Raw genomic sequence first — 138,475 nt, 5'->3', positions numbered from 1 at the left:
GAAATCCGTCATCGGATGCAGGGACACGAGTAGACGTGGCGGTGTCAGTCCTGGAGGTTCGGAATGTGTGTGCTACAAACAAAGGAAGCCCCGGGGATGGCTGAAAGGAGTGTGGGGAAGTGACGGTCACCGCAGGGCAGGGTGGGGCTGGGAACAGCTCTTCTAGGCTCAGATGCTGGATTTTTTTTTTTTTTTTTTAAGTAGGCTCCAAGCCCAGTGTGGAGCCCAGCGCGGTGCTTGAACTCACGACCCTGAGATCAAGACCTGAGCCGAAATCAAGTCCGACGCTTAACTGATTGAGCCACCCAGGCGTCCGGTCTTCTAGGCAGATTTAAGACAGCAGGCTCCAGAAGGCAGGCGCTTGGAGACCTGCCACTCCAGGGCTCCGGTGGTGGGACTGACCCCTCGTCGCCCCCACAGTGAGGGGGCAGCTGTGAGGGTCTGCCAGGGCCGTCAAGGGTCTGAGGCCCCATATCGGTCACAAGCATGGTGGGGTCCTGTAGATGGGCTGGCAGCCCCCGCCGTCACACAGACTGGTGCTCCAGAGGGCCTCTCTGTCCCCATGGACCGGGACCCTCCTTGTGGGGCCAATTTCTCTTTCTAGCCTGGTCTCAGGAGGCTGGAGAGACTGGGATGGGGCCTCAGATGAGGAGATGGGGACATGTTGGGAAGACAGGTTCCGATTCAAATCCTGGCCCTGCTGCCTCCCATCTGATGCGAGTGACTAAGCCTCCCTGTGCCTCAGTTTCCCCTCACCTGTATGAGGAGGACAGCAATGCTTGGTGCGGCACTGAGGAGTAAACGAGACAACAGGTGCGTTTGGGGTCCAGCTCGTGGCCGTGTGGGGTCGGATGCATAGGTGTGAATCAGAATCACCCGGGAGCTTCGATCAACTACAAACGCCGAGGCCTTGGAGAGGCAGCTTTGAGTGGTCTGTGCAGGAGTCGGGGAATCAGCACTTAAATGCAGCCTCTCCGGTGATGCTGTAGGCTGAGGTGGCTGTCACTGGCTGACCTTGGATCCTGCCAGCACACTGAGACGCTGCTCAGAGCAGACACTAGGTCATCAGCCTGCTTGGAGCCTCCTTTCCCACCGAGAACCCGCCGACCACCTAGTTGCTGTTGACGTTGGTCTCACGTGGGTGTCAACTCTTCTCCTCCGTCCTCCTGTCCCTGCATCCCCCCTCCTCCCTCCCCCATCCTCCATCTTCCCTCCTCTGTCCTCCCTCCTCTGTCCTCCCTCCTCCCTCCCCCATCCTCCATCTACCCTCCTCCATCCTCCCTCCTCCCTCCCTCATCCTCCATCTTCCCTCCTCTGTCCTCCCTCCCCCATCCTCCCTCCTCCCTCCCCATCTTCCCTCCTCCCTCCCCCATCCTCCCTCCTCCGTCCTCCCTCCTCCATCTTCCCTCCTCTGTCCTCCCGCCCCCGTCCTCCCTCCTCCCTCCTCCGTCCTCCCTCCTCCGTCCTCCGTCCTCCATCCTCCCTACCCCGTCCTCCCTCCCCCATCCTCCATCTTCCCTCCTCTGTCCTCCCTCCCCGTCCTCCCCCTCCCTCCCCCATCCACCCTCCTCCCTCCTCCATCCTCCCTCCCCCATCCTCCATCTTCCCTCCTCTGTCCTCCCTCCCCCGTCCTCCATCCTTCCTCCCTCATCCTCCTTCCCCATTCTCCCTCCTCCCTCCCCCACCCTCCATCCTCCCTCCCCCATCCTCCCTCCCCCATCCTCCCTCCTCCCTCCTTCATCCTCCCTCCCACATCCTCCCTCCCCCATCCTCCTTCCCCCCTCCTCCATCCCTCCCCCCTCCCCCCTCCATCCCTCTCCTCCCTTCAAAACACATGGACTTTACTTTGTCTGAGGCCCCACCGATAATTATTTTCTCCTCTGTAAATCAAATCCTGTTTAAATCCCATTTCCATCCTTCCCGCCAGAGCGAACCCCCCCCTCTCCTCGGGGCCTGCACCTCGTCTCCGGCGAGCAGGTTTGTTTACGGCTGGCTGACATTTCTGCCTGGTCCCTGTGTTTGCAGTGGGTCTGTCGGCGGAAACGCCAGGCGTGTGGCGGGGGGGGGGGGGGGGGGCTCGGAGTTTATTCTGCTCAGAGAGACGGTGGGGACTGAGGGGGTTTCAGGACCCACTTCCACACGGGGTCTCAGGCAGCCTGTCCCCAGCGCTGTCGCTGCCTGCATTCCACAGGTGAGCCCTCAAATTATTTCCTCTGAGGCTCAGGGGCCACCCCACAGGCCAGAGACAGACCTGAGACGTGGCCCCAGGCTTCCAGGCCCCTGCCCCCTCGGAGGAGGAGCCCAGGAAGGCTTCTCGGAGGAGGTGACATCTGCATTGGTTACCTGGGCAGACTGAGGAGTTAACCGGCAGGGGCGGAGGGAAAGGCATCAGCAGCAGCCAAGAGCTGGGCAGTGCTGACTGAGGAGGGGTGTGGCCAGAGTGTGGCAGGCAGGGTGGGAGGGGCGGGAGGTTCTGGGCTGCTGCCTGGGTGTGAATTCCGGCTCCAGCCCTTGGCGTGTGGCCTTGGGGACGTCGGCGTCACCTAACTTCTCTGGGTCTGCGTTTCCTCACCTGTAGAGTGAGGGGAGTGGTTGTATTGACTTCTCAGGGCCATTGGAAAGAGGAAGCAATCTAGGAGCACAGGTGGGAGCCGTACTCGAGTTGGGACCCCACCCTGCAGGCATGGAGGGCCGTGGCAGGCCACCCAACAATGCCACAGGTGGATGCGTCCCTGAGGCCCTTGCCAGGTTTCCGGACAGGTTTCCAGGTTTCCTGGTTCTCAGCGCCCAGGCCTTTCCTGAACGTCTGGGTCTACGCCACCACCCTCTGACCAATCAGCGATCACCCACCCTACCTCCCAGCCCGGGTTGGTTCTAGGGTGGGCAGGTCTAGCCTGATTTAGGCCGGGGAGAGGCTCCCAGAGGCACCCTTGTGGCTTCCGTGCTCTCTCCTGTCCCTCCACGACCAGGCAGCCTTTTTGCACCCATGAGGGAAGCCCCCCAAGAATGAGGGTGGGGAAGAAGCCCAGAGAAGCACAGCCTGAGCCCTGATCGTCCTGTGCCTGGAGTCCACCCTCTCTTTGTGCTTCCTGATGTGTGCAAAGGAAGGTTCCTTCCCCGGGAAGCCCGGGTGGTCCTGCTTTCTTCCCCTTGTTCCTCGAAGCGTCCATTACCCACAGGGCCTAGAGCATCTCCTAGAGCTCAAGTCCAGCTGTGCCAGTCCCTGCTTGAAGCCGCTCGCGCACCCTTTACAAGGACAGCCCATGCTTCCTGGAGGTCCGAAAGGCCCCACGGGCTGGGGTCTCCCGCTGTGGCCTTGGGTCCACCCACGCCGGCCCCCTGACTGTGCCTAAGCACACTGGGCACACATCTGCCTCAGCGTCTTTGCTCCCGCTGCTCCCTTAGCCAGGGACGCTCAGGCTGAACGGTCTTGCCCGCAGCCTCCGCGAGGGCCCCGCTCAGCGTGGTGAGCGGTGAGGACAGCCTGGGTTACATCGCATCCACACGGCCGTGACTCTCAGTGGCCTGAACGGTGAAGACGTGTTTCTCGCTCATGCCACACACCCACTGCAGGTGAGGGGAGAAGGGGTGGGGCTCTCGCTCCCCGTTGTCCCTCCCCGCCCCCCAAGTGACAGGCCGCACCAGCACACGAAGCTGCCTCAACGAGAGGTTCGGCGTCCTGTGCCGTGGGGGAGGAAGGGGGGCATCACCTGCCGGCCCTTCAGTGCTTTGGGCTGGGAGTGCCCTGTCTCTCGAAGTCCACGGCATGGCCACGCCTGACGTCAGGCGGTGGGACGGTGACCCCAAGCCTGGGAGGGAGGCGTCACACACGGTGGCACCTGCCGCGGGGCTCCCGGGCCCTCGGGTCCTATGAGCAGCTCTCTGCCACCCTGTCCACACCATCGCCTTTTTGGTTGTGCAGGAAAAGCTTACAAAACGTCAGATTAGCTATTTTCAAGTGTACAAGCAGGGTACTGGGTGCATTCCCAGTGTGGTGAGGCCATCACCTCTACTGAATTGCAGAGCATTTCCATCACCCCAAAAGGAAACGCTGCCCCCCAGCCCTGGCGAGTGTGCAGCTCGCTGTGTCCGTGGATTTACCTGTCGTGCACACCAATGGAGCCCTACAGCAGCCGTCCTGTGTGCTCTGCCCGTGTGTGCAAGGCTCGCCTGTGTGTGCAAGGCTCGCCTGTGCCAGACCAGCGTCCACGCCTGGCTCCTTCTGCCCTGGAGGGACAGGTGGCGCTCACGCCTCTTTCCTTCCATGATGGACGCCGGGGTCGTGCCCACCTTGGGTGGGCGGGAGCAGGGCTCCCTGGCACATGCCGGGGCAGGTTTGGTGGGCGTCCCGTTTTCAGGCCTTGGGGCACACACCTACACCTAGGCGTCTCCCCGCCACCCACCGTCACCCGTGTGGGCCGTGGCCCCGGGGCGGATGGTCCTCCCCCTCGCCTCGCTCCCTCGGGCCACGTGGCCACTCCATCATCTCACCCGCTCACCAGAAGAAGGGCCGGGGCAGGCAGGATGCTTTAGAGAGAGCGCAGGTTCTCGCGACTTCCACGACGGTACACTTCTCGTCGCTGCCTTTTCTTCTCACTTGGGGGCCCAATCTCTTCCTGTGCCCGGTTGTAAATCAGGCCGGGGCTCCCAGGGGATGCCTGAACTCGTGGGTAGTACGGAGCCCTGTATACACTGTGTTTTTCCCTGTGTGTCCGTACTTATGAGAAAGTTTAATTTGAGGGGGCTCCTGTACAGTGATTGGGGGGGGTGGTTCCTATGCAGTGATTTAGGGGGGCTCCTGTACTCTGATTAGGGGGGCTCCTGTGCACTGACTTGGGGGGGGTCCCGTACACTGGTTTTCCTCTGCAGCCATTTGTTCCTGCTGTGCTCTTTCCCACCAGAGAACCGAGGGTGTAGACAGGCTGTGTCAGAGGATGAAGTGTGTTTTGCACGGAGGGACAGACGCTCGTGTCCACCGAGCTCCCTGGCAGCCCTGTGTCACCGTCTCCTCCCTGACGCAGCTGGAGGACGGGACAGGTACAGGCCTGGCACACAGCAGGTGCTCAACTGAAGCTCACTGAATCACGAATAAAGTCGGAGCGATAATGTAAACCGACTCTGAAGAAAATGCCCCAAGAGGAGTTTCGATGCTGCGGTGCCCGGGGTGGTTGGCTGGCCTCCTCTCTGGCGGGGGCATCTCCCCGCCATTGAAGCTGGAAAAGGCCCCGGCAGGGCTCGCTTACCTCCGAGAACAGGGTGTTCACCACCTTGCCAAGAGTGGGCTCCACTTTGACTTCCTCCTCTGAGCTCCAGGGAAGTGTGGGAGCCCCCCACGCCCATCCCATTCTGAACTCACTCAGTTCTTCGTTACCTTGGGCCATTGCCCCGGACTGACCCCACCTCTCGTGGGGTGCCCCCTGAACGTGTCTTCAGCACCCAGGCAGGCGTGGCTAAAGCATCGGTGCTGGGGGGTTTTGGGTTTGCCCTGGGTCCCCCGTTTCTTTGCTGCTCACTTTGGACGCGTTCTGCCTTCTGAGGCTCAGTTTTCTCCTCTGTTGAATGGGGACGGGAAGAAGGAAGATGAAGCAGGAAATGTGCTCCGCTCAGGGCCTGGCTGAGTACTCAGTAGATGCCGGCTGCAACTCCGTCACCGCACCTAAAAGCCCCAACCTGAGCCCTCGAAGGACAGCCAGCACCTCACAGCACGCCCCGGTCCTGGGAGTGTCACGTATCCCTGCACCGCTGGACCTGTGCCAGTGTTAATCCCCTGTCTGGGCTGCCCTGCCCACCTCGTTACCCGGACCCGAGTGTCGGCCTCCCCTGGGGCCCTGCCATCACCTCCAGAGCCTACAGATGGTGACTGGGGGGCCTGGGGCCACTCGGGGTGTGTGTCCGGCAGTGGGTGGGCACCCTTCCTGTGACAGGGAACTCACTACACCGTGAGGCCTTATTTTAAGTCATGGCAGCTTCCTGGGAATGAGGGCTCAGCCTCCCTACAAACTCTACCACGGAGAGGGGGGTCAGCAACCCAAGGCGGTGTGAGATCCTGAGTGTGAGGAGCCCGGGGTCCCCACTTGTGCCAAGGGGCCACCGCGAGCTGTGCTCTGGCAGGCCATGCTGCCCCCTGGTGGCCGCCACCTGCAGATGCCGAAGCTCTCCCGGTCTCTGCGTCTGCGGCTCAGTCACTCTGCTTCCGTCCCCGCCAGCGATGCAGGGGCTCCGGGCAGCGAGTGCGTCGCGGGCCGCGTGGAGAAGACAGACAAACAGACACACACATGTGGAGGATGGGCGTCTTCAGGCTCGGGGAGGCCTGGTGGGGGCCTCTCACAGTCCCCGGGCTCGGGCGGGCCCTGTCCCGTGGATGCGGGGGGTCCGGGACCCCCGGTTCCGTCAGGGTTCCCTGGCCTGGACCCACTGTTTCCGGGAAGTGTTGTTAATGACCGCCCAGGTCTCAGATCGCGGGGCCCCGCTCTTCCCACAGACACCACGAGAGGGCGTCCGCGAGGCGCGCTGGATCCCAGAAGTGTCCCCCCCCCCCCCCCCCCCCCCCCCCCCCCCGCCTTACAGCTCGGGCTATTGCGGTGGGTGTGGGGGCCCTTGCGAACGCGGGCATTGTGGGTGTCTGGGCCTGTTTGCTGGTGGGAGCCGCGCCCAGGGGGTCCTCCAGCCTCTGGAGGGCACGGCTTGTGCCAAGTCCAGGAGGTGGTTTTGGGCTGGCGCGCGGGGGGCTCTAGGTGGGGAGCTGGCCCGGCAGCAGGTGCAGGCGGGCCCAGGCCGCGGGGTTGGGTGGGGGACACACCTGGCTGTGGCTGTCCTCAGGGAGGACTTTGCATGCATTGGAGCACTCCTCTAACCTTGGCTTGCTGTGCAGCCTCCCCAGCAACGCGTCCCGATTCCCGGACCCGGAGGGCCTCCCCGGGCGCTCCTGACTGCTGTGACTGGAGGGCTGTCCGGGTGGGCTCCCGGCCCCCCCTCTGCAGCCCCCAGGGCAGCCTGGAGCGAGCACTCAACAGTGCTTGTCAGAGCCAGGGTCTCGAGCCAGCGAAGGGCACAACGGCTGGAACCCCGGGCTTAGCTGGGGACCCTCCTCCCCCAAGCAGGGGCTCCAGGTCACATGCCCCCAGAGCTCCCACACCCCGCTCCACCCTGGCACTGGGAGGGGGGACCACCTGCCTCCCCCGCAGGGACCTGAGCCCCCTGGTCGGCAGCCCCGTCCTTCCCGCACTGACTGGGGGCAGGCCCCTGTGACCCATGGGCGATGGCCACGTGTGGCTCCTGAGGCTCGATTATAAGTGCCTCGATTAGAAGCCACCACCTTGCCCCCTGGGATCCCTCGACCTGGGGGAGCCGGCCACTGTGTCGGGAGCACCGCCCCGCACAGTGAGGGACAGGAGCCAGCCTGGATGCAGGTCGCCTCACCTCGGGCGGGCCTCCCACCATGCAGCCCAGCCGTGACCGCGGCTCACCGGACGGCCCGGCCCGGCCACTCAGAGCTCCTGCCCCACCGACACGGAGAAAGGCCCGGCGATGATTGGCATTTCGGGCTGCCGAGTCCGGGACGACTTGTTCCACAGCGTCGTTGACCGGCGCACGGCTAATACGCTACAAAAGTCGTCATCATTTGAGCCACACGATTGTATTCCTGGACGTTCGGGAGGGACAGAAACGAAACGCCACCGCCACTGCTCCTTCCCACACAAGCCTGTGCTTCTCAGAGTCCGCTCCGCTTCCTGTTTGGAATGTGGTGCTTGTCCGCTTGCCCCGGTGGCACGGCCTGGGGCACGGGAGGCATATTCGGGGTGACGCCAGGTGAGGGGGCGGCACGGGGGAGCCAACACACAGGGGCTCTCGTGCTTCCGGATGCCCCCACGACGGTTTGTCTGCAGACGGGAGGCTGGGGCGTGTGCCCGCTGGTGAGGCCCGTCCTGGGGCGTTAACGCCTTTGGGGCTCGGTGCACACCGGGCTCGGGCACCGTCAGGGCGGGGAGGGGCCGCGTGTGCCACTGTGGCCGAAACGGCGGGGGTCGGGGGCGTGACGTGGCCACCAGGGCGTCGGCGGCGGGGGGCACGCTTCTTCTGTACGTACACCGTGCTCCTGCATGGAACTCCTGCTTTTGCCTGACTTCACATTGACCAACAAGTTCTTTCTTTGCTCGCGTTTGACCCTGGGGCTTGAGGATGACCTTTAGAGGACAGTCCTAAGAACGTTCACTGAGCACCTGCTCGGTGCCGGACGCACGAACCTGGCACTAACGAGCACTCTTATCCTCTGAGGTCGACACGATCACCATGGCCCCACTCTCTGGATGAGGAAACTGAGGCGAGGAGGGGTTAAAGCACACAGCCCGCTGGCAGAGGCTCAGAAGTGGAGGCCGGGGCCAGTGGCGCACCTGTTGCCCCCGTGACTGGCTCTCGGCCCCTCCTCGTGGCCCTGCTGCTTCTGGGGCCGGGGCTGTCGGACTGGAGGCCGCTTTCTGGAAATCCACTTAGCACTGACCTCATCTCTGTCCTCCTCGGAGCTAATCTGCTAATCCTGCCCGCCCCCAGCGGCCCCTGCACTGTCCTGATGTTCCTAATACCTTCTCCTCTGCCTGCCCCCTCCCTGGCCGGGGGAGGGGGGGTCCTCTCTGCTCTGCTTGGGGGGAGGGTGGTGGCAGGTCCAGTGACCAGGAGCTGGTGCGGATGGGATCTGTTCCGGGCACCACTCCTCAATCCCCGGGAGGATTCTGGCGGCTGGCGTTCAGGCCTGGGTTCTGCCCCTGCCTTTCCCGTGCATGGTCATCACCTCTTCGGGCCGCGTGTTCTCCTGCATGAGAGGAGGTCAGTTCTGAGCACCTTCCCCGCTGTGAAGTCCGGATTCTTCCCCACTCTCCCTCTCGCCCGCCTGTCCCCCGCAGTGTGCGGGCTCTGGCCACCCCAGACCTGGGTTAGAACCCTGGCTCTGCCTGAAGGGAGCTTCGGTTTCCTAACCTGCACAGTGGTCCTTCTTCCGCAGGGCATGGTGTGTGCTCGCTGGGAGAGTCCCCGGCACAAGGTTGGCGGGGGACAGAGCCTCCTCCCTGCCCGCACTGAGGCCACACGGGGGGGTTGAAAGGGACCCCAGCCTGTGAGCCCATGGGGAAGGCCATGCCCCCCACCCCACAGCGAAGGGGGCCGGGATAGAAACTCCCTGAGATTTGGGGCAGGGGAGGAGAAAGAGTCTGAAACGAGGGGAGGGGTGCAGGTGGCAGGTCAAGCCAAGCATTAGAAACAGATTAACAACTGAAACGGACCTGAGGCCCCATGGACAATGGGCTGCCTTGATGGTTGCTGAGACCCCCATTTCAGTGGACGGTTCCTTTTTCCCAGGACCTCAAACCTGGAGCGACCCTAGCTGTTTCCCATTGTTCTCTGCGTGAAGGCGCTGAGGACAGGGAACCCCAGCTTTGTGGTTAAACAAGGGGAGGTCTGGACTAAGTCTACTTCTGACTTGCTGTGTGATCTTTGGAAGTTGCTTAACCCCTCTGTGCCTCATCTACAAAATAGGGGAACAACGGTCCCTACCTCGTGGGGCTGTGTGGGGATAAGCTGGTGAACTGAGATTCGAACTCAGGTCTGCAAGGCTCTGTCCTTTGCCCCCTGCTGACTCTTAAGGAGGCATTGGGGGCCTCTGGGCACCGTCTGATCACCCCATCTGTGAATGAGCACACATCTGTGCCGGACGCTGGTGTGAATCCTGGGGACACAGCTGGGGACACAGGTGAGGTCCTCACCCAGACCATGATCAGTGTTGTGTGTAACTGCTGGGTGGGCGGGGATCTCTGGCAGAGCTGAGTGAGGGGACGGCCAGTGGAGACTGAGCTCTCAGAGGAGATGACAGCTGAAAGGGACAAGATGTGAAGGGCAGCACCACAGGGGTGGCCTGGGGCAAGAGTTTCCATGCAGCAGGAGTAGCAAGTACAAAGGCGCTGGGGTGGGATGGACCCTGACTGTTGGAGGAACAGCATGCAGGTGTTCCATGCTGTGGCAGCTTGGTGGCGAGTGGAGGGAGCCTAGAGGAGCCAGCCCTGGCCCAGTCAGATGGCCTTGGGACCAAGGTGCCACCATGAAGGATTCTGCATGGAGAGGGGAGGGCTCTCACTCTTGCCTTCCAGGGGTCACTGTGGCTGCTGGGGTGGGTGGTCGGAGGGGCATCCTCCCCAGGACGCGGAGATAGTACCAGAGCAAGCCTCCAACCTGGGAGGAGAGGCTGGGCTGAGGGTGGGGCTGGTGCATGGACCGGCATCAGGGGACCCTGGCGTTTCCACATCTACCTCTCTGGTGCCCTCTGTCCTGGGCCCTCTCCCCATGCCACCACTGGCCTGGCCATGAGCTCCCTAGTTAGTGCCGATCCGGAAGGGGACTCCCTCACCAGTCCCCAGGGGGGCACCTTACAAATATCCCCGGAGGCTGGCTGGTGGCCGAAATGGCACAGGCACCTGGCCGGCCCACGGGGCACAGAGAAACGGAGGAGGGTCGGGCCTCCACCAGCCCTTACAGAGGCAGCTGCCGCTTTCTGAGCAGCTCTGCGTGTGGGCCTGCCCTCGGGGCGCGAGGTCCCGGGGGGCCTGATGACCCCCTCCAGGAGCCCACCTTTAGGGCCCCCCTGGTCTGACCCCAATGCTGCCGCTGGGTGACTGCTATCTAGGCCCCATCCGCCCATCAACCCCGCCCGCGCGTCTGGTGCTCAGCACCTATGGACAAATGGAGACGTCGAGGCATCCGGAAGTTTCGTAAAACCCTTGGCCTCCAGACCCCTTCTCGGCCCCCGCGCACCTCGCCCTCTCCATCCTCACTCGGGATCCAACGGGCCGTGACCACTCCAGGCGGCCAGGCAGTCCTTGCCTCAGCGGGCGGGCCCTGCCAGCAGCCAAGGTCAGACCCCGCCCCACCCCCCGGCTCGCTCCCCATGGCCACGCCCCTTCCCACCCGGGCGGGGCCTGCGGGGCGCGCGCGCGCGGCCGAGGCGTGGGGAGAGCTCTCATTGGGCCGTGCCAAGCACGTGACCTGACGCCCCGGCCCGCGCGCCCGGAGCCGGGGCCGCGCCTGCGCGCGCCGGCCCCGCGTGCGCGCGCGCGCGCCCCTCCCTCCGCCCGTCGAGCCGGCGCCGGGACCGCCAGGTCAGTCTCCTCGGCGCGCGCTCGGGCGGGGGCGCGCGGCGCGGGCGCGTGGGGCCGTGGGCGCGCAGGCGGAGGGCGGCCGCCTCCTGCGCCGGGCGCGTCCCGGGGCCCCTCGGCCTGGCCTGGCGGCTGCTGCGGCGGGAACGCGGGCCTGGGCGCGGCCACGTGCAGGGGCTCCCGGGGCGCCCCCGGCCTGGCTGGAAGCGCTGACCCCGCTCCCGTCTCTGGGGGGCGGGTGACCCCTGTTCCGAGTTCATCCTCCCCAAAGTTCCGGCCCAGGATCTGGTTCTGCCCCACTCTCTTCCCAGTTTCTTCACCTGCTTAGTCTGGGGGCACTTGGTCTCTAACGCTCTTGTCACCAGAACCCCATGGGCCTCCCGGTCCTCGGGTAGGACCGGGATGGCAGCGGATGTCGGGTGAGGCTGAGATCCGGGGCCCGATACCCGGTCTGCGGCCCCGCTCAGACCCTTACGGGGGCTGGTAGCCTGGCGGCGCCTCCCTCTCCCGGCGGCGGTCCAGCTGCAGAACCAGGTCGGCCGCCTTATCCCAGGTGCCACAGGGATTAAACAGGTGGCTCTCCACGTGGCCCCTGGGCTCTGCTGGACAGCTGGCGGTTGGGATGGGTGGCACACGCTCAGCCCCAAGCCGTCAGAGCGCTTCCGCTGTGTGGTCCGGTGACCTCTGCGGCTGGCGCCTGGCTGCTGAGGTGAGAGGCTGCCCATCTGGGCCGTGCTAGCAGGTCCGAGGGCGGCGTGGGGTCCAGACCAGCAGGTCACAGCCCACATGGGCGCCCCGACCCTGGCGGTTAGGCATGCGCTGCACCTCCTGCCCTGGCCCAAGCGCTCTGTGGGTTCTGGGCGTCAGCGTGGGGTGTGGGCTCCAGGGGGTCCGGCACCTGCGCAGCAGCGTGGGTGTGCGGACCAGACGCGGTCGACGGAGGATGCCTGCGGTCTTGCCCAGAGGCCTCTTCAAAGCTCTGTGCTTGCCCCGCGCTTCACTGACCTCAAACCCTCCTGTGAGGGAGGTTCTTCACCCCATTTCTCAGATGGGGAGGCTGAGGCCCGGTGAGGTGGAGTCGGGCGCACCTCACCCGCAGATCTAACCGGAGCCTTGGTTTTCCAGTCTGTGAAGTGGGTGCCGTGTGGCTCACCCTGCAGGCTGCCGAGAGGAGTAAATGGGAGAGGCCCTGAGCCCGGGGCGTAACCTGAGGCAGGCACGGGGGTCTCTCCGCTGCTCCCCAGGCCACCCCCGCTGCAGCTCTTCAGGGACGGGGGCTGCCCTGACCACGTGGCGGTCCCAGGCTGCCCCTCAAAGGCCCCTGTGCGGAGCTGGTCAGCCCTCAGTGCTCCCCAGGCGTCTGCCAAGCGCTTCCCCTGTGCTGGGCCCCCTGCTGGAATCAGAGGCGGGTGATGGGGTCGTGGGGGGTTGGGCGGGTCGTGGGCCTCCCCCTTGCCCCAGGTGGCCAGTGTGGTGGGAGAAGGTGCGGGTGGTGATCAGGTGGAAACTCCAGACCGTCTTCTAGGCTTACTGGCTCCTCCTTGCCCTTGCTCGCCTCCAGGACACCTTCCCTGACCGCCAGGATGAGGCTGGGGCCCCAGCTAGTCACCCCTGTCTCCTGAGTGCCAGCTTAGGCCCTGGTGGGGGGGGGGCGGCCGATGTCGTCCGCAGTGTGGGCATGGTGGACAGCAGGAAAGCCGGGTGGGTGGGCCCCTTTCTTAGACAAGCGGACGGGGGTCCTGGAGGTGCCACGGGTGGGGGGGCCTCAGGATGACCTCAGGGCGCCGGGCGGGGTGTGCTGGGAAGTGCTCATCAAAGCGCTGCCTTGAAGCATTAGCCAGCTTGACTTCGTGCCCTTGTTGGGAAGAGGAGGACACTGTCGGCCCCGAGCTGGTGTGAGCCCACCCTGCCCCCCACTGGGGTGGGTGGGGGTCCGCAGACACACAGCGTCTGTGCTAGCGATCTTCCTGGGGGCTCACATCCAGACGGGGCCCCTGCTGCCTCACCGGCTGGCAGACCCTAGCAAAAGAGGGGGGGCAAGTAGAAAGGGCACTGGCCTCTCCAGGCAACATTTGGCTGGAGCTGGCGGGGCTGTGGTGGCCAGGGACCGGTGGGCATGTCCTCCAAGACTTTGCCCTGCCTTTGTGACCCAGAGGCTCCAAACCTCACGGTAGGCTGTAAGCAGGTGATGCGCTGGGGTTTCTCACCTCTGGCCGGCCCCGCCCTGTGCCCTCCGTCCGGGATGGCCTCCCCACCAGCTGCCTGGCTGTCCCACCTCTACCCGGCCCCCCTCGCCGTCGCCCGCTCTGTTTAGTCCCTGGCACCCCATGCCGCCCCTGGGGCCTTTCCTCAGTCAGGAAGGTCTGGCGAGATTTCGAGTTTCTCGCCAGATACCTAATGCCTCACCCCTCAGCTTCTGCGCCTGTAAAATGGGAACAGCGAGGTGTGAGGTCAGTCACACGGGCGGACGCCGCCCTGGTGCTCAGAAGGTGTGCAGAAAACGCAACTTCCCTCCTTCCAGCCTGGGCTGTCACCGTGGCACTGTGGCTCCTTGTTGGGGGCAGGGAGGGTTCCTAGCATGTGGGCGGTGGTCCTCAGTGGGGCCGGCACCTTCCGGGTCGTAAGGTGGTTTGGAATCTGGCTCCAAGCAGCCAGTCAGGCATTCCTTTCTCACTGTGCCAGCAAACTTGAGAGCCTACTGTGTGCCAGGCCCTGGTGAGCTGTGCTGGGACTGCCCTAGGGCCAGCAGTGAGCCGGGAGGAGGAAGACGCACCAAGAGCTCGCACACACGCCGGGTGCAGATCACTTCTGGTGACAAACGCGCTGGGGAGAAATGGGATAGGGTTGGGGGCTAGCAGGTGGCGGGGAGGGCGGCCCAGGCAGGGCTGGCGTGGCTGTGCCGGGCCTCGTCATACCCTTCCTCGCTTGGGACGGCGATGCGGCGTAGCCGATGGGGCTGTGGGTGCTGCCGGACGTGTGTCCAGGAGCTACTCTGCCAGGTACCGAGGGCAGGGCTTGGAACAGAGGCGGCCCTGCTCTTGCGGCCCCTGCCCTCAGCGTCGGGTGTTCAGGTGGGTGGGGGGGAGGGCCGCGGGGCCCGCTGGGGGCCCACGGCTCAGCCTCTCCACCTGCTGTTTTCCCGACCAGGAAGCTGGGCCCGGGGGGACTCCGAAGGCCAGAGGAGTGAGCACAGATTCCTTTGTGCAGAACGTGGCTCTGTCCACGTCCCCATGGACCAGAGTGTCTTCCTCCACCGCCACTCTGGGAGGCAGGCGTAATAGCCCAGCTTATAGGTGGGGAAACCGAGGCTCAGAGAAGGCAGTTGCCGGGGCGTGCTGGGTGCCTGCTGTGTGCCAGGACCCCGTCCTGATCTACACCCGTGGCTATGGGAAACAGTGTCCACCTGTCCTACAGCAAAAGGCCGAGGCTCAGCAAGGCTCCTCGCTTTCTGAGGTCACGTGGCCTTCAGGTGGCGGTGGCTGAAGGAGGGAGGCCCCTCTGTCTGACCCTGCGTCTAGCCTGGTGACCCCAGACCCTCGGTGGGCTGGGAGGTGTTCCTGTGGGTGGGCTGGAGGGCCGGCCCAGGTCAGGGTTGGTGGGCGGTGCCCGGCCAGGCCCGGCTCCCGCCGCGGTGACCTCTCTGCTACCTGGCTGTCCTGCCCTGGCCTGGGGCCCATCCCGGCCTCTGCCCAGGCCTCAGCCGGCCGCCCAGGAAACGGGAAGGCGAGAAGCTGAGTGCACGTGTCGAGCCAGGCAGGTGTGGTGGGTCCTCTTGGATACGGGGGCTCAGTGGGCACGGAGGCGGCTGGAGCCTCTCCTCTCTGAGGCCACCGTCCGTGGGGACGGCTGGAGTTGCCCTGCAGCTTATCAGCCGTCAGCGCTGTGCCCTCACGCTCGTCCTACAGCCGTGGGTTCTCGGGCCTCCAGAGACACCAACCCCTCTGCGTCCTGGGCCTCCCGGCTGCCACCGTCACTGTGCTCCTCCCATGTGCCCAGCCCGAGCTCGGCTGTGTCCTACGTGGGATGAACTCAGTGTGCAGGACCCTGGAGACTCTTGCAGGCCAGCAGGGAGGAGGGCCCTGTGTCCTGTGCTCAGGACCTGTCTGCTGGTGAGGGGCTGCGCCTGGAAGGTGGCTTCAAGGTCTCGCTGTCCTGCTGGGTGACCCTGGGGGTGGGCGTCATTGCCAGAGTCTCTGTTCTCGACCAGCAAATGAAGGCTGGACCAGATCAGTGAAGGGGCGGAGCAGAGCCTGCAGGGGTGTGGCTTCCCTGAGGTATGGTCCTAGAAGGGGGAGCCTCAGGGGGACGGCTCCAACTGTAGGGAGTCTGGGGGGCTTGGGCGCACGGCTGGGGGCCGATGTGCTGGAACGGGGCTCCGAGCCAAGGATGGCGGGTCTCCCAGCCTCCAGGCGTGGCTGCCAGGGCACAGACGAGGACAGGTCATTGGCTGCATGGCTCTGGGCCAACTCTTCTCCTTTGGGGTCTCGGTTTCCCCCTCTGCAGACGGGGGGCTCTGACCTGCCGTCTCCAGCTCCTCTGTCCCCACAGCCCCCCCCCGGGAGCTGCGGTCGCTCGTTCCCACGGCCTCCCCGGTCACAGAGACCCCGAAGCCAGGGCCGGCCCGGTCAGTGGGGGCGGGCGGATAGGCAGGCGGCCCTGCCCCGTCCGCTTCCCATGGGACTGGTGCTCCAGCCACTCTCCTGGCCCCGGGGCCCCTCTTGTGACTCAGGCTTCCTGGAAGAAGCGCGGGAGCGCACGGAGGATTCCCCGCCACCCCACCCGGGGCTCCCGCCTGCCGGCCCGCCTGTCCCGTCACCGTCCCCGTGGCTGCAGGCGGTGGGCTCCGCCTGGTCTCCGTTCCTCCCTCCCCCCGAGGGTGCTCCTTTCTGCTGGCGCCCCTCCCCCCTCACCTGCTGGTGTGGGCACACTGGCCCCCCCTCACTCTCCTGCCTGGACCAGGGCCTGGGAATTGCCATGTGGGATTCGGGGGGGTGCCTGGGGTTCCCCACAGTAACCTCACTGTCCCTTCCGCATGGCCCTCGGGAGCCCAGAGCCATGGTCCCGGCTCTGCCAGGTCTCTCTGGCTCACCCTGGGCCTGCCCCTGTGCTTCCTGGGCCTCAGTTTTCTCGTCTGGAGAATGGGGACGCACCATGGACCTCGCGGCAGACTGGGTGGGAGGTCAGGCCAGAGACGGCAGCCTCGGTGGTGAAGCTTCGGCCGGCGGGCCAGGCTGCTGCCTCCAGCCCTGCGTCTGCTCCGTGTCACCAGGCTCTCGTCTACCCTCGCCAGGGGCCCGTGACCTCGGGAGGCGAAGCCCAGGTGACTTGGCTTCTTTATGTGTCCTGTGGTGCTCTTGGGCCTGGGGGGGCAGAGGCGGCATCTACTGCCCCAGGGGCTCACGTTGCTGGGGGGAGGGCGGGGGGGGTGGCTCTCAAACGGGGCTCTCGTAGGTCGTTACGGTTTGATCCAGATTTAGTGGTGGTTCTTAGAAAACTTCAAACAGCCCAGGCAATTATAACCGCTGTGGGCGCTGGGTGTGCTGGCTTCCCGGGAACAGGCTGCCCGCACGCATTCCGCATTTCACTGGAAATTTCCCTTACTGTCGACCGTGGATCTCTCCGGAGGCAGCCGTGGACCCCGGCCCCTGGGTCTGGACGGACCCCTGTTGATTGATCAGTACCCGCCCCATGATCTCCATCTTGGCTGCTGGGTAGTCGGATGGGCAGCGCAGCTTACTGGCTTGGCCCGGCCTCTGCCTCCCCGTGCCTCTCAAGGGGCTGCCAGGCCTGCACTGGCCCCTGCTGGGGGTTGGGGGGAGGCAGAGAGAGGTGGTGCGGAGAGGGAGAGACCAGGGGTGGGCAAGACCCCCAGGAGACGGCAATCTCTTTCCCAGAGCGTGTGACCCTCAGACTTTGAGGAAGTCAGGGCGGCCTTCTGGGAGGAGGAGGCTCCTGGCCTGGGCTTGAGGGTTGTGGGCACCACAGTAGAGGGAGGGGCTCCCGAGGCTTAGGGCCCGAGTTAACAGTGTCACTGCGGCAGCTCCTGGGTCAGCCCGCTGGGGGCGGTGGGTCGGGGAACGGGCAGGGATGGAAGGCAGGTGCGTCGTGCCCAGCGCTCCGTCGGCCGGGCTTGTGTGGTCCTCGCCGAGTGGCCTGGAGCCAGGACTGTCGGCCTCTCCTTTACAGGTGTGCGTGGGGAGGGGGGAGCGGACCCCATCGCAGCATAGCCACCAGCCCGTCCTGCCTGGCACACCCTCCCCTCTCTGGCCTCAGTTTTCCCCGTCTCTGGAGTGGGGCTGAATGACCTGCCCCGGCCGTAGGGGGGGGGAGCCTGATAAAGAAAGGGCGTCCGGTGAGCAGAGAGGAGGTCCTGCTTCTGGCCTTTGGCCTGACTCGTCCGTCTGTGCCTCAGCTTCCCCCTCTGTAAATGGGGGCGGAAGCCCTTTTGTGGGGATGTCGGGAAGCGAAAGAGGGGCAGTGGGTGCGGGCGGCCTGAGCCGCGTAGCGGGTGCCCCGCCGATGGGTGATGCGGATCCCCCACCGGCTCTTCCGTGACCTCGGCGACTGGGACGTTCCCACGGCCGGGCAGCCACAGGAAGCCATCTGGAGGCCTTGTTTACCCTCCCCCGGCCGCCCTGGCAGGAAGTCACCGGAAGGGCTGTCCCGAGGGGCCCCCAGGCCTGTGAGGACAGCCGGTGGCCGGGGGTCCCCAGCGGGGCACAGAGGACTGACGGGGCGGAGCTGGGTGCTCCGGGGCCCCCTGTGGTGCGCGGGCTGGAGTGTGGATGGAGATGTTCATCGGGTGTGTGCATCTGTACGTCCAGCCCGGTGGCTACCCCTTCCCTGGCGTGGCTGTGGCCCGTGCAGTCACAGCCTCAGCCCCGGGTGGCCTGCGTGATGGTCCGGGAGGGGTGGGGTCCAGGGAGCCGGAGGAGGGGCCCCTGACGCAGGGGGCAGGGGCCATAGGGCGAGCCCTCAAGGCAGCTGAGGGTCCGGGAGGAGGTGTGTAGGGGAAGGGGGCTGGGAGACGGTGCAGGTGAGGCTGTGGCCTCTGACGGGGCTGCTGAGGGCGAGGGCTTTGGGGTGACATCGAGAGGTAGGCGGGGCGTGGGGGCACGGATCATGACGAGGGGTGGTCGTGGCCCCGAGACCCTCGTCCCTCCACCCCCCTCCCCTACACCACCCTCAGCTCAGCCTGCAGCAGGGTCAGGGCCTGGGCCTCTGCCCCTCGGGACGTGCCCAGCTGCCCTGGCATTTGCAGCCCCGATGCCCACTGACCGGCCTGAGCGTGGCTGGCTGGGCCCGGGGACAGTTCCCACGGACGTTGCCAGCTGGGCTCGCCCGACCCGAGGAAGGACGCTGACCCCAGCAGGGCCTTGGCTGCTTTGTGCCTGCCCGGCATCCCGCCTTCAGAAGGAGCCTGGTGGGCCCGGGGGTCAGACGGCCCTGCCTGGCCAGCCGTGGGGAGCCAAGGAGCACCCCTGCCTGGCTTCTTCCTGTCCTCCCTCCACTTTCTCCTCCCCTCCCTCGGAGTTCTCACTGCTTTCCCTGCCCTGTCCCCGCCTCCCCCGCTTTGGAAGGCTCTGTCGCAGGGTCCTTATGGGCAGAGCCCTCCCCGAGAGTGTGCTGGGGTTTTGGGGGCAGGGTGAGTGTCTCCCCCACCCTCCCCGTGCGGAAGCGAGCGTGAGAACCAGGGCTTTGGGCGGGATCCGGGACCGGGGAGCACGCTGCCGGGGGGGGGGGTGTGTCCACCAGCCAGTCCTGGGTGAGACTGGATGTTCCAGAGGCGTCCCTGGGCTGAGGACGGGCAGCCGTGGGCCTGTCCCAGGAGGGTCACTGGCTGCTGCCGAGTGCCCGCTGCGTGCCAGGCCGACTCGTCTGTAACCCGGCACACAGCTGCCCCTCAGGTGTGGGTACCCCGTTTGCAGAGCCTGGGCCGACCCCAGGTCTGAGCGGCGGTGGCCTTGCCCCCTGCCTTGTCACGAGACACCAAGACCATCAGGAGGGGAAGGGAGGAAGGGTGCTGTCTGTAAAAGATGGTTGCCGCGTGCGTGAGCAGGTGTGAGGGAGGCCGTGGCTGGTTCCCTGGGCCTCCTTGAGAGGCTGAGATGGTGGCAGAAGCCTGGAGGGGCGCCGGGGGCTCTGGGCCAGCAGTCCAGAGCCTCGGGACAGTGGCTAGCCTCAGCTCCCCAGTCTGCTTTCTCCTGGGTGCAGCGCGCTCTGTAGATGGTGCGGGACAAAGCGGGGCCCTCCACCCGCCTCGCTGCGGCAAAGGGGTCTGCGTGGCGGCTGGATGGAGGAGAGGAGATTCTCAGTGTGTTGGGGGGTCCGGTTGGGCAGCGGCTCCTTGGCAGCTGAGAGCCCCCTTCCACTCTTGCTGTTGCTGGGGCCGTGACTGGTGGGCTCCCCGCCCCCGGGGTCACCGCCTGGTCGCTGTGGCCAACTTTACTGTCATGCCGGGGATCGAGCTCTTCTCCCCATGAGTGCCCCTGGACCCAGAGCCCAGCCATGGCATCTGCTAGGTGCTCCTAAGGGTCCATGAGCTGGTGAGTGGGCCTCCAAGGAGGGGGGTTTGGACAGATGGAACCAGGGAGGAGTCCTAGGTAGCTGGCAAAGGCCTGGAGAGACAGCATGGGGTGGTGTGGGGGCAGAGAGTGCTCCCGGCACGGGGCACAGTGAGGGCAAAGGGCCGGAAGCAGGACCACGCACGGAGGCAGTGTGTCTCCAGAAGGGCAGGAAGGCAGGTGGGGCTGGAGCGGAGGGGGAGGAGAGTGGGGGAGGGCAGCCCAACGGAAGGGCCTTCAGGGCAGGGAGGCTTGGCTTTTTCCTTCCGAGTGGTGAGTGGTGTGCCTGCCACTGAGGGCTTCGGCCCTGGAGGATGGGGTCAGCCTGGGTGCTGCCAGGTAGGGAAGAGGGGGTGGGGCAGGGGTACCCAGGACTCCAGGTAGGGACGAGGGGGTGGGGCGGGGGTACCCAGGATGCCAGGTAGGGGGTGGGGGTGGGGCGGGGGTACCCAGGACGCCAGGTAGGGGGTGAGGGGTGGGGCGGGGGTACCCACCACGCCAGGGTGGGGACTAGCTCTGGGCACACACTCCCCAAACTCTCAGTGACCTCAGGTGGCCCGGGCACTGCTGTCTCACCTGTCACCATCCATGGGGACTCTCCTGCCCCACATTGGGGATTCTGGGGACTTTCTGTTTCCTCACCCGGTGCTTGATTCTGTGACACACCTCGATCTGGGCTTGCAGAGACCTGCCCGTGCCCTGCAGCGATTCTGAGAACCGGGGTCCCCCGAGCCTGCCTTCCCCGGGGAGCAGTTCCCTGCGGTCTCCCCTGAAGCCTGGCTCACCTTTCTGCCCCCTGCCTTTTCCTGCCTCCTGGCCTTTACTCAAGCTGTGCCTGGACACCCCGCCCTTTGCCCTTCTCAGGGGGATCTCTTGAGACAAAAGAGGGACAGCGTGTCCTTCCGTGTCCCGCAGGCCACCTGGTCCGGTTCTCCAGGGATGCCTGCACCTGCTGCCGGTGCCCGCATGTGGCCTGGACTCTGGGCAGTCACAGGTGCACGTGCAGATTTGTGTCTGACAGAGAAGGTGGCCCCTGTGGTGTCACCCCTTACAGCATCACTCGTCTTGCTCTCCTGCCCTCTTCCGGTGCTCCGTCACCACGGGCTGGGAGCACTCGGGGCCCTGGACCCTCCTCGGAACCGGCTTTGCCCCCTGCCGGCTCGCTGGCAAACGAATGAATCCTTGACCTGTGCTCACTCTACGTGTGCTGGTTGTGTTTGGAACTTCTAAAGTTGCTTTGACAACTGTCCTTTTTATTTTATTTGTTTTAAAGATTATTTATTTTTGAAGGAGAGACAGGGCGTGCAAGCAGACAGGGGAGGGGCAGAGAGAGAGAGAGAGAGAGAGACAGAATCCCAAGCAGGCTCCGTGCTGTCAGCGCATGGAACCCGACTTGGGGCTCAACCTCACGAGCCGTGAGATCGTGACCCGAGCTGAAATCACGAGTCGGAGGCTCGACTGAGTGAGCCACCCAGGCGCCCCTCTTTCCCATCCTTGAAGGCCAGCCCCGCCCGGCCTGGGACCCTGGAGGCCCCCCGCTTACCTGCCCGGCTGCCGGGACCCCCCGTCCCTCCCTGGCCTGCCCGGTGCCCTCGGCAGCCTGGTGCACCCGAGGAGCCCGGGAAGGGGCTGACCAGGTGCTCCCACCCCGTGTGGCGACGCCCACACTCCCGCTCCAGCGTGGGATCTCGAAGAACGGACGCCTGTGGGTGTTTGTCGACCGCCCCCGGGTCGCGCCCCGCACCGCTCCTGCTGTGCGCCGTCCCTGCGGGCGAAATGAGAACAGAACTGAGGTGACCCGGACGCCCGTACCGCTGAGCACAGAAAAGCAGAGCGCGGTCTCCCACATGGCGTAGAGATTCTCAGCCACGGAGAGGGTGAAGTCCTGACCCGATGACAGCACGCACGCCCCTAGAAAGCATCGTGCTGAGCGAACGGGGCCAGACGCCGGAGGCCACGCGGTGCCTGATGCCGCTTGTGTGAAACGTGCGCCCGGGCAAATCCGCGGGCGTGCGATCCCGGGCACCGGACTGGCTGCCAGCGGCGGGCGGCAGGAGATTGGGGCCGGGCTGCGACGGGTGTGGGGCCGCCTGTCGGGGTGACGGAAATGCCCTGGAGTCAGGCGGCCGTGGTGGCTACGCAGCACCGTGGAGACGTTAGAAAACGCCGAGTAGACAAGTAGCGAAACGGCACGTGTCCGCGTTCCGTGAATTTTATCTCGGGAAACAATGTAACAGCTACCTGCCCCGCAGAGTCTGGCCTGAGCGGGTTCTCAGCTAAAGTCTGCAAAATAGGATTAGCCCGGCTCGGCCCCAGGGTGGCCCAGCGCGCAGGGACTTCATTAGTGCTTGGAGGGGAGAGTGACGACGGGACGCCCGCGGGTGCTGGGCCGCGGCGGGGCTCAATGAGTTTGGGGAAGCAGGGTCGAACCGCCCTCCTCCTGCCTGAGCACGGTGCCCGGCATCGGTGAGTCTGGCTGAGAGCGCGAAGTAGGCGGCTCGCGGACAGGTCTGTGTCGTCGTGCGGTCTCCTGCCCTCCCTCCTCCGTCTCCTACCGCTGCAGGTCCGCAAAACCCCGGGGGGCCGTGCACAGGGGGGTGGGGCTGCGGGGCCAGCCGGCCCAGCACCTCGGGCCCATGCCCTGTACGGGGGCTCACAGAGCTGCTGAGGGGTCAGGCGAAGTCGAGTGGGCACGGGCTTTGTCCCCTCGAAAGTGCGTCCCTTGCCCCCTTCTGTCCCTGTACGCTTGGCTGGGTCCAGCGAGGAGGGGGCTGCCGTGCCTGTTCACTCAGCCGCCTCTGGGCACTCCCGCCTGATGTGAAGAAGGGGCAGCCCTGGGGAAAGCGGGGGGCGGGCGGTGGGGGGGGAGCCGGCAGTGCCATGCCAAGTACGGGTCTGCCTGCTGGCCTGGTGACAGCGGCCCGACCTCCTGCTGCCCCTGCTGTGCCCACATCGGTGCCCAGAGCTGCCCGAGGGAGCCAGGGCCTGGTGAGGACCCTGGGCCGAAGTTGCATCAGCCTCTCATTCATTGCTGGGGGGGGGGGTTGGTGGGGCTTCTGGCTCGCTGTGGGGGCCCTTGAGGCCCCGGAGAAGAGGGGTTTCCCTTGGGTCGTTCTGCTGTGACGGTTCCCCCGCTGCGTCCTCTGGGAGCTGAACAGTGCAGGTCACCGGGTCCTGATGCCCAGCGCCCTGGGACGGGCCTTCTCTCTGGGAAGGCAGCTCAGGATGGCGTGGGTGGGGCTGCGGGGGGGGGGGGGCGGCAGGGGCAGCGGTGGGGGCGGCATGGCTGGGTGCCTAGTGGGTGCCTGTAGGGTGCCTCCCCTCCCGTGGCCGGCACCTCCTCGCTGCCCTCTCAGGCTGGGCATCCCGCCTTGCTGCCCTCACGGCGGCCGATGTCTGCAGCCAGGAGCCGATCCCGCCACCCTCAGGTCGCCACGCATGACCAACACGGGGACGCCGGGGCAGGGGACTGGGGGGTGGTGGCCGGTGTGGTCCGGCCCGGGCTCTGCCTCCGTCCCTGCGTGTGGTCCCTCCACTGACAACCAGCCGGGCTAGAGATGGTCCAAGCCACATAAGATGAGCAGAGGCAAGGGGGCCGGGCCAGGAGGCTCTCCTACCTTCGCGGCTGGGAGGCTGGAGCCTGGGCCTGGGCCGAGGTGGGGTTCTATGAGGTGCCCTCGCCGCTTAGTGCGTGGTGTCAGAAACGTTCTGGAAGGGTGCCACCGGCTGCGCCCCTCCAGATCACTACGTCTCTAGAGGAATTCGGGCTCCGGGACATTCTGCGGGGAAGAAGCCCTCGGTATCCCCAGCATCGCCATCTTGAACGCGGGTTCTCACTGCGGGGCTCAGAGTCCCGTCAGAGCCCGTGGGGGTATCTGGCACAGCAGAAACATCAAGGGATCCAGACGAGGCTGCTTGGAAGGGAGGTGTCCTTCCAGACCCCAGGAGGACAGCCATCTGCAGCTGCAGCGAACCCATTTTACAGATGATCAAATGGAAGCACAGAGAGGTTGAGGGATGTGCTCAGGGTCACACAGCTTGCAGATGGGGGAGCCAGGTGGGAACCAGGCCAGACTCCCAAGCCGTTGACACTCTGGGAATAGTGGTCACAGCCTGAGCAAGAACGTGGGCAGAACCTCACCTGGGTCGGGCTGATGGAAGGGAGCTGTCCCCTCCCCTGGGCCCCTGGAGGCCCTGCCTGGCCTGGGTTTGAGGGGGAGCTCCGCTTCAGAGTCTCACGGCCTCTCTGGGCCTCAGGTTCCCGGTGGTCGGATGGTCACTGGCACCCGCGAGGCCGTGGCCTGTAGAGGGTAGACGAGGCTCGGGTTGGAGGCCGTGTGTGGCGGGCGAAGTGCTGGCGTCTCTGGGGTGTGGGCATGCACCGCGTGGGGTTCCAGCCGCTGAAGGGCAGGAAGCAGTGCCCCTCCTGCTGTTTCAGAGATGGGACACGGTTCTTTGTCCAGCCCGGGGCTTGGGGTGGCCGCGATGGCGTGGAAATGCCAATGGAGCCAACTGACATGCTAATGACGCCGGACGGGCTTCTGGAGAGGGAGAGAGGGCTCAGGAGGGAAGGGGGCGGCTCAGGGGGACCCGTGGGTCCCTCTGCTGTGGGTCCGGGTGCAGCGGCCCACCCCTCTCTGGTCTTGGGGGGCGCCGGTGGGGGGGGGCCCGTGTCTCACTGCCAGGCCGGCCCAGAAATAGCCGTGACCTCCGCACCCCAGCTTGGCAACGCCCCGGGGCCGAGGGGCCTACGTGCGCTCGCCTGAGTCCTCACAGGGCGGTGGGGCCGGTTATTTTGAACGTGGCCTCCCGAGGCCAGGTCAGAGCTCTTTTCCGTGGCTCCCGAAGGCCCCTCTGACGCGCGTCAACCGGGGCCTTGGCCGGCAGCCCTGGCTACCTTCCAAGATCTGGCGCCCCCTTCCTGCCCGCCTGACCCCCAGCGACCCCGGGTGCTGGGTGGGGCAGGGCGGGGATCCCAGGGATGAAGGAGGCGCTGGGTGACGAGGCTTCCTGGAGCCCTGGCCTCAGTTGGAGGGCTGGGCCTCGGTTTCCCCATCAGGGTTGTTTTAAGGAGAAAGTACATAGAAAGTGTCCCCCAGGGCTGGCTCTGAATCCTGGCTCAGCCCCTCGTAGTTGTGTGGCTTCAGGCAAGTCACTGACTGCGTGGCCAGCGTACTTATCCATAAAATGGGGCCTCAATGCACCTTATCCGTAAAACGGGGTGATGGGTGCCTCCAGGACTGCTCTGAGGATGAACGTGAGCCAGGGCCCGTGCTGACAGCGTCCGTGTGAGGCCATGACATGGCAGAGTCCCTGGGCCTTCCCCATGTTGCCCTGGCGGATACTGGGCATATCCCTGGGATGTGCCAGGAGTGGCGATGGCCCTCGGACCTGGGTTCCAGCTGGGCCACAGTCTCCTCTTCTGTGACACGGGCCGAGTGTGATGGCTGCTTCTGGCCAGGCTGCTGTGTGCGGTGGTGAGAAATGGCCACCACACCGTGCTGCCCCGAGGTCCAGTCACGCCGGGTCACCACTGCAGACGGTGTCCTGCCACGGGTACACGGTGCTGGATGGGCACGGGGGATCGGCTGCTCTGTGGGCAGAGCCCACTCCCCTGCGGGTGCTGGGCTGGCGTCTGATCCTGCTTCCCAGTTGGGATTGGGGTGCGCCGGGTGCAGCAGGGAGGGGCGCACCGTCTGCCTGGTGCTGGCTGCATGCTGAGGGGCCCCTCCCTCGGTCTCCTCACCACCCTCGGGGGCCCTGTCCTCGCACCGTCGGTCCTGGGCCCGAGGGGAACCCAGCGCGTCTCCTCCGTGGAGAGGGGCCGGGGCCCATGGCCCTGCTTGATTCAGGCGGGCAGCCCCGGGCCCTGCCCTCCAGGGCCGTGTGACAACTCCACGGGCACCCGGGGGGATGGCACCCAGAGGGTGGGCCCCTCAGGGGGCAGTTTCTTGTTCCCCTACCTTGTGAAGGTCTGTTATTTCCACTTTGTGCTGATGACCCAAAAGGCCCAGAGAGGGGAGGAGATGGGCCCAGGGCACACAGCAGCCACAGGGAGGGATTCCTCAGTTGCCAGGGGGTGTCTTAGCCTCCTACCACTGAGGGACCCCCGGGGGGACCTCCAGCTGATTCTGGCGGGTAGGGACTTGACCAGCAGCCTCCTGTGTGAGGTCACATTGACCTTGAGGGCCACGACACCCCCCCCCCCCCCAGTTCTCAGAGGACCCCAGCTCCCTTTTGGCCTGTTGAGGGTCCTGTGTGTGTGTGTGGCACGGGAAGAGCTGGGGTCCACCTGGTGGACTGGGGAGGCCCTGAGCTCTCAGGACGGCAGGGTTTGGGACCTCCGCATTCCTGGCAGGGGCTTGACCTGGGGCCTGGAGGTGCAGGGGCCTCTCAGGGGCCATTAGCTCCAAGTGGACCCATGAAGCGCCATGCCCCTCTGGGACGCCATGCCCGTTCTGGGCACCGGCCCTTGGGGACCTTGGGGACTTGGTGGCATGGTGCCGGGAGTCAGCGCCAGCCCAGGGGGAAGGCACTGGGGACTGTGGGTGCAGCTAGGGCGGGCTTTTCCGAGCTTTTCCTCCTGTTTAGAATCCTGAGGCTTAGGAATCCCCAAGCGGGCACCCTGTGCTCCAGAACAGTGGGCCGTGGGCTGGCGGACACCCAGGCCTCTGGGACCGAGGGCAGGGGTGCTTGGGGGCAGGGGGTTGCAGCAGGGCCCTCACACACTGCTTCCATCCACCCAGGGTCAGTCCGGCCTCGTGTTGCCGATGCATACGGCGGGGCCCCGGAGGGGGAGGCGGAGCCCGGAAATTTTGGAAACACGGGTGAGTCCAGCCTGGTCCGTTCCAGGACAGGTGGGCTGGGACCTGGGGAGGGGCAGTGATGGCCCAGGGCCCCCGGCGGGGGCTCCAGCCCTGCGAGTACAAAGGCGGGACACCGGGTCTCAGGAGAGTGGGACCCCTACCTCTGTGTGGAGGCCCCGGGGCAGGGAGACCCTCGTGGTCTGACTTCCAGCCTGGGCAGAGTCCTCCGAGGCCCAGAGGAGGATGGAGCGTGGGACCAGAGAGCATGGAGGGTGTGGAGGGCCACGGGGCGGTGGGGGCCCCTCGTGGCACAAGCGAGTGTCCGCGTGGACAGAGCTGCCGCCGGGCCTCTCGGTTACACTGGGCGGTGGGAGGCGAGTTCGAGCAGTCCTGTCCGCGTGTCCTGTCCGCTTGGCGGGCCGCATGGCCACTTGTGTGCACTGATCCTCGGGCTCGTACCCCACCTTGGGCAGGTCCGAAGGGGACCAGTCGTGGCCCTGCCCTCCGGGGGCCCAGAGTGCTGGGACCTGGCCTGTGGGACTGGTCCAGACAGAGGGGAGGGCCGGGAGGTGGAGAAAGGGCTGTGGGTGCAGGGGAGGTTGGTGCAGTGAGGTGTGGTAGAGGCCAGAGGGAGAAGGGCAGCCAGGTGGAGGGACAGAGGACGCAGGCCGGGTGTCGGGCGTGTGAGTCACAGCACCTGGCCGAGGCTGCAGGAGGCACAGTGAGGGGCAGTAGAGGCGGACGGGCTGGGAGGCTACGGGGGGCTTTGGGGCCTGGCCAAGGCCCTGGGGAACCTCGAGTGGGTCTGACCGACCCTGGAGAGGGCCTCCATCTGGGGTGGGATGACTGCTGGGCAGGTGCCTGGTGGGAATTCGGGGCACGTGGATGGGGGGATGCCTGGGCAGGGGTGGTGATGGCTCTGGGCCATCGGGTGGCCGGGGGTAGCAGCCCCTCCTACAGCCAGGAATTAACCCCACCGCTCACCTGGCAGGGAACAGGAGTTAGCCTGAGATGCCCGTCCCACCCCTATCCAGGGGTCTGGGGAGAGGGGGCAGAGCCCTGGTGGGAGCAGGGACAAGTGACTCTGGCTGTCAGGGGCGGGGACAGCCCTCCCCCTCTGGTGGGATTCCTGCTTCCTCAGTTGGTCGTGCAGGTCCTCGAGGGGGGGCCAGGCCTGGGTGGGATGAGCTAACCCACCAGTTAGCCGGCTTCCTCACTTCCTCGGGGAGGAGAAGTAGGACAACAGGAAGAACTGAGCACTGACTCGAGGGGGTGGCTCACAGGGGCGCTGGGTAAGCTGGGCAGCTTCTGGAGCCCAGAGCATCTGGGGAGGGCACTGGGGGGCCGCTTAGGTTGGTGGCAGCCCGTAGAGGGCCAGGCCCGTTTCTGTGGGGTGGTTGGGGGGTGTTGGGGTGGGCAGGGGTACAGTGAGCAGCCCCGTCAGGCAAGGGGAAGCGACCTGGAACCCCTTCCAGCCTGCAGCAGGCAGTGGGGGAGACAGGCCAGAGACCTGGGAAGCCCCATGGGCTGGCCCTCTGACCCTTCACTCCCCAGCTGCACGGCCTGGTACTCTCCTCTCAGCTTGGCTCTGCGCCCGCCCACTCCTGCCCCTGCCCTGCCTCTGGCTGCCTTGGATACAGGGCCCTGGGGACCGTCCTGCCTCCTGCAGGCCCCAGAGTCAGGCTCAGCGGGGGAGGGGGGCTCTCCATGCCCGCTTCCCTGACCAGGGGTGCTCGCCTCAACCTCAGACCCTCGTCCAGCCCCACTCCCCTGCTGCCCGGCAGCCCTGGGAGGGCGGGAGGAAGTATAGCAGGGGCCAAAGGCTGGGATCCTTCTGTGGGCTGCCCCGGCCCTGCCCCCGCCTCCCAACACAGTTTACCGGCCCCATGATCTGGGGCCTTTGACGCGGGAGGGCGGGCAGCCAGGCGGGGATAAAGCTGGGCGGGGGCCCGGCGCCCCGGGACTCCAGGACCAGGAAGGCGGGTGAGTGTCCGTGCGCTCCCTGGCTCTGGGTCTCGTGGGGGTGGGAGGTGTGGAAGGTGGGGCTGGCGGGAGGCCTGGGTGTGGCTGCCCTTGGGACAGACCTCAGGGAGGGTGCGAGGGGGGGGGGGTCGGGTGGCCAGGGGTTCCCAGGCCTTTGCTTGCTCAGCTCGCCTGAGCCTCAGTGGTTTCCTCCATCAAATGGGGCGAGGGTGGCCCTGGTGATGGAACCTTCTCCTTCCAGACCGTGCCGGAATGGACACTGTCCTTCCAAGCTCTTTGATAGTTCAGTGACCCCCGCCAGTGGCACAGGGGAGGGTGGCCTACCCTCCTGGCCAGCTGCACTGTTGATGGGGGTGGGGTCCAGCCTGGCTCTTCTGCCCGTGGGGTGGGGATATGCCGATCCTCTCTGTGCCCGTGTCCTCTCTTGTTAGAGGTAGGGGGCCACATCATTGGTGATCATTTATTGTTAGCAGGGCAGTGAAAGGAGGTGCTGTGGGGCCGGCCCGCCCGGCCCTCCTGCCAGCAGGTGGGACCTGTGGTTGGTTCGGCCCTAACTGAGAGGCTGATCTGACCAGACCGTCTCCAGCAGGTGCGGACCTGCACGCCACGTTCTCCTTTGACCCTTCCAGCGACTTGTGGGGCCATTTTAAACGCCCTTGTACAGAAGGGGTCCGTGGAGCTTCAGGGATGCAGGAACCCCTCCCCAGCGACTAAACGGAGGAGTTTACGGTCTATTCGGCCCTGAGAGTCCCTGGGCTCCGTCAGAAAGCAGGCTCCCGCCAGCGGTAACTGTCGTCTTACCATTCGTTGTCAAGCGGCAGCTTGGATGGTCACTGGTTGTCATCTTGGGTTTGAGTGACCGCCTCGCCTCGAGGGTTTTGGAAGTATCCAGAGCTTTCCAGGTTGGTCGTAATTGTGAGCAAAGCACGAGTCTCTGGACCCTAAGTTGAGGACCTGGTGGCTCTTCTGGGGCACGGTGGCGATTTTCGTGGCTGGGCCTCCTGGCATCTTCTTTGGCTGCTCCGAAGGCCTCGTGTACCCAGTACCCTGGGCCCCGCTCGGCACAGGTGAAGTTTGCAGGATTCATCCCGGGGGAGGGAAGAAGGAACCCGGTTCCAGGTTGCTCTGCTCCTCCTCCGCCTGGCCTCTGTGTACAATGGGGCCCACGGTCTTTGGCCTCAGGTGGGAGTGTGTGTGTGTGTGTGTGTGTGTGTGTGTGTGTGTGTGGAGAGGTGGGGGTGGTGGAGACTTGGGGCGTAAAATGGGTTCCAGAGCCGGCAACAGTGGTGGTGGGCACTCTTCTCCGGGGCTCCTGGAGGGGGGTTGCTGCGATGCGCATGGGGTCGTCCTGCGTTTCTCCCAGAGATGCTTGGCTCTGCTCACTTTTCGGAGAGCCTCCCCCCAGTCTTGTTTCTGTCTGATGCCGTCCATCGCCTGCTTATTGTGTGTCCCCCGATGGGGTTTTAGGGTGATGGGGGGGTTCAGGGCTGACGGCCAATAAAGAACTCTTGAGACGTCTTTGGTGCAAAAAGGTGGTTTTACGAAAGCATGGGGCAGGACCTATGGGCAGGAAGAGTTGCCCTGGGGTTGTGACAGGTGACTCATTATATACCCTCAGGTTGGGAGGGGTCGGGGATAGGGTAAGTCTCTAAAGAATTTTGGAAGCAAGGTTTCCAGGACCTTGAGGGTCTAGGACAATGCCGTTTATTACCGTTTAATAAAACCTCAGTCATGAGACCCTTCAGATGCATATCGGGGGCCATAAACCTGGAGTATGATTGCCAGCATATATCTTGGGAGAGTTGAGATAAAGGAAGTTGACTTACAGGGTCCTCCAGGTTGGGGCAATGTTAAGCCAAGGTTCCCTTTTGTCCCGAGCAAAGTGTCATCATCGGGGCAACTGAGCTCCCAGAGGGAGGTCACCCTGCCTGTTTCAAGGACTTGTCAATGGGCCGTAGGCAGTAATGGAACTTAGTTTTTCATTTGCCTTAGTTTCCCACATCTCCATGGCAAGCACTTAAGCCCCTTTCCTTTGTTCTTGGGCGGCCAGGAGTGTCTGAGGAATATCCCACAGATCCCACCTAGGGGGTGCCAGCCTGTATTTTTCCCTCTGCCTGCCCCACACTCCCTCATCACCCCCACTGATCTCAACCCCAGACAGTGGACCCCCAGAGTGTGGGGTCATGGAGGTTCATTCACCCCTGATTTCCGCTCCCCGCCCCTGTGCTCTCAGCATGGGGCCTGGAACAGAGAGGGTGCTGGGTGTGTGCACGTAGGAATGAAAACTCAGTGGGGAAAACCCCAGCAGTGAAGGCATCCTGGAGGAGGAGGGGGGGAAGGAGGAGAAGGCCCTCACCTGGTCTGGAGGGTGAGGAGTATCTGGGGGCATTCTGGACAGAGAGAAAGGGTGACTGGAGGCACAAATCCTACAGGCCCCTCTCTACCTCCTCCTACCTGTGAGCTGAGCATGGGAGGGACAGGGGCCAGTGGGTCAGGCTGGAAAGTCAGAACTTGGCTTGGGGCCATAGGGAGCCACAGATAGTGTGTGAGCAGCAGCAGCAGCAGCAGCAGCAGCAGCAGGGGACCGCCATTCTATCTGCTAGTCTCACTGTAGCAGGCTGGGGCACTTGGTGGGTGGGGTGACATGGCCCTTGATCCCAGGTTGAATCTGGGGCTGGAGGTGGTGTTGTCTTCATTGAAACCCACAATGAGCTGCCCTCTGAAAAGCAACGGCGTGTCATGCCCATCCTGGTGGGAGAGGGGGCTGGCTGGTTGGAGGAAAGAGAGAGGGGGATTAGGGTCTGGAGACCCTCAAGGTCTCCGTCCTCGGATGGGGAAGCGGGCGCGTGGGTGTCCCTGAGTCTGTGTCTCAGGTGCGTCCTGAGCGGTGCTGGGGTCGCAGCGGCTAGTGGCCTGGGCCTGCCTCTCAGGCCTGCATGGGGACAGGGTCAGGGACCTCGGGGGACGGCCAGGCCTGAAACTGTGGAGGGACTGTGCCCGGCTGCGTGGGATCCCGTTGGCACTGACAGCTGGGGCCGTGGCTGCCCCCGGCCCTGTCCTGTGCGCTTTTCGTGACTGAGTTCACGATTCCTGACAGTGTCCTTGTAAGGCAGCTTCTGTGGTCCTTCCTCCTTGCAGATGAGGGGACAGGCACAGAGAATAAGTGCCCGTGGTCACCTGGTCAGTAGCAATCTCACTGAGGAGCTGGGCTGCTGTGGGTACAGGGGCAGGCAGTCGAGGCTCGGTCAAGGCATGGGGGTAGGAGGGTCCCTCGGGCGGCCCCCGGTCCGTGAGGATCAGGCCGGAGCCCCAAGGCAGGAGCCAGGGGAGGGGAGGCTGGGCAGGTTGAGGTCCCCGGAAACCCAGTGGCCAGCTTTGCGGGTGGGCCAGGTGTGACTCAGGCAGCTCAGTGACGGGCGGTGCTGGGAAATGCCACATCTGAACCCCGTGTGCGACAGCTTAGGAAACTGAGGCACAGGAGGGAGGGAGGTCTCTGCGAGGAACCCAAGGGGCTTAGCTCCAGGAATGGGGTGACCCCTGGCTCAGAAGTGCTGCCTGCATGCGGGGTGCCCATGGGGTCAGGCTTCTCAGGACAGGGGGACGGAGGGGTGGCCGGCAGCCCCATGTGGGGGCGGGAGAGGGTGGGCAGGCTGCCTGTTCCGGTGGGTGCTTCCCCTGTATTTCCGATCAGCCCTGTGCCTGGCGCTGGGAGACGCTCAATAAATATTCGTACGTGGGGTGAATGAATGAATGCGTGACCGTGTCCCTTCCCCCTCAGTGAGTCCTGAGGTCTGGAGTCAGAGCAGGGGAGCCTCAGGGGCATGCAGGTGGCTGAACACGCTCAGAGCCCGCGCTGAGGTGGGGGATGGGCAGTGGGGGTGGGGGGTGGGGCTCCAGACGGAAGTGGGCAGTCCCTCACGTGCTGGATACACGGTGGCCGGTGTGGCGCCGTGGGATGTCACAGGCAGCCCGTCAGCGGTGGCCACACCTTCCAAGCCACAGAACTCCCGCATCCTTGTCCCCAGCTGGGCATGCCCAGGGCGGGGGCGTGGACCGGGCTGGCCATTACCAGGGAGGTTCTTGTGGCACCTGCTGGGTGAGTCCCGTCTAGGCGACGGAGGCCTACGGTGGGCCTGCCAGGCTCCGGATGGCCACAGGGTCGAGGAGTCCCAGGATGCCCGGTCTGGCTCACCCGGCTGCCTGCCCACCCAGCCACTCTGTGCCCGCCGTTCCTGACGGCTGGGGTGGAGCCCAGCAGGCTCACCCGAGCTCTCGGGGTGCCCACCTGCCTGCACGTGGGTCCCCGGTGGAGCTGCGGCCTGCCCACCCAGTGCTGGTGGCCGACGGTCCTCGAGGGCGGCCTTGGGGCCAGCCGCTTGGTTTGCTGAGCCAGCACCACACCCCCCGGGGCACCATCAAAGCCTCTGGTGTGACGAGGGGGACCCAGCGAGGCCGAGGGGCAGCGGGCCAGCTCCGGGGAACCTTCTGGCCGGGCTCTCCTCCACCTCGCGATCCTGGCGGGTGGGACAGGTGGCCGCCCCCGTGGAAACCGAAGCCTGCTCTCCACGGCTCTGCCTCCAGGTCGTCGCCTGGGTGCCCCGCGGTGACCGGCCTGGAGCTGGCACCAGCTCGGAAGGTGGTTTTCCTCCCTGGCAGTGTCTCCGTTTGTAGAGGAGGCCGCTCGCCCCACAGAGGGCAGGCCCTGGCTCCGGGTCGCAAGGGGGGGGGGATCAGGGCAGCGGGTCAAGCCCTGATGAGGCTCCAGGCGTCAGGAGTGTGCCGGTGCCCCTGCCGCTGGCCGGCTGCCAGGAAAGCCTTCCCCGGTCACCTGAGCCTCCGGCTCTGCCCTCGGCAAGGCCCACTGTGCTGGCTTACTCTGCTCGGAAGCTCTCCTCCTGTTGGTCCCCATCCCGGCTGTGGGCACTCGGCAGGCACCGGAGGCAGGACCCGGTTGTTCGGGTTGCTGCCTGAAGGCAAAGAGGCACTGCCAGGGAGGAGTAAGCTCCCCGTCGCTGGAGGTGTGCAAGCTGGGCATTAGGTGGCGTGGGTGACCTCTGAGTTTCCTCTGGACCTCAGGGGGCTGAGATCCCGTGATGGGTTCTGGACATTTCTCACATCTGGACCTCCGCCCAGAACGCTGGGTCATTTGCTCCTTCCGTAAACAAGTGGGGAGCCCTCTTGGTGCCAGACGCCGTGCGGGAGGCAGGCTGGGCCTGGGACACTCTGCTCTGAAGGGCATGTGGCCGAAGGGAGAGTGGGCCGGACAGGGACGGCGGGGGAGGGGAAGAGGGTAGCGTGCTTGGTCAGGGAGGGCGGCTGGCCCCTCCGTGCTGCTGGGTGAGGGGCGGGAGGGCTCGGGGAAGGTTTCCTGGGGATCAGGGTGGGCTTGGCCTCTCGGGACCCCCCTGCTGGCCCCCCAGCAGCATGTGGACTTGGGCTCGCTCTGGGAGCCTTCCAGGAACGGCTCCTGCTCTGATAAAAATAGACTTCTCCGAAGGGCTTGGTGTTGTGCCAGCTGCCGCAGGTGCCCCGCCCCCCCCCCGCCCCCCGGCCTGGCAAGAGCGGGTGCCCCAGACAAGGGGGAACCGTGCTGCTGGGCCCGGGTTTGCCGCCCGCGCGGCACGGGGCTCTCTGTGTCTCGGGTGCAGTATCGAGAGCTCGATGGGAACTTGTAAGGACAAGGAAGCAGACGAGGGTGGTAGAAACAGCCTGCTGGGGGGTGGGGGGGGCTTTCTGCCCGAGGGCCAGAGTCGGCGTGAGCAGGGTCTTTGCGGCTCAGCCAAACGCGGCCCCAACCATGGTTCTTCCGCTTGCTGGCTGTGTGACTTGGCGAGTTACTCAACCTCTCTGACCTGCTGTGTTGTATCAGTACAGCGAGGCCCACGCGTCTTGCCCGTGGGATGCAGCGTCCGGCACAGCATCGGAGGGAGCAGACCTTCCGGAAGTGGCCAAGTTGGGATACCGGGGTGGTGGGGGTGTCACTGGGCGCCCAGAGATGGCCTCCTGGAAGGTGCTGCTGGAAGTGAGGTGCTCAAGCATGTTGGTGCCGGACGGAGGCAGGAGGACAGGAGCCCTTGGCCTGGGGTCCTCGAGCTGATGGGCGGGCCCCGGGCTCGGGGTGGGGTGTACCTGTGTGTGGGGGCTCCTGTGCGGCCTTTGCACCCAGTACACAGTCTTCCTGCCTGCTCGCCTGGCTCAGGGGTGTGAGGAGGCCAGGGTCACGGGCATGGCTGGTGCTCTTGTCCCCAGTGTGGGGACAGCCTGCGGGGGTGGGGGTGGGGCTGTGTTCGGGCACCCCCCCCCGCCCCTGCCCGGCCCCGAGGCTCTGACTGCTGCCTGCAGGGGCCAGGCTGGCTGCTCAGCTGGGTTCCCAGTGAGGCGAGGCCTCCTGGGACCTGGTGTGCCAGGGCCGCCCGTCTCTGCTGGGGCCTCTGTGCTGGCTGGGGCAGGTACGGCCTGGATGTGAGGCCAGCCTCCACTCTTGAGGCTCGAGGTCTGGGGAGTACTTGCCTTCCTTACGTGGTGCTCCCAGGAGGTGAAGCCAGCACCCTGCTGGGGGGGGTAGGCCTGGACACCCGGACGGTCTCACCTGGGAGCGTCACAGAGGGGCTCTCCTGAGCGTTGGAGGATGAGGGGGACGTGGAGACAGCTCCCCGTGTGACCCTGCGTGGGCTCCCAGCCCCCGTGCCTCAGTTTCCTCACCTGCACACACCAAGGGGGTGGGCTGGATGACAGCCCCCCCCCTCCCCCCCAGCAGTGGTGAGGACTCAGGGAGGAACAGCAGTGTCCCGCACACAGCCAGGCGCTCAGGAAGTGGAAAGCCCTCGGGGTGCGGTCCGGTCCGGGCGCTGGGCAGGGGTCTGAGCAGGTCAGGCGAGGGGCTCGGCCCTCACCTTGTGGGCATCCCTGCCCCACGGAGTGCCCCACCTGCAGGCCTTGGCCGGTGCCCAGGTCCCCTCGGGCGCCAGCCCGTGTAGTCCCCTTCCGCCGTGGGAATCCCTCCCGCGAGATGGGGCCCTGGGGAGCCCCAGAGGGTGCCGCAAAGGGCCGGCGGGGAGGTGACGGGCTTCGGCTTCGGCTCCCGCGCACGGCAGAAGGCAGGCGTCTCGGCAGGGGCCCCGCCTCGCAATGGTCAGCCGCCCTCCCCTCTGCTTGCATTTCCCCTTCCTCCTGCCGCTTCCTCTCCCCTGCTCGGCCCTCCGCAGCCCCTTTGTTCGCCCCGGGCACGCTGGCCGGCCCACCGTTATATTTAGGCGGCAGGTGTGGGAGCCACAACAAGTCGGGTGGCCCTCCTGGGCACCAGCCGTCGCTCCCACGTGATGCCCGGGAGCTATAAATAGCTCCGGGCCGCGGGGCGCCCAGCATCCCGGGGAGGCCGACGCGCCCCGAGCTCCGAGCTCCCAGCTCCGGGTCTCGGCCTCCGCGCCCTGCCCGGCCCGCGCACGGATGGAGGCGGCGGCGGGACGCCTGCGCGCGCGCGCTTGAGCCGGGGTGAGCCGGTGCGGGGGGGGGCGTGCCGGGAGGACCTCAGCGGCACCACGGGGAGGGGGCCCGCACCCCTGGAACCAGCTCCCCCCTCCCCCGCGCCTCGGGGCTCACGCGGCACCGGACGTGGTGGCCCCCACCCAAGACCCTACGGGATCTGCCGGGTCCCAGCCCTGCTCCCACGCTTCTGCTTTACTTCTGGGACCTCGCTGAGCTCTAATCCTCTCGAATCGCCCCGCATCGGGCAGGGGCCTGGGTCCAGAGGGGCTGGCCCTCACCGAAGCGGATGCAAACTGGGCAGGCTGTGACCAGGAATGAGGGTTGTAGCCTCCCTGAATCTCTTAGAAACCGGGGTGGAGGTTGGTTCTTGCCTCCTAGACGGACTGAGAAAACCCACAGAGCCTGTCTGGTCAGGGCCCAGAGACCATCCTGCCTTCTCTCCCTGGCCCGGTTACTCATCTGCAAACAGGGACGACCACATGGTCCCCTAGCTGGTCTCCAGTGGACGACCGCTGTGAGCGCTCAGGGTTCAGTGCCGGGGTGGGGGGAGGCCGGCTGGGTCCCACGAGCTCGGGTGTGGGGCCACTGGCAGGACGGCCCGTGGGAGACACCCAGCTACCAGCAGGGCTCTTGCCTCATGGTGGTGGGCGTGGGGAATGGATGCTGGAGAACTTGGTGGCCCCTGCCTAGGGGCCCTGGGGCCTCACTGAGGGGGTGTGGCTGGGAGGAAGGGCCTCTTCCTGGGGGGATGGCCGCAGGCCTGGCTGAGCTTCGTGGGAGCACCTGGGGCAGCAGGGGTGAGGCATCGCTGCCTGCTCCCCGCTGGGAGTGGGGGACCAGACTCTGCACAGACCCCACCCCAGCCTGGGCAGTGATCTTCGTCCGACCTCAGCCCAGGCCCGTGACCCCCCTGTAGCCTATATGCTGCTTCCTGTTCCCAGCCAGTCTAACCCCTCAGCTCTGCCAGTCGGGGACAACTTCAGGCTCAGGTGGATGGCGAAGCCTGCCCAGCAGCCTTCAGCCCCGAGGACCTGTTCGGGGATCCTAGGCAGCAGGGCTGGGCCCTATGCTGGGGTCTCCCCGGGTGCCCAGAGGCTGGGGGCAGTGAGGGGGCAGGTCAGCCCCTCAGGGAGAGGCTTGCAACCCTGTGGTTCTTTGGGCCTTTTTTCTTCTTTCTTTCTGGTAAACACACACACACACACACACACACACACACACACACACACACACTCGGGAACATCCTGCTGCCCCAGGAGGAACAGGTGTTTGTGTGTTCAGGGAGCCCGAGGCTCTCTCCTTCCTCACCTGCACTCCAAGCAGAGGCTTGTGCTGGGACAGCTCAGGTTTGGGGCCGCGGCTTCCTTCCCTCTGCCTTTCTCCCCCTCCGGGGACACTTCCCATTCGGCCCTCCTAGGGCCATGGCACAGGACCGAGTGTGAGGTGTGGCACCTGCCCTAAGCCTGGGGACACCTTTCCTGTCCGGCGGCCCAGGCCTTGGGCCCTTGCCGCACCTAGGCCGAGCCCCCATGGGCTCAGCTTGCCTGGCGGACGGCTGGAGAAGGGGGTGCTGGGACGGGGGCAAAGGTAAGAGGTGCTGGGTTGGGGAACGGAGGGCCTGCCCAAGTGAGCAGATAGGGTGCGGCCGGTGGGGCTGGGGCCACTCCCAGTGGCCGAGGGGTCCGATGACCACTGGGTCACAGCCTGAGGGGCTTCGGGGGCATCTTGTATAACCCCTCATTGTGCAGATGGGGAAACTGAGGTCATTGGTGTGCCCGCGGTGTCCCAGACCGTGTGGGGGGGGGGGGGGGGGGGGGGTTGGGTGCTCCTGCTGGGACCCCAGCCCAGGAACTTTGGGGCCCAGGGAGGGAGAGAGGGGTGTGTGATGGTGCTCGATGGTGGTCTCTGTGGCCCGGCCGCTTCCCTCCCTGCGGCCATCGCAGTGTGACCCACTCCTGGCCACCTGCGCGGTCACACCTTGGCAAGCGTCTCGTAGCCAGCTGGCCCTTCGGCCGCTGTGGTCTGCCTCTGCTTCTCCAGCTCCCCGCGGGCAGAGCCCGGTTTGTTACTCCCGCGCCGGCCGGCCCTGTGGGTGAGCGGTGGAGACAGCGGAGGGGTGGAGGTTCCCATGGGGCACCCGTGAGACATGTTTAAGGTGGTTTGCAGCTATGAGCCGGGCCGCAGTCCTCTTCCCCGCTGTTTTCCCCGGTCACTTTGGCACCCACGCTTGAGCCCCTTTCCCTGAGGACTGGCCGCCCCGGAATGATCTGGGCTCAGAAATTCCACAGAGGCCCGGGATTCCACAGAGCAGTGTGGCTGGGGTGGGGGTGGGGTGTCTGCTGGTCAGCAGAGGGGGACCCAGGCTGGAGGGGGGCAGCCTCTGTTGCTATGCAGACGGCCCTGAAATCCGCACACTGGGTTAGAGCCCACTCGTGCGGCGTGCGTCCCTGGGATCCCTCCCTCCGTCCCTTTTCACTCTACGCCGGCCGCGGTCGGGCTGTGAGCCAGACCTGGCGGGAGCTGTCCGTCCTTGTGCTCCCAGGTGGGGGAAACTGAGGGCGGAGGAGGGTCACTCGCTCAGCACGGTCCTGCGGCAGGGCCCCAGGGAAGCATTGACCCTCGCGGGGTGGGCAGACTTGCACTTCTCACAGGAGACGGGGGCTTCGGTTGACGCCCTTTTCTGTTCGTTTCCTCTCCTGCAGACGTTAGCCTGCTGCTGAGCGGCCTGGGATTTATGGAGAGGACCTCGGGGGGGCAGCTCTGAATTCTGCCCGGGCCCAACATCGCCGCGACGCCTGCTGCCGAGGGGGCCTGCGCGCCTCTGGCCCTCACCATTGCCCTCGCCCGCGATGTTCCCTGCTGTCCGGCCCAGGCGGGCTGTGCCGCTGCCCCCGGGCGCCCTCCAGGACTCGCAGTACCCCGATGGGTAACGTGACAGAGGCCCTGTGTGTCAGAGCCGCCGCCCGCGGCCGCCGCCCGCCCCACGCTGGTCCAGTTCAAGTTCGGTTTTTTCCGGCCTGAGGGTCTGGGGCCCGCCTCTGAGCGCAGGGGGCCGCTTGCCTGTCCACCGATGCAGAGGGGGCGTCCCAGAGGCAGGCAGTGCTGGACGGAGCCACGGCGGCCCATTCGCTCCGGGCTTTTTAAAGTTTGCCTCGCTGGGTTTTTGGTTGCCCTTATTTTTACTTTTGCTTCTCTGGGGCCCGTGTCTTTCCTTTGCTTTGTAAGGAGCTGGACTCTGCTACTCAGCCCTTCCGCCTCCGAGGTGTTTGCAAAGCATCTGTGCGGCCGGGGCGGGTTTGCAAGGGGGTTTCTGTGTCTCCATCAAGCCCAGGGATCTCGGTCTCCTCGGGCTGTGTGGGGGGGGGGGCAGGTGGGGGCTTCTCCACTGCGGCCCCCAGCCCCGTGCGGCCCCTCCCTGGGCCCCGCGGTCCTCGGAGGAGCATGGCCCGGATGAACCGGCCGGCCCCCGTGGAGGTGAGTTACAAGAGGATGCGTTCCTCATCACCCACAACCCCACCAATGCCACACTCAGCACCTTCATTGAGGTAGGTGGGGCCCGGTGGGGTGTCCGCACGCCTCCCGAGAGCTGGCGGGGGTGGGAGCGGTGGACTTCGAGCCGTCAACCCACACACTGCCTTTGGGAGCAAAACTGTGGCCCCAGTTATAGGGCCCCAAGGCGGGAGCCCGGAGTGTCCTGGGGAGCTGGGTGGGAGGGCGGTCGTGGGGTCAGCAGCTCCCTGGAGGCCTGCAGGGCAGGACGGTGTAGGGCAGGGGGTAGGTGCTCCATGCTGTGTAAATTGAGGCAGGCTCAGAGGTAGGAGAAGCGGGCATCGGGCCCTCAGGACATCGCCTGCACTGGAGCAGAGGCTGCACGGGAAGGACGAGGGAGGGGTCCCGAGGTGGGAAGTGGCTGTGGAAACAGCTCGAGGCAGGCAGAGAGGCCCACGGCGGCAGGCGGAGTGAAGTTCCATGGCCAGCCCAGGCTGCAGGAAGCCTGCTGGCTCTTGGGGAGCCCTTGGGTTAGGACTGGCGGGGCCGGAGGCTTCAGGGTGAAGATCTGTGGGGAAGGGGGGGTGAGGGTCTGAGCTGGCCGCAGGAGGAGTGGCCACCGTTGGCGTGACCAGAGGTGTTCGTAGAGCTGTGCATGGGTCTCAGACCCTCCTCCCTTCCCTCTGTAACGTGAGAGCCGCCCCCATGGTGCTTGTCATAATGAAACAGGGGCCTGGGCGGGAGAGGACCCGAAACACTGTATAGAGGGAGGCAGTGGGCGCCCTGCCATCAGGGGCCTGGGCCTGGACACTGCCAGGGGCCCTGCAGACGAGGGCTGCCCCTCTTCACAGCTGACACCCTTGAGGTAATAGCAGGACGTGGGGAAAGACTCAGCCCAGGACTCGGCACAGGACCCAGCCTGGGGTCAGGGTCTGTGTGTGACCGGGGTCAGGGCCCAGAGTGTGACCGGGGCAAGGTCGTCTGTGGTGAGGGTCAGGGCTCAACCCTGGGCTGTGTGGCAGCCCCTTTGCCACACGCACAGAGGAATTCGGAGGTGGCCCTATGGCCTCCGGGCCCTGTCCGCCTTCCTGTGCCCCCCCATTCTCAGAATCGCTGTCCTGCCTCATTGTGTCCAGTGTCCCTACCGCACGATGAGCAAGGTCTAGCAGATGGATGACTCGTCACTGCTCCCAGAATAGCTCTGGAGCAGGTGTGGTGGGAGTAGCCCCTGCTCGTGGCCCCCGTGGAGCGGACCCCCCGCCTAGAGGATAAATATAAACAGCCTGGCTGTGAACTGCCTTGACCTTTCCTCTGGTAGCCTGGGGCTTCCCCGCCGCTGGTGCCCGGGGTCTTGCCTCCCGGCCGCCATCCGAGCAGGTGCCGGCCCTGTGCACCGTGAGGTCCCCCGCCCGCTGAGGCCTGCCCCTCAAGAGTCCGAAGGCCCTCGTGTGGGGTCCGGCTGTGCCCTCAACTGGACCCGTCCACGAGAGCCTGGCCAGGAGGGCAACTCAGAGTGGGGACCATGCAGGGCCACATGCGGACCACAGTCCTGTCCTGCTTGGGGACCCAGGAGCTTTGTCTGGAAAATGCTGGTACGGGGCCGGGGGTGAGGGGGGTTCCTGAGCACCCAGGATGATGGCAGAGATGTGCTGGGAGGCCAGGCTCATGGCTGGTTAGCCGCGATTGCAACGAGGGTAGGCGGGGACACCCTGCCCTCACCGGGTGGGCTCAGGGACCTCGCCCAGAAGCATCAGGAAAGCCTCTTCTACCCACAGCAAGTCGTTGGGCCTGAAAGGCCACCCTAGTGGTTACTCTTGGCATCGGCCTTTCTGTTTTGTTGCGGGGGGGCCGCGGCCCTGCCCTGGGGGCCCCAGACAGGGGGTACCCACCCGGACCCCTCAGCCCCACGGCCTGCCTTCGTCCTCCCTCCCTGCCAGGACCTGAAGAAGTACGGGGCCACCACCGTGGTGCGGGTGTGCGAAGTGACCTACGACAAGGCCCCTCTGGAGAAGGACGGCATCACCGTGGTGGTGAGGGTCTTGGGCCTGGTGGGGCTGCTGCTGCCCTGGGGGGAGGTGGGTGGACGGGGCCGGCCTGCACTGTGAGCTTGCCATGAGGCGGGCCTGCGGGGCCTCGCTAGGGCCACCTGCCCCGCCCCCCCCCCCCCCGGCGTGCTGGCGCCTGGGCCACGTGGCGTTTGGGCACATGTCCAGAGAGGCCCTGGCCGGTGGGGCCCTCGAGGCAGGAGCACGCGCCCTGTGCACGTCCACAGGCATAGCTCATGTTGCCAGACCCTCCTGGGTCTGCCTGGGCTGCCGGGCACCCCCCCCCCCCGCCCCACCGTCACTGCACGGCAGCCCCGCGTGGGGCTCTGTCACGGAGAAACTGAGGCTCGGGTCAGTCACCGTCTGAGGCACAGCCAGAAGGTGCCAGAGCTGGGACCACGTGGGGGGGGCACCTTCAGGATAGCACCCCAACCCATCAGGTGGTGGGGGGCGGGAACGAGGCTCACTGTGCAGGGGTCCGAGCAGGGTGGGACAACCGGGGGTCACACGGGCTCCGTGCCGGCTCCTCCGTGTCCGGGCGCCTGGGGACTCATCTCAGGCTTGTCGGTGTGGGAAACCATGTGGTGAGGAGGGTGGGGCGGGGCACTCCTGCGTGGCCCCTGGGGAAGCCATCCACGGAGGCCCAGGGGAGGGAGCCTTGGGGCTGTTTCTTTGGTCCCTTGGCCCCGGGGACCCGAGTGCAGGCGCAGGAAGGGACGACCGTGCTGCCACACGCATGTGGGTCAGGCCACGTGTGTTATGGCGCGTCCCCTAGCGCGGGGCTGCCCAAGGCACGGGGTTGGCGGGTGGGGGCAGCTCTGGGTCCGGTGGGCCTCGGCCTGTTCAGCGCCAGAGGACCCCTTAGTTACTAGCTTCCCCTCAGCGAGCCGCCTCCCGGTTCCACCTCGGGGGGCCCACTCGATTCACCTTTGGTGCCCGAGGAGCGGTTCCCCTCTGCCCCGCGTGAATCTCCTTCACTGGGACCTAAGTATCTCTGTCTCACGGCAGTGCCCTGGGCTGGGCCCTTACTCGGAGGCTCCCCACCTCTTCCAGAGCGCTCGGGGAGGTGGGCAGCACAGCTAATTTTTCGAAACCAAATTAATCCCTGAACATCTGGAGAGGGCCCAGCTGTCACTGTTCTGGAATCCAGCTCCCAGAACAATGGGTCCTCACCCCTCTGCCCTCTCTTCACTCCTTCCTGGTAGCTGGGCCGGGCCTGCTTTGTGCGGCTGGGCTGGGAGCTGGGGACACAAAGAGGCACCTGTCGGGCACATTTGTAGTCTACGCCCCTTGGGCCCTGCCCACCCAGAGTCTCTCAGGCTGTGACCCTGGAATGAGAGCGTGGGCTGACAGGGAGGGGACATAGTCACCGTGCTTGGGAAAGGGAAGGATGGGGTTGTTCAGGGAAGGCTTTCTGGAGAAGGGGACATCTTCTGGAGCAGAGAGGATGAGGAACCCTCTGTGGGGACTGCCTGCCTGGTCAGCTTCCTGCCCTCTGGGGCCTGCTGTCCCTCTCCTTCGTGGGGTCCCTCTGTGCTTCTCAGAGAGACGACCTTGTCTGAGCCACGGGCTGGCTGGCCCCGGGGGCCTCTAGCCTCACCGGCTGCTGCCCTCTGCAGAGGACTGGCCGTTTGACGACGGGGCGCCCCCACCTGGCAAAGTGGTGGAGGACTGGCTGAGCCTACTGAAGGCCAAGTTCTGTGATGACCCTGGCAGCTGTGTGGCCGTTCACTGCGTAGCCGGCCTGGGACGGTGAGCCGGCGGGGGCAGGGTGGGGCTCACGGGGACGTGGGAATCCCGAGGTCCACCTTGATCTCGGACGTGGGTGCTGGGCCCACATCACACATGACCACGGGGTGGGAGTCCCTCCCCAAGTCTGATCCCCCTCCCTGCTGCTGGGTTGCAACTTTGTCCCTGTACTCGAGCCGGAAGGAGCTGCCACCCGTCCCCCTCCCTGACCCAAAAAACCCATCCCCCCACAGCCACGTATGACTGTAGTGACCTGGGCAGTGGCCCCCGGTTTTCAGGGCAGGGCTGGCAAGCGGGGTTGATGGCAAGTATCAAGCCCTCATCCCAGGCCAGACCCACGCCCTGCGCTTTGCTCACCCTCTGGCTCTCCTGCGCGTTACACGTGGGGAGCCTGAGGCTCAGAGAGGGTGACTGGCCCAACTGGGGCTGCACAGCAGGTGGTGGGGCTGAGCTGCTGCCTGTGCCCTCCATGGAGCGGGGGTGCTGGCAGCTTTTTGGTGGATGTGAGGGTGAAGGCATCGCTCTGCGCCCCTTGGCAGCGGCCCGTCGGGGGAGGGGTGGGGTGCCGAGGCTTGCACCCAGCCCCGGGTCTGGTCCAAGGGCTCCGGTCCTCGTGGCACTGGCTTCTCATCGAGAGCGGAATGAAGTACGAAGACGCCACCAGTTCATCCGACAGTGAGTGGCCGGGGGTGGGTGGTCGGGTGCAGGCCAGTTGGTGTGCATTTGGGGGTCTGGGTTTAGGGGGTCCTTATCCTGGACTCCCCACCCTTGCCGGCAGGCCTGCCGGCCCCTGGCAACAGGGTGACCTCCGAGATGCCCCCAGTCCCACGCAGCGCTCATTCTGTGTATCATGAACCATTTGTGAGGGCCCTGCAAGCCAGCCACGTGCCCCAGTGGGGACCGGTCCCTGTGTGCGGCCCCTGGAGCTGGGAGCGTGGGGTGAGGAGGGGCCCCAGGCCCTGTGGTCCACGGCGGGTGAATGCGGACAGGCTGCGGCACCAGCAGGTCCAAAGCACAGGGACTCAGCACAGCTTAGACTCATCCTTCACGCATATGGCCCTTGGATGTGGTTACAGGGGGCTCTGCTCAGGGAGCCTGGGCCCCCAGGGGGGCAGCCCTTCTCCAGCGATGCCAGTCTCGGGGCCGGAGGGGCTCTGGAAGCTTTGCCTGCAGAGTCACCTGCACTCCCATTTGTGGGCCCCAGCAAGCACGTGGCGACGCCTGAGGTCGTGGGCGGGTGGGGACGGTGACTTCCTGAAGTGCTTGGTGGGCAGCCTTAGGGGTTCCCCATGTCCTGTCACCTGAGGCCCTCACTCCCCCTGGCTGCAGGGCTGCCCGGTCGTCACTGTGACCTGTAGGAGCGCGTGGCCGGGGGGTGGGGTGGTACAGGTAAGGAGGAGGGCGGGTACCATGGGGGGACAGGGCTCGGGAGCTAGCCTGCAGGAGATGACCCCAGGCCGGGTGAATACTGGTAGCAGCGACAGCAGATACGGGAAGGGTGACATCAGCGCTGGGAAGGCCCGGATGTGAGGCGAGCTCTGCATGGAGCTCGCCGGGGCTGGGCAGGTGCTGAGCGTGCCCCCTGACCCCGTCTCCCAGGACCCCGCGGCTGGCTGGGCAGGTGCTGAGTGCCCCCCCCCCACACTGACCCCACCCCTGTCCTGTCTCCCCAGAAAGCGGCGTGGAGCCATCAACAGCAAGCAGCTCACCTACTTGGAAAAATACCGGCCAAAGCAGAGACTGCGGTTCAAAGAACACACGCACACAAGACCAAGTGCTGTGTCATGTAGCCCAGGGCCTCCGAGCAGGGCTCCGCGCCCGCTGCCGCCTCGCCTCCTCTCCCCGGCACCTCGGCACCCCTGTGTCCCCTGGGTCCAGCTCGCCCTGCGGCCCTCTGCCGTCTCGTCCCGTCTGGTCATCCCCGTGTCTCCGTCTGCCCGTGTCCACCACTTTGCGGACCTGCCCTTCCCTTTGTCTCTATGCCCTGCGTCTCTGCGTCTGGGCCCCGGAGCCCCGTCTCTCTCTGCGTCTCTGGGTGTCTCTGCCTCTCCCCGAGTCTGATGCCTCTCTCTTCCTGGCTCTGCCTGCAGCTCTCTCTCTGTCTGAGGCTTAGCTGGGGCGCCCCGGCCCGGCCCTCCCACACTGTCCCCTGGGCAGCTTTCCTCTCAGGCTCATTTGTTAGGGGCAGGTGTACTTTTTAGCCACTGGGCCTGACCCCTCCTCCATCCTGACCTGTTCTTGGCACTTTCAGTTACTGGGTCTGGAGACTGTCAGATGTCCTGGACACCGAAGGCAATAAAATAGGACTCTGTGGCTGTGTGTGCGTGGAGAGTGGGGTGCGGGGCCGGGCGGGGTGGACGGGGGGCGGGGGGGGGGGCGCCTTGGGAGACTGGGTGGGGCCCCCAGGAGGCCACTGCCCACCCCCTGACCCCGAGGCCTTCCTGCTGGCGGCACACTGGGGCTCCCCCTGGTGTCCTGTGCTGGGTCCCTGCGCTCCCTGGATTAGGGGCCCGGGACGCGTCCCTGATCCAGCAGAGTGAGCACCTCTCTGATGTGGCCTGTGTGGGGCCCTGCCCAGTTGCCTTGCCATTTTGGGGGGGGGGTGGCAAGTCCGGGTCACCAGGGCTGCTCCTCTGCAGGACAGACGGGGGACTCACTCGGTAATTCCTCAGGCCATTGTGTCCAGTGGGGCGGCTGCTCCTGCCCCCACCAGGTGCCCTCGTTTCAGCCTCAGAGGCCGGGAGAAGGGTGCAGGCGGTGTGGTGGCCACTTGGCTGAGGGACGCCGAGGAGGGAACGCCCCCTGCCATCGGCGCAGCGTGGGGAGAGGAGGCCACAGGGACACGGGGTGAGTGAGTCTGAGTGTACAAGAGGCCGGGGCCGGGGCCTGCCTGGGATTGCCGTGCTCAGGTCCTCCCAGAGCTGGGGGCCCCTGCCTGGCCGAGGAAAGGGGCACGGCCAGAGGAGGGGCCAGGGCTGGCCTGGCTGGCAGGTGTGGAGCGTCTGGGGGTGGTCTGTGCCCGGCAGGTGCTGGGAGCCACCTGTGGATACCACCCAGAGGCCTTCACGGATGGCATTTCTCCCAGTTGCTGGGACCCCGTGCCCATCTTAGGGGTCACAGCTCCGGGCCTGGCATCCGGGCCACCCCCGTCCTTGCATCTGCCTGGCCTGAGACTCCCTCCATCCCGCTCTGGGATGGGTCCGTGGGGGAGGGCTTACCTAGCTGTCCGGATGTCACCCCTTGTCTCCTTCCCAGGTTGGAGGCACACCCAGGAAGGGCAACGTCAGGGCCTTGGCACAGATTCGTGTCCTTGGAGGCAGGCGTCCCCTGCTAGGGGCCATCCCGCTAGTACTCGAACAACAGGCCCCGGTGAGGGGGGCGGTCTCGGGGGGCTGCTCCCTTCTCGGGGACCGGGGGTGTGGCCAGCAGGGACACAGGCCCAGTCCCTCAGTCTCCCCACTGGCCTGGCAGTGAACGGTTGACACTGGTGTCCTTAATAGGGCACCGCCTGTGTGCCCGGCTCTGTAGAGCCCAGCTGCCCTGCTAGTAGGAGTTGGGACCCTCCCCGGTCCAGACTCAAGGCTTGCCTGGCACTGTTGGCTCCAGGAACCCACCGGGTCCAGGCCCACCAGCTCCAAGCTTTCTTTCCCTGAAGCAGACTTCCGGAGGAGGGTGTGCAGGGGCCAGGTGGTGAAGCGGGTGGGTGAACCCAAGGAAGGTCCCCCTTTTAGGGGAGATCGCACCCGTGCCCAGAGACCACACCCACCAGGCTGGAACTAGGGGACCCTGTAACCTGCTCCGTGGTCCCTAGGGAGCACACCCCCCATGCCCAGCCAGGGGGTTGGAGCACCCAGGGAGATCCGTGCACAGGATGGGAGTTGTGAAAGGGAGCGCCACCCAAAGTCGCTCCTCAGGGGGCCTTATTCAGAGATGGACCGATGGGTAGGATGGGGGCCGCAGACCCCAGCCCTCTCTGGGCTCCTGGGTGGAGAGGGCCCCCGGCTCTATCAAATGGAACACACCTGAGAAGGCTAGTAAATGCGTGCTCCAGGAAGGTCGCTGTATTTTTTTGACGCACCATCCAAGTTTTGGGGCCCCCTCTGTGCCAGCCCTGTGCACCCGCATCCCTGCCCCAGGGCGCTCACAGTCTGGGGGGGGGGGCGGGGTGAGACAGCCTGGGAGTTTGGTGCAAGGGTTGGGGGGGGCGGCTCAGGCTCAAGGTGGGCTGAGGAAGGGCTGAGAAGGGGGCTCCCTCTGGGGGGGACATGCAGGCTGGTCCTCGAAGGATGGGGCAGTGTGGAGGCCCCTGGGGGAGGAGTGGGGGAGGTGCTCCGGATGGAAGGAGCTTCCTGAGCAAAGGTGTGGAGGGGGTGTGTGCGCACTTGAGAGGCAGGGTAGGTGGGTGGCCGGCTGGTCGAGTGGGGGGTCCTGAGAGACTGCCTGGGACTCAGGCCCTAGGAGGAACTTCGACAGACCGGGGAGAGGCCCATCTGCCCATTTCACATGTGGGAAACCAAGGCTGAGAAGGGAGGGCCTGGCTGAAGGTCAGGCTGGTCTCCAGGTGGCTGCATGGGAGGTGGGGGTGCTTGCCAGAAGGACCGTCTTTGGACTCAGTCCTGTGAGGGGTCCGGGGAGGAAGGTCTTTCTACCCATTTTACAGATGGAATAGCTAAGGCTCAGAGAGCTGAGACCCTTGCTTCGGGCCATACACAGCTCACCCAGGCCCCGCTGGGAAGGTCTGGCTCTGGGCCCAGCCCTGACGGGACTCCGGAGGCAAGGGGTCATGGTGGAGGGAGACCTTGAGTCACCTGGACTGAGGGAGACCAGCCAAAGGACCGTTTCCCCCACGGCCCGCTCCTCAGTGACTATTAAGCTCCAAACCAGAGACAAACTGAAGACTCGGGGGGGGGGGGGGGGGGGCCTTGGTAAACGGCTCCATTCCACGGTGGCTGCCCTTGGACAACCTCCTCAGTACTCAGACCCTGGCGGACCATGGCTCCACCTGACTTCCACTAGCTGTCATTTGCAGGACCCTGCACAGACTTCACAGTTTGCCTCTGGGATACCTGGTCTGCCCCTCTACTCTAGGCCTGTCCCTGTTCCCTAGTCCTGCCGGGGTCCCGTGGGCTTGCCTCGGTCCTCTGGGGTCACGAGATGGCGGGCAGGGAGCTGGCAGGTGTGAAGGTTCTTTGTTGAATCTACATCTTTTTTTTCAAATGGAAACATCTTATGCATCCAAGCTCCGTGTGGACGGGGCAGGGTGACCAATTCGGTGGGCACAGGGGAGGAGGAGGGCGAGGGAGGACGGCTGGAGGTCACTGCGGTCTGGCGGCCATCTCCTGAAGGAAAGACAGCTGCCTGCTGGCAAATTCCCGGATGCCGGGCTCTGGGTCTTTTTTGAGATCTTCAAAAGCTCCAGGGGGAGTAAGACAAGTCAGAGGTGCCCCGGGGTCCCGTCTGCCCGCAGCCCCACCCTGGTGGAGGGAGTCCGAGGGCCCATGCTCCGGAGAGCAGCCCCTCCTTCCAGCAGGGGTGGGGGCGTGGCAGGACCACACCTGGACCCCACCTCCTCTGCCTCCCCAACCCCACCTATTCCTCGCCCCTCACTTTTGGGCGCCCACCCACAGCCTTACTTTATTGGAGCCTCAGGTGGGAGTGAGTGGTGTGAGCCCCATCCCACAGGTGCCCATCTCTACCTCTGGAGGTGTGGGCTGGGGGTCCAGGGCGGGGGGGGGGAACCTCCAGAGGTGGGGTGGGAGGTGTGGCTGGGGGTCCTGCGCGGGGGGGACACGGGGCTGCTTACTGCAGAGCAACAGGTTTGTGTCCATGCTGTTCACCACCTGGGACACGGCCTGGGGGTGGTAGCAGATGTTGTACCCTGCGGGACAGATAGAGGAGCCCGCCGTGGAAGAGGGCTCGCTGGCGGGTGAGCGTCAGACCCTCTCCAGGCCTTCCCGGGCCCCTCACCCACCACCTCTCCTCTCCTGCCAGCAGACCCCGAGCTGCGCTTGCAGTAGCCTGGCAGGTGCTGGCGGGCCGGACCAGGGCAGGAGAGGGTCACGATGCTCAGGCAGCGCAGGCAGGAGGGTCCCGGGGCCCGGCCGCCCCTGCTCACCTATGAAGAGCGCAGCCCAGGTCTTGATGTGGTGGTGGCGGCTGTGCAGGTAGCTGAGGGCCTGCGCCAAGTGGATGCTGAACTCCTCCTGGCTGTGGGTCATCTGGCCGGAGGACAGCGTGCCCTGCTTGCTGGAGCAGGGACTAGTCCAGAGCCCCAGCCCAGCCCCGCCCCGCCCCTGCCAGCCCCGGGGGGCTGCGGGTGCGGTGAGGGACACAGCGGCGCGCCATGCCCGGAGCCTCGCTCCTGGCCCCGCCTCCCGGCCCCGCCCCGGCCCGCCTCTCGCCCCCGCCCCAGGCCCTATCCGGCAGGCCCCGCCTCCCGCCCTCGCCGGGGCCCCGCCTCAGCCCCGCCTCCCCCAGGCCCCGCCCCGGCCCGCCCCAGACCTCTCCCAGGCCCCGCCCCGGCCCCAGGCCCCGCCCCCCGCCCCAGTCCCCCGCCTCCCTCCAGGAGGCCGGTCCCGCGCGCCCAGGCCCCTCCTCACCAGGCAGGTCCAGAGGAAGTGGCGGGCGCTGAGGCCCTCTCCCAGGCCAGCGTGCAGAAGAGGGTGTGCCGAAAGCCGCCAGCGGAGCAGCACCGGCGCAGCGGTACAGGGCTAACTTGGCTTGCTGCGGGGACAGCCGCGGGAGGTGTCACCTGCCGCCCGGGCTGTCCGGGCTGGAGGTGTGTCCCCCCCCCGCCCCCTCAGACCACGAGCTTCAGGTGGGTCTGGGCCGATGCCGTCCTCCCCCGCTGTAGTCTCAGCCCACCCGCGGCCTTGGGGCAGCCCCCGGCTCCGGCCTCAGTGCCTGGCTCCCGGCTGCTCCCAAGGCAAGTCTCCCATCATTTGGAAAGCTGCCGCTCGATGCCTTCTTCGGCCGCGCTGGTCTCATTGGCCTCGGCACGGGGCACGGCTGGAACATGGAAAGGCCTGACATTGCACCGAGTTCAGCGAGCAACCCGAGCCCCCGCCACGTGGCAGGTGCTGCGGACACGGCAGAGACTGGAACAGGCCGGGTCCTGCCCACACAGAGGGCGCGGCGGCACGCGTGCACGTGCGTAAGCGCTCGTTTGCACGTGTGTGCGTGCGCGTGCACGCGCACGGGGCGGACCTCCGTCACGGACACCAATGCCGGTGGCCACACCTGCTGCCCGAGAGCAAGGCTGCTCCCTGCCGCCATCTGCACACCATCAGCCCCGCCAGGGGGAAAGCCCGGCAGCGGGCACTCACCGTGACGACGGCCGGACAGCGGTCCTTCAGGTGCAGGAGCAGGGGCACCAGGCTCTGGTGCACCTGGTTCGCAGGCCGATCAGCTCCCTGCCTGCCGCTGCTGCCACCAGGTCCCCGAACAACGCCATGGCCGCCGCCCGGATCCGTCCCGCTCCTGCAAGAGGGGGGCTCAGAGCCGCAGCCAACTTGCCTGGGGCCCCACCCTGTGGAGGGGATGGGGCTCAAGGTCCCTCAGCCGAGCCCTCTCACCAGGTCTGGGGCCCCTGGGCGGGGCCGTGCCTCCCTCTCAGGGCCCTTCGCGGGTCCCGGACCCTCCACCAGGACCTGAAGTCACTTCTCTCTCCCTCGCAATCTCACCCCGACCACCCAAGTGTCACGAAAGTGGTGTGTGGGGGGGCGGGCGTATTCCCCCTAGTTCCCCAGTGAAGGAGACAGTCACCGCCAGCTTGCGGGGCGCTTCGGGAAGGTGCAGAGGGTGGGGCTGGAGGGCCTGAAGGCGATGCTCTTCCAGCCTCGTGGAGAAGGGGCCGAGCGCCACCTGGCGGCCAGTGGGCCCAGTGCGGCCCAGGTGCGCCGGGTGCACATCCAGGTGTGTCCGCCTTTGGGGCTCCTCTCCCCAGCCCCCAGGCCAGCGGGCAGAAGGGGAATTGGGGGGGGGGTCCCTCTGCCTGGGGTAGGCACAGGAGGGGGGGCATAAGCAGGGCACGTGCCCGCCTCCGCCGGGGCACACTCACGTCGTCGAAAAAGGAGCGGGCGTTGATGGCCACCCGGAGGCTTTGCGCGGCTGCGCGTTGGCGCCCAGGCGGTGCAGCACGTCCGACACGGTGCCCATGACCCGCACAACCACCTGCTCGCTGTTCTGGAAGAAGCCGTTGAGAAAGGCCGGCATCTGTCTTTGGAGCAGGCTTCCCTGGGGGGCAGGGGCGCCGGTGGGCCGAGGGTGCCAGGAGTGGGGGCTCCTGCGCCCTACCCCGGCCCTGTGGGTTGGACCCGGAACAATCTCAGGCCCTCCCTCCGAGGCCCCTCCCCAGCCCCCATCCCGGCCTGGGTGTCTGCCGGGCATAGTCCCCCTAACTCCGCTGGGATCCCGCCCCGGCTCTGCACACAGGGCAGCTGTGCTCCTGCCCTGGTCTGCCCCCCAGGAGCTGTGTGGTCATGGGCAGGGCTTTCCTCTCTGAGGGGGTCCTCCTGGGGTTAAGGGATATTAGCCCTGTGTTAGGTGGCTCCCAGCTCCTTCTTTTTCCAGTCCCCATGCTGGTCAGAAGGCCCCCCGCCAAGTCCTGGAGACCACTCTTCCCTTCCTCCGCCTCACCCTGCCTTCACCCCTGTTCCCGGCCTCCCAGTGGGCCAGCCAGGGAGGGCCCGGGGACAGGACGAGACAGGGTTGGTCAGCTGTGCACAGACTGAGGTCACTGGTTCTCTAGTCACAGGGAACTCGGGTGCACAGGAGATGGTTCCGGACCTCCTACGTTACAACGACCACTTTCCACTTGCACACTACTTTAAACAAGACTGAATTCATTCTCAGCCAGTTCTATCTGTGCCTCTTGTTGGCCTGGTGCTCGTGAACTGTCCAGATGAACGGTTGGAGAGCAGCCTGTCGGCAAAAGGATGTTTCCCTGCCGTTGGGCCCCTTATCAGTGATAGTGTGATAAACCAGGGTGACTTTTACAACTTTAAAACAAGTCTTCAGCCACTCATTGGCTTCCTGAGCTCTGTTGGGTTTTACAATATTAACTTTTCAGCAAATGACTCATTTCACAGTGACAAACACTTTCTGCACACCTACAGGGTACAGCCAGGGTGCTGGGATGGGACTCGGGTTCTGGCAGTGAATGGGCAGAATGGGACTCTATGGGAAGGGCCAGAAAACAAACAAAGCACGCATAACACAATGAGTGTCAGAGGGTGACGAGCAGTGTGAGAGAAGATAAAGCAGGGGATAGAGTGAGCCGTGGTGGAGGGCCGTGGTTGGAGGCTGGGGTTGTTACAAAATTTAAGTAGGATCAGAGAAGGTGTCACTGAGAAGGGGACGACTGAGGAAATTCTTACAGATGTGCTGGAAAGGCAGTCCAGCAAAGGGAGCAGCATGTGCAAAGGTCCTGAGGCAGGAGCATGACTACCCTGTTTGTGAGCAGAGGAGAGACTGATTCACATCCTCACAGGAGGCTGCTGGCTGCTGGGTGAGCCTACACTGGAAAGGAGAAGGGGCGGCCATTGGGACCAGGGAGGGGGGGGGTGCAGTGGTCTGGGGCAGATGCTGGTGACTTCAGTGAGGGCAGCAGTGGAGTGGGAGAACAGTCGGATTCTGGGTTTGCCTGGGATTTCTTGATCGCCTGGACGGCCCCCAGGTTTGGGGTCCCCATCAGCTGAGATGAAGGTTGCAGGAGGTGCCTATTTGTGGGGGTGACAGAGTTTGCTGTGGATGTGCTGAGTTGGAGATGGCCAGCTAGGATCTGAGGCAGTGAGTCAAGGCTGGCGTTCAGGCCTGGGTTGGGATGTGGATCTGGTGGGCAGTGGGCCAGTAGATGGTACTTAAAGATCGGAGAAGGCCAGCAAGGGAGCGGCAAAGACGGGGAGGAGGCATGGGCAGGAGTCCCGGGGCGCCATCCGGTGCCCGGCCAGGGACAGGAGAGGACCAAGGAAGAGGCCAACCCAGGATGTGGGAGGGAAACCAAGCGAGCGAGGTGTCCTGGGCCAAGGGGATGGAAAAGTCACTCGGTCCTGTGTGCTGAGGGGCCCGATAAGGGGTCCCCTGGGCGGGAGGTCACAGGGCACCTGCACGAGAGTGCTCGCAGGCTGGCAGTGGGGGTGGGGGACGCTGCCTGGAGGGCTCCCTGCTTTACTCCACAGCAGTTGAATATTTCATTAAGCATTGTGTTCGTGGCATCGTCACACAACCTCCAGCGAGCACCAAAGGGCTGCTGCCAGGAGGGCTCCTGCCACAGCTGGCCACGTGGTGTCTCCGTGCCTCCTTGCAGCCCGGGGCGGACCGCTTGGCCAGTCGGACTGGAGCACCCGTGGGTCGTGCCCTCAAAGGGTGGGGTGTGCCTGCTGGCTGGAGTAAGGTGGTGGCCGCGCAGACCCTCCCAGGAGGGCAGCGCCCAGGGGCAGGGGTGCACAGCGAACGAGGAGGAGCGGATCAGGACGGCCGCGCCCCTGGAGAGAAACGCACGTCCTCCCGGTTTACGCCGCAGCTCACGTGGGTTCTTGGGCACGTGCTGCATTCTGGCCTCCTAGTACACGTGCCGCTACCTTGCTGGTGCAGGTGGTGTTTGGCGGTAGGCGGAGGTGGCCTCGAAGGCGCGCACCGGTGAGTGGGAGTGGTCCTGTGGGTCCTGCAGGGGGCGCTCCTCTGGTGTGGGGGCAGTGACCCGCTGAAGACCCTCAGCCCTGGGCCCCTGCCCTATCCCTGCCCCGTTCAGCCTGTGCCGTCCCCCACACCAGCAGGCCTCCTTGGCTGGCAGTCCTCTGGATCTGCCTTGTTCCCCACGCCCGCTGTGGCCACCGGCTCCCACCCCAATTGGGAACCATGCCCCTCCCTGCCCTGGCCATCATGGTCTGGCAGCCCTCCTCCTGTCCTTGTCCACTCCCCCGGGTCCCACCTGGTGTGGGGCATAGAGGAGGCACACGGAAGCGTCCTATGACGGGCCTGCAGGAACGGCTGGAGACGGGTGTGTGGATGATGGACCACTGACCCACTGACCCACTGACCCACTGATCCACTGACTGACTGACAGAGTGAATGAATGAATGATAGAGCAAATGGGAATAATGGAGTAAGCAAATAACATATAAAGAGTGAACAAAAGAAATAATGAAATAATGAGTCATAGATGAAGGGCCCAAGGAGCAAATGGATGGGTGGATGGGCAGGTGGATGGGTGGGTGGAGGGGTGGGTGGATGGATGGTGGGTGGACAGGTGGGTCGATGGTGGATGGGTGGTTGGATGGATGGAGGGATGGGTGGATGGTGGGTGGATGGATGGATGGAGGGATGGTGGGTGGATGGGTGGGGGATGGATGGATGGATGGATGGGTAGATGGATGGATGGATGGTGGGTGGATGGGTGGGTGGATGGATGGAGGGGTGGATGGATGAGTGGAGGGGTGGGTGGATGGATGGAAGATGGGGGGTGGGGTGGCTGGTGGTGGGTGGATGGATGGGGGGTGGGTGTTGGCTGGATGGGGGTGGTGATGACTGGATGGTGGTGGAGGGCTATGGATGGCTGGATGGCTGGTGGGTGGACAGGTGGGTCGATGGTGGATGGGTGGTTGGATGGATGGATGTAGGATGGATGGGGGTTGGATGGATGGATGGATGGATGGTGGGTGGATGGGTGGGTGGATGGTGGATGGATGGTGGGTGGATGGGTGGGTGGATGGATGGATGGTGGGTGGATGATGGATGGATGATGGATGGATGGATGGATGGTGGGTGGATGGTGGGTGGGTGGATGGATGGATGGTGGATGGGTGGGTGGATGGATGGTGGGTGGACAGGTGGGTCAATGGTGGATGGGTGGTTGGATGCATGGATGGATGGGTGGATGGGTGGATGGATGGATGGTGGGTGGATGGGTGGGTGGATGGATGGACAGATGGTGGGTGGATGGATGGGTGGATGGGTGGGTGGATGGACGGATGGTGGGTGGATGGGTGGATGGTTGGTGGATGGATGGGTGGATGGGTGGTGGATTGATGGATGGTGGGTGGGTGGGTGGGTGGATGGGTGGGTGGATGGACGGATGGTGGGTGGATAGTTGGTTGGATGGATGGGTGGATGGGTGGGTGGATTGATGGATGGTGGGTGGGTGGACTGGTGGGTGGGTGGATGGGTGGTCAATGGTGGATGGGTGGATGGTGGATGGGGGGATGGGGGTGGAGTGGGGGGTGGATGAGGGGATAGAGAGATCAGGGAAGAGTGCCAGTCTCCCTTATTAAGTACCTATGATGTGTCATGTGCAGTGCAAGGGCTTTGCCACCCCATTGGAGATCTCTTAACTGTGTTGACATGCAAGGTGAACAAAATGGATCGAGGTGGGCTGCACACAGAAGGTTGCGGAATCTGTTTGGAACCTGGCTCTGATGTTGCCCCCTAGCACCACTTTCTCCCACAAGCCCTGAAGATACGTATGTTCAGCAGTGGAGATGGGGTCTGGACATCTTGCCGTCTGGTGTGTTCACATAGCCCTGGGGGAGGCGAGGCCATGTGCTTCCCGATCGGGTGAGACAGCATGTTTCTCTAACCTGACAGTTCTGCCCTCCACCAGCGGCCACCAGCGGGTCCCACACAGAGTGCCGGGGATAAAAAGGCATTGTGACGGCGAATGGCCGGAGGGGAACCCTGTGCCCAGACGTGTGTTCTCAGCCACGGCCACTCATGGGCAGACACTCTTACCCCTCCCATTTCACACATGTGGACACTGACCCAGGCTCAGAGAGCTGAAGAAATTGCCAGCTAGCAAGTGCTGGAGGACAGGATGGCCCTGGCCTCCTGCTGTATCACCTGGGCGCTTTACCAGTGCACGGGACCCTGGGAACCCACCGTGGGGGCAACGTCGGGCATCCAGGGCCAGAACGATTTTTGCCTCTTTGATGATTGCCCCCCACCATTCAGTATGGGAGTGGGCTGTTCCAGTGATGGTGAGTGGTGGGGGGGGGTCAGAAGGGGATGGAGAAGACAGGTGAGCAGTGGGTGGGAGGACCCGTCTCTGAGATTCTCGGGGGCGTTCCCCTCTGTGGACTGGCCTGGGTGCCACCCGTGGGCTCCCCCTACGCACCTGTCGTCGGCAATAGCACTGTGCCTCTGCGGGTGCGGACGGTACAACGTCCCCAGGGAGCAACCACTGTACCCCTTCCCCAACCCTGCCAAGGAACCATCCCCAAGTGCAGTCCACCGATAAGGACACCGAGGCTCAGAGAGGTAAAGCCATGTGTCCCCAGCCACACTGCCGTGAGGGTCGGAGCCAGGATTCCAACCCGGTAGGCCCGGTGGGCACGTGTGGGTGCGCGCCAGCTCTGAGGCCCCTCGGGCCCTTACCTTCTCCGGGTGGAAAAGGATGTTTCCGAGGCCCTGTAGGCTCAACGCGCGGACCTCGGGGCTGGGATCCCTGAGGCTTCGGGCCAGCACAGTCAGGACGGCCTGTCTGGGGAGCACCTCCAGCAGCGCGGGGCTGTAGAGGAACTGGGGGCAGTACCCGAGGGCGGGCGGGTCAGGCTCTCGTAGGGAGCCTCCGCGTGTGTCCGGGAGCAGGGCTCCAGGCCCGGGGTCTGGCAGGGGTGTTGGGGAGGGCAGCACCAGCACCCCCGGGGGTATCTTGGTTAACAAGTACTTGAATCCTCCTTCCCAGCTGGATCAACTCTTGATGTCTCGCTGGGGAAACTGAGGCCCAGAGGGGAAGGGGTCTTGCCTAATGTCACACCGGCAAGACTGGGGCCAATGGCCTGGCTCACGGGACACCTGTGGGGACCAGAGCCCCGGGGAGGGTGGCTTGGACGTCCCTGCTGGTGGCGGGTGGGGTGGCGAGTGGCAGCAGGCTTTGACTTGGGTTTCTCCCCACTGAGGTCAGTTAGGGAGGGACATGCCACACGGCACCCCCTCCTCCCCCCGCCCAAGCCCTGCCGTGGCCCCTGCCTCCGCTGCAAAGTCTGCCACGCCCAGCTCCTGTCTTGCTCTAACCTGTGCCCTCTTGGCTCAGGGCGACCTGAGCCCCGCTCTGCCTGACCGACCGGCTCTGTAGGGGTGGGGGCAGGGCGGGACAGGTGGAGCGATGGGTTCGCCCGGGCCACTGACGGGGGGGCTGCTAAGTGGGGGACCCAGCCCCAGACCGTGGATCCGCCCTGGGGACGGGAGCGGGAAGGAGCGGGTGTGACGGGTCCATCTGGCGGGGCCTCCGCCCACGAAAGGTCCTGATGGGGCACCGAGGTGGCTGGAGGAGGGGGCTGGGTCTGAGGGGCTCCCCCTCCCCCTGTCCAGGCCGCTACCTCGACGAGGATGAGGACGGCCGTCTTCCGCTCCCGTTTCTCCTCGCTCTGCAGGCTGGACAGCAGCTGCCTGGTCACTGCCTTGATCTGCCCACAGTGGTTCTGAACCATGGCCCTGGGGCGAAGGGAGGAGGGCAGGGGGAGGGCAGCGTGGCAGGCTCGACCTGGCGTCCGCCCTCCCACCATCACCTGACCCAGCTGGGGCTGAGCGGCCAGAGCTGTCCCTGCGGGTGGGTGGGCCCCCATTCCCTTATGTCCCTCTGTACCCGCTGGCCACCCACTGGGTGCCGGGCCCGGACTGGGCCTATGGGACACGAGGAGCAGGCCCCTAGGCGGCCTCCGCAGGGGTGGGGCTGGGAGAAGACACCCGTGTCCACAGGCCCCCGGTGGGCGTGCACGTGGCCAGGCACCGGGGCACCGCCTTCCGTGCCAGAGGGCCGAGCGCGCGCACGTGTGAGTTCGCGGGGCCGTGCGCACAGGCGGACCCGAGGCGTCACTGTGGTCGATACACCCAGCTTCCTGGACAAGCAGTGGCCCGGCTCAGGCCCTGGCCCCTGCCCTGGCCCCGCTCGTACCTGGCGAGGAGACCCACGCCCTGCGGGTAGGTGCGGGTGGTGGCAAAGAGCTCCCAGGCGCCCCGCAGCTCCAGGTGGGCGAAGTCCTGCCAGTGCCCCGTGGTGGACAGCAGGCCCTTCAGGGCCTCCAGCGACGTCCTGCCGGGGAGCAGAGGGGGTCACCGAGCCAGCCCTGCCCCCGGCGAGGGTGCCCGGCCGCCCTGGATGGAAAGGGACATTCCGGCTCCTGTCTGGGCTCAGGGCCCCAGTGGCCTGGAGGCCTCCCTGGGGGTCAGCTGTGCTGGGGGAGGGGGCAGCGTGAGGACACTCGGGCCCGGGCCTGTGCTCTATGGTCAGTTGCCGGGGCCAGGGCCTGGAGGGTGCCCCCTCTAGGAGGGAGGGTCTGAGATGGGATTGGCGCACAGTCAGGGTGAGGTGTGCTTGGAGAGCCTCAGAGGACACGCATCGCGTCCGTGGCTGGCTCTCCAAGGCTGCAGCTCGGGGGGGCAGGGCTGGAGGGTGCTTCGGAGATCGGCGGTCTCCCAAGTCACAGGTACAGAGGGTCCCGGCTGAGCCTTGAAGGGATGGTACCCTTTGAATGTGGGGCCAAGAATACAAAGAGGGCGCTGCAGGGAGGGAGGAGGAGAGCTGGGGGGTGTGGCGTCACGGAAGCCCAGACAAGTGTCCGTTCGGCACTCCTGACACCCCTCTGCCTTCAGAGGACGCAGAGAAACCAGGTTCCGCTGGCCGCATGCGCACAGGAACTCAAGAAAGTTTGCCGGACACACGGCAGGGGGGGCTGGGTGGCGAGCTCGAGATCCAGTGCCCTGTCTGTCCCGGTCACACGCCTGGCCGGGTGGCAGCAGAGGAGAAGAGCAGCGAGGCCCCTGGCTCCACAGCTGCACCGTGACAGCTCGGTCACGGGCCTAGGGCTGTCCAGGCACTGGAGGCAGGACACAGGGCGCGGGCCCGGGAGGGCAGGCCCGGCTCCCCCCCCCCCCCCACCCTGCGCCTCGTCACGTCCGTCCTGGCCCCATGCGACAGGTCGCATCGGCCTGGATGTGTGAGCCGGCTCCCGGAATGAGGCTATCAGCCAGGACCGAGCACGATTCCGAGCAGGTTTGCCAAACCGAGTGTCCCGGGATGGAATTTCCAGGGGCCCCAACCCAAACCCCGGAAGCGGGCCTGCTGGAGCCCACGGGGACCCTGTTTGATTCCGTGTTTTCAGGAAGCGCCACAGTTTTCTGAGCGGCTGCACCTCTGTACATTCCCGCCACGGCGGTTGTTTTCTCGAGGTGGCCTGTGTCGCCGGCCTCCGCCGCCTTGGTTGTGCGTGCAGATGGGCCAAGGCCAGCAGGGAGGGTGCAGGGGTGAAGCCTGCCCTGGACACTGGGCTGGATTTGTGTGTCTGACCTGCCGATGCCTCAGGCCCCGACTGCTGCTGTTCCCAGCAACACGACGCGGAAATGAGGCCCGGCCTCCTCTTTCCGACCTGGAGTCCAGACGCCCTCTCGGGAGTCCCCTGGTCACATGTTAGCTGCAGGAGGGCAGCGCTGGGTCTCCCTCACCTGGACATTGCCCACTCTGACCGCCCATCCCCAGTGCCAGTTGGACCCTGCCACTCCCTCTGCATAGAGCCCTCCGTGGCTCCCCACTGTTCGGCGTGGAGGCTGCTTTCAAGGCCTCCTTCCTGTTCCCGCTCTGCTTGTCCCCTCCCCCTAAGGCTCTGTGCCCTCTCAGCCCCCACCCAGGGACCTCAACCATCAGTGAGGTCTCAGCCCAGGTGCTGGGTCCTCAGGGACTACACGATAGGTGGTCATCCTCTGTGGAGGTGATGACTCTCCCTCAGGGCACTCTGCACAGTGTGTCAAGCACCCAACTGTCACCGGGCTGTCACCTGACCCCCATGTGCGTTTCCATGGGGCTGTGAGCTCCCTAGCAGAGGGTCCCGCCTCCGGTGATGAGCGTGGTCTGGGACACAGCAAGCACCCGTCGATATTTAAGTGCTGCCAGTGGGGCACACAGTGGTCCCCCAGCAAGTGCTGACGAGGTAGCCCTTCTACCTCTCTTTTCCTCCAAGAGCCGCAGGGAGCATGGAGCGGGACACAGGGGCACCGCCGAGCCAGGGGCCAGGGGCCGGGCTTGGCCAGGAATGGAGGCGGGTCCGGGCAGGGCTGTGGGGGCCCCGGGGTGGTAAGGAGAGGACAGGCGGGACCGAGTCCTGTGCCTTCTGTCGGCCCCTCCCTGCTCAATCCCTGGGAAGTCACATCTCCCTGCAGATCCCAGGGCCCCTGCCCGCCGGGCAAACGGACGAGAAGATGCTGGGGCTGGGGTCATGCCATCGAACCCTTCACCTTCGCCTTGACCGAGGCCCGGAGTGTTGACCACTCGTCCAGGGCCGAGTGCTCACAGGGGAGGTTAGGATGAGGTCTTCGATCTCAGGTGCAGGACCGAAGAGCATATCGTTATGAATTGCTCGCTTGCTCCTTGTCAACTGCCAAAAACCAGGACTGTGAACAGTGTTTTAAATAAAGAGCTTTACCTTGGAAGCTTTAAGTTTAAAAGACAACAGATTGGAAGGAGGTGAGAAACAGAAAGGAAGCACCAAGTACTATAGGGAGGTTCCGAATGTTAACTTTACATATGAGCTTCCTGGCAGCCGGGGCAAAAAGGAAAATATGTTGGCTGTACTTAGAAGTGGTCCAAGAGAGTGTCTTTGAAATAAAGAGAAATCAGATGCCCCATGAGAATGAGAGAGTTGGTCCATGATGGAGAAACTAAAGGGATGAGAAGTCCTTCATGGGGCAAGACGGGTCCCGGAGGAGAACCCAGCCGAGAACTGACCAAAGCAGTTAACTCTCTAAAGAAAGAGGCTTTGTTTGCCAGAGATACAAAGGAAAGGGACCCACAGGGAGGGCGGTGGTGTCTTTGCAGCCCTGCTGGGGAAGGGGTGCCATGCCCACCCCCCACTTGCTGGTCCCAGAGGCTGGCCCAGCTTAGCAGGGTGTCAGGGACTTCAGAGGCTGATCCTGCCTCACTGGGGTGCCCCCTGGTATCCGGTGCCACCCCCATGCTACTGGGGGCGCCACAGACAGGAGGCCCTTCAGCAGCGGGTGCCCCGATCCCTCCTTGGCCTGTGTCCCCCCTTCATGGTGCCACGTCCGCCAGGCGTCAGACCCTGGACCGCAAGCGGTCGCTGGGTAACAGTGGCTGCCCGGTGTCCCCACCGTCCCGGACTATTTGCTGGCCCTGCTGCTGGTTGGCCTGCCCTTCCTTTGGGCCCTTCGGGTTCTCCTCCGGGCAGGGGGGCCTCAGGTCCTGTCCCAGCCCCAGGGAGGGTGTGGGAGCCCCACCCGGTCAGAGCCCCATGTGCCCCTGTGGCCCAGGCGATTGGCTCACGGGTGAGCATGTGATCCAAGACCGGCCAATCAGAGCCGGTGGACTATGCCAGGCAGGGGGGTCGGAGAGCCTGTGTCTCGGTTGCTTGGGCCACCTCCCTCCTCCCTGGAGAGGACTTGCCCAGAGAGAGGCCGCGGGGGTGAGGTCCGGGAGGGAGATAGATGCCAGGGCTGCCTGAGCATCTCCGCCGGCTGGCCTGGGTAAGAAGCTGACAGGTGCCCCGGGGAGACGGACAGACACCCCCTCCCTGGGGGAGACAGACAGATATGCCCCTTGGGGGAACCCCAAGTCAGACAGACAGACACCCCGGCTCCCTGGGGGCTTCCGGTCTACGGGGCACAGATCACAGGTGTCAGGCAGTGGCCCTGGGAGGGGGAGCGGCAGGGTAGAAGTAGGACCACCGTTTTAGAGAAGGTGGCCGGAGACCCCGGCAGGAAGTGAGGGTATCGGGGGGAGCGGGAGCAGGGAGTGAGAGGCCCCGAGGCAGGCACACGCGGGGTCTAAGGAACAGTGGGGAGACCTCAGAGGCTGGAGCAGAGTGTGTGAGTGAGGGGCGTGTGACAAGAATGAGGTCCGGAGGCGGCAACAGGGAGCCAGAGGGAGAGGGGCCTCGGGGCCACCGCGAGGATCCGGCTTTTTCTGAATTAAGTGGGGAGAGGCTGGGGGTCATGAGGCCTTGGATGTGTTTTGACTGGGATCTGGGCTGTGGCGTGGAGGGCAGGAGGGGGTGGGAGGTGGGGCAGGGGGAGCTAGGAGGCTGGACCCGGGTGGTCAGGGGCAGGGCTGGGAGGGGGGGTAGCAGACGGAGGGAGTTGGTTCATTGCAGCCCCCTCCTGGCCCTCCTACGTACGTTCTGGGAGGAGAACGTTTTATTAGCTTATTAGGGAAGATTCATGCATTTCGCACGGTTGATGTGAATAAAAAAAGGACTTTATGCACATTCGAATTCAGAAGCAATATGAGAAGGAGTGGCATTTTTTTCTCAGTGACGCGCCTTGGGGAGAGCTGTTAAAACTGACAAATTACGTGAAACACATCATAATACAAACAAATGAAAAGAGTCGGTCCCCGTGGTTTTTAAAGACTTGCTTGTTGGGTTTCTCAAGACACAGCCTGGCGTGGACGGAGGGCGCGGCAGCCGGCCCAAACCGTGGCCGAGCGCCACGGGGGTGTGGACCCTCCGACGCAGGCCCCGTCCACGCCGCTCGGGCCACACCCGCCCACGTCGGTGCAAAAGCGTACGGGGCTCGGAGCAATGCGCAAGGCGACCCGGAGGGGCGTCTGCCCTCACGGGCTCAGCGGTGGCCAGGGGGACACCCCTGCCATCCCACGGGCACTAGCTCAGCAACTCAAGGGCATTCTGTGTGTCTCTGGGAAAGCCTCGGACCCTCTCTGAGCCTCGGTTTCCTCATCTGTACAATGGGGGAGGAGAGAAACATCTCGCCGAACCCCCACAAGGACCACATTCAGGAAAGACCCGGTGCCCTGGTGTGGGCAGATGTTAGGTGCTGTGTCCTGTCACCGAGGATGTCTGCTGCCCAGCGACCCTCGGGGAGCAAGTAAACCAGCCACATGCCTGCCCTGAGTCCCTCCGCGTGACTGCGGCGCTGGCGACGACGGTGTTCGGGGGTTGACTCCCCCCCGCCCACCCCAAAGCTATGTCCAAGTCCTAAACCCCATACCTGTGAGTGTGGTCTTATTTGGAAACAGGGTCTTTGCAGATGGAATCGAGTTAAGATGAGGCCCTTCGGGTGGCCCTAATCCATCATGACCGGCGTCCTTATAAGAGGAGGGAAACTGAGCCAGAGACACATGGCCGAGGACACCAGGTGACAAGGGAAGCAGAGGCGGGAGCAACGCGTCCACAGGCCAGGGACACGGAGACTGCCGCAGAGCCAGGAGAGGGAGAGGCAGAAAGCGTCCTCCCCGGCAGGCTTCAGAGGCAGCACGGCCCTGCCGACACCTTGTACTCGGACCCTGGCCTCCAGAACTGGGACAATAGGTGCCTGGTGCCGTGGGGCGCGCCCCTGCTTTCTCAGCCCTGGGAAGTCAGTGTCTTTGCCTCATCCCTGCAGGCGGAGCCTGAACGCCCCCCTACCTCTGCGGACTGGGCGTGGCCAGCGGCTGGGCCTCCCGGCCGGGCTGGGGCTCCTCGGGCAGGTTCAGCTCCGAGATGTAGTGCGTCTGGGTGAGGAGGGCCAGGAGGAGCTCTGGGTAGGCCTCCTGCACCGCCTTCTCGAACTCTCGGGCAAACTGCAGCTCGTGGAGCAAGTTCATGGCCTGGCAGGGGGCAGGGGACACGCTGTAGCTCCCGAGCCCGGGGACGGTGGCCCCGAGGCTTCCTGTGCCCACCGGAGCATTCGATCCGGAAGGTCCTCAGGGTGGGGGGACAGCACTGAGCAGTCAGGACAGAGGGAGGCCGGGGCTCGGGGTGTGGAGGGACACAGACAAGACCCCCCTGCTGACCCCGTGCTGCTGTGTGGTTTCGGGCGGGAAGGGCGTTAAGGGGAAGGGCGGGGGGCCGCACGGGCACGGGGTGGACCCCCCCCCCCCTCCCCGCGGCCACGTTCAGACGGAATCGAGTTCAGGCGGCTGCTGGCCTGGGGGCTCCGGGTGGGGAGGGGCACCTGCGGGCTCCGGACTGCTGCTCAGGGGGTTTTGAGGGGGGGGGGGTGTCTCAGCCGGGGAGACAACAGGGTCGGCCACGGCGGCTGCCTCGTCAGAGTCCAGCCGCGGAGGACAGGTGTGGCCGTCCTAGGAAGTGAGCTCCCCGCTCCTGTGGCTGTGTAAGGAGGAAAGCTGGGCTGGGGGGATTCCTACAGGAGGGCGGGGGCTGCAGGAGGCGGCCTCAAAGGTTCCTCCAAGATCTACAGCCCCAGAGCCCAAGTGTGGACGGAGGGGTTCTCCATCGCCCCCCGCAACCTCCCCGCCCCCCCCCCCTCCGCTCTTCCTCGGCCGGAACCTGTCTCCTGGAGCCCCCGGGCTGTGAGGCCACCCACACAGCGCGTCCGGCATCCTGGGGACACGCCGTGTGACCCAGGGCCCTCAGCAGCCCTGCAGGACCACCGCCGTCCCACTTCACGGGGCGGAAGCGGGCTCCGTAGCCCCCCGCCGGGACGTGCTCAGCCCTCGGCCGGCCGTGCCCCTTCCCCGGCCCGGAGACGGGGCTCCCCCTCCCCCAGCCTGGCGCACAGCGGGTGCCCTGGATGCCACCGGCCTCTGCACGCGGGAAGCCGGTCGGCCCGGTGGCGGCTGGGGGCCGCGTGGAGGCAGAGGCTGCAGAGACTCACGGTGAGCGAGCGCAGGCGGGTCTTATCCTCGGGCTGGGGGCTGCCGTCTCTGGCCCCGGGGGGCAGCGGCCGCTCCTGCAGCCAGGCCAGCAGCGTGGCCACCACCAGGCGGCTCACGGGGCGCTCGGCCCCCAGGGCCCTCCACAACTGGAAGGCGTGGCTGTGGGCAAAGAGGGGCCGTGAGGCCAGCCCTGCTTGTGCTCGGCCACAGCGCCGGCCACGGTGAGCGGGGTCTCAGGCACCTGGAGTATTGGGGGGGGGAGGGGGAGGGAGGAGGCTGGGCTGGATCCGGGGGCCTGGGGGGTGGAGGAGAGCATCTCGGGGTGCCGCCTTCACCACGAAGGGCGGTGTGGACGGGCGTGTGCGCGTGTGTGTGCGCGTGTGTGTGCGGCCTGGGGGATGTGCCACGGACAGCGGGCCAGCCGCCCCTGGCCCGTGCTCCTGGGTCTCACTTTCGGGGTCTGTCCTCCAGGCTCCTCGCACCCCAGCTACAGACTCTGAGTCTGTCTGTCGCCCTCAGTGGCTCCAAAGTCCAGCTGACCCCTGCCCTCCGACCTCTGCCGCTCCGGGCCTCCACATGTGCTGCGAGCGCTCCTCCCCCGCCCGGCCTGCACCCGGTCAGCCGTTGGCACTTCCGCCTGGAGGCCTGCCCCGGCTGGCTCCTCCTGGCCTGGGTTTGCTGGGGTCCAGCTCTCCGGGCCTGACCTGGGTCGAGTGGGGGCCATCAGAGCTTTATGCTAACTTGTGCTCATTTTGCAGATGGGGACACTGAGGACTGGAGAGAGAGAGAGAGAGAGAGGACTGCCCTGATCGGGGCCCTGCCTTGTGACGGAGCAGCTGGGGCTGGGGGCCAGGCCTGCCCGGTCCTGTGACCTTTCCACTTGGTCCGAGGCACCGGCCCGTGACACCTGGGGAGGCAGGGTGTTAGGGCTCCCGAGAGGCCGGTGACCCTGACGGCCCTCTGTTTTCTGTGCTACGGGGTCTGTGGGCCTGTGTGCTGGGTAGAAGCGCCTGGAGGGGCGGGGGTGGGGTCCGGAGGCCAGAGTGGGGGCCTGGATGAGCCCCCACCCCAGCGTTCAGACAGCCCTGGGCTGGGCGGGCACGACAGCTCCGAGGCTTCTGAGACTCTGAAGCATAGGGTGGGGCCTAGAAAGAGTGCGGCCTTTGCTGTCAGAAGGACGTGGGCCCGAGTCCCTGCTCTGTGCCCTCACTGCTGTGTGACCGAGGGCAACTCTCTGGGGGCAGAGCCTGCCTGGAGGGACTTAGGTGACAGGCTTCTTCAGGAGCGAGGGCACCCAGAGGCCACGGTTTCTGCTTTGCTCTGTCGGCACGTGTGTGTTCAGCACGGTCACGTGTGGGCAGTGAACTCGGGGACGGAGCAGTGACAGAATGGGTAAAATCCCTGCCCGTGTGGGAGCGACCCCTACAGCGCGGCTCAGCCAGCAAGCAAGGGCACGTCAGACCAAGAGCACAGAGCAGGGGAGGGGAGGGGGCCGCAGGAGACAGCGGGAGGGCGCATCTGCTGTGCTCGGTTTCTAGTGGGGCAGTGGGGAAGCCGTCCCCAGGACGGGACACAAACACAGACCCGAGGACGTAAGGGGGGAGCCATGTGGCCCTGGGGGTGGGCAGAACCTTCTGGCCCCGACTCAGAGCCGTTGTTGGTATGTTCAGGGCCAGCATGGTCGGGGTGGAGAGAGTGGGCCAGCTCACGACCTTGTTGGCCACTGTCAAGGTTTTGGCTTTGACTTTGAGTGAGATGGGGCCACCGGAGGGCTTGCAGCACAGGAGCGAGGGGGTCCGACTTACTAGTGAAGCCCTGTTCTGGCTGCTGGGGGGGAGGGGTGGACATGGCCAGCGATGTCCTGACGAGGGTGGTGACAGGGCTGGGGACACGGGTGAGGGGGAGGGTGTGCTGCTGGGATCCTTGAGGATGGGTCTGGGTGTAGAGAGGAGAGTCAAGGGGACCCTGAGAGCTTTGGCTAGAGAAACTGGGTGACAAGAGGGACGATGCGAAAGAGAAAAAGTTAAGGCCCTACAAGAGAAAAAAGAGCCCCCCCCAAACACTCGAAAAACCCCAACTGGAGGACACAGGCCCCTTTCCCTGCCACGAAGACACAGAATCTCCTAAATTATCTGGACTTTGCTACACTAAACAGAAGAGGGTGCCATTGAACTTGGAATCCTACAGAACACGCTACTAGTGTTTTACAGGAACGGGAACAAAACGAACAGGTCCACAGAGGTATTGCAACAACAACGACAACAACAACAACCAAACCGAGAAAGACGGTCAGTTCACAACGAGAGGAAACAGCCCTCCCGGGGCAGACAAGGCCGTGAGGCCACACGGCCCCTGCAGCCCCGCGGACTCCAGCCGGCACCGACAGAGAGGAAAAGCCACCTCGAATTGTCGCTTCAAAAAAGAAAAAGAAAAACCTCAGCGAAGAAAGGAAAAGGGAGTGGACGCAGTTCCGGGAAGAGGTGGGAGAGACGACATCATCTCACAGGTGGAAAAAACGCAAGACGCCCAGAGGGCTAAGACGGAAGCTGAGGGGCGTTGAGGAAAAGCAGAAAGATGGCCAGGGGAGGAGCAAAGAGGAGAAGATACTGCCGACGGACGGAGGGCAGGCCAGGGACAGACGGCACTCCGATTCCCAGTCTGGAAGGAGAAACGCAGCAGGGGATCGGAACTGATATTTAAAGCGATGACCTAGAGAACTTTCCAGAAACAGTAACAGCAACGGCAGAAGGCCTCAACCTACATAGTCAAAGAGTCTACCAGGTCCCTGCGAGGATTAACACAGAGTGATCAACTCTGAGACATTTCTTAATACAACAGTTAAATTTCGAAGGTAAAGAAACACGCTCCAAGGTGTCCAGGCAGAAGGACCTCTTGCAGGGGCGCCTGGAGGGCTCAGGAGGTTGAGCTTCCGACTTCGGCTCAGGTCATGATCTTGCGGTTCGTGGCTTTGAGCCCCGCGTCGGGCTCTGTGCTGACGGCTCGGAGCCTGGAGCCTGCTTCGGATTCTGTGTCTCCCTCTCTCTCTGCCCCTCCCCTGCTTGTGCTCTGTCTCTGTCTCTCAAAAATAAGTAAACATTAAAAAAAAAGACCTCTTGCAAAGGCACACATATTTACAAAGGCAAAAAGATTACCGTCATTAGACTTAATAGAAGAAAGTGTGAACCAAGGATTTTATGACCAGCCAAGCTGTCCTTCAAGGCACACGACTTGTGACACGCAGGTGCCCAGGGCAAGCTGGAGCTGCCCACCCCCCCCCCAGCCTGTCAGAGACGGGCTCATCCACTTAGGACAGGACTAGGGCTCTCCAGGGGAGGCGAGGGGGCGCGTGTCGGGGCCAGAGCCGAGCAGAGTGCAGACTTCGGCCAAGTGAAAAGGTGCAGCTGAAAACACAGGAGAAGAAGAGGGGTGGCACAGAGGACATCAGTCTCGCTGCTGGTTTTATGGGCAGGTGGCCGGGAGGTAGCAGGTGCCCGTAGAAGATGGATAAAGCAGACTATGAAAGGTGAACCCATAAATGGAAAAAAGGATTAAGGATCAAAGACCACACCTCCCGCAGAAACAGAAATAGAGCAAATAAAGTAAAACACACACCGGTACGGGATATGACGGTGGGGTAGAGACTCCACAAGCCAGTCGTATCGATCAGTGTGAAGGAAGGACTTAGCTCCCTGGTTAAAAGAAACAGACTTCCAGTTTGGATCACAAATCGAAACCGGGCTCCACGCTGTCTGTGGGACGACAGACACACGCGGGGCCGACGCGGAAACGTAGTGTGTCCTGAGAACAGACACAGTGGGCTGCGGGCCCTCGGAGCACTACATGTGACAGGGCAGTGCACTCGATCATGCCCAAAGTCACGGCTGCTCAGGAAGCTGTGTGTGCGCACAGATCCCATGACAACCACCTTTACGAGGTAGAAATTGCGGGAGACGGAGGGGTCCGTGGATAGAAGTGCATTAGAAATGACTTCAGCGTGCTGTGCTCAGAACGAGACAGATCCAAATGGACATCGGCTAACGGCTAAATAAGTGTACAACACAGTCAATAAGGCAACTCTGAGGATACGCTTCAAGCTCTGCGCCTGACGATGGAAAAGACACCTTCTTCTCGGGGGCCCGGACCACATTCACAACAGCTGTCCAAAAGATCCGCAGATTCCATCGAGCAGAAGCACTGCAGGTAACCTTCTCTGTTCCCAATGCAAACAAACAAACACAAAAAAAACCAAAGCAAAACAAAACAGACCCTCCAGAACCCTCGAAATTACGAACAACAGTGTGGAAAGCAGAAATCTTTCTGGAGACAAGTCTCGGGTGCTGGGAGCTGGAGGGAGCTCTCTTCCGGGGCCTTCTGACTCCTCGGCGGAGTGGAAGCAAGGCTGGCCGCTGAGTGCGGTGTCAGAGGTGCGGGGGGGCTGGGGGTGGGGGGTGGGGAGCTGCAGGAGGGTGGCCGGGAATGAAAAATGAGTGCTTTTTCCTCACGGGCAGGTGTGAAGGTGGAGTGCAGGGTTGAGGGCAGCCGAGTGTGGCTGGCCCGCCTCCAGACTCGGGGGGGCGGGGGTCTGAGGGCTTCGAGAGAAAGCCAGCCCCACCCAAAAGGGCCGCGGTGACCACCGGGGTGGGGGAGGGAGAGGAGGTGTTGGCTGGGCTCTTTCAGGCGCGCCTGGGGTCCACGAGGCGACAGGTGACAGAGGCTGGGCCGGGGTGTCCTATGTGGCACGGGATGGTGGGCAGTGGCCCCCCGGAGCCGGCCTCAGGAGGCGTGCAGGAAGCAAACAGGTACGCAGGCTCCCTCCCTGCACCCAGGCCTGTGGGGGTCCCTGTGCGCCGCCGCAGTGAGGGGGCAGGCAGGAGGGAAGAGCTGGGGGTGGGGCCCTGTTCCCCGCCTGGGGGAGGATGGAGGGTGGGGCCGGGCACCTGTCCAAGGGTACGGAGGGGTCCAGGAAGGTGGCCACCAGCTCCGAGGTGTGGTTCCGGGCTAGCAGGGTGATGGCGTGCAGGGCGACTTCCTTGGCTTGGGGGATGTGGACAGAGCAGAGCTGCAAGTGAATGGCTCGGCCCAGCTTGGCAACCTGTGCAGGGAGGCAGAGGATATAGGCGGGAGAGCTGGTCTGAGGGGGGAGGCCAGGCCCTGTCCGGGGAAGTCTGAGGGGAGGCACGTCCCCGCCCCGGATGCCTGGTCAGAAGGGGAGTCCCAGGCTGCGGGGAGAGAGGTCCCACCACCTTTTCCCCTGGCACGAGAGGCCTTCCAACTCTGTCCAAACATTGCTCAGTCACCGGAAGGCTCAGACACACCGGCCTCGTCACCTCCCGAGCAGGCCACGTGGGCACACGCTGTTCTGGGAGCCTGGAACGCCCCTCGCCTTCCACTTCCGGTGCCCTTGCTCACCCGCCTGGGGCTTCCCCATCTGCAGGATGCGTCATCAATCGTCCTTTTCCCGGGGGCCACCCCCACCCCACTGGGTGCACTTCCTTTGTTGTTCAGTCCTTATCTGTCCGTGTCTGCCCCGCCCATTGGACCGGGAACTTCTGGAAAGGTCTGTGCCTTCTCCTCCCCCATGTGCTACGCCAGAGCCTGGAGCGGTTGTTCCATCAGCGGACGTGTGCCTCTCGAGCCTGCAAACACCACTCAGGGCCCCAGGACACCTGCTTGGGCCGTTCGTTCGTTCATTCATTCATTCACTCACTCATTCATTCAGTGGAACTTGTCAGGGTGGGGTCTGTGGCTCCCCCATCGGGGCTGAGCTCGGGGACGCTGCCTTGGCCCAGAGACGCTGGCTTCAGGTGCTGGCTGCCGGGCGTCCCTCTGCCCCCAGACCCGTCCCGGCCCACCCTCAGCGGGTGCCCCGGCCCTCTCACCGTCTCCAGCTCGGCCCCGTGCTCCTGGATGGCGAGGAGCAGCATGTCCGCGGCCGCCTGCACGCGGAAGGAGCTGGGGGATCCCAGTCCGTCGATGGCTGTCCAGATGAGGTCGGTCAGCTCTGCCACCGTGAGATGCTTCATGACCTCCTGTACCGGCAGGAGCGAGGGCAGCCGTCACTGTGGGTCACGCGTGCCCAGGTGTCCGCTCCTGCCTTTGCTTTCCCTTTTCCTTTGCTTCAGGCCACTCGGGTTTCTGAGCACCCCGTAATTCTGAGCCCCTCTCCTCCGGGACCACACGTGATCACCTGCACATGTCTCTGAGCCAGCCACGGCCCGGGGGCAGGAAGGGAGAGAGTGATGCCCACGGTAGGGCAGAGGCGTGGCTCCCTTCCTCACTCAGACCCAGTGCTTGTCCTGGGACCTGCATGGCCCCGCCAGCCTCCTTTCCTCCCCTCCTCTGCCCTGTCCTCGCCTCGTGGGCTTCCTCAGCTGCCAGCCTCCGTCCCGCTGCGTGCTTGCTCCCCAGGCCAAGCCCCAGCCCTCCTTCCATGATTTTAACAAAGAGCACTTGAACTTCAGAGTTGTGAAGGGTCTTCAAGGTCACCTGGGTCACCCCCTAGGCCCAGAGAGGCGCGTGGATGCCCTTACCACAGCACAGGCTGGCTCCAGAGCCCAGGGCTCCCGTCCTGTGCTGGGGCCTCCCCAAGAGCCCAACTGGCCTCTGCCCGAGTTCTCCCAAGAGTGACTCTAAGTCCAGACCGTGAGCCGCTTGGGGTGATAAAGAGGCTCTGGAGGAAATGCAAGGTGGTGGGTGGGACCCCTGCTCCATAGCCTCAGACTATAGTCTCTGACAGCCCGAGGCTGGCCCAGGTGGAACCATCCAGAAAGATCTCGAGCATTATTGCTCAGTATGGTGGCCACCAGCCACACGTACCTATTTAAACTGAAACTTAATTAACATTGAAAACCTCAGTTCCTCAGCAGCAATAGCCACATTTCCAGTGCTCAGTACTGGGTACGTTGGACAGTGTGGACAGAGACACTTGTACCCTTTTGGAAAGTTCTACTGGAAGGCTGCGACTGGAGCGCCTGATAGAGGAAGATAGAATGCTGGTGACAGGGGCTGACAGAAAGGTTTGAAGTCTGAAAGGATGTTGAAGGAGGTAACATGTTTCTTTGCATGCTAGCCTATTTGGTGAAATGTCTGAAAGTCTGTTAGGATGTTTGTATTTTTATTGGATATAAAAATAAGTGTTAAGTAACAGATGTTAGAATATTTATTAGAATCATTATTCTAAGATTTTGGTAAAATGTCTGTGAGAATATTAGGATTAGCTGCTGGTTAGAAGGTTAAAATAATTTTAATAATTTTAATGGAATATTTGTAGCCCTTGCCAGCTGCGTGCAAACGCTTCTTCATTTGGTTCAACTTGATGGGTATCTGTCAAAGGCTGGCTCTACCACCAGGCCTCGCACTGAGCCCTGGCAAGACCCTGCCTCTGGCCTGGAGTGCCCAAGGTCTAACAGGGGGAGACCGATCAGTACGCCAAGGACAGGGGTCTTTGTCAGTCACGGGCTCAACACCAGGAAGCGACGAGCAAAGTCACCAGGTGGAGACATCACGGACTGCCCACCCAGAACATGAGGCTCCAGGAAACATGGCTTGTCAAGTTAACACCAGCATTCGGCCCACACTCAGTGCCTCAGACTCGCTCATGTTCAGAAGAGAACACAGATCAGGCAGAGGATGTCACAAAGTTACGGGACCTCCCTGGGGTGATGAGAGGGGCCTTGGGGGAACTGCTGGGCTCCCCCAGGCTGCTGACCGAGAGGCTGATTGAGGTAGACCAGGTGACCGTGCAAGAGGAGACGTGCTCTGCCTTCATAGGAGGAGGGTCTGGCTTTCGGAGGGTTGAGAGGCCCCCCGGGAAAATGAGGAATTCAGGGATATTTCTGCAGAATTCTCATCCCGCAAAAGCCAGACTTACAGGGAAGGGTGCCATCTGGTGCCTCAGAGAACACCTACCCTGGGAGCCGTCCCGACACCACCATTTACCGGGTGCTCATGGTGGCCAGGACTTTACAATGCCAGCCTGCTCATTTTACGGAGAAAGCTGGGAGCTCAGAGAGGGGAGAGGGCTTGTCTAGGCTGCACAGCCGTGGCGGACAGAGCTGGGACTCAGGCCTGGGCTGCTGACCCCAGGGTCTGTCCCTGGTCTCTCCCTCCAATCCCCCCTCCCCCAACTCCCAGGTCCCAGGCCAGGGGCCACGGACTTCTCCAAACACTCTCAGTTAACCACCAGAGACACAGGTGAGATCCCGGCCTTGGTTTTAATACTTACTCCTGGCTCGGGGTCTGACCCCCCCAGGGGTGCAGTAGGGCCACCCCAACAGCTGGAAGCCCTGTGGTGGGGGGTCGGAGCAGAGCACGGCCAGGCCTCCCCCCACCCGGACCTACCCACCATTCTAAGGGCTTTGACCTTGATGACTTGGGAGCTGCCAAGCTGGAAGATGTGATCCTTCGGGAATGCCATCTCACGGGGGGTGGGGGGAGCTGTCTGCTGGTCTCCGCTGCTCCAGATGGGGGCCCCATCCTCGCTGGCCTGGGAGAGCTGCTTGGGGGCCTGCGCCTCCAATTTTGGAAGTTCCCTCGCTGGCCAGGGGCGGGATTGGGCGAGGGTGAGGGCGGGGCAGAGGTGGGCTGGGGTCTAGGTTGGGACAGGCAAGAGTTAGGGTGGGGTCGCGTGTGGCCAGGGTCAGGCCTGTGCCCTTATGGGGACGGGAGTGTGAGTGCGCCTGGGGGCGGGGGGCGTTCCAGGGCCGTGGCTGGGGTTAGAGGTGGGTTTGGGGGCAGATCTGGGATGGGCTGTGTTCAGCGGTGTGGGTGTGGTCTCAGCCGAGGCTGTGGTCAGGGTGGCCGTGGGTCCACCGTGGTGGCCCTCGGAGGCTCACCTCTCTGGTGCATCAGGAGCTGGTAGAGGTGGCCCACCCCTTCCAGGCTGGAGTGCCGGGTGGCCTTGTCAGGGTCCTGGCACAAAATCCCCAGCATGCCCACCAGCTGCCCAGTCCTCCTGAAGTCCTCTTTGGTCTGCAGCGAAAGTATGGGAACCACAGAATGCAGACCCTACCGTGGGGTCTCCCCTCTGCTGTGCACTCACCCCAGCTCGGCCAGCATCAGAAAGCATCCCCTCCAACCATGTGGCAGGGCTGGGACTCAGCTCTCGGGACCCCAGGCCCAGGCTCTGCCCACCCAGTCGGGCCACTGTAGTCAACAGCTCAGGGCACAACTTAAGGGGCTGACCCCAAACTCAGAAACGAAGAGAAAGAATACTTTAATGCAATATTTAGAAAAGTCAAAATGAATGTAACAATTCCCGATGCACACAGTTTCAAAAGTGTACCTAGAGACGGCCTGGCCCTGCATTACCGCCACCTTACCTCATGGGGCTTCACTCTCCTGGCCCTAACCCCCGCCCTGGTTTCAATAAAACTTTATTTATAACAACAGGCAGCCAGCCCACAGCTGCCGCCATTTGCTGAGTAGATTGCTTTAAAACACCACCTTATTTATCTTGATTGTGGGGTGTTTTGGTGTCTGGGTAAATTTTGCACCCCAGGTCAGCGCCTCACTTGCCCCGGCCGCAGTCCGGGTCCTGGGTTGCAGAAATCGATTTTGAATGAACTGCGGGCCCCTAGAGCCCCTCTAGAGGGGTCCCCCTCACCCTGAGAATGAAGGAGGCGTCTGTGCAGGGAGCGGTCCCTCCCGTTCCCCTGCCCCCCATGCCCACCTCTCCGCCTTCATTAGAAACACATGCCGGCCGGGCAACGTGCAGAGAAACTAATTTTCTCAACGTCCCACGAATCTCCCTAAGGAATTAGTGCTGATTTTGGCTGATAAACGCAGAAGCGCTCATTCCCTGACGGTGCCGACTTCATTCAGCCCAAGGGCTCCAGCGACAGATGGCGGTTAGACTGTGAGGCATGACCCGCTGGGGGTCGCGGTGGATGGCGGCTGTTGCCGCCTGCCGGCTGGACTGGGGCAGGGCCGCACCCCTCTGAGGACTCATTTCCTCCCATTTCATGGGTGAGACACTGAGGCTCAGGGCGTAGAGGAACCTGCCCGAGGCTTCAAGGCGCGTTGACAGGAGCCCAGCCTGCTGGGTCAGGGGTCCAGGCATCTGGGTTCAGAGCCCAGCTGGGAGGACCTGAGCAGGGGGCCCCAATCTCCGCCCCCAGCCTGTTCCCTGGTGTGCGTGGAAAGGGGGATTGCATGGCCGTGTTGTAGGGCACTTAGGGATCCGCGCTGTCCTGGTGGCAGAGGTCCAGGGGGCCTGGAACCCCACGAGCCCGAGGAGGGTGGCCTGGTTGGGGCCGCAGAGGGGCCGTGGGGCGCGGGGCCTGCGAGGTGGATACTCACATCCAGGTAGAGGTCGTGGCTCAGGAATCCGAGGAGGGCCACGCAGCTGTGCACAGCCCGCTGCCGCTCGTGTGTCTTCTCCGACGCCAGCCAGGTGTACATGTGCTGCGGGTGGGCAGGGGCAGAGAGGGGGTGCTGCAGCCGCGCACCCCCGCGTCCCCCGGCTCCGCGGGGGCCACCCCCTGCTCAGCCCTGGGCTCACCTCTCGGCTCCGGCCCCGCCCCCCAGTCGGTTAGCTGGCCAGCAAGGCTCCGCCCTGCCCGGGACCCAGGCCACACCCACCCTGGCCGAGACCACGCCCGGTCCAGCCACGCCCCTCACCTCAGGCCCGCCTCCTCAGCAGGGCCCTGCCCACCCCCGACTCAGGCCTCGCCCACCCTGGTCCATGGCTCCGCCCCTTCCGCGTCCACCGCTCCCCAGGTCTTGCCCTCCCCTGTCCCTCTGCTCAGCCTCTCCTGACCCCTCTGCTCCAGACAGCTCTGCCAGAGAGGAGAGGTCGTTTCCTGCTCAAAGCCCCTGGAGGCCCCTGGGTTTGAACCCCTTTGGCGACACGCACCCCTGTACAGAACAGTGCTTTTCTGTGCGCAACATAATTGCACGGAGTCACAAAGGGATGCAAACACATATTGAAACAGTTACACTGAACAGTTTTAAGCCAAATCTGAGCCTCTTTGTTAAAGCGACGGATGCTTATAGTCAGTGATTCTGACGTCGGATGCAGGAAACGGTATTTGGAGATTCTGTGACCCAGCAATGTCCTATGACCACATCTGTGACTTGCATCGGTGGCAAACACAGCCACTCCCGGCACTGCTGTGGTTTGTCGCCAACATTGCCAGGGGGAGGGGACACACTACTTTCCCGGTGGGGGGGGAAGGGGGTGAGTGAAAATGCAGACATCTCCCCCACCCCCGCCAGGCACACACCTGACTTCCATCGGTGCACCCAGCTTGGGGGCCCCTGCTTCTGTGGCTCCCCTCGCCCCCACAAGGCCTCCAGGCTGGACCTAACCTAACCCTAACCCCCCTCCTCACCCCCAGCCGCCACCTTAGCACCCTCCCCACGCTGCAGCCATGCAGAATCTCTGTCTGTCCTGATCCTGGGCTCACACAGGCTGCTCACCCCTCGGCGGGGCCCTCTGCCTGCTGGGCCCTTCCCTTCCCTTCTCTACCCCATGACCTCCTTGGTCCTCATTCAGGTGAAGTCCACTGGCCCTGACTTCCAACCCTCCCAGCTGAGCCAGTGTCCTATCTCTGGTTCCTCCCCTGCCCCTGGACTGTCCCTGCCTGTTGACTGGTCTCCCTCCGGTCAGGGTGAGAGGGTGGGGGTGCTGGGCTTGTGAGAGCCCTCCTCACAGCTGGAGACATGGCTGCAGAACGAGGTCTCAGGGGAGGGAGGTCAGGTCCCCGCCTGCTTCCTCAGCAGCCCCCCTCAAGTGTGGCACTCAAGGCCCACTTCCCACCAGGTGCACCTGCCGTCCTGCCCTCCAGTTCTCCCAAGACGCTGTGATCCCTGAAGATGGACAGCCCTCAAGCCTCCAAGTTCATGGGCCACTTGCCACCCGGAGTTCAGACCCTGCCTCCTCCGGGCACCTTCCCTTGTCCATCCTCGGCCCGGCCTGTGCCGGCCCCGCCCCTGCACTGTGCCAGCCGCCGCCCCTCACCGACAGCAGGAAGTGCAGCTCGTCGGCCGTAGTGTTCTGCATGATGAGGCTCTGCAGCATCTGGTCCAGGGCCTCCAAGGTCTTGTTGTAGAGGGTCTGTGCAGGGGGGTGGAGCAGGTCAGGGCAGCCGCCAGGCCCCGGCTGCGATTGCGGGCCAAGGCCTCCTGCAGGGCCCCAGTGCATTGGCCTCTCCATGGTAGTGGTGCCCCTTCCTGCACACCCCCGTGGCCAGGCTGCACACCACGTGCGTTCACACCACATCCAGGAAGGGCCCCGGCACAAGCCCCGTTTGGGCAGCTGGGAGATTGGGCGGGGGGCAGTCTGGGTCAGACCTGCCCAAGGTCACAGGTTTCTCTGTGGCCAAGGTAAGTTCCTTTGCAGCAGGACTGGCTTCTCGGGCAAGCAACCTGCGCGAGACCTGGCACCCAGAAGGATCCTCGAGTGCTTGGTTTCCTGCTTTGCGATCCCATCTTGAAATTCTTCCGAAGCTTCAAACAAGGGCCCGCATTTTCATTTTGCATTAGTTGGGGCAAATTACGCAGCTTGTCCTGCCTCCTGGGTCTCACACGAGACCCCCAATGTTTGCTGCTCGGCTCACCGGGCGTGCTCATGGAGGGAGCCAGCCAGAGAAAGTGCCCAGCCCGTCTCCTGTCAGGGTGCGTCAGAGCGGAGCCCTGGGCGCGGGCTGTCCACTCCCTGGGAGCCCTGGAGAACTCACTTCAGCTCTCTGAGCCCACCTTGGTCACGTGAGAACTGGTTGTGAGGTCAGCCCCACCTGCTGGGTGCTGATGCACATTGAATGGGAAGGAGCAGGAGCCCCCAGCCTACCTTCTGGGACCTGGCTAAGCTCCCTAGGTGAGCCAGCCATGACACTGTCATCTGGTAATGGGGGCACTTTAGGCTCCTGCAAGGTTGGAGTGGGGACAGGCCCTGGCCTTCTGGAGGGCTGCTGCTGTGGTGTTGTCCTGGGCCCAGGGCACTCTCCCCATCCAGAGTGCCTATCTGTCCCAGTCCCCATCCCCATCCAGAGTGCCTATCTGTCCCAGTCCAGTCTGGACCCGGCCAGGGGGCAGGAGTGGGGTTCTACCCCGACTCCCACACCAGACACTTCCATTTCTCTGAGCTGGTTTCCTCACCCTGTGGACAAGTGCTGCTGGGAAGGTGAGCTAACATACACACAGGGCCTGGCACAAAGCAGGTGCTCGGTTAACACCAGTTCCCTGCCCTTTAGGGTAAACACTCGGGCAGCAGGTGTTGGTGGTGCCCCAGGGGGATGGGTTTACACCCTCTGCAGAGCCCATGAGGTGCAGAGGGGGGCATCCGGCCCAGTAAAGGATGGGCCTGCTGGGGCCTGGGTGGGGCGAGAACAGTTAAGTAGTGAGACAGCCCAGGGCTGCTCTCTGGGCGGGCAGGGAGAGAGGTCACTTATACTCCTATTTGTAGAGCACCCTGTGCACCAGACATGGGACACCAGTGTCCCCTTTTATCTGGAGAATTAAGTACTGTTAGCTCCACACTTATCACCCCCATGTCACAGTTGGGCAAATGGAGGCTCAGAGAAGTTAAGAAACATGCTCAGCATCCCCAGCCCTATCCTATGGGGGGTCAAAGGCTCTGCCATCTAGCCTGCACCCCCTCCAAAGCCACGAACAGCAGGCAGAGCCGGATGCCTGCCCAAGGGGCCCCTCTCATTGGAGGGGTACATGGGCCAGCTTCACACCTGTATGTTGGGTGGCTCCAGGAAGAGGCAGGTGTGTTTCTTCAGGACGTCCATCAGTGGCAGGGCGAACACACTGCGGAGGCAGACGGACAGAAGCCGTGATTTCCTCTTCAAGTCCAGGGGCGGCCTCAGTTTACTGTTTAGAGATAGAGGGCAGTGAGGGAGGGGTGTGGGGGCCGGTGATTGCAAAGGGGCCCCCAGCCAGAATAGACCAGATTTGACAAGCCCCGAGCAGCAGCCCCTCACCCAGTTCTGTCCTTGACCAGAGACTCAAATGTGAGCTTCTGCCTCGCTGGCCTGCAGAGCCTCCTGGGCAGGTTGAATTCCAGGAGGGTTTGTAAGGGACTAGCATGGCCTGGTTGGGAGCAGATGCTTCATAAGCCCTGTACCTCAGGCTCCCCTTTACTGGACAGACTGGTCTCATCCCAGCCCTGGCTACACCACTGGGACCTTCAGTGGCTCTGTTTGGGCAAATGATGCTAAACTTTCATTCTTTGAGGTGTGAATTAATCACAATAGCTGTACTGTTTATTGAGAGCCTCTTACAGGCCTGAACTGGGGCCTGACCCTGGGTGGGGCTGGGGAGCGTACCAGAGGCTGGAGATGATGTGAATGGTCTGCTGGCGAGTTGACGTGCACAGTGTGTCCTGGGGTTCCTTCTCCATCAAGACCTGTAGATCCACAGGTGAAGGCTGAGTGACTCAGGCCTGGGCTTATCACACTTCTGACACCAAGTCTCATCCCTGGCTGAAGAACCCAGTGCCTGGCACCCCATGGCCCACGGGATCATGCTCCAGCTTCCCACCCACCCACGGGGGCCTCTGTGGCCTGGCTGCACTTAGAGAACTAGAGCACAGCCTTTAGAGTGAGACAGGTCATGTCTGCACCCTGACCGCCACATACTGGCTGCACGACCTTGAGCAAGTCTCCACACTGCCCCAAGCTTTGCTTACTCTGTTACTTAAATAACAGAGTGTTGTTGCACACGTGTCAGGTGTGAAGCAAGGTGTGCAAAGCACAGTGTCTGAGTCACAGCAGGAGCTCAGTGAATGGGAGCTCAGTAAACTGTTATTTTATTATTACAGGTGTAATTGTCCAGCAGTTTTGTGTTTCCTCCACTACCCTGGGGTTCTGTAAGCCTGAAATCTCTAGTGAGCAGTGGTCTGAGCTGGGATGGTGCTAGCAGAGTGGATGGTGCTGGCCTTTCTGGGCCTCAGCCACATCAGCTGGGAGGAGGACACAACTGGCCGGCTCAGGGTCACTGAAGAACCAAGTGAAGTGGGGGGCATGGAGCGCTCCCAGGTGCCAGAGCCTATGAGGGGCTTGGACACACCCTAGAAATCCAACTTCTTTGCCCCTTTCCAACACCTGTTTCTTGTGGATGCTGCTGGCCCGAGGGAGGAGTCTCCTCCTTCTCATGGGTCCCCTTCCTCTGCCCCAGGACCCTGACTCACCATCAGACACTCAAGAAGCTCTGAGATCTGGGAGAACTCGTAGCTGTGGGCCCCCTCATTGCGGCTGATGGCCCCCACCAGCATGAAGATGGCGGTGAGGAAGCTCTGCTTCAAGGTCTCGTCCTGGCATGGGGGCATGGGGGTCAGGCCATGGAGCGGGGGATAGAGGGGGCACAGGACAGGCAGGAGAGAGCGCCACCATCACACGTGGCTGCAGGGCATTGCTGAGGGAGTACGGCAGAGATCTGCAGCTGGGCCACATAGGTAGGACTTTGAGGGGGGAGCTGTGTGGTTTTGTTTAAAAATGTGAATATGTTGACAACATGTCAAGGTCAGGAGTAAGAAGCCAATGTCTGGCCTCACTCGATGTGTGGCAACCCAGAGCCCAAAGATCTGAGGGATGCGATGGCCTGACCGGGCTGCCTGGTCCTCTTAGCCCCCTGGGGTGGACGCCCTGGGTGCAGAGTACAGAGTCAGCAGCCCGTCGTCCTGGGGAGGGGAGGGGGCATCACCGGGCCTTCCAACACCCCAGAGTGAAAGCCTAGGAGAGTGTGGGGGTGGGGCCACCATGGAAGCCCTCGAAGCTTTGGGTGGGACGACGGGGTGAGTAGGTGGGACAACGAGGAGGCCAGGCCTGGCTCCTCCTGATTTCAGAGTCAGGTAAGGTTGGGGAGGAGTGCCCCAAGGCCCTGGAAGTTCCTAGCATTCTCTGACCCAGGTTCTGGTGGGGCCTGGGCTGTGTCAAGGCTGGGCTCCAGAGGGGTGGTCCCGGGGAGCCATACCCAGGAGCTGTAGTGGAAGTAGAAGACCATCCGTGACAAGATGTTGTCCACCCACGGGAGGATGTGCGCCTTGGCCTTGACCGCCATCTGACCGTAGGCAAGGAGCATGGTGCTGCTGGCCCACCTCCACTTTGGGTCCTCTGATTTCTGACCCTGGTGGGGACAGACAAAGGGTGTCAGGGTCCCCCTGGCCCGCCTCCGGGGGAGCGGTGACAGGAAGTACTCTGCACCCTAGCGGGTACTGCGGGCAAGGGTTCTGAGGGGTTGCGAGTCTCAGTTTACCGTGAGAGGAAAATAGGGAGAGTGGAATCGTCTCTCTGGGGGGTTGGAACGGGACTGTGGGGTCACCCGAGGTGTGTGCGAGGCACTCGGCTCTCCCAGAACTGGCCAGGGTCCTAGCCCCTCACGCTGCCTGCCTTGGCATAGCCCCCTCCCCCGGAGCCGGGGGCCCATTTCCCCTTTGGGCTGCTGGGGGCTCGGCAGGCCATGCCTCAACCTAGGGAGATGGTAATGGAGCTCTGGACCTTCGGACCCGAGGGAGGCCCAGAGAGTGTGGGGGGACATCTGAGACACCCTTCCGATGTCACCTGAGGACCACTTGCCTCCATTCCCTGTCAATGACTAGGACCCCTCTGAGGGCTGGAGATATGGGTTCCAGTCCCTGCTCTGCCACCTGCCGGCTGTGGGGCCCAAGGAGGTGGCTGGCCCCCGCTGGGCTGTCTGTGCTACCTGTGACTCTTCCCCCGTCTGTCCTGAGCTCCCTCATGCAGCCCCAGACACTGATTCTGCCCGCAGGAGTGACCAGGGGTGCAGCGAGGATGGTGGGGGGGGGCATGCCGCCCATCAGCAGGGGCACAAGGTCGCCCTCTGGCCCTCGTCTCATGTTACAGGCAGGGCACGTGTCAAAAGGCCATTAATAAACACAGCGGCCAGCACAGCCACTGCGAGATGTCACCGGGGCACCTGCTGTGTGCCAGACATTTCAAAGCCACGTTTCCATCCCAACGGCTGGGAAGGGAGGAATTGTTATTCAAGAGGAGAAACTGAGGCACGCGGGTCACGCTGCAGGTGGCACTGGAGGCCAGGAGGCTTGGTCCAAAGCCTGTGCCCCTAACTATCCCCAGAGACCCTCTCGGACGCCCAGACCCGTGTAGAGGGTGGGGGTCCTGATGCCCAGCCCCTCATTGAGGCCCCCAACCGCCCCAGAGCCAGAACCTTCAGGCAGAAGCTGTGGAGGCTCCATTTAACGGGTGTGCTCCGGCCAAACTGCTCTAGGACGGCCCAGACGTGGTCCAGGTGGCGGGTCGCGGCCAGCCCGACGGTGAGCGCGATACCCTACAGGTGCGGGGGAGCAGGGTCACCGGTGCCGGTCACAGGACCACGCCTGGACTCTCGCCTGGGCGTGTGGAAATTGAGGCCCAGAAAGGGAGGGGACTCGTCCAAGGTCACGGGGACCCCCTCCCACCCCCCCCCCCATCCCACTCTTCAGGACATGCAGCTCTGGCCCAACCCTGTGAGGGCATCTTTTATGGGGGCGGGTGGGTGGTGTGGGAGGCAGGGGGGAGCGGTGACTCTCTGGAGGCCTGTAACCTCCCCCTGCCCCCACTAGCTCTGAGCCTGGGCCAGAGGAGGGAAGGAGGGTCCAGGAAATAGATGTGTGGCAGAGGAGAGGACCCAAGTTATGGTAGGCTCCGGGTGTGACCAGGGTCAGGACTCAGGGTGTGAAAAGGACCAGGTGTCTTTGTCTGGCCTGACCAGGGCTCAGGGTACGAGCAGGGATCAGGCTAAGCTTGCGGTCAGGGTCAGGCGGCTGTGGGCTGGGCTGGGGGCCGGGTCCTCACCTCCCGCTGCTTGGGCCACTGGTGGGACGTGTCCAGGAGGGTTCTCAGGTGTGTCCTGACAGTGGTGGCATTGTCCTCGTTTTGAAGGATCAGCCCGTAGTAGACGAACAGAAAGGCCTGGGGGGAGGTTTGGCTTCTTGTCCTGGGTCTGACCCACCTCTGTCCACCCCGATGGCCTCCCTGGGCTCCTGTAGCCGTCCTCACGCCCCTGCTCTAGGACCCTCGTGCCCCTGCCTAGTTTTGACGGGTTTTGACGGTGCCACATCAAATCCGGCTGCACAGGCCCCTGGCCCTTTGTTTCTTTCGGGTCTCAGTGTCCTTCTGGGGCCTCGGCCTTGCTTAGGTGGGCATCCTATGGACAGAGTCCCTGGGGCTGCCTGGGGGGGAGCGGGGGACACAGGGGGTGATCCACCTTCTCCGGGGGCTGTTCCTGATGCGTCTGGTCAGGCTTGGTGAGTGCCGACAACAGCTCCTTGGACCACTTGTCCATGTTCAGGAACTGGGCGGACTTTCCCGCCATCTGTGAGCAGACAGGAGTGGGCAGGGCCGGAGTGGTCACTCCCTCCACCCCGCGGGCTGGGGCTGAGGCCTCCACCAGCCCCGGCCCGCCCTGGTCACTCAGAGCCCTGACTCCGTCATTCTCTTGCCTTTCTTCCTGAGTCTCCAGGGCCCGCCCTCTGATTTCCCTGAGATTCCCTTCCCTGGAGGTGTTCAAGGAGAGGCTGAAACCAGGAGCCTGCCCATGTCCCCGGCACCGGGCAGGGGCCCAGACGTCACAGATGCTCAGTGAGCGTCAGGTGAAGGCGGCCCGGCCCGAGTGTGGGTGCCAGGCCGTCTCCCGGCACCTGGAACTGTGCCTGGCATGTAGTCGAGGCTCCAGTAAGATGGTTTTGAATGAATGTGGGATCAGAGAAACGAAGGAGTGTGGCTTCTAAATATAAAGTCCTAGAAGTTTTGCTCTAACATATGACAACCACAAGATTTCTTTATTTCGTTGTTCCCAGATCCCACAGTTCAAGTCCGAGATTTTGATCCCCAGGTCCTTTGGGGCGGGGGTACCCCTTCTAGATATGATCCCAAGCCTTCAGATCTTTATAGAAAAAACTACTGATGGATGTGAAGGTAAACGTTTTCCGAAGTTTGTTCAGCAAAACCACCATAAATTCGGTTGAAAGATGCAGTAAATTGCGTTGGCTTGTGTTTTTGTTTCCTACAACCTCTTGCCAAGGGTTAATATCGATGATAACGAGCACTTCATAAGCTACTAAGAAAAAGGCAACGGTCCGCTTAGAAATAGTGAAAGCACGCACACGTGACAGGCTATCACCTCAGCCTTGCTAATATCTGAGGAACGGAAATTAAGATGATATGAGATTGGCAAAAAATAAACTTGCTGGATGTCAGCAAGGAAGTGTCCTTCGGTGGGAAGGTGAGGGATCTCTCTCTCTCTCTCTCTATTTTTTTTGGTGAAGCCTTTGGCAGGCATCAATTAAAATTTAAAACGTATGTACATTTCCCCAAGGGACTCCCTTTCTAGGAATTTATCCTAGAGGAGCACTCATAGGTGCCTTGGTTGGAGCACAAGGGTATCCATTCTGCCGCGTGGCCGGATGCAAGCCCGCCGAGAGCGCCCCCTGCAGGTGGGACCTTTAGCGCCCTCTCCGGCGATGCTGGGGAGGGTTGGGTAGCGTAGGGTAAGGCAGGGTGGGGCGAGGCGGGGCGGGGGCCCTGAAATGGCCTGAAATGGCCTGAAATGGACATTGCTCCCCGCTCTCGTCTGCCCGGGTTTTGCCCCGAGTCTGGCCTGTTTGTAACGGGACCTACTGGCTCCCCACCCTCCCTGCCCCCAGGACAGATGTCTGCCGATCACCGTGGGCCACCCGGAAGCCCTGGGTTCCCGCCTATTGTCATGTTTCCTTCAAGTGCTGCCTGTGCCAGTGCTACAGCTCCTCATCCGAGATTCACATTCAAAACCCCAGAAAATTAAACACTTTTTCATGGCTTTGCAGCAAACTCATTTGGGGGTAAAAGCTGATCCAAACCGATGTGACACTATTTATGGGAATTAGTGTGAATTTTGTATGTGTCTGCAGCAGAGATATTAATGTATTTGATTCCACATCTGCCCCAGACCCTGCTAAGTGTGTTCGTAGAATGTATAGGGTGGGCACTACATTACTTTAAAAAAAAAAAAAAAAGGAATATCTGAGTTTGGGGAACAAACCTGTTTCCAAAGTTAAAAATTAGTCAAGTTTTAAAGAATAAAAAAATTTTTTTGAGGTCTATTTATTTTTGAGAGAGAGAGAGAGAGAGAGAGAGAGAATGAGTGGGGGAGGGGCAGAGAGAGAGGGAGACAGAATCTGATTTAGGCTCCAGGCTCTGAGCTGTCAGCACAGGGCCCGATGCGGGGCTCGAACTCACGAACGCAAGATCATGACCTGACCTGAGGTTGGACGGACACTCAACCGACTGAGCCACCCAGGCGCCCCAAGGCTTAAAGGTTTTTTTTTTTTTTTTTTTTTAATTTTTTTTAATTTTTTTTTTTCAATGTGTATTTATTTTTGGGACAGAGAGAGACAGAGCATGAACGGGGGAGGGGCAGAGAGAGAGGGAGACACAGAATCGGAAACAGGCTCCAGGCTCTGAGCCATCAGCCCAGAGCCTGACGCGGGGCTCGAACTCCCGGACCGCGAGATGGTGACCTGGCTGAAGTCGGACGCTTAACTGACTGCGCCACCCAGGCGCCCCAAAGGTTTTTTTTATTGAAGTTTAATTAACACACGATGTCCTGTAAGTTTCAGGTGTGTAGCGAAGAGATTCGACACTTCCATACATCGCACGGCACTCACCACGGCGTGCGTGGTCACCACCTGTCGCCATACAGCGTTGGTACAATATTACGGACTGTATTCCCTCTGCTGTACTTCTCATCTCCTTGCCTTACTCATTTTATAACTGGAGGTTTGCACCTCTACATCCCCTTTGGCTATTTTCCCCACCCCCCACCCCCCCTCCTCCGGCCACCAGCAGACCTCTTGGTAGTTGTGTGCATTTAGGAGTCTGGTTTGGTTGTTGTTTCTTTGTTCACTCGGTTTGTTTTCTTAGATGCCACACGGGAGTGAAATCATACAGTACTTGTCTTTCTCTGTCTGACTTCCTTCCCGCGGCACAATACTCTCTAGGTCCCTCCGTGTTGTTGTCAATGGCAGGACCTCATTCTTTTTCATGGCTGAGTAGTACTCCGCTGGGGATAGAGACCCCTTCTTTATCCATTCTTCTGTGGATGAGCACTGGGGCTGCTTTCGCATCTTGCCTGTTGTAAATAACGCTGCAGCGAATGTAGCCGTGCAGGTATTTTCAGGTTAGTGTCTTTTTTCCTTTGGATAAATACTGGATCATCTGGTACTTCCAGTTTTGTTTTTTTTGAGGACCCTCCGGGCTGCTTTCCACAGCGGCCGCTCCAGTTTGCCTTCCCACCAACAGTGCGCGAGGACCCCCTCGGCTCCGCGTCCTCGCCAGCATGTGATATTTCTGGTTTTTTTGAGTCTGGCCATTCTGACAGGTGTGAGGCGGTATCTCATTGCGGCTTCGATTGGTATTTCCCTGACGATGCGTGATGTCGAGCATCTTTTCACGTGTCTGTTGGCCATCGATAAGTCTGGGTTGTAAGTATGTTTACCGAGGGGGGCTTAACTCACAGCGTGAGGCATAGATCTTTCCCGAGCGGCACAATGAACTCTGACAGATGTGCCGACCCGCGCTCCTGTCAGCCCACCAAGAGCGAGAACACATTCCGCCCCCCCGGCGAGCTCACTCACGGTCCTTCCTAGTCAATCTCCATCACTACAAAACTGCTTTGATTTCTATCACCGTAGATTGTTTTTGCCTCTTCTGGAGTTTCATAGGATGGGATTCGCGCAGTGCGTACCTCGTACTTCTGTGCATCTGGTGTTCTCAGCACGTGTCTGCCTCACGTGTCAGAAGTTCGCTCCTCTCCGCCGTGTTTCTATCGTTCTGTTTCTCCTCTGTGGTGTCTTTCACTTGCTCTTCAGGTGGACACTTACCTACGGACTTTAGGTCTTTGCTGGGGGTCCTGCTCTGCCTGGCGCAGAGCACTGCTGTCTCCGGTCTGCAGCTGTTTGGGGTAGAGGATCTCGAGGGTCGTGGGCTGGTCCACACGGGCCCTGAGCTCTGCCCTCTGCGGCGAGCTCCGGTCTCACTGTCGTCCTAGCTACACTTCCCTTTCGTCCGAAAGCCCAGTCCTGTCCCCTGACCTCACTTTTGGGGGCTGCTGGATCAGTGCGTTCCCTCGTCCCCCGTTCCGGGTTGGGAATCTGCTGTTGTATTAATCTGCACATGCTGTGTGTCTTGCTTTTTTATTTTTTAAAAATTTTTTCTGTTTTTATTTTGAGAAAGAGAGAGACGGACAGACAGAGTGCGAGTGGGAGAAGGGCAGAGAGAGAGGGAGACACAGAATCCGAAGCAGGCTCCAGGCTCTGAGCTGTCAGCACAGAGCCCGACGTGGGGCTCGAACTCACGAACCGTGAGATCATGGCCTGAACCGAAGTCAGAGGCTTAACCAACTGAGCCCCCTAGGTGCCCTGTTGTGTGTCTTGTTTTATAGATAAAGGCTATTGCTAATGGGGACCTTGGGACCCAAAGAGCCACAAAAATTGGTGGGTCTGGTCGGATCCTTAAAAACTGGTAGAGCGCCCGTCACGGTGTTAGGACAAGTTGGTCACAGAACGGGTCAGGTTGACTCCAGGTCACCTGCCAACCTCAAGAAAACTTCCGTACAATGAGCTGTGCTGTAAAACATGCACAGTCCCCAACCTAGCAGCACATCCCTCTTGGGTATTACTTGGCTCTGAGGAACCCCAAAGGCTTAGCTAAAAAAAAAAAAAAAAGCTCCTTAAGCCCCGAAAACTCAAGTGTGCTATCTTCTGTCATACCTGCTTATTTTACGTCTAAGAACTACGGTCCCAGAGCTATAAATATCTCCCAAAACGTCAAAATCTTAGTAAAAACAACCTAAAATTCCAACGGCCATTACGGAGAATGTTCAAATTAGGGTTGTTTATTTCAGAAGTGGATTTGGAAACAAGGTTGCCCAAGATGACACGAACAGAATGGAGTACTTAGTTTAATCATGATGCAGAAGCTTCCGAAAGGCTTCACGATTCCAGAAAAGCTCCATTCAAAGGTTCATTACCGAAAGCTGATGACAAATGAAAGACAGGTGCCCAAAACAAAAGGCAGGGAGCCTGACGCGACCCCTCCTGCTGGCTCCTTCCTCCCTGACCGGAGTCCTCATGCTTTGTGGACCCTGCAGACACAGTTACCTTTTGAAATAAACCCGCTGGAGGTCCAGGAGTCTCTCTCAGAGTCTTTTCCTCTTTGGTCAAAGGCCAAACTAAGGGCAATAGTTAAAGAAACTTCCAAGCCCAGAGAGGGTCCCCAGAAGCTTTCTGAAGAATTTACAGTCCTTACCACGGGCTATGACCCAGGCTGCCAGGTCCACGTCAGCGTGTGCACCTGCTGGTGGGCCCGGGGGGCCCGGAAGCGGAAACAGAGGCAGGAGGGTGTCATCCGAGGGTGCTATTTCAGAGCCTCAGTCTTCGACATGGTCCCCTCATGGGCCACAAAAGAAGCGACGACCGCTCCCAAGCGGTGCCCGGAGCCCGCCCGGCCGCCCTCGCTGGTCTGTTACTCAAACGTGCAAACGAAAGACCGATCCGTGGCAGACTCTGAAGTCTGTCTGGAAGGGATCTTCCTGCAGCATCCTGGGTTCCAGACAATAAGGGAGGGCACCCAGCGTGTTCCAGCTTTTCCATCTGTAGGTGGATTACCTCCTGAGATTAGAGCGTTGATAAAAAGGCAGAAAATCGGACGGGAGGCCCCCTGCCTGACTGAACTCAAGACCAGAGCTGGGGACTTTACCGTAAACAAAGGTCCGCCAAGCTGTTGGCCTGAGGGCTGCAGTGGCCTCAAGGTCAGGGGCCTGGGGCGGCACCTGGGCCTCCCGGGCACCCCGAGGCGGCGCTGCCCCAGGGATTGATGTCTCTGCTGTCCCCGCAGGCCCCACGGGACTCGCCCACACCGCCTCTCAGGTCCCCGTGCCCACCCCCGAGCCGGGGCCCCCCGTGGGCCTCCCAGGGCCGACGGGGATGGCAGGGTTCTCTGATCTCAGCAACCCCCTCCAGCAGCCGAGAGAGAGCCTAGAATTAAATTAGTGGGAAGCCTTGCCAAATTCGGGGACGTGCGAGAGCTACAGTCCCTCCTTAAACCCCGCTCCCCCCGGACAGCAAATCCCTCGGAGGAAGGTTTCCACAGTGAGGGCATCTGATTCAGTTTAGAGGGAGTTTCTGTCTCAGCCGGGGCCTTTCCCTGGAAAACGCTCTCTTTTGTTGTGTGACCCAGGCCCTGACAACCTGTCCACCGAGACCTCCTCTCTAAATGCAAAGGGCCGGCTCACACGTTTTGCCTCCGCTGGAGACCTCGCCTTGGAATTTCCCGACCCACCCGAACCTTTTATGTTCTTTACAGTCTGTCCTTGACATACAAGAGGACAAGCTGCAACAAAAGTCCCTTAATTTAACCGAGGTGCCTGCAAGCCTGTGGGCCGCCTCTCAGACTGACACAGGGAGAGTGAAAAAGGACAGAGTCCGTCAAGATCCAAACAGACATGGGGCGCCTGGGTGGCTCAGTCGGTTAGGCGTCCGACTGGGCGTCCGGCTTCGGCTCAGGTCACGATCTCGCGGTCTGTGGGTTCGAGCCCCGCGTCGGGCTCTGTGCTGACGGCTCGGAGCCTGGAGCCCGCTTCGGGTTCTGTGTCTCCCTCCCTCTCTGCCCCTCCCCTGCTCCTGCTCTTTCTTTGTCTCTCAAAAAATACATAAATGTTAAAAAAAAAAAAAAGATTCCAACAGACATAACTACACTTCTTCCCAAATTGCCTCAACCCCCATGAAACCCGAGGCTGTACAAGGCCTCGCACCGACGGCAGGGACCCCTGGTCGCCCAGGGGCCGATCGTCCCGCCCCAGCCCTGGGACAGGAGATCTTGCCCGCCCGCCCAGAAACCTAATGGACACAGTGGTGATTTGTCCAGGATTGAGGGCCGCTAACGAGACAGTTCCCCGTTTCCCAGTTGTTCCAAACCCGGACAGCGGACTCACAGGGGTTCGCTATTCAAAATGGTGGATTTGGCTCAGCTTCTCCAGCATCGCTGTGGACCCCGGCAGCCGATGTCAGGCAACAACATACCTGGACAGTTCCGTGAGGCCCCTTCTTATTTCTCCCGAGGGCCCCCTGGAGAGTGATTCACCCCAGGTGCCCGGGAGACGGAGCCTCTACAAAGAGGAGAGAACGCCTTGCCGTGCTCAGCTCCCAACCAGATGTTCGTGAAGGATTCCTTGTATTTGCTTGAGGGACATAAAGCCCCTAGAGAGAAATCGCAACGCTCTCTAGACGCGGCTCCTGACCTAGGTCATGATCCAAGCGCTGACGGAACCCAGCTGTCCCCAGAAAGGATGAAACTGATCAGAGCATTTCCTGTAGGCACAGGACGAAGCCACAGCCTTGTGTTTGTCGAGGCCCGGCTGCCTGTCGCAGACCGCGGGCTCCTAATGTTTCTCCATCAGCTTTCCCACTCTCTGAACTTACTAAAATTCCAGTCCCTGGACCCATTCCTTGGGGGGGGGGTGGTAAACACGAGCAGGCTTTAGAGAACTTAAACAGGCCCCCCCAGGAATGACCCGCCTCAGGCCCATAGAACTATTCAAACCTTTCCCCGGTTTGTGCCAGAAAGAGACAACCAAGTCCCGGGGATGCTACACAACGTGGTGGGGAACACCGGCCTGTTGCTTACAGCCTGGTTCAGGCGCCCCTGCCGCCCCGACGGCCCACAGCCTCTCGCTGGGGCAAGTGAGTGGAAGCCCGAGCAGATCGAACGCCAGGACATGACGCTTATTTGCAGACTGCTGTTCATCCCGCCATGTTGCGGGATGTTTTCTTTCTTTAAAAAAATTTTTTTTAATGTTTATTTATTTCTGAGAGAAGGAGAGGCAGAGAGAGAGGGAGACACGGAATCCGAAGCAGGCTCCAGGCTCCGAGCCGTCAGCACAGAGCCCGACGCGGGGCTCGAACCCACAAACCGCGAGATCATGACCTGAGTCAAAGTCAGACGCTGAATCGACTGAGCCACCCAGGTGCCCCTCTTTTTTTTTTTTTAAATATAATTTATTGTCAAGTTGGCTAACATGCAGTGTGTACAGTTGGTTTTGGGGGTAGATTCCCATGATTCATCACTTACATACAACACCCAGCGCTCATCCCAACAGGTGCCCTCCTCCCTGCCCATCCCCCACTTTCCCATCCCCCCCCCCCCATCAACCCTCAGTTTGTTCTCAGTATCCCAGAGGCTCTTATGGTTTGCCTCCCTCCCTTTCTGTAACTTTTTCTTTTTTCCCTTCCCCTCCCCCATGGTCTTCTGTTCAGTTTCTCAAGTTCCACAAATGAGTGAAAACCTATGGTATCTGTCTTTCTCTGCCTGACTTATTTCACTCAGCATAATACCTTCCAGGTCCATCCACGTTGCTGCAAATGGCAGGATTTCCTTCTTTCTCATGGCCAAGTAGTATTCCGTTGTGTATATGAACCACAGCTTCTGTATCCATTCGTCAGAAAAGGCCATTTTCAAGCTGGAAATGCTGTTCCTGGCCGGTGAGCTGCTCAGGAGGGGGAGCCTCCCCCAAGCTAAATCCACCCACCCTGGGCCATCATCCGAGTGGGCCAGTTGCCGGAAGGACAGACTGGTAATTCTCATGCTCGCAGCCGGTGCGCCTACAGGGTCGTCCATGTTTGGGGATGTTGTGCAAACAAATGGGTTTTCTTTGCGTCCCTTTAAGAAATTTCTTTGACTTGGGGCGCCTGGGTGGCGCAGTCGGTTAAGCATCCGACTTCAGCCAGGTCACGATCTCGCGGTCCGGGAGTTCGAGCCCCGCGTCGGGCTCTGGGCTGATGGCTCGGAGCCTGGAGCCTGTTTCCGATTCTGTGTCTCCCTCTCTCTCTGCCCCTCCCCCGTTCATGCTCTGTCTCTCTCTGTCCCAAAAATAAATAAACGTTGAAGAAATTTCTTTGACTTGTACTCTAGATTTTATTATTTCTTTCCTTCTCCTTACTTTAGATCTCATTGGTCCTTTTTTTGGATAGCTTTTTAGTCTTCATTTTCATTTTAATTCATTAATTTTTTTCAGTGTACTTATTTTGAGAGAGAGAGAGAGAGTGCACACAGCTGGAGAGGGGCAGAGAGAGAGAGGGAGAGAGAGAATCCCAAGCAGGCTCCACGCCATCAGCTCAGAGCCCTACGATGGGGCTTGATTTCACAAACAGCGAGATCATGATGTGAGCAGAAATCAAGAGTCGGACGCCTAAACTACTGAGCCACCCAGGCATCCCGATAGCTTTTTAGATAACAGACTTTATACCTTTCTTTTCTTACATAAGCATTAAAAACACGAATTTCCTTCTGAGGTTGCTTTCTGTTGAACCCCACAAATTTTCACACGTTGTGTTTTATGATCATTGCGTTCAAAATCTTTTCTACTTTCTCTCGTGACTTCTTCTCTGACCCATGGGTTCCTTAGAAATGTGTTGTCTCCTTTCCAAATATTTGGGATTTTTTTCCAGATACATCTTTGCTATTGATCTCTGATTTACATTCTGGTCAGAGAATGTACTCTGTTTTATTTCAGTCCCTTTAAATTTATCGAAACTTGATACAGGGCCCAGCGAACGAGCTATCTTGGTGAATGTTCTATTTATGTTTGAAAGAAATGTCAATTAGATCAATTTGGTTAATTATGTCGTTCAAGGCTTCTCTATCCTTAGTGATTTTCTGTCTTACTTCTCTATTAATCATTAGCTGCTACTGTTACCACTAACGGAAGCTATTAACTACACTGAACAAGGGTGGCCCGCGTACCGGGCACTGTGCATTACATCCTGTAGTCCCCTCTAAGCCTGTTTGCTCATCTGTGACAGTGGGGCTCCTCCCTACCCCCCACCCACCTCCCAGGGAGAGCAGATGCCCTGCTCCCCTGCTGCCCCCAGCGTCCCTTGGAAGGCCCCGGCGGCCGGGCTCCCCCCTACCTGGGCCAGCTGCTTTTCCCAGCATGCCTTCTCTCCCTTCTGGAAGATTGACTCTGCGGGAGAGAAGGGCCACGTCGCTGGAGGCCACGTCTGACGTCCACGCCGGGGCTGGATCTCGGGCTCCTTCTCCCCCACCCTCAGATACTGGACTGAGCCAGGGTGACATTGTCCTGCCTCTGCTAGTCCTGGCTTCGTGGAGGGCGGTGAACTGGGTGCAGGGTCTGGAGAGCTGGGCTGGACTTGTGGCCCTGCCACCCTGGCCTTGTGTCCTCAGGTCGGCCGTGTTGCCTCTTGGGGCCCCCGGCTCACCAGTGGTGAATGGAGGGTTCCCTCCAGGCGTGGCCATTTGGAATGTGCCAGAATCCCCTCAAGGGTGGGAAAATAAAGCCCGGAGAGGGGTGCGTTGTGAGAACGGAAAGCTTTTATGGAACTTTGGAAACTCCACCTCGGAGGGAGGGCTGCCTTGGGGGTGGCCTGGGGGTCTCAGGGCAGCAGCGTTCTGGTCTGAGCAGCAGGTGCTCAGTTGGTTGCTTTGCATTATGCTAAACTCTCTCCTGGCAAGACCCTTCCCTATAGGGCCTCCCCCAGGGTCCTCCGAGACCCCACTGTCCAGGGCGACCCTTCCCACAACTCAGAGCCAGTGGCTGCTGTTGAAGCCCTGGGACCTGGACATCACAGGCCTGTGACGTGCTGTTCGGGGCCTTCGGGCCCACCACACTGCCTCTGTGAGCTTGGTTCCTCTTCTGCTGGTGAGCAGGGGCGCCCGCCTGTTGTGGTGACAGAGGACCAGGACCCTATGGCAGTGCTGGCCTCACGCCCATCCTGGGCCACCTCCTGGAGCCTCCTTGCCCTGTCCTGCTTCTGTCCAGGCCACTGTAGAAATGCTGACAGCAGGACCACGGGCCAATGGGGACCAGCTGGCGGGCTGGTGGTCTCCTTTCCTGGGGGCCTTGATGCGGCCCTGGCTGGCCATGGGGAGGGGGCTGTGGGGGGGGGGCTGGGGCCACATCCCGTTCCTCTGCCACAGACACGTTGCGCGGCCGATGCCTGGCCCTACGTGTGCCCCGCAGGTCAACTGTGTTGCCAAGCCCCCTTCTGGATCCTTCTCTATGATGCCACCCTCGGGGCCTGGGGGCAGAAGGTGGCCAAGGTGAGGCTGGGGGTGCCTCAGGCCTCTAGGGCAGGACATACCGTTAGAGGTCAGGATGCCCATCACGTAGAGCAGACTGCGGTGCGGGAAGACGCCTGTCAGGACCTCGGTCTCCAGGTGCTGGGCCACCACCTGCCACGAGTGCCTACAGATGGCCAGCAGCACGTTGCTGGCCGCGTCCTGGTACACCTCTTCCAGCTCCTGGAGGGCGGGGGGCGAGAAGGAGGAGTGGGCACTTGGACAAAGCTTTGGCTTTTCGTGCATGAGGTCTGGTTTGGTCGGCAGGGCCGCTGTGGGCAGCCCACATTTTGGATAGAAAACAGACCAAGGTGGCCCAGCATATGCCAGCTGAGCTTCTGTCCCGGGGCTGAGCTTCCCGGGACCCTCAGCACCCCTGGTCCTGGGATAGTTCCAGAAGCCCCTGTGCTTCCTGCTTCTGAGCCTGGAGCACCGCTCCCGCCCACCTTGTCCATCCAGATCTAGTCCGTTTTAGAGCGGGCCCCGAGGCCCCCATGTGGGGCATGGGTCCTGCAGGCTCCAGTCAACTGTCCCCTCCGGACAATGTCACCTCCTTTGATGACCCATCCAGGTGAATTCCGAGCCACGGTTTCTGCCTCTCGGGCCTGAGGGCTCGGGGTCAGCCGCTCGGGAAGAGGCCCAGCTGGCGGTCCTGCCTACCTACCCCCGGCTAGTGGGGCGGTGGCCTCGGGCACAGGGGAGCCCGCTCTGTGTCGCCACACCTGGGGCTTTTCTCAACAAAATTTTGGTATGTCTTTTGATGCTGCTCTAATCTGGGTTCCTCTTTTCTCCGAGGTTTAGTGGGAACCATCAGGTGCTGTCCATGGCTGCCGGTGTGAGACGGGAGGTGCTGTCACAGGACCACCGCCGGGTGGAGGCCAGGGGTCTGCCCTGCGTCTGGTGGCGTCTGCAAGCGAGGAGGTCTCGGGTCCCTCCCTGTGTGCCCTGCGATGCTGTTTCAATCATCATGTGAGACCATTCTGTCGTTTATAATTTACTCAAAGTGTGGGTATGAGGGCTTCTCATTAAGAGGGTGGATTGAAACTGCTTTTGCCCTTTCAAAAAAACACCTCGACTAAGCCACATTTAGGAGCTGTTTTTAAAGTTTACTTATTTGTTTTGAGAGAGACAGAGTGCATGAGGTCGAGTGGAGGAGGGGCAGAGACACAGAATCCCAAGCAGGCTCTAGGCCATCAGCCCAGAGCCCGACGCGGGGCTCGAGCCCATGAACTATGAGCTCGTGACTTGAGCCGAAATCTAGAGTCGGATGCTTCAGAAATCTAGAGTCGGATGCTTCACCAACTGAGACACCCAGGCCCCCCCCCCCCCCCCCCCCCCAAGGAGATGTTCTAAGAAGTTCAACAGCAGCCACGGTCTGGAAGCTGGAGAGCAAATGAATGACAGTAATCGGTGAGGAGTAGGCAGCCTCGGGCAAGCCCAGTGCCACCTGGCCAGGTCTGCCCACGGGTGGGGGGGACTCCGCAGGGCACGTGTACCAGACCTCTGCGACCAGGGTGCTGGGGGAGGGTGCAGCGATTCAAGAAGGCGTCAGGCGCCCAGATGCTGTGCCCGCTGCACACCCAGAGGAGTTTGTCTCGGGTGGCTCGGTCTCCAGAGGGGGCAGGCACGGGTCTGGGACGGGAGGCCAGGGCCCTCCACAGCGCTGCCCCTGGGCCTCACACCTCCGGGCCGGGCACGGTGCTGGAGTCTTCTCTGGGAAATCTGGGCAGCCCAGGACGAAAGCCACAGAGGTTCTGGCACGGGTGGTGGGCAGCCGTGGGCTCCCTGCTGACTCTACAGTGGACCCCAAATCCTGGCACCCGCCGGTGCCTTCAGAGCTTCCTATCACCGCTAACCACGGGCAGACAGCCACGCTGGAGATGATTACCATCCCCACACACCCGACGAAACCCGGAAAACTGCTACCGGGAGGAAACACAGGCCAAATGGAGAGATGAAAACTTCCAGCAAAGCTGTCTCTTTAATGTCCCGAGAGATCAAAGCAGGTATTGTATCCACAATAAAACAGCATGATATGAAAGTGAATATTCTGGGCCCCAAATCAAGATCGTGGGATAGTCGAAGGCACGGGGCAGAGCTGGGGACTCCGCAGAAGGTCTGGAAGACAGCGCGTCCTCAGAGAGCTGAACGGAGGACAGAGAGCTGGTGGAAGAGACACCAGATGAAAGTATTAGGGAGGACTGAGCACCCCGCACCTGTGCGTCCCTGAAGCCTTGGGCAGAGCAACGCGGGGGACGGACGATACTGTCAGTGAAATAAGTGAGAACTTTTCCAGAAGCAAAGGTCCCAAACAGCCAGCCAGACCGTGGGGGGCGGGGCCAGAGCGCACAGTGGCCACGGAGAGACCCAGAGCCAGGCGCACCTTGGGGAACCGCGGGGCGGGCAGTCGCACGGGGGACTCTGCAGAAGGCTGCGTGCAGGTAAAGGTCTCATGTCCACAATGACTTTGGAGTCTCTACGGTTGCACCAGAGGCAGTGGGGGGACCACAGGGCACCACTGCCAGCATGACAATGACCTTGTCGAGCAGGAAGGAACTGAGCGGCAGAGCAAACCAGCAGTTTATTTGGGGCCTTTAGGAATTCCAGTCCGGGAGACACAGATTCAGGAGGAAACCGAGATGTGCCTGGAGCTGGAAGAAAGAGCTTACGAGGCCAAACCCCGCAGGGGTTTTGGAAGAAGTATGATTGGTGTAGGAAAACCCCGCAGAAGCTGTTTTGAAAGAAGTGTGATTGGTGTAGGAAAAATAACGTTGGTCTACACAGGATAGGTCGCTGTGCCGGTCGCCAGGTAGGAGCTCAGCAGCATCAGCCTCATTCTGGGAAAAACGCAACACGGTGTGGCCGTTTGTGGTCAACGCGGCCTGAAGTCTAAGCCGATCCAGGTGAACACGTGCGTCAGACCAACCTCCCTGGTGGCCACTGTCTCCACCCTGGCCTTCCTGACTTCATTTCAGATGTTTCTGTCCACGGTCTCCAATGCAGAGTCCGGGGCGAAACAGAAGGGAGAGATTTCCAGAAACGCGTGGTCTCAACACTGCACTTCCCAAATGCACACTTTCTCAAGAAGCTGCCGGTGGATGTGTGTCCCAAAGCAAGAGATCAAGCCAGGAAGGAGGAAGGCTTGGGGGACCGGAGACACCGTCCCCGGTGGGGATGGGCTGCGGGGGTCCCAGACCAGGCTTTGGACGCCCAGACGTGCTCGGCCGGCCGGGACCCGGGGGACGATGTGCCTGTGCTCCTCTGTGAGTCCCGGACCACGTCCTGGCACCTACAGGGGGGCCCGCACTGGCCCGCGCTGGAAAGCTGGCGGTGGGCCGCGGTGTGTGTAGAAGCAGGAAGTGCCGAAGGGTCCTGCTGCGGACCTGCCTCAGAGGCGCTCTTGTCCACCCCCAGGGAGGCTGGGTCAGGCCACCACCCAGACACCGGTGGGCCCTGTGTGTCCCAAAGCCCGCAGCGGCCTGGGTCACCGCTGCCCTCCCCTGCTCTATTATTACTGGTTTGTAAACTATACACAGGTGACACACTTCACACAACTCAGGTTAAAAAGAAATCACAGGGACCCCTGGGCTCAGTGGGTTAAGTGTCCGACTTCGGCTCAGGTCATGATCTTGCGGTTTGTGAGTTCGAGCCCTGCGTGGGGCTCTGTGCTGACAGCTCGGAGCCTGGAGCCTTCTTCTGATTCTGTGTCTCCCTCGCTCTCTGCCCCTCCCCCACTCGCACTCTGTCTCTCTCTGTCTCTCTCTCAAAAATGAATAAACATTGAAAAAATTTAATAAAGAATTTAGAGTCCGAATTTAGAATTAAAATTCTTTTGGGAAGAGAATACAGTGGCTTTGGACTTCGTTCCCTGCCTCTGCTACCCACACCAGGAAGGAAGACTTCTTTGTTGGGAGCATGGAGACGGCCATTTAGCATCTCTTATATTACCGCCTGAGCCTCGGTCCCTCCTTCCGTAAACGGGGGTCATAAATACCTGGTGGGAGTGTTCAATTATACCTTTTCCCGCCCCGTGGAGTGCCGAGGCTTGGAACGTGGTGATGGGCCTTGGTGACTAGTCACTAATTTGCTGACTAGGCCACTGTGGGCAACCCTGGGCTGGTCTGTCTGAGGGCCACCGGCCCACAAGTCTCTGGAGTCGAAGCCAGCCGAGGCGGTGGGCAGGCCTGGGCCAGGTCCCTGGGCAACATCCTGGGGTAGGCGCGGTTCAGAACCAAACCCGGAAGTGTCCACCAGGCAGGACTCAGGAGGTGGTCGTGGAGGCTGTGTTACGCCTGGAGTACGGGTAGGCCTCCTTGCAGGAGGCCTCCCAGAGGTTGGTGGGGGGGGGCAGCCATGGGAATCGTGAAACCGGTGGTGGAGGGGTGGTCCCAGAGCCCACCCCAGGGCGGGGGCTGTCAGGAAGGGGTGCTAAGGGGCAGCTGACATTTGGTTCTTCCACTTATGGGCCCTTAGACTCAGGCCGTGAGCTCTCTGAATCTCACTTTTCTCAACTGTAAAATGGGTGCCTGAGTTTGTCCCTCTGAAGGGACTGGTGTTAAGAAAATGAAAATGGACAGAAATCACTTGGTCAACCACAGGGCGGGACATCTCCATTATTATTTGGGGGCCGGGGGCAGCAGCTTGCATTCCCAGAAGTGGCCTATCTGCTGGCATGGGAGGCTTACCGTGGACTTAGTCATGTTCTCCAGGGCCAGCTTCATGAACGTCTTCTCCCAGGCCTCCTCCAGGGAGTCGCTGGCTTCGATGGCTGCCTCCAGGACCTGGAACAGCCAGAACTTGTGCCGGCAGGACATCTGTGGGGGCAGAGTGGGCAGGGGCTCAGGGACAGGTGGGGTCCGGTCACGCAGGGAGTGGCCACCGGGGAAAGCCTGGGTGTGGGGGTGCCGAGGGGGCTGAGGAGGCCAGAGGGAGAGGGTCACAGTGGATGAACTTGGCCATTCATCTAATAACTATTTAGTGAACACACACTATAGGCAGGCCTTGAACGAGGTTCTGCAGAGACAGACAAATAAAAGTTTGTCTCTATCTCAAGAACAGCTATGGGATTTTAAAAGCATTCCACCTCTAAAGTCAGTTCATTCATTCATTCACTCATTTGTTAAAACTCAATCAGATCTTCCCCCTAATTATCCATCCATCTATCTGCCAACTACAAACCCACCCATCCATCCATCCATCCATCCACCCATCCAGCCAGCCAACCATCCATCCATCCATCCACCCACCCACCCACCAACCCATCCATCCATCCATCCGTCCACCCATACAGCCAGCCAACCATCCATCCAGCCAACCATCCATCTACCCATCCACCCAGCCATCAACCCATCCATCCATCCATCCACCCATCCATCCAGCCAACCATCCATCCAGCCAACCATCCATCCATCCACCCATCCATTCATCCATCTCTGCTACTTAATTTCTCTGTGACTTTAGGCAAATCACTTTCCTTTCCTAAGCCTGTTTCCTCATCTATGGGGGTCATAATATCTATATCAGACTATTCTGAGGGTGGTCAACACATGGTCCACCTTCTTCCCTCCCTGCTTAGCCCATTAGACATATGAGGAGACTGACTTGCCCCAAATCAAGCAGCTGTACCAAAGAGCCAAGATTTGAACCTGCCTTGGGGTCCAGCCCTCCCTCTGCTTCCATGCATTCCCTCCGATGGCTCAAGCAGCTCCCACCTCTGGGTTGTTCACAAAGTAGTCATGGATAGTTTCCAGCACCAGGTTGGGGGCCTCGTGAGCCATGTTCTTGATCTTCTTAATGATGTGCTTCAGGCCACGAGGGTCTGAACCATTCAGGTCCTGGAGCATCTTGAAGCAAATGGCTAAAGGAGATGGAAAAAGGTGTGAGGGTGGATAGACTGTGGGGAGGTTAAACTGTGCTAGCTGGGATGCATAGGCAGGGAAGTGGTAGGGCTGGGAATGGGAAAGAGTGACTTGAAAATGAAGACTGAAGAACTGAATATATTGGGAATTCCTGGGCCTCTTGACTGTCCAAAGAGTCCTCCTGGAGTTTGAGATAGGATAAGAAGCAGGAAGACAGGCAGGTTTTCACACCCTTATACACCCATGCATATTTCCATCCATTCATTGATTCAACCACTTTTTCATCCATCCACTTATCCATTCATCTATCATCTACCTGTCCATCAATTCATCTGTCCATCCACCCACACATTCATGCATATGCCTATTTGTCCATCAATTCATCCACCTGTCTGTCCATCTTTACACTCACCTACCAGTCCATGCATTAGTAAATATATCCATCTATCCATCCATCACCCATCTGATCACAAATTCATCTATCCACCTGTCTACCCACTAATCCATTCATAAGTTTATCCATCCACCCATCACCCATCCACCCACCCCTCCACCCCTCCATCTATTCATCCCTTAACTCCCTCACCTTCCATGTTGTCATTCAACATTCAATGTTGTTCACTCTGTGTGGTCGTAGGACTGTGTGTGTGGGCTCAAAGAGGAGTCAGGACCCAGCTCAGTTCTGAAGGAGTCCCCAGCCCATGGGAACCCTACTCAATATCAGTGGACTCTGGTTCTGTAGTTGTATAAAAGGCCCTGGGCACACAGAGAGGGCAGGGATAATACATCCCCAAAAAGATGGAGGGACATTCAGGACTGGCCACTTGGAGGAGGTGGCAATTTAACTTTGCCTAGAATGATGAAGTCATGTTACCCTTTGAATGAAGGGAGAAGCATTCTTGTGAAATGATCAGGCCTAAGCTGAGGTCCTAAGGTGTGAAACGGTGTGGGAGAAAAATGGAAGGTGAGGGGTGAGGGAGGGAAGTTTTGGGCTTAGGATGGAGCTTGAGGAGGCATGAAGAGGCCAAGGAGGGTGTGTAGAGCTCTCTCCTGAAGGTCTCACTATGTCCACAAGATCCTTGACACCCCCAAGGTCCCCCGGTGGGTGGATTCCCTCTGACCCTCATCCCTAACACTTTTGGTGCAGGAACGTGATAGGGTCTGCTGGAACCTGACCACCCCATCTCCTGCCCTGCTGGAGTCCCAGGGATGGTGATCACCCGCACTGCAGGTTTCTTCCATGAACATGTTGTGCTCCTTGGGCTCCACGGCAACCTGACTGCTCTGTGACTTGCAGAGAACGATGGTGGTTGGGTGTCCCTGTCTGTCTTTGCAGGAAGGGTCCTGAGGTACCTTCAGGTAAGACAACTCCTTCATGGATTTGGAGACATGGGAGGACGTTCTGAAATGGAAAAGAGGTCCAGGATGTATGTAGGCATCCTCATGTGCATTCATGAATGCAAGCCCAGTAGACACTGAGAGCCATGTTGGTCAGGATCAGGCTTGGCAACATCCTTGCATGTGTCTACCTTCTGTTCAATGGATTGGCTAAACCCTGGGAGTAGGGAAAGGGTCTGAAAGCCTCAGGGATGCTGTTAAGTAGGCAACATTTACTGTGGGTCTGGAGAGGCCTGACTTCCCAGCAAGTGCTGGTGGCACAGATGTGACTGACAGGACCTGGAGGGCTCAGGGTATGGCATCCCCAACTCCAGCTCTTGCACTGACTTGGGGGAGCCAGTCTTCTCAGGGTCACACACAAGACTGTCCTGGCTACCCAGATATCACCGAGGGGGTCTTTGGTGGGGGTCCAAGGGCTACAGGGCAGGTGGGAACAGGAGCCATGAAGATGGGTGTGCTGGACTACAACACCGTCTGTGCTCCAGACCTCCCCCCGTCTCCTGGTGCTTGAGAACAATTATGTTTGCATGACAGAGATACGGAGAAAAAACGTGTGGCATGGGCAAGGAAGGACATCGACCCCTTGAAGCTGGTTCCTTCTTACTTCCTTTTCCCCTTCTCTCCTTTTGCAAATGTGGGGACAGGATTCCCTCAGATTGGGCTCATTGCCAGAGGGGCCAAAAAAGGAGGTATCCTTCATTTTGGGGGTGGTGCCCAAGCTGTTTGTCTCACGACTTCCTCTTGGACCCTCATGGCAGGAGTGGCTCTCTGCTCCACCTGCTCTGGGATCCCATTTCTCCTTCACTCTCAGTTCCTGGCTCCCAAATACCGACCACAGGCAAGTCACGTTCTTTCTACCCACTGAGGATGTAACAGTGAGCAAGAAAACAGACTGTCAACAAATTCAAAGGGTACATTATATGATATATTAGAAGGTGGTTCATCTCTTAACATGTACCCATTAATTTATTCTACTATGTGAGAAATGTGTGTCAGATCATGTAGCTCAAAACCCTCTTGTGGTTCCCCATTGCACTCAGCAAAAAGCTCAAAGTCCTGAAGATGGTAAAGACGACACCCGTACTTCCCTTCAAGATAGAGCAACAGAAACCAGATTCCCCCTCCTGCCTTGAGCAACTCAAAAATTGGAAAAACATATACAAACCCACTAATATCAGACATTAGGCAACAAGAAGTGCAAGATAAGTATCCCAGAGAGGTGGAAAATCTACAGGGTCGGCCCCCAAATCGTCACAACGTGCTGTCTGGAAGTTTCTGATTTGCAGAATGAGGGAGCCCAGGAAGCTCTGTGGGCCACTCAAGTGGAGAAAATGGAGGTAGAAGTTTGGGGAGGCCAAAGTGGCTTGTGTTTGCAGGGAAGAGTACTAGGAGACAACTGCACAGTGAGAGAAAGTGAGCACTGGAGGTTTGAAGACTCCCCCCCACCCCAAGTCCGCCTCTGAGTGCTGGTTAGTGCATGTGGGAAAAGGGCCACCCAACAGGAGCAGAAGAAACGCTCCTCAGAGCTCACACAGGCTGAGAATAATTCCTTTTTTTTTTTTTAACAGCCACAGTGGAAAACTTCGTAATTCATAGGGCACCGGGCAGGGTACTCCAAGTGGTATTATCTTGGTGATGAAGGAAAAAACAATCATCCTTAGACAAGAATGCTTTGGTGCTGCCTAACAAAGCTTAAAAGCAAGCCTCAAAAAGACCAAATTGTTTTTAAATGAATTGTGTTATAGAACAAAACTCAGGAGCATTTGAAAAGCACAGAAATATCCAGCACCCAACAAGGTAAAGCTCACAATGCCTGACATTGAATAAAAAACTACCAGGCATGCATGGCAGCAAGAAAGTATGACCCCCTAAGTAGGAGAAAAAAATTAACTTACCAAAAGCAACACAGAAATGACATAAATGATAGAATTAGTAGACAAGGACATCAAATGTTATCGTAACAATATTACACATGTTCAACATGGTCGATTAAAACATAAGCATGCTAAGGAGAGATATGGAAAAAATACAACGTTTGAGGTTAAGAATACACTGGATGAGTTTAATAGCAGATTAGACACAGTAGAAACAAAGAGTAGTGAACTTGAAGACACTGCACCAGCAACTATCTAAAAATGAAACAGAAATAGAAAAAAAGACTGGAAAAAATGGAACAGAGCTTCAGTGAATTGTAGAACAACCTCAAAAGCCATGGCATGTGTGTGTAACGTGAGTTCTCGTAGGAGAAGAAAGAGAGACATAAAACAATATTTGAAGAAATAATATCTGAAGTTTCCAAATTAATAAAAACTAAAAATCCCACAGATCCAGAAAACACAACGAACCTCAACTGAAACAAACATAAAGAAAACCATACCAAATGGCATTGAAATATAATTGCCTAAAACCAATGCTAAGAGAAAATCTTAAGAAAGAAAGCCAGATAAAAAGGATGCATTATATGCAAAGGTACAAAGATACGAGCAAGAGTGTGGTTCTAGTCAGAAACAACGCAAGCCAGGAGACATGGAACAACATTTCAAAGCACTAAGAGAAACAAACCTGGCAAGCTAGTCAGAGAAAAACATTTTAACAACGGATGGTAAAACCAAGCCTTTATCATATGCACTAAAACTGAAAGAATTTATAACTAGCAGACCTGTGCCATAAGAAATGTTTGAGGATGTCTTTCAGACAGAAGGAAAATAATACCAGATGGAAATATGGACCAAAAAAAAAAAAGTGGAAAGGGTAAATATGTGAGTATAAAATATTCTCTCTTATCGTTCAAGTTCAAAGTAAAAATAATAACACCTTGTGGGGCCTATAACAAATGTAGAAGTAAAATATATGTCAACAATACCATAAAGGCCAGGAGAGGGAAATGGAAATAAAATGTTGTAAGATTCTTATACGCTGAGTGGCACATTATCACTTAAAGGTAGACTGAGATATTGTAAAATTGTAAACTATAAGCACAAAAGCAATCACTAAAAAAATCAAAGAGAGAGTAAACCAAAATATATGTAGTAATAAGCCAACAAAAGACATAGAATGGAATCATAAAAAATACTCAGTTAATGCAAATGAAGGCAGAAGAGGAAAAATAGAGCAAAGAAGAGAAGAAACAAAGCAAAAACAAATTGCGAGACAGTAGACTAAAATGAAATCATATCAATAATCACATTAAATACAAATGGTTTAAATATCTAAATCAAATAGCGGAGACTGTCAAGTTGAATAAAAAAATCAAGACCCAAGTATATGCTGCCTATAAGAAATACACTTGAAATATAATAGACACAAATCAATGAAAAATAAAGGATGGAAAAAGAGAAACCACACTAATAATAATCTGAATAAAACTGGAGTGGCTATATTAATATCAGACACAGTATATTTTAAAGTATATAATAATATAGCCATGGATAAAGAGAATCACCTCAGGGGCACCTGGCTGGCTCTGTCGGTTAAGCATCTGACTCTTGATTTTAGCTCAGGTCATGATTCTAAGGTCATGGGATCCAGCCCTACATTGGGCTGGATGCTGAGCTTGGAACTTGCTTGACATTCTCTCTCTCCCTCTGCCCCTACCCTGCTCATGCACATGAGCTCTCGCTCTCACTCTCTCTCTCTCCCTCTCTCAAATAAAAAAAAAAGAAAATAAAAGAATAAGTTCATAATGACAAAGGGGTTGTTCATCAAGATGACTTGGCAATTTTAATTGTTCATGCACCTAATAACAGAACATCAAAATACATAAAGCAAAAGAGATAGAACTGAAAGGAGAAATAGTTGAAGGATAGTAGAATCATAGTTGAAGATTTCACCATCCCTCTGTCAATAATTGAAGAGCAAGAAGACAGAAAATCATTAAAGATATAAAAGAGTTGGACAATACTCTTAGCTAATGTGATCTAATTGGCATTTACAAAACTCTCCATCTAAAAGCAGAAGAACAAGTATTCTTTTCGAGTGCATGTGGAACACCTACCAAGATAGATCATATTCTGGGCCATAAAATAGTCTCAATAAGTTTAGAAGTATTCAGATCAAACAAAGCATACTCTTTGGCCACAATAAAATTAAATTAGAAATCAATAGCAGAAAGATGTGTGGGAAATTCCCAAGTATTTTGAAACTAAGTAACAATTGTAAATACTGCTTAGGTCAAGAAGAAACTGAAACAAAGTAAAAACTACTTTGAACTGAATGAAAGTGAAAACACAACATATAAAAATGCATGGGGTGCAGCTAAAGCAGTACTTTGAGGGAAATTTACATCATGAAAATTTATAGTATTAGAGAAGAATAGAGGTCTGAAATCAGTGACCTAAGTTTCCACCTAAAAAATTGGGGGAAAAAAGGGAAGATTAAACCCAAAGAAAGAAAATAATAAAAGAGCAGAAATCAATGAAGTAGAAAACAGAAAAGCAATAGAGAAAATCAGTAAAACCAAAAGCTGGCTCTTTGAAAAGAGGAGCGAATACATTTGATAAACCTCCAGCAGGCTTTATTAGGGCGAAAAGAAAGAAGACACAAATTATTAATATCAAGATTAAGAACAGATACACCATTAAAGATCCTACAGACATTAAAAGGACAATGAGGGAATATTATGAACAACTTCACGCCAATAAATTTGACAACCCAGATGAAATGGATGAATTCCTTCGTCATAAAAGGACTAAATGCCGAAGCTCAATCAAGAAGAACTGAATAACCAAAATAGCCCATCTATTATAAACATTGAATTTGTAGTTGAACGTTTTCCCACAAGGAAAACTTTAGGCCCGATGGCTTTACTCTTAAACTCCACCAAGCATTTAGGGAAGAAATGATACCAATACTATAAAATTCTTTCAGAAGATGAAAGATGAGAGACTACTTCTTAACTCATTCAGTGAGGTGAGCCTTAATATCCCGATACCCAAACCGAATAAAGGCCCTGCAAACTTTCTTCACGTAAGAATCCAAAATATATGGACACGCTCATTCATCTACCATGACCAGGTGGGCCTTATCCTGGGCATGCAAAGCTTGTTGAACATTTGAAAATCAATGTAACTCCCAATATTGGTAGATGAAAGGAGAAAACCATCTTATCATCTCAACAGAAGCAGAGAAAGCGTTTGAGAAAATTTAACATCCATTCCCAATAAAAATAGGAATTAAAGGAACTTCCTCAACCCAATAAAGAATACCTACACGAATCCTATAGTTAATGTCATACTTAATGGTGAAAGACTGAATGTTTTCCCCACATAATTGGGAACGAGGAAAGGGTGTCTGTTCTTACCACTTCTATTTGACAGGGTACTGAGGGCTTAGTCCATACAAACAGGTAAGAAAAGAAATGAAGAGTGTACAGACTGCAGAGGAAGAAAAATATGATCTCTACATATAAAGGATGTTATCACCTAATTAGAAAATTCCAAAGACTCTATAAAAAAACTACCAAAACTGACCCGGGACTTCAGGAAATTTGCAAAAATAAAGTCAGTGTACAAAAATCAGCCATATTTCTCTATACTAGCAATAAGCAGTTGGGAATTGAAACTAAAAAGGTGCTGTATAGGTAGCTCAGTTGGTTCAGTGTCTGACTCCTGATCTTGGCTCAAGTCAGGGTCTCACAGTTCATGGGATCGAGCCCCTCATAGGGCTCTTCCCTGGTAGGGTGGAGCCTACTTGGAATTCTCTCTCTCACTCTCTCTTTCTGTCCCTCCCCCACTCATTTTCATTATCTCTCTCTCTCTCTCTAAGTAAATAAATAAAGTTAAAAAAAAGTTACCATATATAGTAGCATTAAAGACATGAGATATTTAGGTAACAAATAATTGCAAGGTTTGTGGGCTGTAAAATATAAAATAGCAATAAAAGAAATCAAGAAGACTTTAATAAGTGGAGAGATACACCATCTTCGTGGATCAGGAGACTCAATGGGGGGGGGGCGGGGGCGCCTGGGCGGCTCAGTCGGTCCAGCGACCGACTTCGGCTCAGGTCACGATCTCGCGGTCCGTGGGTTCGAGCCCCGCGTCGGGCTCTGTGCTGACGGCTCGGAGCCTGGAGCCTGTTTCCGATTCCGCGTCTCCCTCTCTCTCTCTGACCCTCCCCCGTTCATGCTCTGTCTCTCTCTGTCTCAAAAATAAATAAAAACATTAAAAAGAACCCCAAAAAGCAGACTCAATACCGTGAAGATGCAATTTTGTCTCAATTTATCTAAATAGTCAATGCAAAACAGAAAAAGACTCACGCGTACAAAGCCAACTGATTTTTGATAAAGGCGCAAAAGTAATTCAGTTAAGAAGTGTATTCTTTTTTTTTTTTTTTTTTTAATGTTTATTTATTTTTGAGACAGAGAGAGACAGAGCATGAACGGGGGAGGGGCAGAGAGAGAGGGAGACACAGAATCGGAAGCAGGCTCCAGGCTCTGAGCCATCAGCCCAGAGCCTGACGCAGGGCTCGAACTCACAGACCGTGAGATCGTGACCTGAGCTCAAGTCGGACGCTCAACCGACTGAGCCACCCAGGCGCCCCTTAAGAAGTGTATTCGACACATGGTGTGCAATGGTTGGATATACACATGCAAAAAATGGGCCCCACCCTATACTTCACACTGTGTGCGAAAATGAACTCTAGATCGTAGACCTAAAAGTAAAACCCAGAGTTCCAAACTTCTGGCAGAAAAATACAGGAGAAAAGCTTTGTGATCTTGGGCTAGACAAAGATTTCTTAGGTGTGCCTCCAAAAGCACCATCCATAGAAGAAAAAAAAAAATGAACGTTAAATTGGATGTCGTCCAAAGTAAGAACTTCTGCGTTTTGAAAGACATCTAGAAAAAACCGAAAAGGGAAGCCGTGGATTTGGGGGGAATATTTGCAAATCACGTATCCGATAAAGATCCATATCCGAACTACGTACACATAACTCACGAAACAGAAACTCAAACCCCAGCGCAAGCCATCTGATGAAATACAGACAAGAGATCTGAACAGACACCCCACCCAAGGAGATCCACATGACAGGTGCTCGACGTCATTCCTCACGAGGGAAACAAGTCAAAGGGGAATATTGCTACACGTCTACTCGAATAGCTAAGATTGGGGGAGAAAGGCCTGAAAATACCAAGTGCTGGTGAGGTTGGGGGGTAACTGGCCCTTTCGTGCAGTGCTGGTGAGGACGCAAAACTGCACGGCCGTGTGGAGAGAGGGGCTTGGTGTTTTCTTAGGAGGTTCCCCGCGCACTCTGCTGCCCCACTCCTAGGCATTCACTCCGATAAAATAACAACTCCCTTTCACACAAAAGCTGTCCACGAGTGTTTCTCACGGCGCTACCTCTCATAGCCCCAGCCAGAAGAAATGCGCGTCCTCTGCCTGGTGAGTGCCTAAAGAAACCGTATTACATCCGCGGAAAAACTCACCAGCCATAAAAAGGAATGCATTGCTGAGAAACAACATGGTGGCTCTTGACTGCATCATGCCATGTGACAGGGACCGGCCCCTGAGAGCTGCGCACTGTATTGCCCCCTTCTTATGACTTCCTGAAGAAGGTCCAACTAAACAGAAGACAGCTTAGTGGTTTCCGGGGATGGGAAGCTGGAGGAGGCTTGACTGCCTAAGGGGCACGGTGGATTCTGGGGAGACAAAGCTGTTTCCTCTCTTGCTGGTGGTGGTGGTTTCACGTCTGTGTGACTTTGTCAAAACTTGCAAAGCGACCCACTGAGGACGGTGAATCTTACTGTGCACGAATTATAGCGCAATAAAAAAGAAAGCAAGATCTCTAAGAACAAAAATGATTTCGCCTCCTCTCCCATCTCATTTCTTTCTGCTTTACTCCACCCCGGTCACAGTGAGCTCCCGCTGCTCCTTAAACCACCAGGCACGTTTCTACCCCAGGACCTTTACACTGGCCGTCCCTTCAGTCTGGGGAACATCCTTCCTCCAGGTAGCTGCTTGGGTCAGTTTCTCACCTCCCTTGAGTCCCAGCTCAGTTGTTACCTTCTTGGTGAACTTATTTAAAATTGCAACGTACCCCTCACCCTGCCCTCTCTACCCCCTACCCTCTCAACTTTCTTCCATGTCACTTTTAACCTTGTAACATTATATAATTTATTGTATTACACGGGTGGCGTATTGACTGTTTCCCCCACAGGAATGTAGCCACCAGGGCAGGGATCTTTACGTCTTGTCTCCAAGTCTATCCCTTAACGCGTGGAGCAGGGCCTGGTACCTCAACAGGTTCTCAGTAACATTTGTGGTCAGGCCCATCCTGATTTCTGGAGAAGCCCTGTGACAGCCCCCAGCTCCCCAGGACCCTGGGCCCATTGCCAGAGCATGCGTCCTTCCTGCCTCCTTCCTCCTCCTCCTCTCTCCTGTCCCCTTCAGAGCAAGGCACAGATGCCCCCCTTCAGCCTTCTTGGCTTGCAGAGAGCATCCCGGGGTGGGCGTGCCTCTCTTACTGCTGACTAACCCCTGGCCCTTCCCCTTCCCCAGTGTCCCTGGGGACGCGCTGGCCGTTCTTGGGTCCCCAGCATGTCCCAGGGAAGGCTGTCCTTGAAGGTCCACTGAACGAATGAATGAGAGGCTGAGTCCGAGGGCGGGCTGCCGGGAGGGCCTTCTCCAGACAGTGGCTTCCTCCTCCTCCCGTCCTCCTGGGGCTGTTCCCGGCAGCCCGGCCTCCTCCAGCCGCCTTCCCAGAGGGCATTCATGGTCACTCCACCCCATAGCCATGCCCCCTCCCCACCATCTGCCTCTGGGAGCCAGGTGGGCACGCAGGGGACACTCCTGGGGCTGCCAGAGATGTTGCATTTCTGCACGTCAGAGTGTGGGTGACACGGGACGCAGCCAGCCCATCCTCAGGATGAAAGCGTTTTCCGAGGTGCCGGGGACAGAGACGGGGTGAGGCCCTCGGCCTGCAGTGGCTGGCCACCTTCACGGTTCCCGAGCCCTCCGCGGGGGCGGCCTCTTTCCTTCAGGGAGGATTTATTACGTGCTTACTGCATACCAGGAGATGCTGCAGGGCCTGGGGGTTCGTCTGAACAGGACACACGGAAACCCATTCCCTTGGAGAGCTTGTGTCCTGGGGGACAGGCGACGGGCGGACAGGAAGCCGGTGCCGTGCCAGCTGGGGACAGGGAGACCGCTGGGGTGCAGGTGTCCGACAGGTGCCTGGTGCGAGGGTGTGGGGTAGCCGAAGGACGGAGTGGTGGATAAGTGAGACATTCTGGGGGGACGGCCACCCGCCCTGCTGCACGTGACGTCCTGCTGGGGAGGGGTGGGCGCCCCCTGGTCACCTCACCTCCGCCCCTCCGCCCCCCCACCCCCATCATGTCCGTGCCGTCCGCATACGCCAACCCCACGAGGTGCTGACAGAGAGGTTCAGTGACCTGTCCCCGCACACGCAGCCTCTGCAGGACGACACTGGTTCAGACCCAGCCCGAGCCTGAAGCCTGCAGCCTGGGGACCGTGGCCAGCAGAGCTCAGCGCACACTTGAACCTTCCTGGACGACGCCTTCTTCCTACCACCGGCCAGAAAACCAGCCGTTTCCCTGCCACTCCCAGAAAGTGCGGCCTCTCAGACCCAGGCCGGCTGGTGCCACCTCTGGGGGCGTCTCACGAAGGGCTGGAGTCCCCGGCGCCCCTCTGCACCCGGACGGCTCGGTGTCACCCACAAGCACTTGGCCCGTATCTTGCCCTGAAACGGCATCCTAGCCCTGTGACGGCCAAAGTGGAATATATTTTTAAATACAGAAGGCGACAGAAGTGTAGTCAGGCAAACAGCTGCAGAGGGGAGCGTTTTCTCGCCTTAGAAGTGATCCAAGATGCGGCAGAGGAGAAGACAGGCCTGACAACACACACGTGGAAACGACTGCGCGCACACAAAAATAAGTGAGTTCCAAACAAGCACAAAGCTGCTCCTGCTGGAACAGCTCCCCACCACGGGCATCGCACGCGGGACTCCTGCTCGGGAACCCGCCCAGGGATGGTCTGGGCGCCCAGGGCCCCCAAGGAGGGCACCCCGGGGTCTGGGGAGGCAGGGGAGGGAGCCCGCCGGGCCCTGGGCACGGGAGGTGGAGCCGCCCCGGAGCACCCGCCTGGGGGCCGGGAGGAGCCTTCCCTAGGACGCGCCTTGTCTTTGCCGGGACGCTGGCCGTTGTACCACCGTCCACTGTGTGGATAAGGAGCCGAGGCTCAGGGAAGCAGGCGGACAGTCCGTCGGTCCCTGCGTTCACTCATGCAGCAGGCACGTGTGGACGGGGACAGTGACACGCTTCCAGCCACACCTCTGGTCCCCACAAGCTGTCAACCACCACCCCGCAGGGCGATGGCAAAGCCAGCACTTGGATCCAATATCCCCCCTCCCATCCTCCTCTCCACCAAGTCAGGAGCTGCGGGGGGGCTCAGTCCCAATCCTACCCTCTCCCCGGCTGCTCCTGGCTGTAGGGACCCCTCTTTTCTTGGCTCAAGGCCTGGGGCTCAGCGCCAGATGCCCCCCAGGGTGCCCCTTGCTGCCCCGCAGGGAAGCACTGTCCCGAAAGATGGAGGGGCCGGGGCACCTGCGGGGAAGCAGGACATAGGGTGTCCCTTCTGGGGACACGTCCCCTCCTACGTGTCCCGGCCTGGTGCTGCGCTGACCTGGGGTTCTGGGACACGGCTGATGACGTCCTATCGGCCGAGGCGTGGCTGTGTGACTTTTCCGAATTCTGCTTGTCCATGTTGGGGTGCGGTTCGGAGAACCCACAGGCCCCAGCTTCTAGCTCTGTCCTCATGCCCAGCGGGGCAGCCTTATCTCTGGGTACCCCCTCCCCACCCCAGCCAGCCCTGACCTCACCCCTGAGGTCACAATGGCTCCAGTGCTCAAGGCACTTTCCCAGGGCCAGCGCTTGGGCACGGCACGTGCATGTGTGTGCATCTGTGCTCCTGGTGTGGCCTTGGGCTCAGCCCTTCTGTCTCTGGTCCTGAACGGTCCCCTGTAAGATCCACGGAGCCCGCCCCGGCTGACACCTCGGCTTGTGAGGAACCCTGAGACCGAAGACCCAGCTAATCCTGGATTCCTGACCCGAGACACTGGTGAGATAGTGAATGTGTGTTGTAAGCCCCTAAGTTTTGGGGTCATTAGTTACACAGCAATAGATAAGTCACCCATGCTCTGCACTGGGGAAACGTGGCAGAATTAGGGTTCTTCGTGACCGCCCATCGCACTGGGCCACAGTCCGGTCGCAAGGCTGCAGGGCAAGCGTGGTCCAGAAGGCTGGCCGGGGACACCCAGCATGGCCCCTTGTCACCATATCCGGCTGTTGGAGGCCCTGCGGGTGGGGCTGGTGAGTGGAGGGCTAAGAGCCAGGACGCTGCAGGGATAAGGGGCTCTTGTGGGCCAGGACCTGCTGCTGGGCCAGTGACCTGCACCCCCATAACCATCTCCCTCAAGGGGTCCTTGAAGCCACACTGTGCCCTCGGCCCCTGCGTTCTGGGAACAGTCTGTGCCCGGGACCAGGGCCCTGCTGGGGAGTCTCAGAGACGACAGCCAGCCAGGGCTCACCCCTGAGGCCACGGGGGCCTCAGCACCGGCCCCTGGGGTTCAAACTCCAGCTCTGGTACTGCCGGCTGGATGACTTCTCTGAGGCCGTGACTGCTTTCAAACAGGGCGACAACGCCCACCCTCCCCCAGCTGGTTCTGACGTTCAGACTGCTTTTCCGTGAGAGGTGCTTGGTGCGGGACAGGTGCCCCCGCGGCACGGAGGCTGGGCTTTGGGGGCGGCATCCCCAGGTCTAACTGGGGTCCCGTGGGCCGGGTGTTTGGGTCCCCACCAGGTGGAGGGAGGAAACTGGCCGGCAGGGGCCAGGTGAGGAGGGAGCGTGCTACATTTATCGGGGCCTCACCGGGTCCCTGGCACCCTTCTGACTATGTCACCTGGAGCCTTAAACCTTCCTGCAGGCCCAGGAGCCCAGACAGGAAGCTGCGCCTCGGGTCGCTCCGAAATGGAAAAGGTCGGCACGTATCCGGGTTTACCTGGAGCCCTGAGCTCGAGTTCCTCCCCCCCAGCACCCTGAAGCGGACCGCTGAGAACCAGGCCCGTAAACTCCTTTGTGACCGAGGGGCCCTGCTGAGTCCGATTCTGCGAAGCTGCCAGACTGGGTGTTTGTAAGAGCCCCGTCTGGGAGAATTGTCCTCCACAGGCCCCGGGGCTGTGTCCCGGGCACCTTTGTGGCTGGTGGCCTTGGCCGGGGATGTGCCAAGCCGGCTTGCATGACTGTTCCGAAATACGCAGCAATTTCGAGAGTTGGTTGTTGAATACAGCCACAGCAGCTCACAATTAAATGCATTTTATGAACAACAGGTAATAAATACCCCAAACTCATCACTTCCTGGTCACTGGACCAGATCTCACTGTGCCCTAGGGGTGATTTACAGCTACGGGCCTGGCTACTGTGAGCCACCAAGCACCTGAGCGACTCCGGGAACGCTGCCACCATCAGCCGCGGGGTGGGGGGACACCAACGAAGCCACGGGCAGGGCTCTTTGGAGAGCTCCTTTTTAGATATTTGCCAGGCTGATTGGGCAAGATGGCCCGACCAGTCTCCCCTCCACTCGGGAACTTGGAATTGGGGCCGAGAGTGAGACCTCGGGGCTGGGAGTGGGGCCCCCTTAGGGCCGCCCATCCCCCGCTCAGGGGTCCTGGCAGAAGGGAAGGGACAGAGGAGGGTACGAGCCCTGGGGGCTTTGCAGGTTCTGGCCTTGACCTTCCCAAGGCCCCAGTGGGCCTTTTGGGTTCCTGCAACACTGTAGACTAAGTTGCCCCCGGCCAACCTGCTGAGGCAGGTTTTCTGCAAACTTGTTTCCGAGGGAGAACTTTCCGGCAAGTCCGGCCCAGGTAAGCTGAAGGAGCTGCTTCAGAGGTCGCGCACTCCCGCCTCTGCAGGGTTTGGGGGAGGCTGGATGTCTGGGGAATTCAAGCGTCACATCGGGGCAGATGGCAGAAGTTGAGCCTCTGTGGCTGGACCTCGGCCCCAGGGGACACAGGGAGGGTCACCTGCTGAGATCTGACCCTTGTCCGTCTCCCCTCACCCCTCACCGTGAATACGGCAAGATGTCGGGGGTCCAGTGCCGCTGGCTGGGCCGTGCCACGTGCCTGTGTCCCCTGGAACCTGCCAGGAATTAGGGAGCAGCGCCGCGGCTGGATGAGGGCTCCCAGCCTGATGCCTGCTTTTCATAGCTGGGCGTGCTCACGCCCCTGGATTGGGATGAAGCTCAGAGAGGGTGAGAACCTGGCTGGAGGTCACCCAGCAGGCAGTGGTGGAGCCGAGTTCAACCACGGGGCCCCCCCCGCCCCCACGGAGCTCCAGCTGGGGGTGCGGATGAGGCCTGTGGACAGTACGGAGCAGGCCCCAAGAGGCGCCCGCCTGTGCCTCCCCACGCGGCCGGCAGGTGGCGCTGCGGGCCCAGGCAGGCCTCAGGCAGCGTCCCCGCTGCTCTCCCAGCCCAGAAGGCTTCTGGGGAGGGGACCTTGGCATTCCAGGCGGCTGGGCAACCTAGGGGTGCTACCCACCGGGGGCCCGGCAGCTGTGGGAGAGCGCCAGCTCTCTCCCACCCCCACGCCCCTGCACAGGCTCCCTCCAGCTCCACTTCTGCTGCCGCCCCCCCCCCCCTCCCGGGGGCCAGCAGCCCAGCCCCTGCTCTGCGACCCAGGCCCCTCCTCCCACCTCCTCCCTGCTCCCAGCTGCAGCCAGGTCCGCCTCTGAGGCTTTGTGCAGTGCTCTCCCCTGGCCCCTGGAATGCCCTTGACAAGATTCTCTGCCTGATCAGGCTCCAGAACCTTCTCCTGGGCCTATCTGCGCCCTCCTGCGCCCTCCAGTTTCAGCAGGGAGCCCCCATCCTCCGCTGCCGACATCTGGCCGCCCTCCACATCTGACCGGTTTCCTCATCCCGCCCCCCACCCCCACCTCTCCAGTGGAGGTCTGACCACCTGGCCTGGCTTCAGCAAGAATCCTGGCAGGTGGGTTCAGCCTGCACGCCTCCGCCCCGGACGTCTCCTGTCCATCCGCCGACCCATAGCCGCTGGTGCCTGGACGTCCCACGGCCCCTGCTTCATTCTGATGGAGACAGTCTTCCCCTCCCACGCGCAACCCCAGCGCCCGGGTCCCTGCACCTGCTGTGATAGTGCTCCCTAGAATAAACCAGGGTCTTCAACAAGTGTCATGAATATTTGTTTTTCTTTAACACCCAATCCCTCCCCACCACACACCTGCTTTCCTAAAACTCCTTGCACTCTCCTATTTGCCCTCAGAGACCCCAGCCCAGGTCACCTCCTCTGTGAGGCCACCCCTGCTTTCCCTGGGCTCCCATAGCATTCATCCTCCCTGCTCAGGTTGCTTCAACATCAACTCTTGGAGTGCAGCTCATGCTGGGCCCCTCTGCGAGGCGGGGGTGTTGACAGAAGGTGCCAGGCAGACAAGTTTCTCTCCAGAGGACCCTCCCCCAGGAGCATCATGGCCCCATCTGAGCCTTGGAACTCCTCCCATGACGTTTAAACCCACAGAGCCCAGCAAGCCCGGCCTCCAATGGCCTCAAGTGCAGGCTGGGACTCCAGGCTTCCCTTCCTCTGGGCCTTGGACCCTGTGCGTCCAATTCTGGCCCCAGCATTTCTTGGATCAGGGAGTTACCCCCTCGCTGAGCCTCCTGTGGGTGCCAGTGAGAGGACCCGCCCACAGGCCCCGGTGGACCCTGGTCCCTGGGGTCAGTCGGTGCTGCCACCACACCAGGCCCACTCTGCTCTGCCCACACATGCAGCCCTCCGCCTGCTGGGACCCTTCCTGTCCCCCATCACCTGTCACTGCTCCCAACGCCTTTTGCTGATGGCCCTGGACAGGCTCGTGTCTCTCCCCAGCCCCCTAGTCCTGGGGATCCCCCTGTGGGTTCCTAGCCATGGTCTCTCGATAGACCCTCCGCCCCAGGAGGGTCCCCAGGGACCCTGCGTCCCTGCCAAGCTCCAGCCCGGGATAGGTGCCCATCACATGGGTGAAAGCGCCAGATGTGCTTGGTGGAGGCTGCCCCAGGAGGGGTCCTGCTCCCTGTCTCTGGCGCATGTGACGGAGCCGGCCCAGGGTCCGCGGACACCCTGGGTCCCTGCGGGTGCACGACCCGGGACACCCCCCACCCATCCCAGCCTCCAGGGTCCGTTCCTCTTTCCAGACTCCTCTCTGAATCTTCCACAGAAAAAAACGGAGAAGGGTTTTCTCCTCCACTTTCTGAAAATGAGATTTTAAAAATAACTCAGAGGCAGTGGCGGAGACAAGAGGGGATTATGTGGGGGTTCGAGCCACACCGGGAAGGTCAGCAAGACCTGCTCGCCCCTCCCCCTCGGCTCTCCCCACCCCGGGCCTCTCCCGTGCTTCTCTCTCTGCCTGGCCCCCTGGCCGGCCCCTCCTCAAGGAGGCGGGCATCTCCATCTCTAGTGATGGGGAGACAGCAGTTGGGGGGGGGTCTGCCGAGAAGGGAGGTGGTCCAGGTGGTGGGGCAAGGAACGTGTGGGCCGTGACTCTCAGCTGGAGAAGGGACTGAGAGTCCCTATTGGTCTTGCCAGTCTCCTTGGTTCTCTCCCTTCTCTGGTGAGCTCACGGCTCACCAGCCCCCTGGCCTCCTGGACTATTTCTTGTTCCTCAAACATTGTGTCTTTCCTGCCACAGGGCCTTTGCATAGGCAAAGGGTTTCTCAGACTCTCTTTCCTCTCCCTTCACGTGCTATACTGCCCTTACCCTCAGCTTCAATGTTATTTCCCCCAAGAGACTCTCTCTGTCCACAGAAGGGTACACAGGGTGTCCCCACACCTCCTGCCCCCACCCCAGCTCCCTGACAATTTCCTTCTCTAGCCTTATCATAATTGATAATTCTCTTTATTTATTGACTTACCGTGTCTTTGATCTATCTCTCCAACTAGACTGCAAGCTTCCTGAAGGCGGGGACTGCAGATGACTGTTTCCCCTCCCACATCACCTGGGCACTCACTATTTCTGTGTGTCAGTCCCAGCCTATCTTCTTTGAGGGGCTCTGTGGCCGCTGGCTGCAGGTGCCATGTCATCAGCCGGTGGGATCGAGCCTTGGCGGCTCCCCGAGAGAACCGCTTGCCCGATAACGCGCCCGATCAGCCTCCTTCCATCCCCTCCAGTGTGCCCTGGGATTGCGTCTCAAGTGACCTCGCGTCCTCAAATCATTTGCCTTAACGTCCGGTGGCAGGCTGAATAACGGCCCCCACCCCTTCCCCAAAGATGTCAACGCTCAAATCCCTGGAACCGGAAATTGTTATCTTATACAGCAGAACAGGGCTCTGTGGCTGTGATCCAGTTAGAGATCTTCAGATGGGGAGATTATCCCAGATTTTCTGGGTGGTCCCTAAGTGCAATCGCACGAATCCTTCTAAGAGAGAGGCAGAGGGAGTTTAGATACACAGAAAGAAGAGGAAGCCGCGGGACCACAGAGCAGAGATTGGGGTGACGTGGCCACAAACAGGGAATGCCAGAGGCCCCCCCCCCCCCGGCAAAGCTGGGAGAGGCGAGGAACAGATTCTCTCCTGGAGCCTTTGGAGGGAGCGCGGCTCTGAGGACACGTTGATTCCGTCCCAGTGACACTGTCTGGGGGCAACTTGTTAGAATAGGCCTCGGAAGGAATACAGGGTGCTTCTGGGAAGCCCCAGCTAAGACACACCCGGTCTTGTCTTAATTATTGTGGCAAACTGGACGCTGTCACTCCAAATGCTGGCACCTGACGGCTCAGGTGAGGACGACATTTCCCAGCCTCTCCTGCGGCCAGGAGGGGCCGTGTGACTAAGTCTCACCCTGGAATGAGAGACCCGAAGGCAGTTTCCCCTCCTGATCTCACAAGGAGGCCGGAGCCCTGGACTGCCCCTCACCCTCTCCCCGGCTGGGACACGATGGGGTGTGACGTCCCTCCCAGGGACACCACCGAGGGGGCGCAGCCACGGCCGGGGGGAGCCGCGGGGGTGGGGGGCGCCCCGTGGAGCTGAGCTGTCTGCAGGCCTGGGACACGACGCTCCGTCTCATCGAAACTGCGGTGTCGGGGGCTCTTTGTTACCACGGCTCACATGTCACCCTGACTAGTACACCGTGGGGTCCTGGCCCACAGAGGCGCCCCGTGAAGGTCCGCACAATGAGAACGTCAGCAGCAACGGTATTTGTTTCTCCTGTACTAACCCCGAGAGCCGGCGTTCAGTGGCCCCAGTGGCTGGAGCACAGGATGATGGGAAACGTGACCTGTCGAGCGACGTCCGGGCACCCACTCGCCCAGCGCGGACTCGGAGGCCTACGACCGGCTGTGCTCCTGCCCCACGGGTGCCGTGAGCGCCAGGCCCTCAGCCGCCCTGTCCAGCGGGGCCTGGCCTGGCGGGGGGCTCAGGAGGCGCTGGCGGGCGGGAGGCAGGGTGTGCCCGAGGAGGGTACTGTGCCGTGGGGGGGCCGACCGGGCACCCGGTCGCTGCTCCTCAGGACCCCGCAGGGGCACTCAGGGCCTAGACCCCGGAAACACGCGATGGGGCGTCCTGGCACTGAGCCACCGTCGGGGGGGACGGCTGTGCTCTGGGCCCACACTGGAGGGTACCCGGGGCGGAACTGCGTGATTCCGACTCCTGCCGGCTGGAGTACGGGCAGTTCTCTGTCATTTTACGTTAGTGAGTGGCACACGCACACGAGGGCTTGCAGGAAAAATCTGGAGAGGGTTCCAGCCTCAGTCCCGTCGGCTGACAGACTGGAGGTGCTTCAACCCCGCGATCCTGTCACGAGGCGGTCAGGAAGCCGGTCCTCAGGGAGGGGGCAGTTCTTTGTGACCAGTCGCGTTCCCGCTTTGCCACATTATACCCCCTCCTGTGCCGCGCCCTAACTCTTCACTGACGTGCGGGCAGGCGGTTTCAGCCCTGTCTTACAGATGGGGAAACTGAGGCCCAGGGAGGTAATGTGGTTGGCCCAGCCTGCAGTGAGCAAGGCCTGCTTCCGCTCCTGAACCCTGTCCCCGCCCTGCCCCCTCCTCAGCTGCTTTTCTGAGAGTGGTGGCAACCAGTGAGGTGCAGTTCATTTGGGGGAGGGGGGCTCAAGGCCCTCCCGCTGGGGCTGGGCTGACCTCGCCAGGGCTCTGGGCCAGAGGAGGTGTCCAGGCCCGCTGGCGGGGGGGGGGGGGGCTCCCAGGAGGCGACGAGATGGAACAGGTGCTCGCCGCGGCAACCGTGGCCTCCCCAACCTCTCACTCATGCACCTTCCTGGGCCGGAGGGTGGCACTGGACCCAAGGTCTCTAAGCAAGGAAGGGAGAGTCCCCGGTGACCTCCAGAGGGAGGGCCAGCCGGGCCTTGGGGGGGCTCTGAGGCGTATGGAACAGGCAGAGAGGGCTTCCCGGAGGAGGCAGCGTGAGCGAGGGACTGAAGGATGGGTTTGCATTGTAGAGGAGGGTGGTGCGGAGGTGTGGAGATGCAGGAGTGAAGCTGAGAGTGGCCAAGGGGCCAGGTTTCCAGAAGACCCCCTGTCCTCCCCCTGTCGCTGTGCTCTTCCAACAGTGGGCTGAGCATTATGACACACGGGCCTCGGCACGTGCAACATTCGGTGCTGACGGAGTTCATTTCCTGCTCACGTAACGGTCTGAGGCTGGGGGTCTGGCGCTTTCCGGTCTCCCTGAGAACGGCCTCAGCGCTGGGGGTGACGCATCCCCAGGGTGAACCTTCCAAGAGCGGGGGGGAGGGGGCTGTGAGGCGGGCCCGAGGCCCTCCGCATACACCATGCACGTGTCACGGGCTACCTAACCTATGATGGCTCATGTCCCCACTCCCCTACCGGTGCTTGGGTCCATTTTGAGGGAACTTGAACTCATCAGGTCCCTTGAGGCCAGGGGCCTGGTTGGACCCATTTCAGGGGGGATGCTGGAGCTGCCACTGATCCACAAGCCCTGGGACCCTGGGAATACTCGCGGGCTGCCTGCGGGCTGGCCAGGCTCGTCCCGGCTGGGTTACGGCCTCTGTGGCCCCGGGAGCATGCAGGGTGGGGGCCGTGGACAGCAGGCTGCGCTGTGCAACAGGGGTAGAAGGGGCGTGGGGGCCCTGAGCCGCGTGGGTTGGTTGGGAGGGGCTGAGAGGTGTCTGAGTGCCAGGGCGGGGTCGGATTGTTCCTGAGCAGGGAGGGGTGAGCCGCAGGGGTGTAGGGGGAGGGGGCCGCCAACCCTCCTTGACCCTTCTCCCTCCTAGCCCCGGCCCACTTTCAGGTGGGGCCCCTTTAAATGCAAGGTTCTCTCCGCCTCAGAAGGCCCCTCCCCTGGTGTCCTGGGCAGCCAGGTAAACGAGCCTGACCCCCAGGTTGCGGGCATGGCTTCCCCTCATTCCGGGGACCCCAGCCCGGCTGGTCTGGCCCCTCCTCCTGTAGCTCCTCCAGGTGAGTCACATGGCGGGGGGGAAGGGTGGAAGAGAAGGGGTGTCCCTGGCATTTGGGGCTCTGAGGACGTGGGAGAGGAAGCAGCCATCCCACCCCCTCTTCCTGGGTGGGGGCTCTGCCAAGGTCACACAGAAGGACAGGGTCAGAGTGGGGGCACTGACCTCACCCTTAACAGCCCCTTCTTCCTCTAGGACCGCTGCCCTGCAGCCCTCCCAGGGGTCCTGCCACCCTTGGACCCCTGAGCCTGGAGGTGGGCCAGCGTTCTCCTCACTCTTCAGGGCCTCTTCCAGATCATTCTCTGCCCCCCCCCCACTACCTTCTTAAAACCCCAGTGCTGGACCCCCACTCCTCAGGGGTACACACCTCCTACCCCTACTAGACAGGGCAGTCATCTGCCCCCTTGAATTCTGGACTCTGGCCCTGACCCTCTCTCCATCTCTGTGGCCATCGCTTTGGTGATTCCTTCCCTCACCCTGGCCTCTCGGTTCCCCAGACTCCCCTCGAGCACTTGTCCCCTTTCCCCCACACCCACCTTTGCCCTGGTCATGCCCTTGGCCTTGCCAGCATCCAAACTGCAGCCTGGCCCTGACCCCCTTCCCGGGAATCTTGGGAGCTGAGGGGCGAGCCGCTGTCCACTGTTTCCAGCACATTCTTCCTCCTCCCACCTGCCCTGCCTCCCTCCCTCCCTTCCTCTGCTCATCCAGCTCTGCCGTGATTGTCACACCCGCACACACACCCCCTTCCCTGGGCCCTCTGTTGTTTCATTGTACCAGCCTGGCAAACCCCCAACTCCCCGCCCCCGCCCCGCCTGCACCCATACAGCTGAGCCGAGCTGGGGATAAACTCAACCACTAATGCTCTTCAAATTCCTGACTGCGAGCCTAAGGGGCCTTGGTCTTCACATTGCACTCCTCCCTCTGTCCATGTCTCCCTCGCTCCAGGCCCCCACCTCCCCCCTTCCTCCTCACACTCAGCTGCTGGCCCTGCTCCCTCTTTCAAGAACCCAAAGCCATGGGAAGAGGACTCCTACGGGTCCCCAGCACCACGGGCACCCACCCACCTGCACCTGTGTCCACGGCTCTGTCTGCCCCGTAGGCTCCTGTGACGCCCCATTCCTGCTCCCGGCAAGGCCAACGTTCCTGCCTACTCACGGCCACCCCCACCCTTCCTCTCCAGTAGCGTGACATCTTCTCTCCTTGCTAGATCTTTCCAGCAACGTAAAAGCTTGCTGTCGTATCCTATCTCTTGGCCCCATGTCCCTTTCAGCTATCGCCCTATTTCTCTGATCCCTGTTTATAGCAAGACTCCTCATACTTGCTGCTTCCTAGTCTTTCCTCACGAGCCCACTGGAACCCGCCCTTCATTAAGCAGCTCTGCTCAAGGTCAACCGTGACCTCCACGCTGCCAGACTCCGGGGGCAGCTCTGAGGCCTCATCTGATGGCACCCGTCGTCGGCAGCTCTGGGCTCAGGAGTTCCCCTCCTCCTTGCCCTCTGGAGCCCCACGCATTTCCTCCCGCACCACTGCCAGCCCTTCCTCCTCTCCCTGGCCCTGCTGACAGGAGGGGGCCCCAGGCCCTTATCCCTTCCCACGCTCTGCCCCAGCTCCATATCCCAGGGGTCTAGCTCCAGCCTGGAGCCCCTGCCCCGACTCCAGACTCAAAGCCAACTGTCCTCCCCTCCTCTTCTTCCTGGCCCGTCCAAAGGCAACCAGCTGCCCCAAACGGGGCCCCTTGCCCCAAACTGCTCCTCTCTTAGTCACCCCACCTCACCTCCTTTCCTCTGGTTGCTTGGGCCCGGCGTGTTCTCCCTTTCTCGCCTCGCCTCCCCCCCCCCAACCCCCCCACTGTCTCCATCAGCAAACCCTGCCCTTCCTTCCTCAAGCCACATTCGCGGCCTGAGCACTTCCCACCACTGCTCTGGGCGGGCACAGCCCCTCGCCTGCATGGCTGCCCTGGTCGCCACATGGTCCCCTTGCTGCTGCCCTTACCACCTCACCTGTTCGCACGCAACAACCAGGCTCACCGGGCCAAGTGCCAGTCAGAGAGTGGCATCCATTTGTGTGTGCCAGGGCCCTCCCCGCTCCTCTCCAAGGGGCTGCGTCCCAACTCCCCCCTCCCCTGCAGCTGTTTCTCACTCCGACTCACAGCAACACCCCACAGCCACTGGCACTGAACCCCAGAGGCTCTCCCAAGAAGTCTGCCGGGGAGGCCGGCTGGGGGGCTGAGACACTTACCTTTCAGCGGGGGTGGTGGGAGGCCCCCCGCGGGGGGTGGGCTGGGAGCTGTCCGCGGTGCTGACCACTTGGGTCCCCCTCTGGCCTCGCCCACAGCCCAGGCCCACTCCCACTATCACCGGGTGCTGGTGGCTCTGGGGCATCTCTGGGGCTGAGCTAGGAAGTCAGTGTCCAGTGACACCGTAGGTGTCACCGTAAGTTCATCAATGCCATCTCATTTGTGAGGGTGGCACAACAGGTTTGATTGTTCCCAGTTTTTAGAAGGGGAAGCTGAAGCCCAGGTAAGTTGTGCTCCCAGCAGAGGCTTTCCAACAGACAGAGAACCATTTCATCTTCCAACCTGATCCCTCCATCCCCTGGGGCTGCTCGTCCCCCTGGGTCCAGGGTCACGGTGTCAGGCTGGGAACCGGCTGTCACCCCCAGCTCCTCCCCACCTCCATCTGCAAGGTCTGGCATTTGCCCCTCTGTTTCCTCCCAGCTAAGTGCTTCTGCTGGCAGTGTCCTTACTTTGTCCTCACCGGGCCCAGATCCGACCTCCAGGCTGGGCTCCCACAGTCCACTCTGCACTGGGAGTGACCACATCACCCCCTGCCCCATCCGCTGCAGTCTGTGAGCCAAGCCCAGCCTCCGGAGCCCGTTCAGGAGGCCCTGCCAAACTCCCCAGGCTCCTCCCTGCCTGGAAGGTTCCGCCCAAGCAGTATTGAGTGGCCTTCTCTTGTCTGCACCCTTCGGTGCCTTTCTGCCCTCCTAACTGTCCGCGCGCTGTCCCCTCGGGGATTTGTCTCACGCCTCCCGTGTCAGTCCCGGGACCCCACCTCTGCCCTCCAGGCCCTCCTCGCCCCCAGGCAGGTTCTCGGGGTCCCTCGCTCTCTCCTCGCCCGCACACGTGGCCACTTGCCCTCTGTCGCTCCCGCGCCCGCGGCCCCGCAGGTCCCGCCGCGGCCCCGGAGCCCCCCTTCCCGGACATCTACGGCGGGGACGCGCAGCTCTGGGCGGCGCACTTCCGCGGCATCGGGCGCGCCTACCGCGCGCTGGGCAAGGAGGACGACTTCGCCATCCGTGTGCTCACCGAGGACTTCACGCTGCCCTTCCCGTTCGCCTGGCCTCCGGGGCCCGACCCGGCCCGCGGGCCGCTCTTCTACGACCCGCACGACCGCGCGGGCTTCGACTTCCTGCTGCGAGGCCCGGGCGCGCCGCCCCCCGCGCTGCTGCGGCCCCTGCACGCCACGGCCCAGGCTGCGGTGCGCAAGCGGCGCCTGGAGCGCCTGGCCCTGAGCTACGCCAGCGCGGGCGCGCCCCGGCCGGGCCTGATGCTGCTCCCGCCTGGGCCCGCGGGGCCGGAGCCCGGCACCCCTGGCACCCCTGGCGGCGCCCCCAGGCTGGGCTAGGCCGCGCCCCCAGGCCAATAAAGAGTTTCTCTGCTTCGCTAGCCCACGCTCTTTGCTGGACACACGGTCGCAGCTGGACCCCCGGAGCAGGACGAGGGGCTGGGCCCTGCCCCCAGGCCAGGCTTGGTCAGCCATGCTTCTGGGGAGCCACACGGGTCTCCAGGGGAGTGAGTGAAGGAGTGAGATCGAGATGGCATCCGGGCAGGCTAAGGGACGGGACCTGGGATGGCGATGCTGGCGGCCGGCCCTCCACTCACGGTGCCTACACTCTGGGATCCTAGCCCCGGCCCCGTGGTGGGGAGTAGCGTGCCCATCCCACAGATCAGGACACCGAGGTCCTGGCTGTCCCGAGTAGCATCTGGGATCTGGTTCCCCATATATCTGACGTCCAGTTCAGCCGTGTTTCCGTTTTCCAAGACGGAGCGGCTTCTGGGGAGCTGGGAGAGGGGAAGGGCAGCAGGTTAGCAGGGCAGAGACAAAGCCCCACCCCCCCAGCAGTGGAGAGAGTACAGAGCGGGTGGGGGAGAGGCCCGAGGGATGCCAAAACAGGGAGGTTGGGGGCACAGTCCCCACTGCTGCACCCCTGTTGTCCTCCCCTGTTGGCTCTGGGCAGAGGGGGTGCCTCTTACTATGCCCCCCAGTGCCTCTTGGGAGCCAGAGCAACCACTGGTGAGCAGGCCTCCATCCCAGGGGCATGTCCCTGTGTGGGTGACAAGCCCTGGCAGAGGCCTGTCTACTGCGGGCCGGCTGGTAGCTGGGCACAGCCACTGCACGGGGGCCCAGACGGACGGTCGGCCTGGGTCTCTTCCTGTGGGGGTTGGCTGTGCTGGGAGGGTGTGCTGGGAGGGTGCACTCCCAGGTGTGCTGGGAGGGTGCGCTCTTACTCCAGTGCGATGGAATCAGAGTTCTTTTCTCCTTTCTTCTGATCTGGGAGTTATTTTTAGCTTCCCAGTCGTGGGCAGGAATGGTTTTTCCAGAGCCTCACTCGGTTTGCTGGAGAACCGGTGGCAGGAAATGCTCACCTCTGGAGGAGAAGGAGGTCTCTGGGCTCTGGAAGAGGGGCGTCCAGCTTCACTCTCCTCCACTGGTGGTTCTGTTAGATCCCTGCCGCCCCCTGCCCCCCCAGCCTCCTTCCGCCTGTGGATTTTGTCTTTTCCATTTCATTGAGATGCACAACCCTTACTTTGTAATATTTATGCATTTGGCTCACAGTAGGGCGACAGCAATTATGACATTAGGTATTGGATCTCCTATGTCATGTATTGATTGTTTAGGTTCACCCAGAAGCTGTCCCGAATCATGGGGTCGCGTGCAGTCTACTTGAGAGGTGACACACAGGGAGGGGAGCAAGGAGGTGACAGAGAAGGGAAAGAAGTGGTTAAGAGGCATGATACCCAGCAAGTTAACCCTCTGGGCGACTGGGGATCCCGCTGGGGCATCAGCACTGACCCGCCCCAGGGGCAAGAAAGCCAGGGATGTGTCACTGCCTCCTGGGGCGGTAACTCTGGGGGTTCAGCCTGCCCTGGGGGGGGGTGTGTGAGCTTGCCCCTCTCCCTAAACCGCAGAGATGGAGTTACCATTTAAAAACTCTTGAAACAAGTCGACAGAGAAATTTTATGACGGTAGAGTGTAGTAACAAAACAGCGAGGTTTCTATCTAGTGTTTCAAGTAGAAAATCTCCTAGAAGTCTACTTTCCATGTGGTTTATGAAAGTAGTAGTCAAGGACAGATTGGGAATAAAACCGCTGGTCCTTTACCACCACTAATGTGAGGGGCATTGCCCTAGAGGACAAAGACCCCCAAATGAGTCCCCTAGTGAAGAAACAAACATGTTGGAAAAGAAAAAAAAGTAAAACGTTCAAGAAGTACTAGGACGAAAATGAATAGGACACATGGTATTTAAAACAGGGTGGTCAGGAAGGGCCTCTTGGAGGAGGTGGCATTTAAGGGAGATGGGAGATTGGAAGAATGGGGAGGAGCCAGGCATGCGCACTCTGGGGGAGGAGCCAGGCACTTGGACTCTGGGGGAGGAGCCAGGCCTGCGCAGTCTGGGGAAGGGCCATCCAGGAAGAGGGGACAGCATGGGCGAAGGCTGGGCAAGAAAAAAGAGCTTCAAGGGTCTAAGGGCTGTAGGAAGGGGCTGCGAGCCCACAGCCGCGTGCGCTGGAAGGGAGCCACAGGGACGGACGAAGAGCCATCGTCTCTACGTGGCCACAGGGTTCTCGGGTCCCTTTTACAGGCACAGTGTCACCTCATCCTCTCTGCGCTTCCTTGAGGTCAGCAGACAGATGAGGACACTGAGGTCTAGAGAGGGGACTGGGCTTGTCCAAGGACACAAGCCCATGCGTTATTAGAGCTCTGTGTTAAAACCATGGCCTGGCTCCAACAGGCTTAAAAACTACAAAAGGTTCAAAACTGGCTTATGTATCTGGAGGGCCCAGAAATAAACTGAGCTTCAGGTAAGGTTGGATCAAGGTCTCAAGGTTTGATTCATGCGTTAAGTGGCTCAGACCTGCACTACCTGAACCAATCCCCGTGGCCAGCACGTGGGGTTACCCTGGCTGGATTGTAAGAATTAAGGCCCGGAACACTGTGGTGGCCTAGGTAGGGGGAAGATGTCAGGGAAGATGGGGAACCACCACCGTGTCCACTCAGTCAGGAGGTGTGAGCACCAGGGCTGACATTTTCTGCCAAATCACACCTTTTCTCTTCCGGTTAGAAATGCTGCTCCCATGGAGAAGCACGGCCAGAAAAATGAACGTTTGCCCATTAGTATAAAGCAGGGTTGAGAATCTAATTTGTTTTTTGAGCACCTGCTCAGTGCTGGGTCCAGTTCTGGGGCTGAGTGTTCAGGGAGGGAAGACACTGCCTGCATCAAGGAGCTCAGGGATTGGGGGTTGGGAGGACATCAGGACAACGCCCTGCCCGTTGTCCCTTAGATGAGAGCTGCTCTGGGGACTCAGCTTCTCCTGCCTCTTTTCATTGCACAGGGAAAGCCATGGAGCCCTCAATTTGCCCTTTTTGCTCCGGCTGCTGGGATGCTCAGAGCACATTTGTGGCCCGATCGCTCTAACTGTCCTTAGGCACGACCCTCTGGGTCAGTGTGCCTCTCCTGTGTGGCTTTATTGTCCTCCTCAGTTGGCTGGCTTTCAAGTCTTAGGAGCTGGGGCTTGAATTCTAAGAATGACACTCGTAGTCATTTTTGTCGATTGGAAGGAAACGCCTTTTTGGTTCCAGATCCTGGATCCGGGTGGCAACACGTCACCCCACCTTCCTCCACTGATTTCCCAGAAGACACTGCCCCCTTCTGAGAATCAGGCTGGGGGTCTGTGCTGGGATGTGGTGGCTGTTGTGTCAGCGGCCTACTGCTGTGACACGGGGCACGGTGTTCGCTGGGGTGGCAGCGGCTACAGGCAGGCTTTGGGGACGACAGACCGTGCCGGGATACTGAGTCACCTCCTCACTCGCGACCCGTGGCCAGCATTTCCCCCGGGGCCTTGGGTCCTCAGCTGGGAGGGGGAGCACGGTCATGGGGTCTCCTTGCGGGCTGTGGGGGGGTGTGGGTCTCCTCGGTCGGGTCCCTGGGCTCCGCCTGGCCCAGTGGGAGCCCGACAGAGAGAGGACAGCTGTGTCCACTGGGAGAGTGGACGGTCACTCGTGCCCTGTCTTAACCCAGCGTGGTCACCCCTCCTCTGTCCAGGGTCCTGCTGATGCCCTTGGGGCTGAGATGGCCGGCTCTTCCTCCCAGGGGACGCACCTTCCTCCCACTGCCTTGCTTGGGGTGACTTCCAGCAGCCTTGCGGTTGGTGAGCATCACCTTTGGGGTGACAGCCCCTGGAGGGCAGGGATGTGACCTGTCAGGTTCACCGGGGAAGCCCCTGCTTCTGGGGCCCTGTTGGCAATAACAGGTGCCCAACTGGTAATCTCTGAATGTGTGAATACGGCCTTGCTGAGCGGAGGGCCGGGGTCCCCCCTCCCGTTCTGGGTGCAGGTGGGGTCTGCGGGGGAGGGTGGGGCTCAGAGCCCCCAGGCTGGGTCTTCTACCTCAGAGTCACCTCAGGCTTCCCCAGGGAAACAGGGGCGTCACACCCTTTGATATTTAAGGGAGGCAGCTCCCCGCTTGATTCCTGGGCTGCTGAGAACAGGGGTCGGGGCACCCCCACCCCCTGCCTCTGTTCTAGTTTCCTCTGGAACAGACTCTGAGGAGCAGCGAAGATGTTTAATTAATTGCAATTACAATCTTCAAAGGAAGCCGAGAGTTGAAAGTTGTTCCTAATTACTGTGTTATGATGTCGGCCGGCTCCCCAAATTGATTGTGTTAGAATTTCCGATGGAGGATTAATTGAGTCGCCGTGAGGACCCACTCGTGTCCCTCCCCCGTTAGATAACCCCCCTGTTCGGCCTCAGGAAAGGCGCTGGCCTGGAATGACAATGAGCCCTGGGCTGGCGGAGGCTGGAGGCAGCTGCCTGGATGAAGGGCTTACCGTCAAGGTCAAGGCGCCGGGGTGTTGGGTGTGGGCCGGCCAGAGCAACTCCCTGTGGTCGCTCACATAGTTCACCAAAGGCTTCCGGTTCCTGCCTTCCGGAACTCCCCAGGGTGGGCCCGGTCCCCTCCCCCCACCCCCTCTGCATGGCGGGGTGACTGTTGCTGGCTCCTGAGTCCCGGTGCCATGACATCCGTCCCCTCCGGGCTCGAGCGTTTCCTGCCAGTGTGAGTCCCTCTGCCCTGGGGACTGGTGGTCCTGGGGGTGGTGGCCTCCCCCACCGTCCCGAGGCCCCAGCGGCTTGTCCCCTGGTGGGTTTGGAGCAGAGGGACCCCTCAGGAGCCCCAGAACATGCCTTCTTGTGGGGGCGGCGCCAGTCTGCCTCTTGGGGACGAAGAAGGTTTCCTCCTCGTGTGTGCAGCACAGGCGTGCACACAGGACAGACAGGTGCATGCGTCATCTGTGGGTGAAAATTTCTTGCGGCAAATCAGGAAAGTGTCTGAAAGGGCCCCTTGGGTGTGTGGACTCACAATGCAGGAAAGGTTGGGAAGAAAGGTCTGGAAGGCTTAGAAAGATTGTTTGTCTGCTGTGAGTTGAAATAGATTTGGGGGCGGGCACTAGCGGAGGCCGAGCTGCCAGGAGAATCCGGGTGAACCGGCTGGAGATTGGAGCGGAGTGGGTGGGCGCAGGGTTTCCTGAAGGTTGGACGGGAAGCGGAGGAGGAGAGCAGTCCGGGACGCCCGAGTTTGGGCTGGGGCCGGGGGGGAGGCATGGAATTCCATGCGCCCAGATGGGAGCCCGCTGAAGAGGCGCTCTCTGCACGGCGAAGGCCTCCGGGCTAACAGGCAGGCTGAGTGGCTCAACGACCCTGGAGAGGGGTGCGTGGAGCCCTTCGGGTTGGGGGGCCCTCAGGCTTCTCGTCTGTGAAATGGGCCCCCTGACACCTGTCCCGGAGCCCGGTTCTTCTCTGCAGGGTGGGGACTGTCCCTGGCGGAGACCCGCTGAGGTCTGTTTCAGTCCCCGGGGCTGGGCCGTTGCCGGAGTGGCGAGTTCTTGTGTGGCCCTTTAATTACCAAGCACCACTGAGCCCCGAAATGACGTTAAGAAGAGGAGCTTCCGGCCCCAGCATCCTTTCTTTCCCCAACACGGGAGACTTGACAGGAGTCTCGGGGACAGATGGGGGCCAGGGGGGCCGGAGAGCATCCTGCAGCAGGCCAGGTGGGGCCCCATTGTTCCCCCATCGCTCTGTTGGGGAAACTGAGGAATGCCACGGTGACCGGGAGGAGAGAGACCCAGCGGGTTCCTGGCTCCCGGTGCCGGCCCTGCGCGGTGGCCAAGCCCCCTGACCTTCTGAGCTCTGGCGTCCTCGGCTGTGAAGCTGGGGGACGGTGCGGTGTTAAGCCGCCGTGGGGGCCGAAGGGGTGTGTGTGTGTGTCCATGCTCAGCCCAGGTCTGGTTCATCCGGGTCTTGGCCACAGGGCTCTCGGCAGCTGGGTCCGACGACGGGGAGTCTCCCGTGTGGACTGGCGAGCCGCAGTCCGCTGACCCCGGTCCGGTCGGTCGTCAGGGCCACGCCCGCGTCTCAGCTGGTTCCCAGGCCGAGCTAGGGCTGGAAAAAGTCCCAAGGAGCCTCCCCCACTCCCCTTGAACGTACATTTGTTCCAGATCCATGAATATGCGATTGTCGCCCACCTCCTCCCGGGAACTGTGAACTTCCTCCACTTCTGCAGTGAAGCTCTACATTAATCACGGCTAATTGCTAGCGGGAGTCGTTTATGTCAAGAGCCTTATTCCTGGGAATAAAGGGGAATAAAGGATGGCTCCTTTCAGGAAGCTCGGCGTTGCCCGGGAAGGAGCAATGCCAGACCCGGACAAGGCCCGGCCCCGGCCCCCTGCCAGGGGCTCCAACCGCATGTGACAAACGTGGGGCCTCTGGCCTTTGCCGAATCTTCAGGGAAATGAGCACATTCATCATGTTCACGCGTTTTTCTGAAGTTGTTGTGAGTTTCCTTGAAACCAAGGAGGGTTTTTTCTTTCTTTCTTTCTTTCTTTCTTTCTTTCTTTCTTTCTTTCTTTCTTTCTTTTTTTTTTTTTTTTTTTTTTTTTCTTTTTTTGGCAACAACAGCTGGGAATAAGTTGACACTTTCTAAAAACTGCCACTTATTGCTTGGGAATGGGGCAGGGGAGGCGTGTGCTTGCCAAGCCCCAGGCCCAGATCTGAGCTCGCACACCAGGGTCGGGTCTCCCCTGGCTTTTCTGGAGGCCCGTGCCGGAGGGCCCGTGGCGGAGCGAGTCCCGGGCAGGTGCGGGCTGGGCTCCAGGGCAGGCTCACCCACCAGAATCCAGAGGACAGATCAAAGGGACAGTGGAGAGGAGTTTCTGCATGTGCCTTGTTTTTCTTGGAGCCTGTCCTCCATCAGTTAAGTGCAGCACCGGGTCGCTATCTTCTTATAATCAGGGTGTGTGTGTCACGTCTGTTAATCCTGTTGGAGGCCACACCTGCGGAGACTGGGGCGTGAGAGAGATGAGCGTGCAACGCTCCGAGTGCCGTGTGCAAGAACTCGCTTGTGTCGGTGCACCTGCCTGTGTATGCTGGCGGGCTTGCTAGTGTGGATGTGTGTGTCTGTACGGGCACACAGGTGTGCACAGGCATGCGTGTGTGTGCATGTGTGTGTGTGTGTGTGTGTGTGTGTGTGTGTGTCGGGGCACCTGTGCTAGCCGTGTGTTCTGTATGCAAACAAACTTGGCAATTCTGGAAGCCCCGCCCCCTCAGCCCCTCTTTGTTGCTGCTCTGTGATTTGAGGACCCTCTTACTGATGAGGAAACTGAGGCCGAGCGGGATTTGGGGAGACTCGCCTGGGGCTCCTGACGGGGAATGGCCTCCTTGGGGACAGCTGTGTCTGCAAGGCCACAGGAAGGGGCAGAAGTGGCAGAGGGGTGGGTGCGTGGGCGGAGCCGCACAGTGTGCTCTGGCCCCTCGTGCCTCCCTGTGTCTCTCCCTCCCTGTGGCACACCGGTGCCACCAGCTCTGCCCTGGCTTCGAGCCTCGTCGAGGCCGCCTGCCCCCCCACCCCTCCGCCCCCGGCCTCAGCCCCCAGGGCTGTGATGCTGGGCGTACAGCTGTAAGCCCCACACGTGGCCCCAAAGCGAGGTGTGCTGGCTGTCCTCCCCGGACCCGCTTCCCCGCGGGGGCCCGTCTCCTCGTGGACGTGGGGAGTCTCTGGCTCCACCGCACCCCCATACCCTGGGCACACCCTGCTGCCGTAGTGTCCTGATCGCACCTCCTCTAGACCACCTCCCTGGGTCCTCCCACACCCCAGGTTGGGATCCCCCAAGGCTCACTCTCCAGGGACATTCCCACTCTGAGTGACTGTCACTCTGTCATGTGCCGTCTGCTGCTGGCAGGGCTGAGGCTGTGTGCGCGTGCACAGAAGCAAATGCTCTGTGGGCCCGTGTGTTGGGGAGGGAAGCCGCCTTCCAGAACCCCAGGCTGGGGTAGGAACCCCATTTCCTGCCCTCCACGTCACTGGGGGTTGGCAGACAGGTTCCCGCTGTGACCGATGCTGGCTGGGGGTTCAGTGAAGTGCGGAGAAGGGCCGGGATGCCACCTGTCCGTGCAGGGGACCTGTGCCCTGGAGATGTCTGCCGTGGGTGCGGGCCTGTAAACCCCCTGAGGGCCGGGTGGGCAGTCCTCTCTGCGTGTCCGTCCCGAAGCAGGGGCAGGGGGGCAGAGCTTGCCCGGCGAATGGAGGGGCTGGAGGAACAGTGGAGGACTGGCCTGAGTTCCAGGAGGCGCTGGTGTGTCCCCTGGGCCTTCATGGGGCGGGTTTAGCCTGGCTCCCCGCTCCTCTGGGGCGGGAGACGCACCCCCAGCAGTTCTGGAGCCCGAGCGCCCGCAGTTTGGGCAGGAGGGGAGGACCTCCCGTCCAGGCACTCGGCCCCGGCCCCCTGGACACGGCCCAGCCCCCAGGGGCGTCTCGGGAGGCCTGGCAGCCCTTCCTCACCCTAGGGGACAGTTTGTAGAACCTTTTCCATACATCCCCATGGCCGTGACCTGGTGAGAGAGAGCAGACTCCGCCCCATCCGCAGAGCCGGGCCCCTGCACCCAGACAGTGCCGGCCAAGCTTCTTCCATCCCGTGCCCTGTCCTCTGTTCCAGCCCGGTTGGTCAGAGAGGCTGCCCTGGACCCTTGCCTCTCAGCGAACCCCGTCCCCCCAGGACACAGCCTGGGCCTCCGAGGCAGGAGGACGCAGGCTCACAGCCAGGCGTCTTCTCTTATTAGCCGTGCCAATCCGGGCACGTGCCTCCCTGCCCCGGCCTCTGTCTCCTCATCTGTGCGATGGGATTACACAAAGCCCGGGTGCAGACAGGACCCCCAGAGGACTCGGGGGCCCGGGTGGGGACCCCAGTCCCGCCGCTCTGCCGGGAATCTCCGAGTCCCCAGGCAGGCTGGGCCACCTCCGCGACGCCTCAGAGTCTCAGCGAAGGACCAGATGGCGTTTTGAGCATTTTAATAAGAGCTATTTGCAGTGTTGCTGCCGTAAAAAAATTCCTGCTTAATGAGCAAACGCACGTCGGGAGCGAGTTAAAGGCGCTTGGATGTTTTAAATATTATGTACGTCGTGCTCGTGTTAACAAACCTGATTTTTAATTACACCTTCCCCTGCTGCCTGGCTGGGCCGGGGGTAGGGGAAGGGAGAAAAAAATCAGGCAAAACAAGTGTGGTTTTCTGTCAGAAGCGACAGCCAGTTTCTCGAGTTCTCCCCTTTATAGACATTCCACGGACGGCCACATAGACACCGAGCCTGGCAGGGATTTGGCATGGCTCCACTGAGCTCATTCCCGTTCTCAGTAAGGCCCGAGCCCCGACCCCAGCGACACGCTGATCTCTGACCCCAGTCACACTCTGAGGCCTGGCCTGGCTCACACGCTGAACCCTGCTCCTGGTTGGAGAATGCACCCTGATCCCTGGTTGAACACTGAGTCTAATCCTGGTCACGTACTGAGCCCTGGTCCCAGTCAAACACTGAACTCTGACCGAGGTCATAGACTGAGCCCTGACCGTGGGGACTAATTGAGCCTTGACCACAGTTACACACTCTGCCCTGTTCCTGGCCGTGTTCTGATCCATGATCCCAGCTGTGGACTGAGCCTTGATCATGTTCATAGACTAAGCCCTTCCTCGTGCACTGCTGACCTCAGCTCCCAGGGTAGGTAAGTGTGGTGGGTCAGAGCACGCAGGGAAGTCCTGTGGGCCCAGGGGGGGGTGATCTGGGCCTCCGGGAAGGTGTGCTGGGATGGGCTCCTTTGCTGATGGCTGACGTGACCCCTGGCTTTCCAGACACCAGAATGTCTCCCCACACTCTGCCCGTGACACTCCCTCCTGCTTCCCCGAAAGGAACCTGCGGTCTCATCGCTGGGGGCAGACGGCACTGTCACTGTTGTGGTGTGTGTGTTTAGTTGACCCGTGCGGGAGTGCGTGGCTGATTCCTCCAACCTCCCCGCCCCCCCCCACCCCCCCCAAGGGATTATCCTCCGTCCTTTCACAGATGATGAGACGGTAGCTCTGGGAGGTGAGCTCCTGGTCAGCATGGCCACCCTCAACTTCACCGAGACCTGCACAGGGTCCTTCCAAGATGGGGCCCCAAGGGGAGTGGCTCCCAGGAGGCCAGGCCGGTCAGTCTTGGGACGGAGCTGGGCAGGGATGAGGGGTTGACGCAGGGAGGGGTCCCTGGGTGAGACAGGGACAGCCCCACGGCCACCAAGCTTCCCCACCCCCATGCTCCTGGGGGAGTTCTGCTGAGTGTGCGGCCGGGGGCAGGGGCCTGGGGCTCTGTTCCAACACTGCCTGTGTGTTCTAAGATAGTGGGCTTTGGGTAGAGAGGCTTCCGCATGCTTCCTCTTGCTGGCCGTGTGAGCTTGGGGAGGCTATAGAACCTCTCTGTGCCAAGGATTCCTCTGTTTGAGGGTTAACAACCACGCCCCTCCCTCATGTGGTGGTTGTAAGTGACAGGGAAAGCACACAGGTGACCCGTAAACAGAGCCCAGCCCTGTAGGTGTTCAGTCCCTCGGCGAGCCTGTGTCCTGGGCTGGGAGTGCATTCACGCTTCTTAGTCTCCCCAGGCCCCCAAGTGTGACAGAAAGGCTGCAGGGGGCTGCAGTTGGGTATTTCCCATTTCCCTTCTGGTAAAATGGCTTCTCCTGAGGGTGGGCTTGTTAGGGAGAACTGAGGGGTTGGCGGGATTTCAAAATGGTTCATACCTTTTTCATACCTTCCCAGGCCTTTCCTCCGACATCTACTGTGGGCATCTACCTGGCGGGGCTCCTTGGGGGCAGCAGTTCCTGGGAGTTTTGCCCCTGGTTCCTGCGGCAAGCGGAGTCAGGCACGCAGTGGGTCCCCAAGAAGGAACAGGTGCGTCCTGTCTTCCCCCCCTTCCCGGTCCTCCGTCCCCACATGCTCACGCGGGCAGTGCTCTGTGCGGTCAGCAGTGACCGCAGGTGAATTTAGAACAGGGTGTTGGGTGCATCTGCCTGGGACCAGCCACCCAGGGCCCTCAGGCTCAGTTCTTCGCGACGGTGGACTCGGTCTTTCCGTGGGCATTTTCTGAGCACCTACTGTGAGCTGGCACGCTTTAGGTCCTGGTGACACACTGTGGACGCAATGCAGCCCCTACACGCCACAGTCCCCCCCCCCCACCCACCCAGTGCCCGCCTCTGCCGATGCTCCTGGGCCGTGGTGATGGCCGGGAGGACGGATAGAGGCTGCAGGGGGTACCTGATGATGTCACGTTGCAGCTGAGCCTCAGTGGGCAGAAGGAGGCACTGGGGACCCAGCATCCGGGCACAGGAAGAGCGGGGCGAATGCCCGAGGGGAGCCCAGAGGCCTGGGTCCAGGCTGGTGTGTGGCTCTGGGCCCCACATCGCCAGGCTCTGGGCTTGGATTCCACACGTGTGAGCGGGGGTGATAACTCACTCAGCCAGCCCCTTCCGCATGGCAGGCGCCGTGCCAGGAGGGACCAGAACAAAGATCCCTGCCCTCCCAGAGCATCCCTTAATCCCTCGGTTCTCAAAGTATGGCCTGTGGAACCCCGAGCGGGTCCCCAAGATGCTTTCAGGGCACGCACGGGGTCAGAACCCGCTTCACGTGGAGACATTGGCCTCTTTTGAGTTGACATTTGTGCAGAGAGTGGCCGGTGATGTGAACTGACGCGGGGGCACAGGTCAAAGCCCTGGAACCGACCTTGGCTCACAGACGCCAGGTTCCCAGGCGTGCACACCCACGCACAGCCCCAAACCGGAGTCCCTTTGCTTCAGATTGCCCGTGCCAGTGCAGGAGTCTGGGCCCTGAGCGCCCGTGTGTGTAAGCGTCCTGGGTGAGGCTCTGGGTGGGGGTCCCGGCCGCTGAGTGGCCTTTCTCCCTCCGGACAAACCGTGCCCTGCTGGCTGTGCGGTGTGGCCTCGGCAACCAGGTCGTCAGCCCTGCCTCTGTGGCCTGGGTCCAGGGGCCATGGAAGGCAGGCCGGCGGGCAACGGGAGGGCGCCAGGGACAAGCCCACCATCAAAGGGACCTGCACTTAGACAGACAGCCCAGCAGTCCAGTGGCCCTGGCGGGCTCTTCCTGGGGGACCCTCTCTGTGTCTGGAACATGGGCTAACTCTACCTTCCACCCGGCATTCGTAGAGGCTCTAACAATGGCCCGATCGCACTGGGAATGACACTTTCCTGTGAACCTTATGGAATAGGCCCTGGTGTCTGTTTTCGAGAAACTGAGGCTCAGAGTGGCCAGCTGTCCTGCCCAGGGCCCTGCGGGGAGTGAGGACTGCGGCCAGGCCCGCCCGATGCCCAGGCCTGTGACCCCTTTCTGAAGGGTGCCCGGTGACCCTCCCTGCCGGCTCTCTTCAGTGGGGTCCCCCCCAACCCCACTCCGGTCAGCGGCTCAGGCCTCCGCAGAATTGTCTCTCTCCGATGACTCCCCCTCAGTGCTGGCTCCCCAGCCGTTGCCATGGGAACCGCTTTCTCATCCCCACACGCTCGCTCCGGCTGCTGACGGAGGCCGGGTCTGACGGGCAGAGGGAAGACGGAAGACGGGCCGAACGAGCAGGGCTGAGGGGCTGGGAGGGAGGCGGCTTCCGGGTGGGCCGGGAGGGGCCGGTAGTCTCTGTGTCAGGGACAGGCTGGGACAGGCTCTCGGGGGCACGTTCCCGTCATCGTGCCAGGAGTAAGGAGCCGCGCAGGCTGACCTCAGGGGGAGTGTCCGGGATGAGCAGTTGGCGTGGGACATCTGGGTCGTCACGGTGCTGTGTGATTTCAGCCGGGGGCCCGGGAACCCCCAAAATTCACCCGCCAATTACTGCCCCCTTACCCCCACGGGGATCACATAGGCTGGACACGGATGGAGGTAGGGTGAGGACAGTGGGGCCACTCGGTGGCAGCTACCCAAGATCTCTGCGATCGGCAGGCTCTGGGCCAGGCCAGGTAGGGCAGGCGGCTGGGACGTGAGCCCACGTGGTGGGGAGGCTTGTGTGGGTCAGGGAGCCAGGAGCCGAGGCCACTGAGATGGGAGCTGTAGGACAGGTGGCCATAGGACAGAGCCCACGAGGGGCAGCCTGTGCGGACGTGGGCATGAACTCAGGGGACAGTGAGCAGTCCCGTGCACAGGCGCTGAGGGGCCAGGCTGTGGGAGGCCTCGTTGGCCATGGGGAGCTCTGGATGGACGTTTTTAAAGGGTCACCTGGCTGCTAGGTATGGGCACAGGGCAGGGTGAGAGCAGGAGTGGGGCAGGGAGCCCCGGCCTGGGGTGAGGCTCCGCGGAGAGGGAAGGAGGCAGAGCGCCTGGGACGGCCGGGGCGGTAACAACAGCGGGGGGCTCCCTACGACCATGTCATGGGTCTCTCCCAGTAGCCCTGAAGGTGGCCTGGAACCAGGCGGCGGCCGCTGGAATGGACAGACCAGGGACAGGATGGATTCAGGATACCAATCCAAGGTGTCAGAACCCACGCACAGACAGTTGATGAGAAGGGGGTGCTGGAGGAAAAGGGACAGTCCTCTGGGAGGGCTTCCCACCGGTCATGGTGGGGCCGTAGGTGAGAAATGCACCTGTTACCCCTGGGGGAAGCCCTGGATCCCAGATTCCCCATCAAGTCCCAGGGGTGTTCCCCTGCCCCTCCGCCCAACCCCTCAGGAGACATTTCCAGCTCCTTCTGAGCCCCCAGGCACCTTTGACCAAAACAGGGGGCCGGCCAGCTCTCCACGGTGGTTGGCCAGTCAGCGGGTCTGGCCCTAGAATCGCTGGAGGATGGGGCTCCTCTCCCTCCTGCCTCTGGACCCAGCACGTGTATGGCTGTGCGTTGCCGTGGAGTTGAGGCCACTGGCTCAGGACATGGTCCGGAAGGCGGCCTGTGTGTGGAGAGGTCCTGTGTTGGCTCTGTTGGTGACCTTGGGAGTGACCGCGAACCCTCGCTGCCTAGCAGGTGGGAACCTGCCAGTGAAGGGCAAGAGAACAGCCCTTCCAGCCTTGTCTCCTGGGGTTTCAGGACATTTGTGGGGCCTGAGGTCCAACTGCCCCTCCTTCCGGCCATGATGGGGCAGGGCTGGCTCATCCCTGGGCGCCAGAGCTGCTGGAAGATTCTCTCTCAGAAGAAACAGACTGAACGAAAATAGCAGCCTGGAGGCAATGAACATATGCTGCCTCTAGGGGGGTGGCGGGAGGGACCGAGGCCCGTTGACGGGCTCAGAGCTGGAGGCCTTGAAGCTCGGGGGGAGGGCGTCTGTGTTGCTGGCACTGACGTGGGGATGGCAGACAGGAGCTGGTGC

General features: G+C 61.2%; 2 protein-coding genes across 2 annotated transcripts; one reads left to right on the top strand and one right to left on the bottom strand.

Annotated features, from left to right (window-relative positions):
• The first annotated feature begins 39,339 nt into the window (after nucleotides 1-39,339).
• PTP4A3 (protein tyrosine phosphatase 4A3) lies at nucleotides 39,340-45,572 on the top strand. Its single transcript, XM_030304331.1, is given in 8 exon segments — nucleotides 39,340-39,460; nucleotides 39,463-39,515; nucleotides 41,397-41,489; nucleotides 43,126-43,256; nucleotides 43,854-43,878; nucleotides 43,880-43,910; nucleotides 43,913-43,928; nucleotides 44,927-45,572. Coding segments are annotated over 8 exon segments (786 nt in total). The 5' UTR covers nucleotides 39,340-39,411; the 3' UTR covers nucleotides 45,315-45,572.
• A 1,121-nt stretch (nucleotides 45,573-46,693) lies between these two features.
• Nucleotides 46,694-111,854, bottom strand: LOC115506523 (maestro heat-like repeat family member 5). Its single transcript, XM_030304526.1, is given in 35 exon segments — nucleotides 46,694-48,666; nucleotides 49,057-49,131; nucleotides 49,369-49,471; nucleotides 49,853-49,890; nucleotides 49,893-49,923; nucleotides 49,925-49,945; nucleotides 49,947-49,976; nucleotides 50,579-50,646; nucleotides 50,649-50,732; nucleotides 51,309-51,368; nucleotides 51,371-51,488; nucleotides 56,622-56,765; nucleotides 57,566-57,680; nucleotides 58,141-58,282; nucleotides 63,615-63,798; nucleotides 64,809-64,968; nucleotides 69,747-69,901; nucleotides 70,689-70,838; nucleotides 73,172-73,344; nucleotides 73,644-73,779; nucleotides 75,109-75,213; nucleotides 76,772-76,867; nucleotides 78,492-78,627; nucleotides 79,083-79,162; nucleotides 79,946-80,068; nucleotides 80,728-80,874; nucleotides 81,943-82,062; nucleotides 82,569-82,685; nucleotides 82,981-83,088; nucleotides 92,717-92,769; nucleotides 93,908-94,067; nucleotides 98,570-98,698; nucleotides 99,596-99,741; nucleotides 100,963-101,144; nucleotides 111,775-111,854. Coding segments are annotated over 35 exon segments (3,867 nt in total). The 3' UTR covers nucleotides 46,694-48,568.
• Between the last annotated feature and the right edge of the window lie 26,621 nt (nucleotides 111,855-138,475).

The sequence above is a fragment of the Lynx canadensis genome, chromosome F2 (genome assembly GCF_007474595.2).
Source record: "Lynx canadensis isolate LIC74 chromosome F2, mLynCan4.pri.v2, whole genome shotgun sequence".
In the NCBI taxonomy this organism is placed as follows: domain Eukaryota; kingdom Metazoa; phylum Chordata; class Mammalia; order Carnivora; family Felidae; genus Lynx; species Lynx canadensis.
This window is presented reverse-complemented; position numbering and strand designations above follow the sequence as displayed.